Source organism: Ovis aries, chromosome 26, assembly GCF_016772045.2.
Source record: "Ovis aries strain OAR_USU_Benz2616 breed Rambouillet chromosome 26, ARS-UI_Ramb_v3.0, whole genome shotgun sequence".
Taxonomy (NCBI): domain Eukaryota; kingdom Metazoa; phylum Chordata; class Mammalia; order Artiodactyla; family Bovidae; genus Ovis; species Ovis aries.
In genome coordinates this window covers 43,911,721-44,055,899 of record NC_056079.1, presented here as the reverse complement: position 1 = coordinate 44,055,899, position 144,179 = coordinate 43,911,721, and the positions used below count along the sequence as shown (strand labels likewise).

The window sequence follows — 144,179 nt, the reverse complement described above, 5'->3', positions numbered from 1 at the left end:
ATGGATAGGGAGGCCTGGCATGCTGTGATTCATGGGGTCACAAAGAGTCGGACACGACTGAGTGACTGAACTGAACTGAACTGAACTTGGCATAGTCTAAGAATCTAAGTCAAAGCAGAATCCCACTTTGTCCCAACCTCCCACCTTTTCCTAGTAGACGCATTCACCTCCTGTAACATCTTGCTCTTAATTCCTCACCCACCTTCAAATCCAAGGGCTCTCAGTAGAGTGAGGACATTCAATTTCAGCCATGCATCGCTGACAGATGGACACTAGTCTAAACATTAACTTTTGTTCTCTTTTGCACAGCTCTTTTTTTTTTAATGTGACACTCATAAAACATCTAATTTTTATGAGAAACAATGTTTACTCCAAAATGACAGGGTATCCTTAAATGGGCTCAAATTATACCAGTCTTGTGGACATTTTGATTTTTAAATTACATGATATAATAGAATATAATGTATAGACATTCCCTTTTTTTGTTGTTTAATAGACTCCTATTATGAGTCCATGATAATATCCAATGTTAAAATGCTACTTACTGGAAATGGCAGATAATCACAAGGAAAGTAGTGAGTGTTGGCAAAAGTTCTGAATATGAAATAATATTCTTTGCTATTTATAAAGCACCTTTTCCATAAAAATTCAAATTGCTTTAATTCAATTTGTACCAACACAATCATTAATGCATAGTAACGTAATGTATGTATTCATACACCAATTAACACCAATACAAAACTATTACATAGTTTAACATATATATATATATATATATATATATATAGAATGTGTTAGAATTAAACTAAAGAAAGGAGACCACGTCAGTGTCCTAAAAGGGTGAACAGGATCCATGCTATTAGAACTCAGGTATTTAAACTGACCTTCATTCTTTTCTAGGTTGAAGGGGCCTCATTTCATCCAGTGACAGTTAAACTTTAACTCTATTATAGCATCTAAAGATGGCATGTTCATCCAACAGTGTTATTCTTTTATGTCACGCATAATTATAGCAAAACACAATCCTGCTTTCCAGTGTAATTTTTCCTAGAGCTTTCAGACTAGACAGACAATAAAACACTGTTATAAAAATACCATGGGTTGCTTTTTTCAGAAAACAAATGTGATGAAACAAGGAGTGGTAGCCTCTTTTGATGGTAAAAATAGGTGAGTGGAGTTTGCTATTTCAGAGGAAGCCATATGGAACCCTTCTCATGATGTGGAATCCCAGCAAGGCTGAAAATGGAAGGATATTTGGAGGCTTTCATTCTACTACGTTGGGACCTATTTAGTACAAATGTTGTTAGTGGGGTGCTGGGACATGTTTGACAACAGGCTCTTGGAGGAAAGGAGTTGTAGCATTTCTCAGCTTCTTTGTTGCAGATGTCTGATTTCCTGCTGCCCAGAAGAAATCACAGCACAAGAAATTGAAGAGAGACAGCAATGCAGCGTGAACCAATGACTGTATGCCTGAGACCCAGACAGCATTGCTAAGCAGCGTATTCCAACATAAGCAAAGCGGAAGTTGCGTCTGACTCTGCAGCTCCATGAACTGCTTCCCACCAGGCTCCTCTGTCTATGGAAGTCTCCAGGCAATAATACTAGAGTGGGTTGGCATTTCCTTCTCTGGGGGATCTTCCCGACCCAGGGATTGAAGCTGGGTCTCCTGCATTGCAGGCAATTGTTTACCATCTGAGCCACTAGGAAAACCTATACTCCTATATAAAATAAAAATTAGAAAAAAATAAGATCTACCACTTTAGGAAGCTGAAGTGAGCTGTAAGCCTCTGAAGTTCTAGGTCTGACTCTCAAGATGATTCAAAAAGTCCTTCTCATCTAAACCTCAGTTCAGTTTAGTCGCTCAGTCATGTCCAGAGGCTTCCATGTCCACAGCCAACTCCTGGAGCTTGCTCAAACTCATGTCCATTGTGTCGGTGACACTATCCAACCATCTCATCCTCTGTCATCCCCTTCTCCTCCTACCTTCAATCTTTCCCAGCATCAGGGTCTTTTCTCATGAGTCAGCTCTCCGCATCAGGTGGCCAAAGTATTGGAGTTTCAGCTTCAGCATCAGTCCTTCCAATGAATATTCAGGACTGATTTCCTTTACAATGGACTGGTTGGATCTCCTTGCAGTCCAAGGGACACTCAAGAGTCTTCTCTAACACCACAGTTCAAAGCCATCAATTCTTCAGCGCTCAGCTTTCTTAATAGTCCAATTCTCGCATCCATATATGAGTACTGGAAAAACCATAGCCTTGACTAGATGGACCTTTGTTGGCAAAGCAGTCTCTGCTTTTTAACATGCTCTCTAGGTTGGTCATAGCTTTTCTTCCAAGGAGAAAGCATCTTTTCATTCCATGCTGCAGTCACCATCTATAGTGATTTTGGAGTCCCCAGAAATAAAGTCTCTCACTGTTTCCATCGAATCCTCCTAGGTCACTGGAAAAATTACCTACCATCTCCAGATTTTACTTTACTGTAAAGAAAAAACACCAAATATATAAGAAGTTCAAAGTATGACTGTATAAATACAAAAAAATATATGATGTTAGCCACACAGTTTGTAAAAAGCTGTGAATATGTTATTCTTTCTCCCCCTTAAACTAATAGTTGTCTGTCACCACTTGCTGTGTTCCTGCCGCGTTTCTTTTACCATTTGTGGTGGCCTTCAGAATGCACCCCATAGGCTGTCAACTGCAAGGATGGTCGTTAACTAGCAAGAGCGCCCTGGAACCATTCCACTTGTGCAGAGGACACACCTCCCAGGAAGGCGCCCAGCCAATGGCAGGATGGCAGGGATGCTAAGACATGCCCATTCCTGCAGACTTCCCAGTGGCGTTGCTCAACCTTTCTTAGATGGCTTGGCAGTCTGGAGCACTTGCGCGCCATGCTTGTCTCCTCTCTTCTGCATTCCAATTCAGACCTGCATTGAGGCCTCCTGACTCTCCTTTTCCCATTTTCTCTCTCAGGTATTTCCCCTAACAAAATCTCTGTATGCTTACCTGAGTGTTGATCAATCAGTCATGTTTGACTTTGCAACCCCATGGATTGTAGCCCGTCAGGCTCCTCTGTCCATGGAATTCTGCAAGCATGGACACTGAAGTGGGTAGCCAGTCCCTTCTCCAGGGGATCTTCTTGACTGAAGGATTGAACCTGGATCTCCTGCAGGGGTATACATGCTTAATCCCATCTTACCGTCTTGCTCTTTGTGGGACCTGAACTAACATCTCATTCAAGGAGGATGTTGTGGAGCAGAAATGACTGCTCATCCATATCGCTTGGTACAGTGGAGTCTTTCTGCAGTTGCCATGGGACCCTTCTCAGGATTACCTGCAACTGCCTGACCAAGCCGCCCAGCTCCTATGCCATCCTGGAAGAAGGCTGAGCATGGAGGACCCGGATTGGCTCCCAGACACGGTTCTCAACCATGAGCGAGGAGAAACGGTGGGGAAATGTTCTTTTCTTGTGCCTGCATGAGACCCTGTATTATGAGTTCACGTAGAAGATTCCCAGTTTCTCCGTGGAGCGGGCTGTCAGTCTACCGGTCCTGTCTTCACTCTCACATGACGGCTTCCTGGGATCATCTCCTAAATAGACTCCTTGTACCCAAATCTGTGTTTATGAGTCTGCCTTTGGGGAGACTCACAAGAAGGGACGTCATCAAAATTGAGTGAGTTCCATTTTAAATTGTCTCACTTATTCAAGAATTAGTGAATTCTAAGTCTCTTGAGGTCAGGGAAGTAAAGCCAGTGAGTGACTCTGGCCAGGTGAAGATGGATGGAGTGCAGAGCTCGGGCTCGGGGCAAGAAGGTGGTGGCTCCTTACTCCCTTCCCGTTTGCTCTGCAGAAATGTGGCTCCAGAAAGCCTGATGCTCTGATTTTTACAGAGAGGCGATGAAACCATCAAATATATGTGGGTAAAATTTTAAAACTTTTAAATAGCTTTGTTGGAGAAGGAAATGCATCTATCTGCTATACGAAGAAGTGGACCTGGAGCATGTGATTAGAGATTCAAGGCAAGGATCCTCTTGAACTTAAACATGTAGAAATGCAAAGCTAAACACCACTCCTTTGATGCTATCCACTTGCAGCAACAAGCTCTTGATCTGTTCCTGTTCTACTTTTTTAAAAACACTCTTGAGAGAATTCTTGGGCTCGTGGCCTATCAAATCCAATAAGAAAACGGGTGAGTCAACATGGCATCAAGCGCCTTGCACAGTCTGTGTTTTTGGACGCATCAACAGACAAGAAGAGTTTTGTTCATCTCTCTGAGGCATAAAGCTTCTGATGTTTTAAGAACAGAGGCAAGTTGAGGGAATACTCCTTCTTAAAGACACTGTTGCTAACTTAAAGAGAAACCCTTGAAGACTAAATACTCTTATGATGACTTGAAAGGCATCATCTTTACCTTGCTTTCAAGTGGTATTTGCTGTGTCTGTCTCCTCTCTCTGCATTTTCCCCCATGGGTCCTCTCTATTGGTACATTATGACCCTTCTATTGTTGCTTCACGTCTTTGATACTGCAAGTGGCCCTCCTCCTCTTTCCTGTACCCAGTATTCCCTATTCTTTGCTTAACTCCTGGTCATCCTTTACAAGACGCAGTTTGAATATGACAGTGAGTTTTTTCTTCCCTAAATAGCTAGGCAGAGTTAAGAGTGCTAGGTATTCAGAGACACTTCTCTAAACCTCTTTAATAATCCTCCTGTTGGGTAATTATTATTTGTCTCATTGTCTATACCTCTATACAAGAATCTGGTGAGGGGCCAGCTCGCAGATACATTTTTTTTTCCAGTGTGTAGCACAGAGCACTTGGTGACACATGGCTCGTGAAAGGTGCAGTCCCTGTCTCACCCTGCATCCCTCCGCCCGCCTGCCTCACCCATCCTCTCCTGCTCTCAAGCCAGCAGGACTTGCAATGAACAACTAAAACTAGCGTCCCAAGGCCTATTATCATACCTCAAAGATCCTGGAGTTTCTTCCTCTCTCTGTTCCTCTTCATGCCCTGAATGGGAGCTCAGGGAGGAGGAAGACGGGAAAGCAAAGAGGACACAGCAGGGTCACGAAGGCAAACCTGGCAATTCTAAGGGTTTTACTCACATAACTGGAGGACGAGGCCTTGTACCTCATTTCAGCCTCACAAAAGCTCTCAGAGATGAGGCGAGTAGACATCATGGTCCCAGTGTCGAGAGTGCCAATCAAAGCGGATGCTGAGAGGAGCGACTGAATGACCTTGTATGATCTAGTCACCCCCCCCCACTCTCACAGAGCCATCCACAACCCCCCCCCCAACTCTCACAGAGCCCTGCTGGTGCGTGCCTCCTATTTAAAGGCCAGGGGACCACTATTGGCTCAAGTCCCCTCTGAATGACAGCCTCCCTGTCTCCTCCAGGTTTCCTTTCCTCCTTGCTGTTGTTTCTATTAGTCTGCTTCGCTAGAAATCAAACCCAGCGACAACTCAGCCAGAACCAATGAGTAACCCACTAAGTGATGTTACAGCATCTTTTGTAAAGGAATTCGAGTCCAACTTGACATCCATCTATCAAGCCTGGTTAGCGCTAATAAAATCAGGTCTCCCACAGTCCAGCTGGATGGACTGGCTGACCCTGCAGCTCAAATGATTCGTGGTAATCTGTGGTTCCTCATGATAATTTGAAGTCCTGTGGGAGGAAAAAGCTAAATAACTCCCTTCAAGTGATGGAGCTTGTCCGAAAACAGGCCTTCTATCCCTGTCTTTCTCTGTGCTCCTCTAGGAAAGTATCTAAAGCCCATTTTGGAAGATGTTGTGTAATTGCAAAATGGCAAAGTGGATCAGATAGAGGGAAGCTAAGAAGAAACTATAGATGCCTTCAGTTCCACGTCTCCCCATGATACTGCAAATGAAAGCATCTGTCTTTGTCTAAAAGCAGAGTTTAGGGCAAGAAATACAGCATCTTCTTGCCTTGCTGGTCTGGATGAGGAAAAATAAAATTATCCATGCGTGTGTGCTAAGTCACTTCAGTCATGTCCAACTCCTTGTGACGCCCAAGGACTGTAGCCCACCAGGCTCCTCTATCCATGGGATTCTTCAAGCAAGGATATTGGAGTGGGTTGCCATGCCCTTCTCCAGGGGATCTTTCCAACCCAGGGATCGAACCCACATCTCTTATGTCTAACCTGCATTGGTAGATGGGTTCTTTACCACTAGCACCACCTGGGAAGCCCAAAGCTATCCATAGGTAAGGGTGTTTTCTTCAGAGAAGATGGAACAAACACAGTTTTTCCTATTTCTCCCACTACTGCTGCTGCTGCTGCTGCTGCTGCTAAGTCGTTTTAGTCGCGTCCGACTCTGTGCAACCCCAGAGATGGCTGCCCACCAGGCTCCCCCATCCCTGGGATTCTCCAGATAAGGACACTGGAGTGGGTTGCCATTTCCTTATCCAATGCATGAAAGTGAAAAGTGAAAGTGAAGTTGCTCAGTCGTATCTGACTCTTAGCGACCCCATGGACTGCAGCCCACCAGGCTCCTCCGTCCATGGGATTTTCCAGGCAAGAGTACTGGAGTGGGGCGCCATTGCCTTCTCCTTCTCCCACTACACATAAGCAAAATTTGGGGGCATTATATATCTGATAAACATACACAGCTCTGATAGATGGAGAGAAGAAGGTAGCCTGGCTGGAGTGTTGAGACCCAGGAAAGATTGCGTGCGTGTAAGTGCACGGCAGTGTCACACGCCACAGCTTCAGAAAGCACTCTTTTCATATCTCTGCTGTTTAGGCAAAGCTCCGTGAACCTCATTTCTCTGTGTGCTCAGTTGGTTTAAAATGAGGTGACCAATGTTAGGATATTCTGCTCCATATTTCACTCCATTTTTTTTATTTAGTTACATATGAAATGAAAATGAAACACCTGGGAATGATCCAGTACTGACTTCTCTGGGTTTTCTCGTTGTCTAATATATCCCAAACTTGGAACTGAAGAAGCTGACAATCCAGAAATGCCAATAGATAAAAATAGCCCCAACAAAAGTCAGCACTCTATTTAAAGGACCAGAAAAGGGTCAATCTGAGAAGACAGAAAACCTTAGATAATACCTCTCTACTCAGCAAAACACCACAGAGAACAGCTGTGACCTCACTCCATCCACCCAGCAAAGTGTGGGTAGCCTAGGTGTGCTCCTTTGCCAGCCTGGTTTCAGAGAGGCCAAAGAGAGCCTGGGACTGCACCCCCAGGCGATGACTTCCCATGGTGGGGTCAATGGAGACCGTGCCTTTCCACAGACGTCTGGCAGTGTTGAAGCCCGCCTCCCAATCCCAGGTCGGGGGGTGTTACAGGGGCCCTAATGCACCACTGGCCAGTGATAATCAGACCCGTCTCCATGATGTCACTTCATGGGAAATAGGCAAAAAATGGAAACAGTGGCGAATTTTATTTTCTGCGGACAGTGACTGCAGTCATGAAATTAAAAAACATTTGCTCCTTGGAAGGAAAGCTGTGATGAAACCTAGACAGCTTATTAAAAAGCAGAGACATTACTTTGACAACAAAGGTCCATCTAGTTGGACTATAAAGAAAGCTGAGAGCCAAACAATTGATGCTTTTGAACTGTGGTGTTAGAGAAGATTCTTGAGAGTCTTTTGGACTGCAAGGAGATCCACCTAGTCCATCCTAAAGGAAAAAAACCCTGAATATTCACTGGAAGTTCTGACGCTGGAGCTGAAACTCCAGCCATGTTCTCCTAGGGAAGAATAACAAGACATTTCTGCCTTTTCTGATTGGAGAGGTGTTAGTGGCGGTGTTGTGGGGAAGGACATTCACTCAGTAATGAGGAAAACCTTGACCTACTTTAGTGCCAGTGGAGGCAGAATTGAGAATCTGACCTTCAGCTTCCACCTGGCAGTGAGGGAGGGGCCCACTCTTCACCACCACCCCATCTCACACAGGTGTCAGAAGAGACAGGTTAGAGCAGAAGCTTCATATCTGAAGTACCCAGGTTTTATTAAAGTAAAACTCAAGCATGATGCTAAGAGTTCAGAATCTCAAACTGATAGGTTAAAAAAAAAAAATAGACACTAACCTCAAGATAATAGATGATCAAAGAAATTGAAGGAAATAAAAAATGGAGAGGCATACCAAATTTAGGAATTAGAAAATGACACAGTGAATTCCTACAAAGACTATAAGTTTACAACAATTCCTATCAAAATCTCAGCAACAATTTTTCACATTGATAAGCTTATTCTAGAATGCCTATGTAAAACAAAGGAACTAGAATATTTAATTTTATTTTTTTAAAAAAAGGATAAAATGGGAGGAATCTGTTTTCCTGGTTTCAATATGGCAATCAAGACTGTGGAAGCAAATGGCCAAAAAGTGGTCTTTCAGAGGCCACAAAAATAAAAGATGAACCTTGGTCTAAGTCTCATATCTTATACAAAAAAATTTACCAAAATGAATAGAGTGCACAGGGTGAAACAGAAAACTACTGGACATTAGTGGGAAAACTAAATATTCACCCGAACTTTGAGTCTTGAGTTACAGCCTTTTGTGTGTGTGTGTGTGTGTGTGTGTGTGTGTGCATGCGTGCATATGTGTGTGTCTATGTGTGTGTGTGTGCATGTGTGCGTGTGTGCATATGTGTGTGTGTGCGTGCGTGTGTGTACTCAGTTGCATCCAACTCTTTTTGATCCCATGGACTTGGTCCGGCTAGGCTCCTCTGTCCATGCAGTTCTCCAGGCAAGAACCCTGGCCTGGGACCCCGTCTTCCCGACCCAGAGACTGAACCTGTCTCTTGAGTCGCTCTTTCGTTGGCAGGTGAGTCTTTCACCACTGCTCCACCTGGGAAAACCATAGGATTTGATGCACATAGCCAAATACAGTAATTATATAAATGATAATTCAGGTAGCAAATTTATGAAACACATAATCTAGAATAATTAAGTTACACAATGTTACACAACCTTGATTTAACATTTATTTAGAGTTTGGGAATAGGTGGTTTGGGCAATTCAGAATTGTCTTTTGGATTCTCTATAACAATAGACTGAAAAAGGTAACTGAATTCATTGACTTCTGCTTCATTGACTATGATAAATCCTTTGACTGTGTGGATCACAACAAACTGTGGAAAATTATTTAAGAGATGGGAATACCAGACCACCTGACCTGCCTCCTGAGAAACCTGTATGCAGGTCAAGAAACAACAGTTAGAACCATACATGGAACATTGGACTAGTTCAAAACTGGGAAAGAAGTGTGTCAAGGCTGTATACTGTCACCCTGCTAATTTAACTTATATGCAGAGTACATCATGAGAAACGCTGGACTGGAAGAAACACAAGCTGGAATCAAGTTTTCCGGGAGAAATATCAGTAACCTCAGATATGCAGATGACACCATCCCTATGGCAGAAAGTGAAGAACTAAAGAGCCTCTTGATGAAAGCAAAAGAGAGGAGTGAAAAAGCTATCTTAAAACTCAACATTCAGAAAATTAGATCATGGCGTCCAGTCCCATCACTTCATGGCAAATAGATGAGGAAAACATGGAAACAGTGTCAGATTTTATTTCCTTGGCTCCAAAATCACTGCTGGTGGTGACCACAGCCATGAACTTAAAAGATGCTTGCTCCTTGGAAGGAAAGCTGTGAGCAAACCTAGACAACATTTTAGAAAGCAGAGACATCATTTTGGTGACAAAGTTCTGTATAGTCAAAGCTATGATTTTTCCGGTAGTCATGTATGGATGTGAGTTGGACTATAAAGAAAGCTGAGTACCCAAGAATTGATACTTTTGAACTGTGGTGTTGTAGACTCTTGAGAGTCCCTTGAACTGCAGGGAGATCAAACTGGTCAATACTAAAGGAAATCAATTCATAATATTCATTGGAAAGACTGATGCTGAAGCTGAAACTCCAATACTTTGGCCACCTGATGCGAAGAACTGACTCATCAGAAAAACCCTGGTTCTGGAAAAGATTGAAGGCAGGAGGAGAAGGTGACAGAAGAGGAGGTGGCTGGATGGCATCACCGACTAAAGGGACATAAGTTTGAGCAAGCTCTGAGAGATAATGAGGACAGGGAAGCCTGGCGTGCTGCAGTTCGTGGGGTCACAAGAATCAGGCACAATTTAGTGACTGGAGAACAACATAGCAATAGACACAGTGGTTTGGCCACCAGGGTGGTGTCTGCTCCTGTTCAGGCACGGTAACTGATGGACCGGCATTGTGTCTATTATTTTTTAAAAATGTCAGTGATCAGTAAATTAAAAGCAAGATGAAATAAATTATTTCTAAGTCTGAAGGAGGAGACTTTAATTAGAACTTGAGTGTTCATATGAATGAATTATCTTTGATGTGCCAAAATGTGTTTAATTACTGTTAGGGATATCTCGCTTCAAAAAAGAGTGAAAAATACATCACATATTTCCCTATTGCATTCTGTCCACTTTTCTCTCCATCTCCAGGGACAAATTATTTTTCTTTTAACCTTTCTTTACCTCATGTAAACTTTTAACAAGAAGACAAAGGAGTAAAGAAAAAATATTTGAAATGTTATCCTTCTCATTTTATAACTTAGGGAAGAGGCATTGGTAGAAATATAATATGAGTCACAAATATACACCAGATGTGTAATTTTATATTTTCTAGTAGATGTATTACAAAAGGAAATCTGTTACATTAATAATAAGTTTGATCTAATATATTCAAGTTATCATTTCAACATGTATTCAACATAGAAACATTAGTGAGATATTTTGCATATTTTCCCACACTATCCTCAAAATCTGGTGTATATTTACACTTACTGCCTTCAGTTCATACTGACCACATTCAAGGGCTCAGTAGCTACAGCTTAGTGGCTCTTAGATTGAACAGTGATGCTTAGAGAATTAAGAAAAAAATGTTTTCTTTACTCAAAAAAATTCATGTACTGATTACAGCCACAATATTTCCTTCATGAGCCTGCAGTCTTCATATATTTATGTCGCTAGATTAATCTATAAAGTAGGCTTTCCAGTCATGATACACAGTTGCATACACACAGTTAGCTTATTTCTCCTTCAGGTCCTTAGTTCCTTATGTGAACTTAAAATTGCCTGTAACTGTGTGGAAAATCAAGAACTAACTGTAACATTAGGCAATGGTTCTCTGGTAGTGATATAATAGACCACATTCATCAAGAGGGAAACCTATACTCGTAAGTTATTTTTTCCCTGAAAGACAAGAAAATAGGCAAGGTCTGTAACTGAAATAAGAAATCAGGAATTATCATTCTATTCTAAAACAGAAATAAGCTGTTTTAACTACTTATCAGTAAGAATTTCAGGGCAATAGAATCATGTGTTGAAAACGTGACCATTTCGTCTGCTCAAATGATAAATAGAACCAATGGCCTGTGCTCAATAGCTCTGTCCTGCCCAGCACTTTGCGACCCTGTGGACTGTAGCCCACCAGGCTCCTCTGTCCATGAGCTCTCCCAGGCAAGAACACTGGAGAGGGTTGCCATTTCCTACTCCAGGGGATCTTCCCAAGGCAGGGATCAAACCCAAGGGTCCTGCATCTCCTGCACTGGCAGGTGGGTTCTTTCCCACGGAGCCATCAATGGCCAAATAGAACACCATATTAAAGTATGAAAGTTGCTCTTTCTTTGTTTTTTTTTTTTCCTTTATTTTTATTTTTGACATTGCTTTTATTTCTATTATCTCCTAATGCATTGCAGTGATAGAGACAGAAGCAAGTACTTCCTCCTACTGCACGGCCAGTACCCTCTTCTGAGCCTCCTCACATCCTGCTTGGATGATGAAAGTTGCCCTGAGAACCCACCGCTCCTTCCGTCTGTGCCCCATACAGCTTATTGCAACACAGAAGTCAGAAGGAATAGGTATAATTTGGTAACTACTCTAGGAAAAAACACCAATGCTTTCATTTCCCTCAAGCACAAGAACATCCACCGAGCTCTGCAGGCTCTTCCCTGTGAGCTCCCAGACCTCAGGTCCTGCTGCTCTTCCTGATGCTTACCTCACCCCGAACTCCCTGGCCTCACTGATCTTTGAACAAACCTGTAAACTCCTCTCGTGGGTTCTTCACACTAGTATTCTCTTTGCCCAGAAAGGCAAGTATCACGTGGTTTGGCACCCGATTTCTTTTTCACCTACCTGAATTCTTGAGGCCTACCCTAACCGTTAAGGTTCTAATTTGCACCCAACTCTCTCCCCTCAGCTTTCTAATTCCCCTTTTCTTCTCCCTTCCTCTCTCAACACTCATTATCTCCTAATAATTACATCTTTTATAATCTTCTTATTGATCATGTCCCTTTTATTTTCTGCTATAGGACATTAGAATGTACATTCCACCAGGGTAGAGATCTTTATTTTTTCTTAGTATTGCCTCTGAGTTAACAAATGAGTTTGATGTTTATGCTTCCCAGGTGGCACTAGTGATAAAGAATCCACCCACCAATGCAGGTGGAAGTAAGAGATGTGGGTTCAATCCTGGATTGGGAAGATCCTGTGGAGGAGGGCAAGGCAACCCTCCTTTTTCTTTAAGCATCCTTGGATTTTGGTTTCTCAGCACTAACTGTATCATCAAGTCAGGGATCTTGCTAGCAGTAGGCCATGTGTATTTGAAGCCAGAGGTTTTCAGCGAGGCATGAGCTTTCAGCAGCACTGGCTAGAGAGGAAAACCGGCTTGCTGCACTATGTACCTATTTGGAGGACACTGCGTTCCTTATAATACTTTCAGCCTTTTAGAGAAATAACAGATCTGAATAAATAAACTTAAAACCAGTGTGTGAAGTCTCCCCCAGGACTTCTATTTCAAGCTCGTTGTTTTAGATTTCCCATTTTTACTTAAAATTGGAAAACTTCACATACACTACAGCTTGGCTGGGAGCATATGACTACATATACTCAACTGCCGTATTTTATATGTCAGCAACCACCCACTGCGTGTTGAATAAATAATTAGCCAGAAGAGATTAAGAGGATGAGAAGTTGCTGAAAACCTCAAGATGCTTTCAAAATTAAATATGTATAATGTTTAATTTGTTACTAAATATGTCACTTTAAAAATACTCTGGAAAGTAAACATTCTTAAATCAACTATAATACTACCCAAGAAGTTTTAATTTTCTCCACAATTAAGTCCTGCATGTAAAAACTGTATTTAGACAAAACTAATATGGTAAAAATCAATGATCTGATTAAAGTAAGTAAACATTTTCAAAATCTTACTTCTAAAATTAAAACAAAATGATCAGCGAAAAAAATAGCAGTGCTTCCTTGTTTATTTAACTTATGTGCAGAGTACATCATGAGAAATGCTGGGCTGGATGAAACACAAGCTGGAATCAAGATTGCTGGGAGAAATATCAATAACCTCAGATATGCAGATGACACCACCCTATGGCAGAAAATGAAAAAGAACTAAAGAGCTTCTTGATGAAAGTGAAAGAGGAGAGTGAAAAAGTTGGCTTAAAGCTCAACATTCAGAAAACAAAGATTATGGCATCTGGTCCCATCACTTCATGGCAAATAGACGGGAAACAGTGGAAACAATGTCAGACTTTATTTTGCTGGGCTCCAAAATCACTGCAGATGGTGACTGCAGCCATGAAATTAAAAGACACTTGCTCCTTGGAAGGAAAGTTATGACCAACCTAGACAGCATATTAAAACCAGAGGCTTTACCTTGCCAACAAAGGTCCGTCTAGTCAGGGGTATGGTTTTTCCAGCAGTCATGTATGGATGTGAGTGTTGGACTATAAGGAAAGCTGAGTGCCGAAGAATTGATGCTTTTGAACTGTGGTGTTGGAGAAGACTCTTGAGAGTCCCTTGGACTGCCAGGAGATGTCCGTCCTAAAAGAGATCAGTCCTGGGTGTTCATTGGAAGGACTGATGTTGAAGCTGATACTCCAACACTTTGGCCAGCTGATGCGAAGAGCTCACTCATTTGAAAAGACCTTGATGCTGGGAGGGATTGGGGGCAGGAGGAGAAGGGGACGACAGAGGATGAGATGGCTGGAAGGCATCACCAACTCAATGGACATGAATTTGCGTAAACTCTAGGAGTTGGTGATGGACAGGGAGGCCTGGCGTGCTGCAGTCCATGGGGTCGCAGAGTCGGACATGACTGAGTGACTGAACTGAACTGAACTGGCTTGAATATTTAGATCATTACTTTTTTCCCAGTTCACATTCTGTGTGGATTCAAAGTTGAAGTAATAGAATAATAGACAGGAACTTTGATGCTTTCTGAGTTGAGGCATTCAATATGGTCAGTCGGGTGACCAGAGTGGCTCTCAGGAAATGAAGATAAGACAGCATCAGTATTTTGCTGATCAATTTATTTGCCATCACATGACATTATCCATTCTGTGCTTCAAATTTACACATTCCAGATTAAGTAAGTCTAAGCCCGGTGCAAAGATGAGAGGCCATATCAGTGGCTTCTGTGTCCCGTCTGTGACCGGGTCGTGATCCTTGGTTCAGAGACTAGATGGTAAACATGAAGAAGTGAACCATGCAAATAGCCACCTAAATGGTATAACTAAAGAGCAGTTACTGCAAAACAGATCAACTACAGATAGGAAAAGTAGTTACTAGAGTATAAATTACTAGCAGAGATGAAGATAATCCACTTTTGTTGTGCTATCTCATCATTTATTTGCTTTTGCCTAAGTTAGTCATTGGGATTTCCCTGGTGGCACAAATAGTGAAGACTCTGCCCACAATGCAGGAGACATGAGTTCAATCCTTGGGTCAGGAAGACCCTTGGAGAAAAGAATGGCAAGCCACTCCAGTATTCTTGCCTGGAGAATCCCATGGACAGAAGCGCCTGGTGGGCTGCAGTCCACAGGATTGGATTGAGTCGGACACGACTGAGCGACTAACACTTTCACTTTCAAGTTAGTTGTTAAGTCATTGGAGCTTGTCACTGAAAGAAAATGTCATCACACAAAAAAGAAATGTTTAAACTTTCACACATTCTAGATGTCATAACAGAAGCCTACACTCAGCCATAAAACCTCCAGCCAAATTCCCTGACCATTTCCTTAAACTTTTCTGTAATTAAACCTTGTTCAATGGCAATTGAATTTTGTTTTGCTTTGTTTTCACAGAAAATTACACTAAAGAAATCCACAAACTAAAGATACCTCAATATTTTTTCTTTCTTTGTTTAATAACATCATGGGAAATTCATAATAACCAGAATCACATATATTTAACCCCAGTGTATTATTTTTCATTTTTTCTTTAAAAGAAATTGAAAAAAATCAGTTTATGTACCTGAAATTATCATTGACTTTTATCTCTAGTTTTCTATTAAAAAGGTGTTTTATAATAAATGTGATTATTGTGATGAAGTAAATCAAAGCTGTGGTTTTTCCTGTGGTCACGTGTGGATGTGAGAGCTGGACTGTGAAGAAGGCTGAGCGCAGAAGAATTGATACTTTTGAACTGTGGTGTTGGAGAAGACTCTTGAGAGTCCCTTGAACTGCAAGGAGATCCAACCAGTCCATTCTAAAGGAGATCAGCCCTGGGATTTCTTTGGAGAGAATGATGCTAAAGCTGAAACTCCAGTACTTTGGCCAGCTCATGCGAAGAGTTGACTCATTGGAAAAGACCCTGATGCTGGGAGGGATTGGAGGCAGGAGAAGAAGGGGACGACCGAGGATGAGATGGCTGGATGGCATCACTGACTCAATGGACGTGAGTCTGAGTGAACTCCGGGAGTTGGTGATGGACAGGGAGGCCTGGCGGGCTGCGATTCCTGGGGTCGCAAAGAGTCAGACACTACTGAACGACTGGACTGAACTGAACTGAAAGGAGCAGAATTTTATATTTCACAAATTTCATGGAAAGTATGATATAATATAATGCTGTCTTTCACAGAGACTTCCAAGAAGAACTTGGAGGAAGAGTTTCTAGCTTTACAACTTTAAGTGTCCTGCAATCTATTATATCTTTGTTTTAGATAAGAAACTCTAACCACAATCTAATTGCGATTAAATATTCAGTGGCTGCTTATGAATTTTATGGATTATTCAAGTTCTTTGCTTCTCCTGTCATTAATTCCAAGCTTGTTAGATCCTCTTTCTTGCAATAGTGGGGACCTAATGAAGGGCCAGAGGTCAAAGTAGCCTTGGATGCATTTTGGGATGGGAGTGAGCTACAGCTGCTAGCCAGGAGGAAATCTGAAGTGATTTGAAGGCAAGGTCAGTCATAAACGAAGGTGTTTAGCTATTTACATAAAGGAGATTAAAGGAAACCTGCCCCCAAATCATTCCAGTGACCCAATGTTTTCCTTTGCTATTGCCGTCTTGACAAACCATCACAAACACTGTGACTCAAACAAAGCAAGCTTGTTATCATATAGTTCTTTAAGTCAGAAGTCTGGTACAGGTCTTTTCGAACTAAAATCAAGATGTAAGTGATCGCAAGTGGCCTCAGCCTGCAGCTTGAAGCGGGGCTTGGGTTCCTGGGCAGAGATTGTCAGATCACAGTGGTGAGAACACTAAATACAGGCACTAGACCAGTGGTCAGTGACAAGGGCTCTGGCCCTTCATCTCTGCAGAAAAAGAATTCCCACCAAGGAGGAAAGTAGAGAAACAAGTAAGGTATATATGAGGAAGAAAAGAATTTAAAAGCATACAGTACTTGTGGACAGACACTCGGCGGCATTGGAAAGCCAAGCCCGCGTGGTGTTTTGAATCACTGTTGCGGGGCGTTCCTTCCAGGTTTCCTTCCGCCAATTACGTGGCCCGCCTGGTTCTGAGTCCAGATTCGGTTCATCTCAGCGTCCTCGTGGACGTGCGCCAGCATCTCCAGCCGAGCTGGACTCTGCCACGGAGGCCAAAGGGAAGCGGCCTGACCTACTGCCGGGTGACGCCCGCTCCCCTTGTTGACCAGCAAGGAGCCTTTTGGCACATGCGTAGTCTGAGAGGCTTCCGTAACGTCAAGAATGAGAAACGTGGTGTCTTGTCTGGCAGGCCCAACCCTCCTCGCTCCTCCTGCTTTTAAGGAATGTTTGCTATCATCCAGTATCTTCCCTGATGGGGGCAAGTCTGCCTCCTTGCCTTTGCCGGTTACTGACCACTCACTTCCCTTGGCTCTTGGCCTCCTCCCTGCATCTTCATGCAATGAAGCATCTCTTTGGTCTTCATCGTAATTTACACCTTGTTTTGACCACAACCAGGAGAGGTTCTTCACCTTTAAAAATCCAAATAATCTGGAATAATCTTTCCTTCTAAAGATATACACCGATTTTTTTTTTTTTTGCTATGTAAAATAACATATTCATGCATTTCAGGGGATTCAGTTCAGTTCAGTTCAGTCGCTCAGTTGTGTCTGACTCTTTGAGACCCCACGAATCACAGCATGCTGGGCCTCCCTGTCCACCACCAACTCCCGGAGTTCACTCAGACTCGCGCCCATCGATAGGGCACCAGTGTCTTTGGGTCCAGATGTGTAGTTGTGTCTGACTCTGAGACCCTAGGAATGGTAGCCCACCAGGCTCCTCTGTCCGTGGGATTCTCCAGGCAAGAACACTGGAGTGGCCTGCCATTTCATCCTCCAGGGGGTCTTGCCAACCCGGACTGAACCTGCATCTCCTATGTCTCCTGCATTGGCAGGTGGGTTCTTTACCACTAGCACCACCTGGGAAGAGTCTTTATTCTGCCTACCACACTCAGTGAATATCAAACTTTCATACTGCTCCTCTTGTAGGTGAAGCAGTAATTAGTGCTACCAAACACCTAAGTAACTCACGAGTAATAAAGTAGTAGGAAGGAGCAAATCTGACTCCACAATGGATGTTTCTTTTACTTAAACCTTTATATTTTGTTACTTTTACTACAAGCTAATCATTAAGGGATGCTGCCTATAGCTTAAAGTATACATGAGGGCCCATTTCCTGGGACCCTGTCTCCCTCGCTGAGCTTTAAGCTAAAGGACCTGTGTTTAGCTCACAGAAAGCATCCTGCCCTGGCCTGCCTATGAATAGCTGCAGGAGAGGAAAAATTAGCACATCCCCTCCAGAGTCTGGCTGGAACCAGGAAACCTTTGCAGCAATTTGGGAAGATGCCCTAGAGTAAGAAATAGCAACCCACTCCAGTATTCTTGCCTGGAAAATCCCATGGACAGAGGAGACTGTGGGCCACAGTCCATGTGGTCCCAAAGAATCAGACTCAATTGAGCACACATACAATACACACCCACACACACCCACACACACCCATACACCCCCCCCACACACACACACCCACACCCCCCACACACATACCCATACACACACACACACACCCCACACACACCCCACACACACACCCACACACACCCACACCCACACACACACCCCACACACACCCATACACACACACACACACACACACACACCCATACACACACACACACACACCACACACACACACACACACCACACACACACACACACACACACACACACACATCACCTTTTCTACTTTACTGTTTGTTCTGTAAAAGAAGCTGCACCCAAATGCGAGCGAAGTGTTCTTGGGGCCACTAGGTCATGAACTCCTCCGCCTGCTGGCTTTCTGAATAAAGTCACTAATCTTTGCCCTGTTGCAGTGAAAAAGGAAAAAGGAGGAAGGAGTTTGTCTTTCTTTTTCCTGAGAACAAAGAAGATAAAGAGAACAGTGAGCAGGCCCCATCACTCCTAGTTTCCACTTGAACTCTTCCTAACCTGTAGTCTATACTTGTTTGCTTTCTGTCCCCTAATTCCAATGTAGCCTGAGCTACATTCTGCACCAACTCTACGCTAACCACATCCTGTATCTGGTCTCACCTTTACAACAGATCACCCCTTGTAGTTTTCTTTCTTTTTGTATTTCAGAAAGAAGGCCACCATGCAGTAAACCGGAGACAAAGGGACCTAATAACAAGGCCACCCACTGCCGACTACGACAGCTGGGAAACCACGCCAGAGGGAGAACGTCAGACCTTCGTCACTTTGCGCCTCATCATCCGCCACCCTAAGCCCGGGAGACAAACCTCTCAGACCCCGTGCAGGGAGGGGCACAGTTCTTGAGGCTCTAGCCAGCTGCGTTTCCTCCCTGCTGACTGAGGACTTCCAAACTTTGTCTCTTATATTTTTGTTCTGCTTCAGTGGGCAGAGAAAGACAAGAGTTTGGCGATATCACCCCAACACCTTGTCTCTTGATTTATTGGCCTATTCTTCAGCTGCAGTGAGCAGTGTGAGCTCGGACGAGGTAATCATACCTCCCTGATACTGAGTGCTTGCAGTCTGCCAGACGGTATCAGGTAATTCTTACAATGGCCCATGAAGCAGGCATTATTTTTATCACCATTTTACAGGTGAGGAGAGGGAGGATAAGTCACACCCTTTGACCAAGCTCAGTAACAAAGGCCATGTCCCACACCAGGGTCTTCTGGCTCCAGAGTCCATGCCCCGATTTTGGAAATTTGCCTGTCACCACATCACACTCATGAAAGGCCTGTGTTAAGGACTGTTTTCCCTAACTGAAAGAAATCTGAAGAGGATTTTCACTATTGCAAAAAGAGGGAAGAAGCAGAAGTAGCATCTGGAGTCGGTTTTGCTGCAGCTGTTGGAGAGGCATCGCCTGCAGCCACTGCCGCAGCAGCGAGGACCACGCCGCCTCCGAGCTCCTTCCCCAAGGCTCACACTCAGTGCTCAGCGCAAAGCCGCTGTGGGCTGCACTCTGTCCATGAGCGTCTGCGCTTCATCTCTATTTGTCTCGTGCATTTGTCAGCAAGATGCATCGGAAGGCAGCGGTTTCTTCGCTTTATGCCATTTCAGCTTATGAAAAGCGTCAACTGAGAACCAGTCACCACCTGAAAGTTGAGAGTTATGCTTGCTCGGTGGGACTTTTTAGGACTTCAAGTCCAGGAGGTGGCATCCCGAGTAGCCCTGACAGAACTGCCTTGAGGAGGCTGGGGGAGGAGGCTGGTCGTATAGGAGTCTGCAACAAAGCAGGCAGATGCTCTGAACATCAAAGATTGTTACAGGTATCTTAGGTTAAGGAATTTAACTCCCGTCTATGTTTGGAAAGATGCAAGCATCTGGGCTCACTGAAATCATCCCTTCCGGATGCATCTCTGCTATCTGGGGCCAGATCCTGCTCCTTGATTACTCACATTCTTCACTCCGTGTTCACAGGGAGTGGTGCTGTGGCTGTCTCCTGTGCTATCTCGCATCCTGCCTCCAACCCACCCAGCTCTTCAGCACTCACTGCTGACCAGGAAGTGACTGACGGCTGCTGGACAGACATCACTGCTCTTCCTGGGCTCAGAAATTTACTTTTGGAAGACAGAAATCCCTGATGGCTGTGGCATCCTTTTTTACCAATATGGCAGGAAATCTTCCATTTCACAGGCTTCCCAGGTAGCTCAGATGGTAAAGAATCTGCCTGTAATGCAGGAGACACTGGTTCAATTCCTGGGTTGGGAAGTTCCCCTGGAGAAGAGATAGGCTACCCACTTCACTATTCTTGGGCTTCTCTGGTGCCTCAGAGGGTAAAGAACCTCCCTACCAGTGCAGGAGACCTGGGTTCAATCCCTGGGTTGGGAAGATCTCCTGGAGGAGGGCATGGCAGCCCACTCCAGTATTCTTGCCTGGAGAATCCCCATGGACAGAGGAGCCTGGTGGGCTGCAGACCATAGGATCACAAGGAGTTGGACATGATTAAGAGACTGAGCACAATTCCATTGCACAAAGGCTTTCTTGGAATGCTCTGCATTGAGATAGACAGGAAAACTGGTAATTTATCCTCATCAATTTACACCTTGACTCTAAGACTTTAGCTAAATGAAGGCCATGAAGGAGATGGAAGGATCAGACTAAAGCAGTGGTTCTAACACTTCAGTCTGTCAGAGCTCCTGGGAAGGGCTTGATAAAATGCAGGACAGGCTCCACTCCTAGTTTCTGATTCAGCAGGTGGGGTGGGGCCTCAGAATCTGCATTCCCCAACTTCCCAGGTAATGACAATGCTTTTGAACTCTACTTCAAGAACCACTGGCCTGGAAAATGCAAAGCATGAGTCAGCTTGAGAATCTGCTCCAGGTGTTTTTAGAAGAAAGTGAACTTGAAGAAAATCACCTTGAAAAAAAGTTACTGAGTCTTGCAGACTAGAAGGGGTTGGAGAGAGAAACAAACGAGCCAGCTCCACCCCATTAAGCAGAACAACTTGACCAGGCCCATTTGTTCAGGTAGTGACAAGGATCAGACTGAAACCCAGGTCTGGAGAGGCACCAAACACCGTCAAGAACAAACATCACTCCCTTTTAGCCTTTCCAGCCTTCGATCCTGTAAGTGGGCTCAACCACCTGCACTGTCTCTACTCTCATGCCAGTAGATAAACGGAAGGCTGGCACCCTAGGTCTGCTTGACCAATTGGTTTGAAAACATTCTGGAACACTTGAAGCATAAATAAAGAGCAAAATCTGGTTTTATTCTCATCATTTTAATGTAAGCTGTGCATAAAACACACGCTATTTGAACATCGAGACGATTTTGCTAATTTTTTTTTCCCGAAAGAAGACCATTTCTCATGTTTCCAGCTGCGGTTCCCTGGCAAGGCCTGTGCTAGCAGCGCAGCTCTGCTGGGCATCTGGCCGGCACTAATACGGCCCCGAGAGAGACAGAAGGACCTGCTCTCATCATCCTTTCAGAAAGAATTTCAGCTCTCTGGAGCTTGGCGGGGAGTCACGTCTTGGCTTCATCATTTTCGAGCACTGGCATTCCTTTTGAAAGCCTATTTATTGAGGTTTCTGAAATGCCTTCTCTGACACCAAGTACGGTCATCATCTGACCATAAGATAATCAGAAGAACCTGGAAATGTTTGGAGTGAAATAGATGGCGCGCCTTAGGACTGGGGTGGAAGGGGAGCGTGAGATGAGCCAGATGTGAGAGCGTATGCACGGCATTTCTAGATGTCAGCGGTGTTGAAATATGTAGCTGAAAGCAAATGTAGATCAGCAAAGCCTGGAATAGAAATCACACTCTATTTCCTGCATGATTCATTTAAGGAGACTATTTATTGCATACTTGGTTTCAAGATCACATGCCCATTTTCTGCTATAATTGTTCTTACATAGATATATTTTGCTGGCCCTAAAATTAGCCTGACATCTTATCCAAAGAGACGGGGGAAGAGAGTTCATCTCCTGAGTACACAATGTCAAGTTTAAAATGTGCAAGATTATTGCAGCAACGATTGATGTCTCTAACATGAGGTCACTGAGGATGCTATTTGGTCCTCAATGGTTGATCTGAGTCAGAGATTAAGTGAAACACAAATCCCCAAGCCAAAGCTTCACTGGGAAGATAAATGTGCTAAGGATGTCTTTCAACCACAAGGAGAGTTAAGCACACCATCTTTGGCTCGACCACTGGAAGTCTGACGTTTTGGTTCTCCTACTGAAATATCACTGTGAATTCTCTGAGCTTTGTATGTGGTGGTATGTGTGGGCTATACCCAGAGTTCAGCTGTATTTCTATGGCCTTGAGAAAGAATTTGAGCCAATTCATAGCTCCTTGACTTGAAGGCAAATCCACCCAGAGAGAGTAACCAGGAATTGTTCCATCAGATGCAGAAAACATCTGTGTTTTCTAGAATAGCGTTTAAAATATTGCGCATCTCCAGCATGTCTATCAGGCCCTCACTAAAGAATCAAATCACCTCTTCTCGGCAACATTCGAACGTGCTCTTCGCCGGCTTGGCTCCTTCTGCCTTGTTACCTTTGTAGCCAGGTATGTTCTCTCCTTCCGTCCTGGAACAGTTTCAGCAGCCTGCTCAGGCCATTTTCACTGGATGGCTGTCCAAACATTGTGTCCTATGTTCTGACTCTCCCCTGCTTTAAGGTAACTGCTCTCCCGGCTCATGTTTCTACAGCTTACTTTTGCAACAACAGCATATTCACCTGGCTTCTTGGTGCTCTTTAGTTTCACAAACAAGCAGTAGGAATAACAAGCATCAATTTTGCATTCCACTTGCACGCTTCTCTCTGAGGATCCGTAGCACTTTAAAACTCCATTCTGAGCTGGGAAAATCCATATGATGGGCAAAACCTAGAGATGAGAATTACCTAGGTAAAAATAAATCGAAAATGAAATTCAGTTTCATTAGGTATGGTTTCTAGAGAGAAATTCACAATGTGCTAAAGAAAATAACACTAACGCTATAGTGCTTCACTGAGGTCACAGAAATCACATTCTCTGTAAAACTGCTAAGACATCCCGAGGTTGGCAGAAAGGTATTATCATTATTATCATTATTGTTATGGATTTTTGCATTTTCCTATTTCAAACCATTTAACATAGCCTGAATAATCATTTAAGTTTCAGTGTATAAGTTAACATTTATATAGAACTTTGAAATTTCCAAACATTTTTTGGGTGTCCTGTCAAGTGTGTTCTTCAGAACAATGCAGTGACTTAGCACTGAGATGAAGACTCTGATGTCTGAGGAGGACTGTGGCCAGTAAGGGCCAGACAGCCATAAAGCCAGTGGCCTTCCCACTGCACCGCCAGGTCCATATTCTGCCTCCAGAGCATCTTATTACAAATACCTGGGGAGTTTTGAAAAAACGTACCAATGCCCAGGCCCTAACTCTGGAGCTTCCCTGGTGCTTGAGTGATAAAGAGTCTGCCTGCCAAGGCAGGAGATGCAGGAGATGTGAGAGCTTGATCCCTGGGTCAGGAAGACCCCCTGGAGAAGGAAATGGCAGCCCACTCCAAGATTCTTGCCTGGAGAATCCCATGGACAGAGACGCCTGGCAGGCTACAGTCCCATGAGGTCAGACATAGCATCTAAACACGAACAGCACAAGGCCCTAACTCAGAATTGCTAAGTGTAGGGTCTAAGCATCAGTAATTTTTAGAAATTCTTTGGGAGATTCTGAGGTACAGCCAAGGGTGGGATCCACAGAACCAATGTGAATAGATTCTCTTATCATGGCTAATACTGAAGCATAAATTATTTAATCAATTCAGCATCTTGTAACATAGGCAGGCACACTAAAAGCAAAATAGCTGGCCTGCTATTTTTCATCTCTTATTCTTTTTCATTAAGGCTTTTTTAAGATGTGTCTTTAGCAGTGAAATGTCATCCCTTTTCACCTTTTCATACTGTTCATGGGGTTCTCAAGACAAGAATACTGAAGTGGTCTGCCATTCCCTTCTCCGGGTGATGCTTCTGAACTGTGGTGGTGGAGAAGATTCTTGCGAGTCCCTGGACTGCAAGGAGATCCAACCAGTCCATCCTAAAGGAGATCAGCCCTGGGTGTTCATTGGAAAGACTGATGCTAAAACTGAAACTCCCATACTTTGGCCACCTGATTCAAAGAACCAACTCATTGGAAAATACCCTGATGCTGGGAAAGATTGAGAAGAAGGGGATGACAGAGGATGAGATGGTTGCATGGCATCAGTGACGCGATGGACATGAACTTGGGTAAACGTCTGGAGGCCTAGCGTGCTGCAGTCCATGGGGTCGAAAAGAGTCGGACATGACTGAGGGACTGAGCTGACTAACTTAGCAGTGAATATATGAAACTATGGGGATATTTAATATGATTGGCTAATTGATCCCTTGAAACAGCAGGAACAGCATACACAGCAAACAGAGAAAGTCCTAAGCAGTGGACCCTGTCGAGTACCCAGTGTCAGCAGCCCCACGCATACCACCGCTTCTTGTCATGGAACCAGTCATTGGCGAGAGGTTTTGGTATATACCCAGGAGCGACGTAAGATCACCAGTGGCAATATGGCCCCTGACCAAATCCAACCAGTTACTTTGGCTCCAAGGTCCATTACTGCTGCCGCTAAGTCACTTCAGTCGTGTCTGACTCTGTGTGACCCCATAGACGGAAGCCCACCAGGCTGCCCCGTCCCTGGGATTCTCCAGGCAAGAGTACTGGAGTGGGTGCCACCGCCTTCTTCAAGGTCCATTACTGCTGAGTTGTAAATTTCCATTCAAAGTAGTTGTGACTTGCATTTTATCATTCTTTCTAAATGAAAATGCCCCAGTGCAATGGAAAGAGCAGTTTGCAAATATCAAGTCTCTGCACTTCCTTTGCCCTCACACCTCTCACCAGAGAAAGAAACCCCAGGCTTCTTTCTCTTCTTCTCTTTCCTATGAGACTGAGTTCAGAGGCTTACCTCCTAAAAGAAAACAGAAGATGGAATGAACTGACCTGCTTAGCATGATGCTAGATTAGAAAGCAAGACTTGGGAAAAGAGGGAACTCATTAAATTCTGCAATCCCTTCCTTGACTGATGTAAATCCATACTTGGTAGGTGGAGTAAGAAACAGCTTTTCGTAAACATGACCCAGGCAGAAAGATAAAGTGTGAGGAAGGCCACTCTGGTCTCTGGTTCTAAGAAAGGAGAGACAGCAGACAAAACTGCTAACAGCAGGAAGGCCTCAGATGGTGTTCCATATCCGTGCGTTGCTAGCTTGTGATGGAGTGATGAGCACTTCAAGTACTCTGGCCCTTGTTGGGGCTTTAGAAGGAGCACTCTGTGTATCTATTAACTGCTCATTCAGCGACATCTGTTGTGTGCCTACTGTGTGCTGATGCCTGTTCTAACTGGTGGAGATAAGCAAGCAAAACAACTAAACAAGCAAGACAAACAGAAGCATCCTTCCCTGTGCTTTTTGGCCCTCTGTGTATTTTCTATGGAGAAATGTCTATGTAGATCTTCCCCTTTTTTGAATGGATAAAGGTGTGGTACGTATGTACAGAGGAATGTGACTCAGCCACAGAAAAGGATGAAACAATGCCATTTGCAGCGATGTGGATGGACCTAGAAACTCTCACAGTCAGTCAGGCGGGGAAAGACAAATATCGTATGATATCACCCATGCACGCGTGCATGTTCAGGCGCTTCAGTCATGTCTGACTCTTTGTGACCCTGTGGTCTACAGTCCTCCAGGTTCGTCTGTCCGTGAGATTCTCCAGGCAGGAGTACTGGAGTGGGTTGCTGTGCTGGGCAACCAGGGGATCTTCCTGACCCAGAGACCAAGCACACCTCTCTAGCATCTCCTGCATTTGCGGGCTGATTCTTTACCGATGAACCACCTGGAAAGCCCAATATCACTCATATATGAAATTTTTTTTAAAAAATGATATAAATGAAGTTATTTGCAAAATAGAAACAGACTCACTGATTTTAAAAACAGAGCTATAGTTACGAGAGGGGGAGGGTTAACTAGGAGCTTGCGATTAGCGCGCACACCCTACTGTTTGTGGAGCGGATGACCAGCAAGGACCGCCTGTATCGCACAGGGAGCCCTCCTCAGCGTCCTGTGATAACCTAAATGGACACAGAATCTGAAAAAGAGTTGACATGTGTGTCTGTGCACCTGAATGAAGGAGTCACTCTGCTGCACACCTGGAAGTAACACCATGTTGTAGATCAACTACACTCCAATACGATCAAAAAACAAACGCCAGGAACCCCTGTAACAGGGAGGCCTGCGGGGCTTAGGGAGGCAGGCCTACCTTGTTCATTTCCGCTCAGTCCACAGCCAGCACTGGTGACAGGAGAGAGGACCTCTGCTAGAGGGTTGACTTAGACCTGAAAGCAAGGTATCTATTGAACCATCTAGACAGAGGCAGAATTATCCAGAGTCTAAACATGAACTTGGTGTGAGGTTACCGAAGCAAAACCAATAGAAAAATGAAACTGATCCTCCTCTTCCAAGGTATTCCAGGGCATATCACATCAACTAGTTCCAAGGGGGGAGAGAAACAAAGCTACGTGTCTTAGCACATGTATTAGTAACTTTGCAGCTCTGATCTAGTAGAGAACAGGGGATAGAATGGGACGGCAGAATGCCAGGGCACAGAGAGAGCCTGAGACAGAGAGTGTGGTCCTGGACCATCCTCGACGCTGGCGCACCAAGGGGCCCCAGGGAGACGCAGCCACCAAGAAACAGATGGCTCGGGGGCGTGAAGAACTGACGTGTGCTGCTGTTTGTGCAGATACACTTCTCAAACCCTTTAAACTAAGAACTGGAACTGTGCCCTGGTTACAAAGCTCAAATTCCTACAACAGAGAGTAGTGTATGTGAGCAGTTTTGGTCATTGAAGTTAGATAATGTCATGCTTAAATGAATTTGTATAAATGTATGTATACTCTGTGTCATTGGAATAGCCATTATGGGCTGCCATAGATTTCAAAACCGCTCTCCTGATTCTGTGGAACCCACCTGTGAAATCTGGAACCAAATACTTAGGTCCTCTGCCCAAACATCAGGAACCACAGCTCACTTTCCTCCTCTGTCAGACACTCAGTCAGTGTTCAGCGTCGTCTTCTTTACTTTTTACGCACTACATGGCTGTCATATTTCTGTAGTGTCCCCAAAGGCACCATTCACAGGTCTATGATCAAGGGGTTGTATAGGGCTTCATCTAAAGATCTAAGACCTTTGGCAGGATACACATTCTTCTTAGAAGCTCCCGGGATAGCAAGAAGACGGCACGTAGAGTGGATGACCGACAAGTGATCGCCATTTGCTAGAGGGTTTTTAGACTCTCCATTGCTCCATTTTGTGTCGATTACGTATCTGCAGTGTTTGGCGTGTTTCCTAAATATAGACAGACTCCACGAGATCCTCCGTGGCATCTAAGCGTGGCTGCTTAATTGTCTGCTTGTATGTTCAGGAAAGAGCATGAAATACGAGGCAATCGGTACACTGAATGCAATTCCCTGGTAATGATGAGGAAAGTAAAGCAGTTCTCCGAGGAAAGATCAGCTTTCCCTGGGTCATTAATTGGTTAAAGACCTTAAATCAGCATAAAATGCCTTTAGCTGGTAATTAGCATGCAAATAAGCACTGGCCCACAGGCCCAGGACTTAAAAGAAATGAGGCTGGGTTTAAAAAGAATGCTGGAGGCAAGCATATCTTAATAAAAATAAATAATTTCCAAAGCACTGGTACTTTTGCTTTATGGTATTTTCTTTTTTAACCCTGTGAACCCCACCCTGAGATTTGACTATTATTAAGATTCACCACTGAGGTCACTGAAATAAATTCTTTAAGAAATAACTGTCAGAAGACAGCAGATTGCTTCTGGGGAAGACCTGTGGGTTTTCCATTAGGAAGCTTATGAAACATTTCTATCTGGTACATAAAGCTGGGTTTTATATACCACAGTAAATTTTGCAAAGGCTGGAAAGTCACTGTAGAGATTAATAGATTTGGAACCCCCCAAATCAGCTCTACATCTCAAAGCTAGCAATCACCTTTGTGTTTTTCACGATAGGCTAGGCTAAGAGACTCTGAGAAATGAATCCCAGAATTTCAGGGCCTGAGCATCAGCAGAGCTGATCTCTCACTGTGGCTCCACTTCCAAGGCAGACAAGCAGGGGCCACTCCTCACCCACAGGACCCGGCTGTGGGAGGCTCTGCCCGCTTGTAACTGCACCACCTGGAGCCTCTGCCACTGGTTCCTGAGTGCTTTGCCCTGGAAGTGAGGCTCTTATTTCTGCTTTTAGCCTCTCGGCCAGCACAGGCCCTCTGGCCCCATCTAACTGGAGAGGGGCTGAGAAATATAGCAGGGCACTCAGTGAACATTCCAGTCTGATTGTACCCAAACCTTCGTGTTCTTCTCTGCTGCAACAAATCAGGTCAAGCGCAGGGTTGCCAACATGCTATTCAGAAATAAGAATCAGAAGAAAACACGGACACTGTCTCAAGAACTAACATGCCTGTGTGGGTGGGATGTGGTGCTCTGACCACTTCGTGTGGTGTTCAAGATGGAGTCCTCTTTGGAAGATACCAAAGTGCTCCTGCTGTTATTTTCCAAATTGTTTATCTGCATTACTATTTCTCAATACTTTCTTTCTTTATCTCACCCCTAAGGGAGTTTTTTTTTTTTGACATTTAATTTTTCCAAATGGCTCCCCAATGAAATATTACTACTACAGATATACTAGGTATCTATTCATGCACCAGATGTATATCTGAGCTTTACACATAAAAATAGCTTTTTTGTTCTACAAAAACCAAGGATTTTTGTTACCTCCTTGGAAATGATATCACCTTTAGTTCAGTTCAGTTGCTCAGTTGTGTCTGACTCTTTGCGACCCCATGAATCTCAGCACACCAGGCCTCCATGTCCATCACCAACCCTCGGAGTTCGCTCAACTCATGTCCATCGAGTCAGTGATGCCATCCAACCATCTCATCCTCTGTCGTCCCCTTCTCCTCCTGCCCCCAATCCCTCCCAGGGTCAGGGTCTTTTCAGTGAGTCAACTCTTCACATGAGGTGGCCAAAGTATTGGAGTTTCAGCTTCAGCATCAATCCTTCCAGTGAACACCCAGGACTGATCTCCTTTAGGATGGACTGGTTGGATCTCCTTGCAGTCCAAGGGACTCTCAAGAGTCTTCTCCAACAGGACAGTTCAAAAGCATCAATTCTTTGTCGCTCAGCTTTCTTCACAGTCCAACTCTCACATCCATACATGACCACAGGAAAAACCCTTAACCCTTAAGAATTGTGCCTGCTTAGTTGCTAAGTAGGATCCGACTCTTTTGTGACCCCATGAACTGTAGCCCCTCAGGCTCCTCTGTCCATGGATTTCCCAGGCAAGAATACTGGAGTGGGTTTTCCTTTCCTTCTCCAGGGATCTTTCTGACCCAGGGATCGAACCCTCATCCCCTGTCTCCTGCATTGGCAGGAATGTTCGTTACCACTGGGCCACTTGGGAAGCCTACCCTTGAGAATGTGTGATCTAAATTTAGCAAAACTGTTTCAAATTGTCTCTGTAAATAAGGCACTAGAAAGGAATTCAAATTGAAGACTTTTGCAGTTTGGCAGGAAGCATTAGCAGTGTTCCTTTGGGCAGATGCTAAAGATCATAAAATACCAGGGGGTCCCGTGCACAAGCTAGAATTGGAAATTTCTCTGGATAAAGGGCAAAAGCAGCATGCACGGATCAGTTCACCTGGAAAGTTTCCTTCTGTCCCCTCCCCTTTTTCCTTTTCCTCAATATGCAAGGGAATGGGAAGAAATTGATCCAAACAGCTTAAAAGTTGTTGTAATTTGGGGTTCTATGAAAACTGGTCAGAAGTGGATATTCAAGGGTGATATTCAGTATCACCTATGATGTGTGATATCCCACGAGGAAAACAATGAACCCTAGAGCTTGCCAAGGAGGATCCAGAGCATGACAGAGTTGGAAGCTGGGATGGGGCTCTGTTCAGCTGATGGAAGTACACCAGATTTCCAATTCTGTTATCTGACACAGTCTTCCAGAATTGGCAAGAAAATTTGAGCTGTTTTGCACGAATATTACAAAGAAAAAAAAAAGAAAGCAACTCATCTTGTCAGTAATATTTTGTAAGATATACCACATCAATTTCCACAGACTTTATACTATTTTATCCGTGACCAGTATGCTGACCTTGGTACTTGCCCTGGCATCCCTCTCTCCTGCCAGTCTCCTGTCTTTTCCACGTCAGCCCACTCCTCAGAGAGGACGCCGAGGGCTTGGAGCCCGGGCTCCATGTGGTCTTAATTTCACTTCATCAGAACTGTGGAAAAGTTGGAGAAGCAACAGTCGGAGGGGCAGGAAATGGGGGCATCAGACAGGAAGCACGGCTATCTTTAAAAAACTGCACAGAATTAATAAGGCGCTAGCTTGTTTCTAAGATCTATGATCAAGTGACTGCTCCAGATACCATTTACAAAATTGATACTTTGTTGGGAGACAAACCAACTTTGTGATATAATTAAATAGAAACTAAATTGGAGAAAATACATAATCATTTTCTTATTAATATGTTAACTTTGTAAAGAGTACTTGCATTGTAGTATTGTAGAATATTGTAGGCATTGAGCAAGATAACTAAAGCAAGTTAATTAGACTTCAAGTGAATTGCCACTATGTTAATTCATATTTTAAAAGAACAGTAATTAAAATCCAACATGTTATAGCAGCATTTTATTATATCTAATACTAACATTTCCTTATAAGTGATTCTAAAACTGTAGCTTAATGGATTAGTAAAAGTGCAGTAGGGTAACTGGGCATTTATTGTTAATAGAGTCTAGATTATAAAGTGAATTTTTATTGTTTTTAAAGTCATTCACTGCACAATTTTAATAATATAATACATTCCATTGGGAGTCTGTTTGTAGCCACTTGATACTGCGAATAACTTTCTATATACATATTAAAATAAATATTGGTTTGATATCATTTCTCCAGTCTCACTTTATCTATTTAAGAAAGTATAATTATCATGGTCTTTGGGCCTGACTGCCGAGCGCAGTGGGTGGTGCGACACGTGTCGTCCTGGGGTTTTCCTCATCAAACCACCATACCCGCTTGCCTAACGGCTCCCACATTTGAACCAGGGTAAGGTCCAAGCGGTGATTCTACTTCCTTCATGAAAAAAATAATTGGAGGATGGAGACGAGTTAAATAAAGCGTGTGAAGTCAGGTCAGATTCTTCCTCCCGCAGATAAACTGCGCTCCTGATCGCTTGCCGTTTAGAGGAGAGGAGCATCACTGCCCTGTTGATGCGGGGTCCCAGCGGGGCTCCAGCGGGCGACAAGGCCAGCGTGTGCCTGCAGAAACCAGGAGAAATCCTGTCCCTGCTCTAGGGACACGTGGCTCTAATCAAGCCACCCCGAGGCGGCCGCTACCCTGCTGCGGGCCGCTGCGGAGTCCCCGAGCGCTGGTGGTCTCTCCTTTCCCCTCCGAGCTTGAGATGAGCGAGGAGACGTGGCCCCTCTGAGCCCGTCACCGCCGCCCCGAGGACTGTCTTCCGCTCCCATGCTCCCAGCGAGGAAACAAGTGCAGCTGTGACCGCAGCGCCTCACAGTTCCGCACCTTCCAGGGAATGGCTGCACCTCCCTGCTGCTTGCTGGATGCCCAGATCGGCCCTCCAGCTGCTGGAGCCCCAGTTCTCCACGCCCTCCGGGCACCGCCGTGAGTGGACACCCGCCTCGCTTGGTCAGGTTCACTCCCTGGACAGCCTGCAGCCGGCAAGGAATCAAAGGTGGAGAGGACCCGCCATCCAACCTGAAGAGGGGAAGGGACCGAGGCCCACCGCTTCCTTCCCATGCTGCCACTGAGACCGCAGGGCAGTCCCAGCCTCATTTTGTCCAGTCCTGCATTTCCCGATTTCCTTCGGCGGTGGAACCCCCAGCACGTTCTCTGGTGAATTGTCCACCCCAGGACTTGCTTCCCAAGGAAATCGCTTTCATCCACCCTGTGCTGCTTCGGGATCTCGGGTTCACTACGATCTGTGGAGATCACAGAGGCAATGACACAGCCAGGGTGCTTGTGTTTCCATTTTGAAAACACATTTGGTGAATGGCTTAAATAAATGAAAACAGCAGTTGAGTTTAGGTTAACAAAAGGGATTGAGTTTATAGGATTTAAAAGAGCACTGATCTTGAAGGGCATTAGATGAAGTGAGGGACTCTTACAGTGAAAGATAATTAGATTCAGATCTTGAATACATTAGAAATCAGAGACACACATTTAGGTGGTGGTCTCAAAAGAGAAGGAACATTTTCCTTTGCAATCCTCAGTGTTTAAAATTAGATAAAGATCCCAGAGTAAAGCATGCTTTGCCTTTAAGCTTGTCATTGGATGACTCTTTGAGAAAAGACATCGTGTTTTCTACAGGGAAAGAGGTTTGAGTAAATGAGCGAATTTCTCTTGTAGATGTTACTAGAGAGGAACATTCAAGCTCATTACCATTTATACATAATGAAGTCATTCACTGAGCCTTTTAAATGCCCCTCCACTGAATGCATCCCAGGATAACAAGCATGGAACCAGGAAGAAAGCAATTGTTTTTGGGTTGTTTGTTTGTTTTTTATATTAATGACACTTTTGGAGATATCTCATTGAAACTTTCCAAATATTTGAAAAAGGAAGATCTAATAGATTTTTATAACAGACTTTGTTGTAGAATTCAGATAGTTTCCAGACAGTTCTGCACCCATGAGCTCTCTTTGAGCCCTCCACTCTCCCCAGAGATATCTGGGGTGATATCATCTTCTGATATCAGTGCTTTTTAAACTATAGATATCAGCTCAGTTCAGTTCCGTTGCTCAGTTATGTCCGACTCTGTAACCCCATGGACAGCAGCACGCCAGGCCTCCCTGTCCATCATCAACTTCTGGAGCTTGATCAAACTCATATTCATTGAGTTGGTGATGCCATCCAACCATCTCATCCTCTGTCATCCCCTTCCCCTTCCGCCTTCAATCTTTCCGGCATCAAGGACTTTTCAAATGAATCAGTTCTCAAATCAGGTAGCCAAAGTATTGCAGTTTCAGCTTTAGCATCAGTCCTTCCAATGAATATTCAGGACTGATTTATTTTAGGATGGACTGGTTGGAACTCCTTGCTGTCCAAGGGACTCTCAAGAGTCTTCTCTAATATAGCTCAAAAGTATGAATTCTTTGGTGCTTAGCTTTCTTTATGATCCAACTCTCACAACCATACATGACTACTAGAAAAATCATAGCTTTGTCATAAAAGTTTAATATTTCTTCTGAGTATTTTTAGTCTGATTCTTAGAAAGATTGAAGGCTGGAGTAGAAGAGGATGACAGAGGATGAGATGGTTGGATGGCATCACTGACTCGATGGACACGAGTTTGAGAAAGCTCCAGGAGTTGGTGATGGACAAAGAGGCCTGTCGTGCTGCAGTCCATGGGGTCACAAAGAGTCAGACACGACTGAGTGACTGAACTGAACTGAACTGATTTTTAGTTTGAGATTCAGAATGTTTCTGTGTTTAAACTTTTCTTCACCATATCTTTCTGGTGTCCTTAAATCACAGCATTTCCTTCCTGCCAAATAGCATTTATTGAGATTTAGAAATTGGAGATTAGCTAAAAAGTTGTAGGTAAATTAGAAGTCTCTTTAATAAACAGCATTAAGAAGAGTTACTGTCCTTTCTGTTCATGGAGGAGAAGTCTGCCACCAGGATGCAAACTCATTTGATTATTCACTTATTTTACTCCAACAACAGTGTTAATTATGACTTCAAACCTCAAATGGCTGGTGAGCTTTGAAATAAAGGGTACCTGGCTACAGAACCTAGTCTCCCTCCCCTCTATTTTCCTTTTTTCCTGCTTGCTTCTTTGTATGTTTTTTATCAACACTGATAGATATTCCTAACACAAAATGCAAAACTGGGTGCCCTCATTTATTCAGCAAACATTTCTGAACATCTGTTCTGTGCCCTAATATGTGTTAGAAAGGTGGGATACATTTTTAGCCAAGCAGGCTTATGCCTTCCCTAAAGGAACTTAATAGAAAGGAGAAAAAACTTTCTTCTACCTCTAGGCCTGAGCCTAAGAATTAAACTGACCTCAGACATTAACAAGAGAAAAGCATGCACATTTTATTTAATGGTTTTTACACGGACAAGAGAGTCTTAAAAAGGAAAATGAAGACCTGAAGAAGCTGTAAGGCCCCAAATCTCATACACTTTCAAAACAAAGAATGATAAATTGTGGGACTGGGATAAGACAATTTAACTTGGTCCAGGGGTAGCAAACAGTGGGCCCAGGACAAGGAAATACATGCAGGAAACTAAAGGTCATTTTAGTAGTTTTCTACATACAAAGCATTGGCTCCCATCAGGTGATAGAATGTTTTTCTCAGTCCAAAGAGGTTTCTTTTCTCACGGAACTTTTACGACTGGCTTTGAGGTAGAAAAGGGAAGCTCGGAGAGACCTTCCTGCACCTGCTGTTTCTCAAGAGCCTTCTGGTCTAAATAATCAACATGCCAAAGAAGCGTATTTGGGGTGGCCCATCCTCAACTCCTCATTCACATAAAATGATGCCTGCCTTCAGAGAGTTCATCCCAGATTAGGAGACATGCCTCAGCTGTATCAAATGCATCAGTTGCTACATGAAGATGAGCTTGAGAACATCTCAGTTACACTTTCAGGATTCAGGAAACTATCAACAAGAGAAAGAAATCCAGGCAAGGAAAGAGCTTGTTCAGGGATCTGGAGGCTTAACGGTGAGATTCTGGAGTAGCAGGGTTAGGAGGCACTGAATTGTATGCTTGCAAAGGGGAGACACAGGAAAAGAAGCAGACGTGTTAGCAAAAGTCTAGATCAGCTCACCAGTTTGCACTTCTTACTGAGACGGCTGGGATGGAAACTATGTCAGAGAGAGCAGACTGACCACCGAAGATTTGGGATCCCCTGCTGTGAGGCAGACTCACTGCTAAAAAGTGGCTTCCCTGCCAGCTACATTGTATAGTCTCTGTGAATCTAGACGGTGCTTGCTGCTGTTGTTTAGTCATTCAGTCGTGTCCAGTTCTTTGTGACCCCGTGGACTTTGCAGCCTGCCAGGCTCCTCTGCCAAGGGACTCTCCAGGCAAGAACACTGGAGTGGGCTGCCATTTCCTTCCTCAGGGCATCTTCCTGGCCCAGGGATCAAACCTTTGCCTTCTGCATCGGCAGGCAGATATTTTACCACTGAGCCACCAGGGAGGCCCACGTAGTGACTAGTGTTTACTAAGTGTGTCTCTCTCAGGTGGAGGGAAGATAAAATAAGGATTAGTTTTCTCCATTGCCTCTCATCTCTTGGTTGAATAATGATATGCAGGGCACCCTTGGAAGCTCCATGAAGAAGAAGGAACGGTCACCAGCAAACTAGGTTTTGAATGACTAGATGAATCTCAGCCCTGCTCTCTAATCAAGAACACCCATGCTGGACAGATCCATGAGTGAAAAGTCAGTGTTTACTCTAACATGCAATGGACATCGTCAGTTTTGTCACTGCAGCTTGTTTTACCCTAATTAATGTAAAAATCCATTAGAGGATTTTTTTTTCATATAGGTATGATATGATCAGTGCATATTTTTGAAAAGAGAAGATGCATTGTGTGGGCACAAAGGTCACGTGCTGGGAAATTGCAATAAGCTACTGGAAGGTGCGAGTTGTATCAGAACTGTCATCGATAAAGAAGATGACAGGTTTGGGCAACATTTGGATGAACCATCCTATAAGAATTGCTCCTAGCTTTAGTAAATGATGTCTAGTTGTTCCCAAGTTTAAAATACGAGTGGAAAGTTGTTAAAAACATAATCCAAAAATATCCCATTAACAATGAAATTTGTGGCACAGTAAACATGCATATTAGATTTGAAGAACCCAAATATGAGGACTGGAGGCAACTGTAAATATCACCTAACAATTCAAATACTGCAGCATTTGAAATGAAGGATTCTATTTTTAATGGGAAATCTGTATCTAATCATAAAAAGGAATACTTTTGGTTAGCTCTCCTTCATAGAAAGTGGCTCTTTCTCCACATGGATGTTAGCCAACTCATAAAGATAAGACTGCTATGATATGTTTCAAGGAGGAGAGCTCAGAGACTTGCAAACCACACAAGGTGTAGCTTGAAGGGAGGTGTTCCCTCTGCCCGGGCACAGGACGCCAGGTCATGAACCTTACAGAGGGAACATTACGGACTCGAGTCTGGAAGGAGAGGAGATGGCAAGGCAACAAGAGACATTGTTGGACGAATGATGGTGGTGATTGAGGCTATGAGTAAAGAAGGGATTGGCTCTTGCAATGCAAATAAATCAGAAGCCCGTTTGAAGCAAGGGAACAGTGTGCCTCTTGGAATCTGTTGAGTTCTTGCCTTTTCGATTTCCATATAATCTAATGCTCTCTTCAGGAAGTATCTTCCTATCCTAAGATACAAAAAAATATGTATATGTTAACTGCTAAAATATGAAAAGAGGCTTATACTCACACCTAGCTGCCTTGAACTGGTTTTGAATTAAAACAATAAAAAAGACATCAATCATATTTCTCAATCAGTATTTAGCATATCATTATCAACCTTGGCAGGGATAAATGACACATTTTTAGGTGATGCTAATGAAGACACTTTCAGATTGACAAAACTAGAAGTTTCTATTTGTAAAATAATCCCTGAATGAGACACTGGATCTCTGAGGGGGAGGTTTGCATCACTAAACTAGTGTTTTGCTCCTTTAAAGGATTCATACAAAAATTGATTAACCTATTTTTTCAAACCACACTTTAATATAATAATGTCTTTTTTTTAAAATGTCATGATGGTTATTCGTTGTTTGTTTTTACCTTTTGGGTGAAGGGGAATTTTTGTCCTTTGTTATTCCACTGTTGGCATTGAAGCCAGTGATAGAAAATATAGTGTAGCATTCAGAGAATTGTTTCAGAATTTGAGTTTTCAAATTCCTTTATATAATTGCATTAATATTTTTACTTATTCTAAAAATAATTCTTGTTTTTCTTATTATAAATTTATTATGTGTTCCATCTAGAAAATTTAAATATGAGAAAAGTATCAAACATTAAAATATTTTAAAATTTAATTGTCTTCTTTTTTGTTCTTTTTCTACTGCTCCGCACAGCTAAGTTTGTGCTTTTCCCTGTGATGCTCTATTATGTGGCGCCATGTCAAAAGGATTCTGTGACAGCAAAATGTTAGTGGCTATGTGATGATCCATCCCATCGATGCATCGTATGCTTTTCAATGATTCCTTTTTCTGAACATGTAAAATGTCCTCAAAATTGTGCTATTACAAAACACACACACACACACACACACACACACACAGAAGAGGAAAGACTTCACTTGAATAATCCTTCTCATAAGATATATCTATTATTTCTAAGTGACCTATGCTTCCCAGGTTGCTCAGCTGTAAGACTCTGCATGCCAATGCAGGAGACACAGCCTCGATCTCTGGGTTGGGAAGAAACCCTGCAGAAGGAAATAGCGACCCGCTCCAGTGCTCTTGCCCGGGAAATCCCATAGGTAGAGGAGCCTGGCAGGCTACAGTCCGTGGTATGGCGAAGAATTGGACAAGACTGAGAGACTAAACAGCAACAGACAGATAGATAAATAGGTCTGTGTGTGTGTTATCTTCTTACCAAAGACTCCTGGAAGTGAAATTTCTGCACCAGTGTGCACAGACCCTTTGGAAGGCTCCAGATACGCGCACCTAGACTGGCTCCAGGTTCCCTGCAGCACTTCACGCTCCGTCAGTGACCATTGTTATCTTGGCTACGCCAGCTTTCCTGTTGCTGCCCTGAGTCAAGTTGAGAGGCAAAAAAATGGGGTCTTATTATATGCATCATATTATTTTCCCTTCTCTGTCTACAAAGGGGAATGACTTTTTGCTCATTTGTTAATTTGGATTTAAATTCTTCCTTTCATGGATTGCCTTTCTAAACCTTTGCATAGCATTGTTCTTAAGATACTGATTTAAAGTAATATGTTTTTAGAAAGAAATATTCTAACACCTTTTCTTGTTAATCTTCATGACTTTTGTCTATATAACTTTTAATTATTCTGTCAGTTCAGTTCAGTTCAGTCACTCAGTCATGTCGACTCTTTGCGACCCCATGAATCGCAGCACACCAGGCCTTCCTGTCCATCACCAACTCCCGGAGTTCACTCAGACTCATATCCATCGAGTCAGTGATGCCATCCAGCCATCTCATCCTCGGTCATCCCCTTCTTCTCCTGCCCCAACTTCCTCCCAGCATCAGAGTCTTTTCCAATGAGTTAACTCTTCGCATGAGGTGGCCAAACTACTGGAGTTTCAGCTTTAGCATCATTCCTTCCAAAGAACACCCAGGACTGATCTCCTTCAGAATGGACTGGCTGGATCTCCTTGCGGTCCAAGGGACTCTCAAAAGTCTTCTCCAAAACCACAGTTCAAAAGCATCAATTCTTTGGCGCTCAGCCTTCTTCACAGTCCAACACTCACATCCATACACGACCACAGGAAAAACCATAGCCTTGACTAGACGGATCTTAGTCGGCAAAGTAATGTCTCTGCTTTTGAATATGCTATCTAGCTTGCTCATAACTTTTCTTCCAAGGAGTAAGCGTCCTTTAATTTCATGGCTTCAGTCACCATCTGCAGTGATTTTGGAGCCCCCCCCCAAAATAAAGTCTGACCCTGTTTCCACTGTTTCCCCATCTATTTCCCATGAAGTGATGGGACCAGATGCCATGGTCTTCATTTTCTGAATGTTGAGCTTTAAGCCAATTTTTTCACTCTCCTCTTTCAGTTTCATCAAGAGGCTTTTTAGTTCCTCTTCACTTTCTGCCATAAGGGTGGTGTCATCTGCATATCTGAGGTTATTGATATTTCTCCCGGCAATCTTGATTCCAGCTTGTGTTTCTTCCAGTCCAGTGTTTCTCATGATGTACTGTGCATAGAAGTTAAATAAGCAGAGTGTAGACATATATAAATTCTTGAACTTAAAAGCTTGCTTCCAATTCTTGAACCTATACTTTGCTAAAAATTTTTTAGCTATGATGTAATCATTTAAAAGCTTACCTCCAATTATTCTGGATTTTAGAAATTACTTTTCATAATTAATTCTGTAATTTCTGAATTTATTTTGATGTATTTTAGTTGATCAACATTTAAGTTGTGTTCTACTTTCAAAAGTTGGTGAGGGAAAGTTTATAAAATAATTTTTAGTCTATAAACTGATTATATATGATTTAATAAATTAAATAAACACTTTTTGTTTTACTGCTTTCTCAATGAGACACTGACAGTCTTAAGCATTAGACCATATTTTCTTTATTGAAATACGATTGATTTAATATTTTATTAGTTTCAGGAATACAACATAGTGGTTCAATGCTACGTTTTTTCCAGTAGTCACGTACAGATATGAGTTAGATCATAAAGAAGCCTGAGTGCTGAAGAATTGATGCTTTCAAATCGTGCTGCTGGAGAAGACTCTTGAGAGGCCCTTGGGCTGCAAGGAGGTCCAACCAGTCCATCCTAAAGGAGATCAACCCTGAATATTCACTGGAAGGACTGATGCTGAAGTTGAAGCTCCAACACTTTGGCCACCTGATACAAAGAGCAAACTCACTGGAAAATACGCTGATGCTGAGTAAGATTGAAGGCAAAGGATAAATGGACATCAGAAGATGAGATGGTTGGATGGCATCACCAACTCAATGGACATGAATGTGAGCAAACTCCAGGAGACTGTAAAGGAGAGGGGAGCCTGGTGTGCTACAGTTCATGGGGTCACAAAGAATCAGACGTGACTTAGTGACTGAGCAACAGCAACACTCCATTTAAAGTTATTATAAAATTGCTATTGTTTGTTCACTCAGCCATGAAGTTATAAAACACTGGCTGTGTTCTATTGCCTGTAAAGCATTGCCTGTATTCTCCATGCTGTACTATTGTCCATGTAGCTTATTTATTTCACAGGTCTTCCTTGTTTGCTCAGAGGGTAAAGTGTCTGCCTGCAATCCAGGAGACCTGGGCTTGATTCCTGGGTTGGGAAGATCCCCTGAAGGAGGAAATGGCAACCCACTCCAATATTCTTGCCTAGGAAACCCCATGGACAGAGGAGCCTGGTGGCTACAATCCATGGGATCACAAAAGAGTCAGACACAGCTTAGCAACTAACCAGCAGTGTGTATTTCTTAGTCCCATGCCAGCCTCTTACCCTCCCTGCTTTCTTCTCCCCACTGACAACCACAAGTTTCTTCTCAGTATCTGTGAGCTTATATCTGTTTTGCCATGTATATTTGCTTCTATTTTTTATGTTCCACAAATAAGTGATAACGCGGAGTATTTATCTTTCTCTATCTGACTTATTTCGCTAAGCATAACAACCACCCTGAATGCACCAATCTCATCTGACCTGGCAAGCTAAGCAGAGTTGGGCCTGCTTAGGTCTTGGATGGGGGACCCGCTTTGATAATGTAGATGTTAAAACCTACATACATAAGTATGTAAATATAACTACACAGATACACAAACATCTATCTACTGGTCAAAATTTATAGGAAAAGGAATATTCCAGCCTTTATTGGAATATCTCTATCCCTTCACTGTGTTGATGTTCACCTAGCATATATAACTTAATATCTTACATATCACACAGTCTCTGAGCCAGTTCAGAACTACTTGTGTTAGTTCACAGATCTGTATATTTCGTGTTATACCAATAAATCACTCATTGAATTGCTGGACTTTTATAATAGATGTATTAATATTTTATATATATCTGATCATGAACGTGTCTTATTTCCCTTTTTCAAAACAGTTTTCCAAAAGTTTCTGAATAGCTTAAAATTATTTTGTCCAATTTCAAATAGATTTCCATTGATATTTTTTATGAGGTTTCAATCAACATACGATGTATTTTTAAACATAAATAATGCCTTTTCAAAACTCAATCTTTCCATCCAGGAAAACCTTTGTTTATTAATTTAAATTTGCATAGTCCTTAGAAAGTGTTATAGCTTTGCCATTTCTCATGAGAATTGATTATTTATGCACTTTACCTATTCCTATTGTTTTATTAAAGAAAACTTCACTATATTATACATTCAAACTAGCCTTATAAATATTTAGGAACTCTCTTGCTTTTTTGTTTAGTTGCTTTGTTGAATCTTGTCATTAAATTATTGTGATTAATCTATTACAGTGACTCCTCTAGATACTTTTCAAAAAATGAATATAACGACATCAATCCTATTGTTTCATTCTTTCCAATAGGTTTCAGTTAGTCAATTCAGTCGCTCAGCTGTGTCCATCTCTGCAACCCATGGACTGCAACATGCCAGGCTTCCCTGTCCATCACCAATTCCTGAGGTTTACTCAAGCTCATGTCCATCGAGTCAGTGACGCCGTCCAACCGTCTCATCCTCTGTTGTCCTCTTCTCCTCCCACCTTCAATCTTTCCCAGCATCAGGATCTTTTAACCAGTGAGTCAGTTCTTTGCATCAAGTGGCCAAAGTATTGGAGTTTCAGCTTCAACATCAGTCCTTCCAATGAATATTCAGAAGTGATTTCCTTTAGGATGCACTGGTTTATTTCTTGTTATACATTCTTTTTCTTTTCTCTTCCTTTTGCCTTTGACTAGAACCTCCAGAAAATTGTTTAACAGTAATGGCAGCTATTGTCACACATTTTGTTATTTAGAAATTAGATGGTGTACCACTACAGCTGCATGTTTCCAAGTATTATCCTTTGAATGTTAGCTCTCCAGATGCACTGGGAGAAAAGAATTTCTTTCTTTTCCCTTTAAGTCTGTAAAGCTTCTTGTAAAAATGTTTAAGAAATTGTTTTAAGAAAACAACCCAGCACTGGAGTTGAGGAGCGTGCACACACGCTCAGGGCAGCTTGAAGAAGTCCAGCAGGAAAGACTGTCCTCTCCACTGGCAGCAGCAAGCTGCCCTCTCGTGTGCAGCCGCTGAGAAGCCACCACAACTTCAAACTCACGCTCCTCCAAAGACCTTTTGTTGAGACCATCTCTTTCCAACTTCCTCCTTTCCTCTGTAGAAGAACAACTGTTATCACTTGTTCCCATAATTTGCCTATGGTTCACCATGCTTGCTTGTCCCCAGTGAAATTCCTCTGCTATTCCCAAACTCATGTATCTTCTTAAATAAAACTGTTCTTTGCTCTGTTTAAACCTGGCTTTATCATTAAAGACTTATAGTGCATTTTTGCAGCTAAATATCTGAGAAATCCTGCAATTAAAAAAGTTTTTATTTTGTTTTGCTCCATTTTCAAACAGATTAGAGAATTTTTCATGGCATTTTAGTGAAAAACCATTAGAACTGATGTTTCATTGAACAGAATCAGTCATTGAAACTCGGGTGGGAGAAATGCTCTGCCCTGGGTGCAAGCTGTAAGGGATGCCCAGTAGTGGGTTGTGGGATCATAAGGTAGCTTGGCTTTTAATTTTTTTAAGTTGTCCATAGTGGCTATAAAAGAAAGAGTGAGAAAGAGAAGGTGAGGGAGGGAGGAAGGGAGGAAAGAAGAAAGAAACTTGAGGAAACAGCCAAGCGCATTCCTCTGGGCCCTTAATGCTTTTATGTGCATCCTTATAAGAGCGAGGCGGAGAGAGAAACAGGAAGGAAAGCGGAAGTGACCGCAAAGGCCGAAACGGAAGTGATGCAGCCAGGAGGCAATGAATGCCTGCGGCTGGAGGCCCGGCGGGGCAAGGACTGGACTGCCTCTTAGAGCTTTCGGAGGGAGCTTGGCCCTGCCAACACCGTGATTCTGGCGTCCAGAACCGTGAAAGCAAAGATTTCTGTTGTCGGAAGCCAACCAATTTGCTGTCGTTGGTTACAGGAGCCAGAGAAAACTAACTTAAGCACCGCGGTCAGATTCCCAGGTAAGCGGCTCTGAAAGGCCTACTTTTCATTTAAATAAATACACCCACATTTGTTCCAGGTCTGGAGTACCAGATCTTTTTCTTATACTCATGGGTTTTTTTTTCGCTTAGCAATTCTCTTGTATATATTGCTGGTAGCACACAAATGAACTTTACTGGATTTTACTTTTGCACTGATTGTCTTACATGTATTGATTTTCCTTTAGTCATCAGCCTATAGGGCCCTTTGAACAGAGCACACTTTGATAAAAGTGTTAAGATAAACTTGCGTAAACTAGTATATTCTTTGGCATCAGAGCAACTACTGAGTAAATAAGTGGTCTGGCTTGCTGAATTGGACACACTTCTAATTCAAACTGCAAATTGACTGCAAATATTTAACAACTAATATTTACAAAAAGAACACACATTATATACAAATATTATACATTAGAGTAAATGCTGATCTTGAAACGTTTATAACTATGAGAGAGAAAAACTCTTTTATCAGCCAAGTTATAAATCATTTCTGCATGAAGTTGTCAAAATCACCTGCAAATATCATTTTTGAGTCTAGTACTTTCTTTGCAAGCTAAATACAAAAAAAAAAAAAAAAAAGCCATCAGTGATAACTTGGCTTTGGGTATACCTAGATGTGTGACATCTATTTTTGCTGTAGTCCAGATGTTGCCACCTGTTTCCTATATCTTAAGAGATCTAACTGTTTAAGAATTAATGGTCACTAAATACAAGAGGCATTTCCCAGAAAAGAAGATTGTTTCTGGGCCTTAGATTGAGCCATATTAGTAGGAAAAAGACCAAGGGCAGGGGTGGGATGGGAGTGGAGAGTTAATCAACTCAAAAGAACAATGCCCTCAAAAATAAACTGAAATGATTAGGACAGACAGAGTAATGTCTGATAGATATTTTGGTGACCTAGTGAGTCCAGGACAGGCTGAATGGGTAGAAAACCAAGGTTCTCAGAAGATAATGCTCGTACACTTCTTTCCTTGAAAGCTAGATAGCAAGTGTCTGTGCCACTAGATCAAACTGACTCCATACCTGCTCGTCCGACTTGCTGCTCGACCAGCTGCGAGTGTGTGTCCTTGTCCTAAAGCTGAGGCTCCTGTGTTGCCTGTGCCGGTGTGAAATAAAAGAATATATATCCTTTTTCTTTCTCTTTATTATATATGCATATCTCTGTGTGTGGTGTGTAAAATCTGACCCCAGTTCCTGGAACAAAGCTCCTAGAGCTGAGGAACTCCCTCAGTGTTAAGAGCACAGGGAGCGTTGTTTGTTCTAATATTTGGTCTTTGGCCCTGATTTCTGACAGAGCATCTACACCCCTTGAAATCAGTCCCCTGGGTGCTAGGAGTGCCTGTGGCTCTAATAAGGTGGCACTAGTTGGGCTCCAGGATGGGATCTGGTCACTAGAGAGGCCAAGCCGTGATGAGAAGCTTTGATTTTCAGCCCTAGGCCCCATTCCCCAGAGAGAAGACAGGGCCTGGAAATTGACTTCATGGTCAGTCATGCCTCCATAAAAGTCCCTGAAGTATACAATTTCTGGATTAGTGTGCAGACCTAGTGTCAGAAGTATTGTGAGTGTGTGTGTAGAGGAAGAACCAGAGCGAGTGTGCGCTTCCCTGCAGCCTGTCGAGCAGCAGATGTGTCTCTGTGCGCATGATAGAGTACATTTATGCACGTTTGCATTTGTAGCTTCTGTAAATAAACATCAGTCTATATCAAGGATGCCAAGAATTTATTGACACATTAGTAATGGAAAGTGTTAATTTTTTTGAAAGTTATATATCAGTTTATGGATTAAAAGTTCTCATACACCATTATTGTGTTCTTTCCAACAAACCAGGAAAACAAATTTATTCCCGAGTTGTTCCATATCTCAACTGTGATCACTTCTTCTAACGTCATGAAACTAGTAAATGCCAGTGTCATGGCTCAGAGCCAGGGAGACCCAGGGCTCTTATTAATCCTCATGCTTTGCTCAGGAAGAAACTCCAGGAACATGAAGGACAGGGAGACAAGAATCCTTCAGGAGTTTTCCAGTGCGTGGGAGATAGCAGCATTGGGGCAAAACTTCTTGGAGTTTCCACATTCTTGAAACCCATCTGGTATTTCCAGCTGGTTCCTGAAAGGTGCACGAACACTACACAAGGGATATCCTGTGAAGAGGAAAGCACACGGCTGAAAGAGCCACCGAAAGCCCCAGGAGTTCCAGAGGCCTACCCAGATCAGCACTCTTTCTGTCCTCACCCCAAATGCCACACTCTCAGAGATAGGAAACCTCTACTGTTTATCCATCATATCATTTCACTGTTCCCCTCATACCCAACTGAAGCCAAATTGGACCTCTAGACCCTGAGACTGAATTAATTCCTGGGACAGAATTTTGATAAAGAAGAAAAGTTTTATTATTTTGCCAGGCAAAGGGGGACACAGAGGGCTAGTGCCCTCCAAACTTTATGTCGCACCCTGGAGAGGGCGGTGGGATGCCTTACAGTGTTCAGGGAGCAGGGTGTGATCAGCTCGTGGACATTCTCCTGATGATTCGGTGGTGAGGTAAGTAGGACTTAGAATCATCAACCTCCTGGTTCTAAGGAGTCTGGGGTCTACATGCTTGTGGGCAGCAAACAGTTCACTTCTCCCACTTGGTGGGGGTTTTGATATCTTCACTACGCCTCAAAGATACTGTGTGTGTATCCCTTGAGTGGAAGCCAGGGCCCTGCCCCAGGCCTATGCTGCTGTTCCTTGATTACCGCTCCTTGTCTCCACATCCCCTCCCGTCCTGACTACCAGCTGTTTGAACTTGCTTAGAACTCAGGTGTCCCTTGTGGCTCAGCTGGTATCCACCTGAAATGCGGGAGACCTGGGTTCAGTCTCTGGGTTGGGAAGATCCCCTGGAGAAGGGAAAGCCTCCCCACTCCAGTGTTCTTGCCTGGAGAGCTGGACATGACGGAGTGACTCTCACTTTCACTTAATCATTCATAGAACACTTTTGTTTACATTATCACATTATACTTTCTATATAATGCTTTTAATCGGGTGTTAATTCTATCTCCATTTTAAATCTTAGGTTCAGTTCAGTCACTCAGTCATGTCCGACTCTTTGCAACCCCATGAATCGCAGTACTCCAGGCCTCCCTGTCCATCACCAACTCCCGGAGTTCACTCAAACTCACGTCCATCGAGTCAGTGATGCCATCCAGCCATCTCATCCTCTGTCTTCCCCTTCTCCTCCTGCCCCCAACCCCTCCCAGCATCAGAGTCTTTTCCAATGAGTCAACTCTTCCCATGAGGTGGCCAAAGTACTGGAGTTTCAGCTTTAGCATCATTCCTTCCAAAGAACACATAGGACTGATCTTCAGAATGGACTGGTTGGATCTCCTTGCAGTCCAAGGGACTCTCAAGAGTCTTCTCCAACACCACAGTTCAAAAGCATCAATTCTACAGCGCTCAGCTTTCGTCACAGTCCAACTCTCACATCCAAACATGACCACTAGAAAAATCATAGCCTTGACTAGATGGACCTTTGTTGGCAAAGTAATGTGTCTGCTTTTCAATATGCTATCTAGGTTGTTCATAACTTTTCTTCCAAGTAGTAAGCGTCCTTTAATTTCACGGCTGCAGTCACCATCTGTAGTGATTTTGGAGCCCAAAAAGTAAAGTCTGCCACTGTTTCCACTGTTTCCCCATCTATTTCCCATGAAGTGATGGGACCAGATGCCATGATCTTCGTTTTGTTAATGTTGAACTTTAAGCCAACTTTTTCACTCTCCACTTTCACTTTCATCAAGAGGCTTTTTAGTTCCTCTTCACTTTCTGCCATAAAAGTGGTGTCATCTGCATATCCTAGGTTAGCAACAGTACATTATTCAGAATTGTATTTACAGTATAGTATATGCAGTTCTAAAATATAGGTCCTTTGGCTATCTTTTTCTTTCTGACCCAAGAAGATTCTATATTTAACTTATATACAAATTTTCCTTACTGAATGGAGGAGAAATAAGAGGCAAAATGTATAATGAATAGGGAAGGTAGACAAATACACCTTCTTTAGTGAATAATGTTCGACCTGAGCTTTCTGTAAAATCCATTCCCATTTTGCACAGTATCTACTCTCTGGATCTGAAAATCAGCTCTGAAATACCTGACTTAAAAAAATAACAGTGAGCTAGCAATGTATTGGAAAATAAGCAGTGTCATTCTGCAGACTGAGAGGGAAAGAGACTGCCAAAGACCCTGAGGCTTGGACCACAGACTCGTCCCTTTTTATCCATGGTTTCACTTTCTATGGTTTCTATTACCTGAGTTCATCCAAGGTCCAGAAATACTAAATGGAAAGTTCCAGAAATAATACATTTTAAACTGCATGCTGTTATGATTAGTGTGATGAAACCTCCTGCCATTCTGCTCTGTCTCACCTGAGTTCTCCAACCATTGATGTCATCCACTCCTGACATCCAGCCATCAACTTTGTCACGGTTCAGTCATCCAGGATCACCCAAAGCAAGTGAACCCCCTTCTGACAAATCATCAGAAGGTCAGTAATAGCCTAATATAGTGATCAAAATGCCTCCATCATTCATTTCACTCCATCTCTCCAAGTCAGCACATCAGCATCAGAAGAAGGTGGGGAAAACAGCACAATAGGATATTTTGATAAAAAGAGACCACATTCACATAGCCTTTATTACAGCGTGTGTTCTGTTTCATTCTTACCTCTTGTTGTTAATCTCTGACTGTGCCTGATTATAAATTAAGCTGTCTCGTAGGTGTATTTATAGGAAAAAACCCAGTAGGGAGCCATTTGCCCCATTTTCTTTCATCACTACCTTGCTGAATCACTGACTCCAGTTGTTCAATATCTTAAAACAAAAATATAACTTAATTTTTGAGTACTTAATATTAAAAAGACACATGCTGACTATATATTCATTTCCTCAAAAAATAACAAATGCATAGCTATAACATGTCAGTCAATAAATCTGTTGTTTAGGAGGCTGAGGTAAAAGAAATGTTAATGTTATTTGCTTTCAGGGAGCTTACATACTACCAATGTATATACCAAATATATGTATGCTACCATGCGTATACCAAATATATGCCTGAAAACATGCATATATTTGTAATATAGAATGGAGTTACAATAACTGAGTTATGGGAGAATATCTTTGGTAGCAACCAAGTGAGAAATAATTATCTCCAACTGTAATTGTTGAAGGAGACTTCACATAACAATCAAATTGATCTTAAATTTTAACTTGAAGCTTGTCGGATAAAGAAAGAGGGTGTGGAATCAGGCATTTCAGGCAGGTGGGTAAAAACAGATATGTGGGGAAAATGGTGTGATTGAGAATGGAGCATTCAATGAGCTGTGAATTTCCTAATATTGGCTGAGTTGAGCCAGAGGCAGAGTTCCCCAAAGAGAAAAACGACTAGCCAACAAAACAAAGTCGAGTTTATTGCTTACCTCAGGAACAGGTATTCTTCCCCAGTAGTAGTGATGGACAGAGTGAAGAGCAAATTTGGGTTATTTATTGAGAGTTTAAAATCAAGTTTAAGGTCTTTAAATATGAGAGTTGTAATGACGTATATTTTTGGATTTGTACACAGCATCAAGGCAAGTATTTTGAAGCAAGAGTTTAAGAAAGTCTTAGAGTACACACTATCATTTGATCCTTTCACCTGCAGAGCTGATGGATCTTTCGGGAACTGCCTGTAATGAAATACAGTTATCTGCAACTTCTAAAGTCATGTTAATATAGGCAGTAAGCTGTGTGGGTATGGATGGTTCTGATTCTTGGTTAGGATGAAATAGTCAATAAAAGTAAATTTCATCAGATGTTAAAGGGTCTTAGATGTAATTCAGATACCTCATATGTTCTCTCTTTGTCCTTCTTAAATTAATGATGCTCTGTAATTCTTGCTGTTGCTCAGCTACTCAGGATATTAAAATTATGAGTGTGCAAAGTCTTGAATTACTCAACTAGACATGTCCCACACTTTATACCACATATGAAAAATGGACTAAGTATGCCATTATTTCAGGTCTGGACGATGCCTAGTCTTTCTTCCTGAAAATCTCCTTGTTGCTTGAGCATGATTATTATCTGAAGATCATGACTCTTAGTCCCTTTTCCTCTTCTGTGGGCCTTGACATACAAACAGACTTCCCGGTTCTGAGGGACTTTGTTTAATGATATTAGCAAATGAGTACTAGCACATAAGATAATTTATCATCAATGCTTTCCAAAGAAGGAGTCATCAAAGGGAAGAAAATTGAACTATAAACTTATACATGTTCATCTCCAAGAGCAAGGTAAACTTTTGACATCCAAAAACCATCCAAAGCCACCCGGAACGTGTTTTCTTTACTCCTTAGAGATCACAGCTTAACAATCAATCTACTGCTGGCAAGACTGAATGCTTCTGGTGAAACTGTTTACCTCAGATTTGGGTTTGAACCCATGCAGCAGGACATGAACCCAGCCAAAACCCAGTTTGGAACTTGAACCCAAGAGGCTAGGACTAGAAACCAGCCAAAGCCATGCTTGGGACTTGAATGCATGGTCTTTTAATTAGAATCACTCACCCAGTGTCTGGACTTACTGAGGCTCAGGAGAACAATGGAGAAATAACTGCAGAAAGAATGAAGGAATGGATCCAAAGCAAAAATAACACCCAGTTGTGGATGTGACTGGTGATGGAAGTAAAATTTGATGCTATAAAGAACAATATTGCATAGGAACCTGGAATGTCAGGTCCACGAATCAAGGTAAATTGGAAGTGGTCAAACAGAAGATGGCAAGAGTGAACATCCACATTTGAGGAACCAGGGAACTAAAATGGACTAGAATGAGTGAATTTAATTCAGATGATCATTATATCTACTACTGTGGGCAAGAATCCCTTAGAAGAAATGAAGTAGCCATCATAGTCAACAAAAGAGTCCGAAATGCAGTACTTGGATGCAGTCTCTAAAACGAAAGAAAAATGTCTGTTCATTTCCAAGGCAAACCATTCAATATCATGGTAATCCAAGTCTATGCCCTGACCAGTAATGCTGAAAAAGCTGAAGTTGAACAGTTCTATGAAGTCCTACAAGACCTTCTAGAACTAACACCTGCCTAAGTTGCCCTTTTCATTGCAGGGGACTGGGATGTAAAAGTAGGAGGTCAAGAGATACCTGGAGTAACAGGCAAGTTTGGCCTTGGAGTACAAAATGAAGCAGCGCAAAGGCTAGAGTTTTACCAAGAGAACACACTGGTCATAGCAAACACCCTCTTCCAACAACAGGAAAGAAGACTTTGTACATGGACATCACCAGATGGTCAGTACCAAAATCAGATTGATTATATTCTTTGCACCCAAAGATGGAGAAGCTCTATACAGCCAGCAAAAAAAAGACCAGGAGATGACTGTGGCTCAGATCATGAACACCTAATTGCAAAATTCAAATTGAAATTGAAGAAAGTAGGGAAAACCACTAGACCATTTAGGTATGACCTAAATCAAGTCCCTAACGTTTATACAGTGGAAGTGAGAAATAGATTTAAGGGACTAGATCTGATAGACAAAATGCCTGATGAACTATGGATGGAGGTTCGTGACACTGTACAGGAGACAGGGATCAAGACCATCCAAAAGAAAAAGAAATGCAAAAAGCAAAATGGCTGTCTGAGGAGGCCTTACAAATAGTTGTGGAAAGAAGAGAGGTGAAAAGCAAAGGAGAAAAGGAAAGGTACACCCATTTGGAGGCAGAGTTCCAAAGAATAGCAAGGAGAGATAAGAAAGCCTTCCTCAGCGATCAGTGCAAAGAAATAGAGGAAAACAACAGAATGTTAAAGCCTAGAGATCTCTTCAAGAAAATTAGAGATACCAAGGGAATGTTTCATGCAAAGATGGGCTCGATTAAGGACAGAAATGGTATGGACCTAAGAGAGGCAGAAGATATTAAGAGGAGGTGACAAGAATACACAGAAGAACTGTACAAAAAAGATCTTCATGACCCAGATAATCACAATGGTGTGACCACTCACCTAGAGCCAGACATCCTGGAATGTGAAGTCATGTGGGCCTTAGGAACCATCACTACAAACAAAGCTAGTGGACGTGATGGAATTCTAGCTGAGCTATTTCAGATCCTAAAAGGTGATGCTGTGAAAGTGCTACACTCAGTATGCCAGCAAACTTGGAAAATTCAGCAGTGGTCACAGGACTAGAAAAAGTCAGTTTTCATTCCAGTCCGAAAGAAAGTCAATACTAAGGAATGTTCAAAGTACTACACAATTGCACTCATCTCACACACTAGCAAAGTAGTTCTCAAAATTCTCCAAGCAAGGTTACAACAGTACGTGAACCCTGAACTTCCAGATATTCAAGCTGGGTTTAGAAAAGGCAGAGGAACCAGAGATCAGATTGCCAACATCCACTTGATCATCAAAAACTCGAGAGTTCCAGAAAAACATCGACTGTGCTTTATTGACTATATCAACGCCTTTGACTGTGTGGATCACAACAAACTGGAAAATACTTCTAGAGATGGGAATACCAGACCACCTGACCTGTCTCCTGAAAAATCTGTATGCAGGTTAAGAAGCAACACTTAGAACTGGACATGGGGAAACAGACTGCTTCCAATTCAGGAAAGGAGTACGTCAAGGCTGTATATTTTCACCCTGCTTATTTAATTTACATGCAGAGTACATCATGTGAAATACTGGGCTGGATGAAGCACAAGCTGGAATCAAGATTACCAGGAGAAATATCAATAACCTGAGATATGCAAATGATACCACCATATGGCAGAAAGCAATGATGAACTAAAGAGCCTCTTGATGAAAGTGAAAGAGGAGAGTGAAAATGCTGGCTGAAAGCTCAACAGTCAGAAAACTAAGATCATGGCATCCGGTCCCAACACTTCATGGCAAATAGGTGGGGAAACAATGGAAACAGTGAGAGACTTTATTTTTTGGGGCTCCAAAATCACTGCAGATGGTGACTGCAGCCATGAAATTGAGACACTTGCTCCTTGGAAGAAAAGCTATGACCAACCTAGACAGCATATTAAAAAGCAGAGACATCACATTGGTGACAAAGGTCCATATAGTCAAAACTATGGTTTTTCCAGTAGTCATGTATGGATGTGAGAATTGGCCTATAAAAAAGCTGAGCACTGAAGAACTGATGCTTTTGAACTGTGGGGTTGGAGAAGACTCTTGAGAGTCCCTTGGACTGAAAGGAGATCCAACCAGTCCATCCTAAAGGAGATCAGTCCTGAATATTCATTTGAAGGACTGATGCTGAAGCTGAAACTCCAATACTTTGTCCAGCTGATGCGAAGAACTGACTCATTTGAAAAGACCCTGATGCGGGGAAAGATTGAAGGCAAGAGGAAAAGGGAACGACAAGGGATGAGATGGTTGGATGGATCACCAACTGGATGGACGTGAGTTTGAATAAGCCCCAGGAGTTGCTGATGGACAGAGAAGCCTGGTGTGCTGCCACCCTTGGGGTCTCAAAGAGTTGGACACTACTGATCAACTGAATTGACTGACTGAGGTTCATGTTTTTTTGTGTCTCATTGCAGAAAGAATTCACTGAGAGACTAAGTGGTTGGCAAGAAGTAGATTTTATTCAGCGAGAAACACTCCGCAGAGTGTGGGCCATCACCAAGGGTGAGTGTGGCCTGGAAATATAATGTGGTTATCTTCTATGGGCTGAGTAATTCCCCTGGCTAATGAGTAGGAGGATTATTCCAGCAATTTTGGGACGGGGCAGAGATTTCCAGGTGTTGGGCTACCTCCCACTTTTTGGCCTTTCGCAGCTTGGGGACTGTCGTGGCACCTCTGGTTGTGTCATTTAGCTTGTCGATGTGCTGGTGTATTACAGGGAGCTTGTACTGAGGATCAAGGTCTAGTCAAGTTGACTTCTCTGCCATCTTGGACTCATTCGATTCTAATCAGTTGTGTTGTGCCTTCAGGCTCTGTCTTTCTTTCAAAGTTGTGCCCCGCCCCCTTCCCTCCTGTTTCACTGGTACCAAGCATAGTTATGTAAAAATAACCTACACAGTTTCTCTGGAATAGCACTGTGTCTTGTCTTATAACCCCTGCCATTTTCTATTTCCCTTGGAACAGATTTGAATTGTTGGTTGAAGCAGTGCCTCCTGAATTGCAGTTCTTAAGATCCCTGATAAACTCTTCTTATTTGTAGCTTTCTGCATTTCTTGGTAGACACATCCATCTTCACCACTAGCTTGGACAGCAATGTAAAATAGTTGCTGCTTATCCTTGAGGCTTAAGTATTTTCTATGCAAAACGAACAATGTAATATCAATATCACAAAGTTTTGGTGATTAAATATACAGTATTTTACATGGCAATTTTTGGATGAGAAATAGATAAATTTTATATCATCATTACAGTGAAATTTTATATTCTGATACAGTGCTTTAAAACTCACAAGCTCATCTCTGGATTCAGTTTTCAGGCAAGTCACATTTTCTTTATCGTTTCTCAATCTGATGCATCTGCCTGCATAAATCATATATAAAGTTGATAAAAGCAAAGAGCACAGCCTTAGGAAAATCCAACAGGTCGGCAGCTATTTATAATTTGACAATTTATGAGAAAAAAATCTCCATTACATAAATAATTCCCTCGCATTTCTTTTGCTTATACACCATTATTTCTACAAGTTTGTCACAAAGAAAATGCGGATTGATTTGTCTTCTTGGGGGGCGGGCACAATGGGTAAATGTGAGCGTAATAATTTGCCTCAGTCTTTTTTGCTGAGAAGGTGATACTAGTCTTTTATTTTATAAAGATATACCTGAATTCAGCCAAAGGCTAATAATCCACAGGGAGATAGAAAACTCTAGGAGTAATTTAGCCTTGAGCTGTTTCTGTGTTTGCCAGTGATCAATTGGCTGGTTCCACTGGAGTCACTGTCTTTGAATGGAAATATGAACTGTCTTTGGATGTTATTCAGGCCTTTATCCTCTCTCATCAGCATAAGAGAAAGAGCAGTTGAATGGCTCCAGGGCATGCTTTCCAGCTGTGTACAGACAGAGTCCTCCAGGTACTGAGGGTCAAGAAACCCGTGTTCTAATCACAGTCCCCACTAGACATTCTTGTGCCAGTCACTGACAGAATATTCTGAAACTCATTTGCAAGTTAAGGAGCCTATGTCTATTATAAGGGGCTTCCCTGGTGGCTCAGAGGTTAAAGCATCTGCCTGCAATGCGGGAGACCTGGGTTCGATCCCTGGGTCCGGAAGATTCCCTGGAGAAGGAAATGGCAACCCACTCCAGTATTCTTGCCTGGAGAATGGGGCCTGGTGGGCTACAGTCCATGGGTCGCAAAGAGTCGGACACAGCTGAGTGACTTTTGGTGCTGGTGGTGGTGTCTATTATAAAATCATGTATAAATGATTCTAAAATCATTATAACTTGCAAATAATAAAATCAAAATCATTTCTAAAATAAGGTGATGAGCTATGTGCTTGAATGTGTTTTATCAACATGGCTAACATTATAGGAGTTTTTGCTGAAAAAAAATGGCAACCCACTCCAGTACTCCCGCCTGGAAAATCCCATGGACGGAGGAGCCTGGTAGGCTGCAGTCCATGGGGTTGCTAAGAGTCGGGCACGACTGAGCGACTTCACTTTCACTTTTCACTTTCATGCATTGGAGAAGGAAATGGCAACCCACTCCAGTGTTCTTGCCTGGAGAATCCCAGGGACAGAGGAGCCTAGTGGGCTGCCATCTATGGGGTCGCACAGAGTCAGACACGACTGAAGCGACTTAGCAGCAGCAGCTGAAAAAAAGAACGAGTCAAACACCAAAAAACTAAAGCTAATCCCAAAAACCAGACATCTCAAGTTAAAGATCTTAATATTTTCTATGTATGGGAAAATGCAAGAGTCTGAGACATTGAAATGATTCCTTTGATAAGCATCTTAATTATCTAGAACCAGTATCCTATTTTTCTCCATCCTGAATCCCCCTCAGGGCACAGTGTCAGGGGCAGGTGGCAGTTACAGTGGCTCATGTCTTGATGGCAGGCAACATTTTTATTTGCTAAAATGGCAGGCAAAGTTTGTTTTTTTTTTGGTCCACATCAGAATACCTTTCCTGTGTGGTTTCAGAATCGAGTTGGCCAAGAAAGCAACTCATTTAAGATTGGAAGGTAGAAATGAAGATAGGCCATTACTCTCTGAAGGAACTTGGCAATCAGATCCTGGGACCACAGACCAGAAGTGTCCCATGAACAACAGTTGTCTTTCTTCTCCTCACAATCTGAGTAAGTCTTGTCACCGTAATTGCTGGTCCTGTCAGCCAGCACTGACCCATTGCCCACCAGGCACAAGCCCAGAGAGACCCCAGCGTCCTCAGAAGAGGCAGTTACCACAGTCCTCCAACTACTTCTTCCTTCACGGCCCAGTGGGATGTCCAGATACTTTCCTTCTTGAATTTTCCTGCAAACTCTGACTTGTCCATGTGTTCCAGCATTTCAGACTGAAATCAAGCAAGACATTGTGGGGCTCCTAGATATGGAATTCACTCTCTGTCCTACATTTCTTGTTTCTGAGGAAACAGGCTGCAGCCTTCATGACCTTCCCTGAGTTACAAAGGGCAAGTTCGAACCGTTGCTGATCAAGGAAGGAAGACGGTGCAAAGACAAAGGAAGAGCATCCAAAAAACAATAGTGCAGCCTTGAGGCAGGCTCCCCGTTCTCCCTAAGGGATGCAGACGGCAAGACCTCCGGGCTGTATTGTTGTTGTTATTCAACTGCTAAGACCTGTACAATATTTTGTGACCCCATGAACTGCAGAACTCCAGGTTTCTCTGTCCTCTTGTATCTCCCAGAGTCTGTTCAAATTCATGTCAGTTGAGTTGCTGATGCCACCTGACCATCTCATCCTCTGTCACCATTTCTCCTCCTGCCCTTCAATCTTCCCCAGCATCAAGGTCTTTTCCAGTGAGTTGGCTCTTCACATCAGGCGACCAAAGTATTGGAGCTTCAACTTTAGCATCAGTCCTTTCAATGAAGGCAGGGTTGGATTCCTTTAGGATTGACTGGCTTGACAACCTTGCAGTCCATGGGACTCTCAACATATTTTCCAGCACCACAGTACATCAGCATCAATTCTTCACCACTCAGCTTTCTTTATGGTCCAAATCTCTGGTCTGTACACTACTGCTGGAAAAATCCCAGCTTTGACTATATGGGCCTTTTTCAGCAGAATGATGTTTCTGCTTTTTAATATACTATCTAGGCTTGGCATAACCTTCCTTCCAAGGAGCAAGCATTTTTTTTTATTTATTGTGCAGGCACTGTCCACACTGATTTTGGACCCCAACAAAATAAAATCTGTCCTTGCTTCCAATTTTTTCCCTTCTATTTGCCATGAAGTGATGGGACCCAATGCCATGATCTTAGATTTTTGAATGTTGAGTTTCAAACTAGCTTTTTCACGCTCCTCTTTCACTCTCATTAAGAAGCTCTTTAGTTCCTCTTTGCCTTCTGTATTAGGGGGTAGGATCTGCATATGTAAGGTTGTTGAAATTTCTCCTGACAATCTTGATTTCAGCTTGTGATTCACCCATTCCTGCATTTCAAATGATCTACTCTGTATATAAGTTAAATAAGCAGGGGAACAATATGCAGCCTTGTCATATGCCTTTCCCAATTTTGAACCAGTCAATTCTCTGGTTCTGTTTCTTCCTGACCTGCACGCAGGTTTCTCAGGAGGCAGGTAAGGTGGTCTGATACTCATCACTTTAAGAATTTTCCACAGTTTGTTGTGATCTACACAGTCAAAGGCTTTACCATAGTCTATGAAACAGAAACAGATTTTTTTGGAACTTCCTTGCTTTGTCCATGATCCAAAGAACGTTGGCAATTTGATCTCTGTTTCCTTTGCCTCTTTGAAACCTAGCTTGTACATCTGGGAGTTGTTAGTTCAAGTACTGAAGCTAACTTGAAGGATGTTGAGCATTACCTTGCTAGCATAAGAAATGAGCACAATTGTACTTTAGTTTGAACAATCTTTGGCATTGATTTTCTTTGAGATAGGAATGAAAACTGACCTTTTCCAGTCCTGTGGCCATTGCTGAGTTTTCCAAATTTGCTGGTATATTGAGTGTAGCACTTTCACAGCATCATCTTTTATGATTTGAAATAGCTCAGCTGGAATACCATCACATCCACTAGCTTTATTTGTAGTAATACTTCCTAATGCCCACTTGATTTCACATTCCAGGATTTCTGGCTCTAGGTGTGTGACCACACCGTTAAAAAGTTTTTGTATAGTTCTTCTGTATGTACTTGCCACCTCTTCTTAATTTCTCCTGCCTCTGTTAGATCCTTACCATTTCTGTCCTTTATCCTGCCTATTCTTGCATGAAATGTTCCCTTCATGTCTCCAGTTCTCTTGAAGATACCTCTTGTCTTTCCCATTCTATCCTTTTCCTCTACCTCCTTGCATTGTTCATTTTAAAAAGGCCTCCTTGCTTCTCCTTGCTATTCTCTGGAGCCCTGCATTCATTGGGGTATATTTTTCTATTTCTCCCTTGACTTGCATGTATATTCTCTCCTTGGCTATTTGTAAAACCTCCTGAGACAACCATTTGCTTTATTGAATTTCTTTCTCTTTGAGATGGTTTTGGTCACTGATTCCCGTACAATGTTACAAACAGGGGTCCGTAGTTCTTCAGGCACTCTATCTATCCGGTCTAATCCCTTGAATCTATTTGTCAGCTCCACTGTATAATCATAAGGGATTTGATTTAGGTCATACCTGAATGACCTAGTGGTTTTCCCTACTTTCTTCAATTTAAGGCTGAATTCTGCAATAAGGAGCTCATGATCTGAGCCACAGTCAGCTCCAGGTCTTGTTTCTGCTGACTGGATGGAACAGACAGATTGCGATCATTCTGCCATTTGTGAGGCCCCACCCAAGTACTGCAGTTAGGACTCTTGCTAACTGTGAAGGCGGGTCCGTCTCTTATACAGGCAGGTCCGTCTCTTATAAAGGCTGGTCCGTTTCTTATCTCGTTCACAGTAGTAGATACAATGGCTATCTGAATTAAATTCACCTATTCCGATCCATTTTAGTTCACTGATTTCTAAGATGCTGACGTTCAGTCTTGCCATCTCCTGCTTGATCATGTGCATGTTACCTTGATTCGTGGACCTAACATTCAAGGTTCCTATGAAGTAATGTTCTTTACAGAATTGGACTTAATTTCGCCACCAGACATATCCACAACTGAGCATCATTTCTGCTTTGGCCCAGACACTTCATTCTTTCTGGAGCTATCTGTTATTCGCACCATGCTCTAACCAACTGAGCTAACCTGCCAGCTGGCTTACTGGAGCTATTTGCAGCTGCCTTCTGCTCTTCCCCAGTAGCATATTGGGCCTTCTGACCTGGGAGGCTCTTCTTCCAGTACCATATCTTTCTGTCTTTCTATACTGTTCATGGGATTCTCGAGGTAAGAATATTGGAGTGGTTTGCCATTTCCTCCTTCAGTGGACCATGTTTCGTCAGAACTGTCCACTATGACCTGCCCATTTTGCGTGGCCCTGCACAGAATGGCTCATAACTTCATTGAGTTATGCAGTTCCTTTCATCAAGGCAAGGCTGTGATCCATGGAGGGGATCTTAACAGACATCAAACCCACAACAAATGGGGGGGGGCGGTTAGTACTTGAGGAACCATTCCTCATCCCAGAGTTTAAGTCATGGTTTGATGACCTCAAGAATCAGAGGAGCTCCCCAGGATCATATGAGGCCAGATTACAGCACACACCCTGATCCTTAGCAGGAAGCCTGCTCTTGCACATTGCTATAAAACGCCTCACCAAATCCTCCCAAGCTGGGACACCCAGTGTCTGAGGGCATGAACTGCTGTGTCCCTCTTTGCCTTGAAAAGCAATAAAGCTGTTCTTTGCTACTCCACCCGAAACTCTGTCTGAGATTCAGTTTGGCACTGGTGCACAAAGGTCACATCCTTGGCATTAAGACTGAAATGTTCACTCTTTTCTGAATTTCCACTTCCTCCTTGTAGACCTTCCTTTCTTCATCCGCTCCCGTATTTGTGTAAGATCTGATTCCTGTTATGTGTACCATGTTCCCATAGTACTTATAAGTGGCTCCATTCTTCTGACAGAAACTGGGTGGTATAGACCGAACTTCATAAAATCCCTTTTAATTAAGACATGAAATGGTTCTATAATTTCTTTCATAGATTCAACCATTAACCTAAGAGTGATGATTAAAGTTTTCATTTAACCCTCTCAACAAGTCTATGAAGTAGGTATTATTAATAGGCTCACTTTGCAGATGAAAGAACACATTTTAAGAATATTATCTAACTCAATTCACACAGCTTGTTGTGATCATAATTCAAATCTCATGTATCTCACTGCAGAATGTGAGTCCTCAGGGTGCACAGACATCTACGGACCCACAGTTGTGAATCAGATGATCTGTGAACACTTGGAAAGTGTATTTGCATCAAACAGCTTTCTAGGTAAAAACAGGCTGTTTTCAAAATGTTTATAAAGAATCCTGTAACCACAAGCATTAAAGTTAATGCTTGAAAATCTACTGGCCATGTGTAACTGTTTAAATCTAAATTAAGTTTAAATTAAAGATTTAAAATTCAGTTTCTTAATTGCACTGATCGCATTTCAGGTAATCAGTAAACACATGTGGCTACCATATTGGACAGTACAGATAAAACTTCCTGTGATGATGAAAATATTTTCCACTAGACAGTGCTACTTCAGAGGATAGTCAACATTTTAAAGAATTGCAAAAGGAGAATTACTCTCTACATATTAAGGGAGCCAACCTTTTTTTTTTTTCCACCATTCCCCTACTCTCCCTCAACTATCCCCAGAACACAAAACCTCCATTCAAGTAAAGCATTAAATTTAGAACATTAAATTCACCGAACAGCTTAGGAGAAGCGCCATATTTTCCTTTATAAAGGTCAGTGGCTTTTGTACAGCATGATTGCATACAGAGTTGAAAAACAGATCCAATTCACCTACAGAGCCACATAAATATTTTAGGATGGTGTTTTATAAACTGTAAACTTTATTATAGGCTCTGGTTGCAGAGCAGGTGAAGTCTATATATCATCAAGCCCCACCACTCACGTCACTGCTTTAGTAGCCTGCCTCTGCACTCGCGTCGTATACTACCCCAGCAGACTGGATTAACAGCTCTCTTGGGCTCTCCTACCTTCCAGGAGAAATACTGATTGAACCAGAAGCAAATTCCTCCTCCTTTGACTTATGTGCATAAGAGAAAAACCTAGGATTTACCAACAGCACAATAGACTACAAACAGAAAACCAATTGCCCTCTTCTGGGAAAGCGCTAAAGAGTCTATCATCCTTTCAGGCCAGGTAGGTTTTGAATGGCGAACATAGACCTTTACAGCTGCAGCACACTTCTCTGCATTTTAAGGAGAAACACAATAGCATCCCCAATTAGGAACTAATTAGAAAAATAAATAGTGGATCTAGAGTTTGGCAGCTATCCCTCATAACCTGAAAGTGGGCAAGACACTTCAGAGTCTCCTTTGTAAAGAACGGCTGGTGTGGTACCAACATCAGTTCTGACAAAAGGGAAAGTATAGTCAATTGCCTTCTTAGGAGCTGACTCCCTCAAAAAACAATGTAAGTGTAATTTGGGGGTCTGATGTTTTCTAGTAAGCTATTTTTTACAACCAGGGTCTAAAAGTACTTGGATGCTTGTGAAATTTATGAAAAGTTTTATATTTTAAACTTTAATTAAAATATAAACTTATTGTATATATTTTTAGGAGTACCTTTCTCTTTAGAAATATCTTACCAGTTATAAAGATACACTTTCTTTGCAGAACTGATTTGCAGTTGAAAGATGGTGGTGGTGATTTAGTCGCTAAATCACATCCGACTCCTTGCAACCCCATGGACTGTAGCCCACCAGGCTCCTCTGTCCATGGGATTTTCCAGGCAAGAATACTGGAATGGGTTGCCATTTCCTTCTCCAGGGGAGCTCCTGACCCAGGGGTTGAATTTGAGCAATCTGCATGGGCAGGAGGATTCTTTACCCCTGAGCCACCTGGGAATTCCAGTTGAGGGATGCTTTCAAAGAATTAGATTTTCTCTGTTCAAGTTAAGTGTTTCTCAAGTTGTGTTGGGAGGATCCTTTAGGACATACATTTAAAGATTCTTAAGAATTTCTGTCTTTAAAAAGGTTTCTTCTGTACTTAGGTCTGAGAAAATTTGCTTAGCTGGGAATTCATTAAGATGTGTTCTGATATAAAGTCTATTTTCTGAAAGAAAATTAATTTAACCTTTATTTTATATTAGAGTCTAGTTGATTTACAATGTCGTGTTAGTTTCCCGTGTACAGCAGAGTGATTGCTATATCTATATATTTATCTATATACACACACATTCTTTTTTCCGATTCTTTTCCCATATAAGTTATTGCAAGATTTTGAATAGTTCCCTGTGCTGTACAGTAGGTCCTTGTTGGTTATCTATTTTATATATAGTAATGTGGAGAAAGGGATGTCAGAGGATACGATAGTTAGAGAGCATCACTGACTCAGTGGACATGAATCTGAGCAAACTCTGGGAGACAGTGGAGGACAGTGGAGCCTGGTGTGCTGCAGTCCATGAGATCGCAAAGAGCTAGACACTACTTAGTAACTGAACAACGGCAACAACAACAGCTGTGCACATGTCAGTCCCAAACTCCTAATTTATCTGCCCCCGATCTCATTTGGAGTGACCTGGAATGTACTATTTGTTGGCCTCAATAACTCTACACTGCAAATTAGGACAGTAAAACCTTTGTCACTAGTCAAAGGATGTATAAAGTCTTACGGAATCATGGCATAAGGCAAGTCAGGACTCAGCCTATAGCGAGGAGGGAATGAGCTGCTTCCTGGAAGCAGTCAAGCACTGTGCCCGCGACAGCAGACCTTCGGATAAACGGTGGCTCCCCGTTGACCCTCCCCCTTTGGCAGCCTGTAATTCACCTGGCACATCTCCAGGGTGGTTCCCTCTCCCAGTCCACAGAAGTGAGGGCCTTCTGTCAAGCCACTTGCCTGTGTTTACATCTACATGTTAAGGGCTAGATATAGTTCGATCTTAATATAAGGGTTCAAGACTTCATTCTTGCCTCACAGATTATTTGGAAGAGCAGTGTGCTGTTCAATCCCTGGTCAAGGAACTAAGATCTCACGTGCAATGCAGCCAAATGAATAAATAAATAATATAGTCCAAGCTTTTTTCTGTATCATTTCCTTTCTGTTTAAGAATTCCCTTTCGTTATTCATTAGGGGTGAGATTGCTAACAATGTGTCTTCTTAGTTTTACATTATCTGAGGATATCCTTATTTTCCTTCATTCCTGAGATATATTTTCACCAAATGCAGAACTCACAGGTGACGGTGCTTTTCTTTCAGTACTTTAGAAATATGTTAGCCTACTTCTTTGCGGCCTCCATGGCTTCAGATAAGAATTGATATTCCTCTACAAGTGACGGGTTGTTATTTTTCTCTAGCTGCTTTCAAAACTTTTATTATAAATTTTAATAACCTTAATTACAGTGCAAGTTGGCTTGTATTTCTTTGGATTATCATGTTTGAGGTTCACTCATTTTCCTAAATCTGTCAGTTTACATACCTTATGCCAAATTTAGACTTACTGCCATTATTTCTTGGGAAACACTATGATACACCCTCTCTCCTTCTGAGATATCCAAACATGAGAAAAATGAATGCTTTTGTTGCTTCAAGATCCTCGAGGTCCTACTCATTTATATTTCCAGTTGCTCTGTTGTTCAGATTGGATAAATTCTATCACCTGTCCTCAAGTTCACTGATTCTATCTTCTATCACCTTTATCTAACATATTTTTATTATGGTTATTGATTACCTATGTCAGTCCTATAATTTCTATTTGGTTCTTTTTTTATAACTTCTATTTATTTTATGAGATTTTTTCTGTTTTTCATTCATTTTGAAAGAATCAGTAATTTATTGTTGAAGCAATTTATAATGTCCTTAAAATCCTTGTCAGATAATTCTAACCCTGGTGTGCTTAGGCACTTAGTCGCTCAGTTGGGTCAGACTCTGTGACTCCATGGACTATAGCCCGCCAGCCTCTTTTCTCCATGGGATTTCCCAGACAAGAACCCTGGAGTGGGTTGCCATTTCCTTCTCCAACTCTAACCCAAATTCACATTAATGTTAGCATCTGTTGATTGCATTTTTCTTGTTCATATAGTGATTTTCCTGGTTCTGGATATGTGAGTTTTGAATGTATCCTGGTCATTTTTGGATATTGCATCACGAGACTTCGGCACCTATTTAGTCTTCTTTTTTAGTAGGTGGCCATCTTACTGATGTGTAGTGCAGGTGCCAGAGGAATGAGAATGTCTATCTCTCTACTGGGTCCCGCCAGCATCACTCCAGCAAAAGTGGAGCAGTTGCTCTCACAGTCTCTCTGAAGAATGGTGGTGTGCGACTTCACCTCTCTGATCAGCCCCCGGACAGCTTCCTAGTGAAAGCAGGGCACCTCAGATTACCTCACTCTGCCTCACTGATGCCTTATTGATGTTGGATAGTGTTATGTCTCAACTCCCCATCCGGCCCCAGAGACACCAGAAGAAGGGAGCAGAAGGGCTGGCTAGGCCTTGTTAATACTGCTTCCTTAAGAATCCTTGCTCCTGAGTGAGTGTGGGGATTCAGCCACCCACTGGACCTTGCTGACACAGCATGCATGCTAACTCACTTCAGTGGTGTCTGACTCTGTGCAGCCTTATGGACTATAACCCTATGCAATCCCATGGCAGGTCCATGGGATTCTCCTCTGTCCATGGGATTCTCCAGGTGAGAACACTGGGTTGCCGTGCCCTGCTCCGGAGGGTCTCCCCAACCCAGGGATAGAAATGCTGTCTCTTATGTCTCCTGCATTGGAAGCCAGGTTCTCTACCATTAGCACCGCCTGGGAAGCAGAGATGGTGGAGTGAGGACTAGTCCTGAATTTCCTCACCATGTTTTGGTGCCAGATGGGAATGGATGCTGGTGACTGGTGAAACCTGCTGGTGACTAGCCCTGCCTTATCCCACCTGGTTAGGTCTGCTGACTCAGGGTGAAGGCTCAGTCAGCTATGTGACTCTACTGATACTGTCCTGATGCGAGAACCAGAACACAGCCTTTTTCAGCCAGACAGGAAGTGAAAGGTCTGAGCATTGTCAGCGGTGCCCGGGTGGGGAACCAGTCAGCACCTCCTGGTTCTGTCCGACAGGAACTGGATGTCTCTACCCCCCAGTCCTGCAGGGTGGGCAGGGGGGAACCAGAGCCTGCCACCGGCTTCCACACTTCCATGCAGAGGTTGGGGAGTGAAAGCCAAATCTCAGCTGGGTCTGCTGAGACTTCAGGGGCCATAGTGGTGGTGAGTTTTTTTCAATTCATATTTTGGATAGAGTAGGGTGAGACATTGGTTTTAAAAATAAAGAACAGACTTTCCATGGAGATTTTTTCATCTGTACCACTTTTGAGATAAAGGCTTCTGCAGAACGTTGCTCAAAATGTTTGTGAGGAAGGGAAACCTCAGACCTCAACATCATGTTGGTCTTCAGGTCCCACCACCCCTAGTCCATCTACTGACTTCTTTCCAACTTTCAGAGTCTTCTTAGGCTTGCTTGCTGAATTATGCCCCCTAATTTTAGATATAAGAAGGATGACCTTAGAAAAATAAGGCTAGTCCATTTTAACAGGACTTTAGAGCAGGCAATGTCTGTTTGTTCCTCTTATTATTTTTATTTACTTGGTTGTACCACGCAGCTTGTGGGATCTTAATTCCTCTGCTAGAGATGGTACTCATATTCTTTTGCAAAGTTGGTCAGCTTTCATACAAAGTAACCTCAGTTCAGTTCAGTTCAGTCGCTCAGTCATGTCCGACTCTATGTGACCCCATGAATTGCAGCACGCCAGGCCTCCCTGTCCATCACCAACTCCCGGAGTTCACTCAGATTCACATCCATCCAGTCCGTGATGCCATCCAGCCATCTCATCCTCTGCCATCCCCTTCTTCTCCTGCCCCCAATCCCTCCCAGCATCAGAGTCTTTTCCAATGAGTTAACTCTTCGCATGAGGTGGCCAAAGTACTGGAGTTTCAGCTACAGCATCATTCCTTCCAAAAGAAATCCCAGGGCTGATCTCCTTCAGAATGGACTGGTTGGATCTCCTTGCAGTCCAACGGACTCTCAAGAGTCTTCTCCAACACCACAGTTCAAAAGAATCAATTCTTCAGTGCTCAGCCTTCTTCACAGTCCAACTCTCACATCCATACATGACCACAGGAAAAACCATAGCCTTGACTGGACGGACCTTAGTCGGCAAAGTAATGTCTCTGCTTTTCCTTATGCTATCTAGGTTGGTCATAACTTTTCTTCCAAGGACTAAGCCTCTTTTAATTTCATGGCTGCAATCACCATCTGCAGTGATTTTGGAGCCCAAACAAATAAAGTCTGACACTGTTTCCACTGTTTCCCCATCTATTTCCCACGAAGTGATGGGACCAGATGCCATGATCTTCATTTTCTGAATGTTGAGCTTTAAGCCAACTTTTTTGCCCTCCTCTTTTTCATCAAGAGGCTTTTTAGTTCCTCTTCACTTTCTGCCATAAGAGTGGTGTCATCTGCATATCTGAGGTTATTGATATTTCTCCCAGCAATCTTGATTTCCAGCTTGTGCTTCTTCCATCCCAGCGTTTCTCATGATGTATTCTGCATAGAAGTTAAATAAGCAGGGTGACAATATACAGCCTTGACGCACTCCTTTTCCTATTTGGAACCAGTCTGTTTCTCCATGTCCAGTTCTAAATGTTGCTTCCTGACCTGCATATAGGTTTCTCAAGAGGCAGGTCAGGTGGTCTGTATTCCCATCTCTTTCAGAATTTTCCGCATTTTATTGTGATCCACACAGTCAAGGGCTTTGGCATAGTCAATAAAGCAGAAATAGATATTTTTCTGGAACTCTCTTGCTTTTTCCATGATCCAGCGGATGTTGGCAATTTGATCTCTGGTTCCTCTGTCTTTCCTAAAACCAGCTTGAACATTAAGAATTTCACGGTTCACGTATTGCTGAAGCCTGGCTTGGAGAATTTTGAGCATTACTTTACAAGTGTGTGAGATGAGTGCAATTGTGCAGTAATTTGAGCATTCTTTGGCATTGCCTTTCTTTGGGATTGGAATGAAAACGGACCTTTTCCAGTCCTGTGGCCACTGCTGAGTTTTCCAAATTTGCTGGCATATTGAGTGCAGCACTTTCACAGCATCATGTTTCAGGATTTGAAATAGCTCAACTGGGATTCCATCACCTCCACTAACTTTGTTTGTAGTGTGCTTTCTAAGGCCCACTTGACTTCACATTCCAGGATCTGGCTCTAGGTGAGTGATCACACCATCGTGATTATCTTGTTCATGAAAATCTTTTTTGTACAGTTCTTCTGTGTATTCTTGCCACCTCTTCTTGATATCTTCTGCTTCTGTTAGAACCTAGAGTAGCTCAAAGTAACCTAGTGTAGCTGAAAGATTGCACCAATGTGCCAAGTCTCAAGAAGGGTAACCAGCAGAAATTGATACTTCTTCCAATATCTTCATTAGAGGGAGTTCTCTATTTAGCTGCCCAGTTCCCCAAATTTCCATCCTTTTCAAGCGGAGCTCTCCTTTATCTAGCTAGGTGCTTTGACATCAGGACAGAACCAGGAGAGCTTGATCCATAGTGTGGCGACTGTGGGGCACTCACAGTGGACGGCTGTAGGGGTCAAGAGGTGGCTCGCGCTTCATTTGTCACGCGTGTCTGCTTTCATTTTCAGAAGCTCTCCCGCTTTCCTTCTGGCGTTTCTTGTGAGAGCGGAGTCGGCGAGCTCCCTTAGTGAGCATTAAAAGGCTGTGCAGGCGCACTCGAGCAGGGAGACACGCAGCAAAAGGCAGGCAATGACAAGAAGAGGTAGACCTGCCAGGGGAGGAGAGTCCAGGTTGTGAGCGAGGAGCCCCTGCCTGTGACACTCGGGCGTCTGTCTAGCAGCGGAAGGAAGCTATTCTTTGTTTCTCCGTCTTTTCCCAGATGCTGTAAAAACAAACAAAATGATATGGTGGTTGTCTTTTCTTTCTAAAGAGGGATTTCTTCTCTGACTGTGAGAGACTGTGTTTACAAAACTCAAGAAAGAACAAGAAGGATTTCCCTGGTAGTCCAGTGGCCAAGACTCCACACTGCCAATGCAGGAGGCGCAGCTTGGGTCCTTGGTCAGGGAACTGGATCCCACGTGTGTGCATGCAAAGTCACTTCACTCTTTGTGAAGCTATGGACTCTTCCAGGCTTCTGTCCATGGGATTCTGCAGGCGAGAATACTAGAATGGGTTGCCATACCCTCCTCCAGGGGATCTTGCCAACTCAGAGGTCAAACCTGTGTCCCCTGCATTGGCAGGTGCGTTCTTTACCACTGTGCCCCAACATTCTGGGGAAGCCCTAACGCGCTGCTACTAAGACTCGCCACAGCCAAATAAATAAATAAGCAAATAATGAACCGAGAGAGAGGGAAAGAAGAAGATATCCATCCCAGGATAAACTGGAGCTCCTAAGCTCTCTTCCTGCCTCTTTCCACTTCAGGGGCCCCACTTACTCATCTAAGGTCGGATGATTTTTACCATCCACTTATGTCCCTTAAAGCGTTAAAACCAAATGCATAAGCCTCTAGACTCCAACCAGAAAACCAGTGAGCTGTCTGGAGTTAAAGAAGTGGTCCTTTAATGAGGGCATTTCTTGTTGAGGTAGGTGAGAGAAGTGAAAGAGGAGTTATTTGAGTGTGTGGGGGATTTTCCCATGGCCTCTTAAGTCCTCACATGTTAGCATGATATCCACTCCACTGGTGCATCATTCGAATTTTTTTCCTAAAAAAGAGTTGAGAGACTCTTAAGCTCTAGTTGCATAAACCCTGGAGAGAGTGTCCTCTTCGGTGATCTGTATACATGATAAATTCCAGGCATTTATCCAGTATTTAAAGACGTGCCCAAATAAGTTCGATCTTTTTGTTCAAATTGATATCCTATACTGGCTTAGTTTATAAAAATATGATATAGTACATGTGATCATGCAGCTTATCATCAGGACTCTGAATCCTACCTACCTTGCAAGGCTCAGACCTGGATATATGCCTTCTTGACATTCTCCCTGGCCACTTCAACCTTCAGGTACCTGACAAGTACCTCATTCCCTACAAGTCTCTCATCTATGCATGCTTTGGCACATAGTATATACTTTCCCAGGCTTCCCAGGTGGCAGTACTGGTAAAGAACTCACCAGCCAATACAGGCAATTAAGACACTCAGATTCGATCCCTGGGTCAGGAAGATTTCCTGGATGAGGGCATGGCAACCCACTCCAACATTCTTGCCTGGAGAATCCTGTGGACAGAGGAGCCTGATAGGCTATAGTCCATGGGGCTGCAAGGAGTTGCACATAACTGAAGAGACTTAGCATGCAAGCATATGCTTTCTCAAATTTTAGTTTTTAAGAATGTACTATCAGTTCAGTCGCTCAGTCGTGTCTGACTCTTTGTGACCCCATGAATCACAGCACGCCAGGCCTTCCTGTCCATCACCATCTCCCGGAGTTCACTCAGACTCACATCCATCGAGTCCATGATGCCATCCAGCCATCTCATCCTGGGTCGTCCCCTTCTCCTCCTGCCCCCAATTCCTCCCAGCATCAGAGTCTTTTCCAATGAGTCAACCCTTCGCATGAGGTGGCCAAAGTACTGGGGTTTCAGCTTCAGCATCATTCCTTCCAAAGAAATCCCAGGACTGATCTCCTTCATACTGGGCTGGTTGGATCTCCTTGCAGTCCAAAGGACTCTCAAGAGTGTTCTCCAACACCACAGTTCAAAAACATCAATTCTTCGGCCCTCAGCCTTCTTTACAGTCCAACTCTCACATCCATACATGACCACAGGAAAAACCATAGCCTTGACTAGACGGACCTTAGTCAGCAAAGTAATGTCTCTGCTTTTGAATATACTATCTAGGTCGGTCATAACTTTTCTTCCAAGGAATAAGCATCTTTTAATTTCATGGCTGCAGTCACCATCTGCAGTGATTTTGGAGCCCCAGAAAATAAAGTCTGACACTGTTTCCACTGTTTCCCCATCTATTTCCCATGAAGTGATGGGACTGGATGCCATGATCTTCATTTTCTGAATGTTGAACTTTAAGCCAACTTTTTCGCTCTCCTCTTTCACTTTCATCAAGAGACTTTTTAGCTCCTCTTCATTCTCTGCCATAAGGGCGGTGTCATCTGCATATCTGAGGTTATTGATATTTCTCCTTGCAATCTTGATTTCCAGCTTGTGCTTCTTCCAGCCCAGTGTTTCTCATAATGTACTCTGCATATAAGTTAAATAAGCAGGGTGACAATATACAGCCTTGACACACTCGTTTTCCTATTTGGAACCAGTCTATTGTTCCATGTCCAGTTCTAACTGTTGCTTCCTGACCTGCATACAGATTTCTCAAGAGGCAGGTCAAGTGGTCTGGTATTCCCATCTCTTTCAGAGTTTTCCACAGTTTATTGTGATCCACACAGTCAAAGGCTTTGGCATAGTCAATGAAGCAGAAATAGATGTTTTTCTGGAACTCTCTTGCTTTTTCCATGATCCAGCAGATGTTGGCAATTTGATCTCTGGTTCCTCTGCCTTTTCTAGAACCAGCTTGAACATCAGGAAGTTCACAGTTCACGTATTGCTGAAGCCTGGCTTGGAGAATTTTGAGCATTACTTTACTAGCGTGTGAGATGAGTGCAATTGTGCGATGAGTGCAAATGTATTATATGCCTCATCTAAGGTTTGTGCCCCTGGAAAACAGAAGATACACCTTATATGAACTTTGTTCTGACCATGTATTTATTGATGCGCTGGTCCAGTATGTCTCTGCTTGGACTGATTACATTCAATCCAACTTTACAAAGGTATGGTATGCATCCAGTTAAAGAATGGAACTTCAGAGATGGACAAAAGAATATTCCTGCCCTGATAAATATAACTTACTAGTCCAGAAAGAAACAAGAGCTATATTTCCAGCAACCAAAATCACTACCAACAAAGCACACTTGATTGTGAGGCCACTGGGCTCAGAGACTGTGCTTACCCATGTTTGTGACTTCAGTGTTGGGTACCAGACATACACCTCCAGTGGCCTGAATGACGTTTCTAAGGAAATGGTCATCTCCTGCTTACCAGAGTCCACAGAGAACAGCTGGTCTCCTTCACAGGAACCCTGCTCCTCCTGTTGGCAAATAAATCTTAGAAGCCACTTTTGCTCTCACATTATCAGACAGACACCTTGATATTAGGCCTGAAACCTGTGCCCACATCTCACCATCTCTCTTGCCACAGTGGGAGACAGCAACTGTCTCTCTGTAACACTTGCAACGACTTCTGGGCTATTTCCTGCTTCCACAGTCACTCCATTTTTGTTCTGTTTTGTTTCACACAAAGCTTATTTCTAACCTCAGGGGTTTTGACTTTGCTATTTTCCTTGCCTGGATTTCTCTTCTTGAATAAGAATTTTGTCTTTTTTTGTTTGTTTGTTCCAAACCACTAAATCCCTAACATATAGATTTGCTGGTGCAAAACAAAAAAATCAATATTTATTAAAGGAGTGGGCAGATTTTGGCGGTTGTTGTGAACCATATACAGACATGAATGGATGACTCAAGCCCCTGATGTTTGTCTAGCTGAAAGCTGACATACTCTCTGACCTCACAAAGATTATGGCTTTAATACATGTGATTATATGAGCTATCTGTATAAAGAAATGAGTAATCCAGCATTAGATGGGTGATTGAAATAATACGTCCTCGGTAAGCTCTGGAAACCAATGGCAGGAAACAAGGATAGTTAAGCAATGGTTTTCTTCTTCAATACTGCTTTTATATGGATAGAAGCTTACTCTTAGCCAGATGGGATTTCCTTTAGCCCTTTAGGGCTGGAAAAATTCCCAAGTGAGCAACTATCAATTTCATGATTTATCTTTACTGACTAAACCCATCAGTAATTTTCTGGAACTTGTATCAGGTTGAAAAGAGGACTGGATGTACTCCTCTGACTGCATATCTCATTCTCATTTAAGCCTTTCCTGGATCCAAGACTTTTATTTTCATCTGAAAATTGGGGATATAGTAGTAACTACTGAAGGAGTGGTTGTGTGGGTTTAAAGAAGTAATGTACACAAATGAATTAAGACCTGGTCTGATATATACTAAGTCCTCACTTTAGCTGTGGAATGCTTTATGAATATAAAAGGAGAAGGAATCAAGTCCTTGAAAATCCAACGTCTTTTCGTTGGCATAGAGTGTAGATGACTCTGTTACGAAGTTTTTACCATTTTAATCAGGCATATACAAAGTACTTGAAAATTTTTGTGAAACACTATGTTCAGGGTCAGGAAAAAATCAGAAATTTTTTTATTGAAAAAATAATTCACATATTTAAATTGTCCAGATTGTAGCTAACTTTGGGAAGGGTATCTGAACATTTCTTGGAGTAACTGAAGTAAGAACTTTTTGTGCAAAAAGACATAATTCAAAACCTAAAATTCATTCTAGCTAAGTTTAAATTTTATTTATAATCCACTTTAAAGAGTAAATTCAAGGCACATGCTGGGGTGTCTCCATCAAACATTAGGAAAAGGATTTTTGTGTCTGGTTTTGATCCTGACTGCGCCATGTCGTTCAGTTTTCCAGGCCCATGATAAGCACCAGCAACCAGTAACCAGGCTCATGATAAGCACCCAATAAATATTGTTTGAATAAATGTGTTCAGGAAAGATCTATGTCAGCTCCATGTTCCCTCAGAGACATGTGTGGACAGTGGGCAAGACCTTAGTCCCCTGTGATGAAGACCATGGTGCCTTCCCTGATCACATCGGTGGTCTTCTTCACCTTCTTTCTGAAGCCCCGGCTTCCAAACAACCTGCCCGTTTCCAAGAGCTGGACCTCAGGCTGCTCAGCTTGAAGCTGCTGTTTTCAAGCCTCCATCGCAGGCTTCTCACCGAAGAAAGACGCGTTTCATCTGCTCCCTGAGCCCATGGCGACGTCCTCCCCGCGCTCTCTCTGAGGCGGCTCTGCCTTCCGTCCGCCGCGGCCGCCGCCAGCCACACACAGAGCTCAGCTGCCACGAGAGCGGCTGCGAGAGCAGCTGGCGCGGGTCCGAGCGCCCCGCAGTGACCCCGGGCCCGGGGCAGGACCTCTGCCGGCCGCGCGGCGCTCCAGCGCCTCGACCTGAGCCGACAGCGCCATTAGCAGGAAGCGCGCCACACTGTCCAGCGGAAGTGACGTTTCCACTTCTTCCTCTTGACTTCCTGGAATTCCGTAGACGACCTCCGACTCAGTTCTCGAAGTATGTTTTGAGGGGGGGCCTCTTCAGTTCAGTTCAGTTCAGTTCAGTCACTCAGTCGTGTCCGACTCTTCACGACTCCATGAATCGCAGCACGCCAGGCCTCCCTGTCCATCACCAGCACCCGGAGTTCACTCAGACTCACGTCCATCGAGTCTGTGATGCCATCCAGCCATCTCATCCTCGGTCGTCCTCTTCTCCTCCTGCCCCCAATTCCTCCCAGCATCAGGGTCTTCTGCAATGAGTCAGCTCTTTGCATGAGGTGGCCAAAGTACTGGAGTTTCAGCTTTAGCATCATTCCTTCCAAAGAAATCCCAGGACTGATCTCCTTTAGGGTGGACTGGTTGGATCCCCTTGCAGTCCAAGGGACTCTCAAAGAGTCTTCTCCGACACCACAGTTCAAAAGCATCAATTCTTCGGCGCTCAGCCTTCTTCACAGTCCAACTCTCACATCCATACATGACCACAGGAAAAACCATAGCCTTGACTAGATGGACCTTAGTCAGCAAAGTAATGTCTCTGCTTTTGAATATGCTATCTAGGTTGGTCATAACTTTTCTTCCAAGGAGTAAGCGTCTTTTAATTTCATGGCTGCAGTCACCATCTGCAGTGATTTTGGAGCCCTCCACCCCAAAAAAGTCTGACACTCTTTCCACTGTTTCCCCATCTATTTCCCGTGAAGTGATGGGACCAGATGCCATGATCTTCGTTTTCTGAATGTTGAGCTTTAAGCCAACTTTTTCACTCTCTTCTTTCACTTTCATCAAGAGGCTTTTTTTAGTTCCTCTTCACTTTCTGCCATAAGGGTGGTGTCATCTGCATATCTGAGGTTATTGATATTTCTCCCGGCAATCTTGATTCCAGCTTGTGCTTCTTCCAGTCCAGCGTTTCTCATGATGTACTCTGCATAGAAGTTAAATAAGCAGGGTGACAATAGACAGCCTTGACGCACTCCTTTTCCTATTTGGCCTCTTAAAGCCAGCAATAAAAACTGACTGCCTGACCAGGAACCTTAGGCAGAAGGATTAACAGCTTCTCCTTTGGTTTCTGCTCAACGTAATGTAAAACTGGGACTTGTCAGAAGAGCGAAAGCAGACATGCTTTTGACTCTGAAACAGGTCTCACACTCCAAATGCATGTACCAACATTCAAACTGGGGATTGATAGCAGTCTACCATTGGGTTGGCAAAAACCAACCAATTTTCTTGAAGAGATCTCTAGGCTTTAACATTCTATTGTTTTCCTCTATTTCTTTGCACTGATCACTGAGGAAGGCTTTCTTATCTCTCCTTGCTATTCTTTGGAACTCTGCCTTCTAATGGGTGTTTGTTTGGGTTTTTCTATAAGATGGCATGGAAAAGTCCAAACGAAATTTTTGACCAGCCCAGTACTCTGCCAGAGCTTTCATTAAACATTTATGGGGAAATGAATCTAAATGTCTGTGTTTGCCTCTTCTTGCTTGTTTGGGTTACCGAGTGACACTTTTAGCCACTAAACTGTGATAAGGGTGATAAGATATCTGGTGGAACTTTCCTACCTGGGTCTAGGGCTCTGGAAGTCTGTAGTCTCCACATAGTGTGTGTTAAGTGAGGAGACACATTCCTGAGTGGAAGGTGAACAGCAGGGGTGCAGTCTCCTTGTGTAAACACCTCCTGGTGTGGGTGAACCAGTCCCTGCTCTGTTTCCAGTGCTCTCTGCAAGTTACCACATCTGAGCTCAAGCACAGTCTCACAAGATCTCTCCCCGTTTCTGTCTCTCTCTCTTTTTTCCCCCCTACCAGCTCCTCCCTCTGGCCTCAGGCCTAGAGCCTGCTTTGGTGTCTCCTGCATCAACACAGATAACTGCATGCATGCCATTCAGTTGTGTCTGACTCTTTGTGACCCTAAGGACGGTAGCCTGCCAGGCTGCTCTGTCCATGGGATTCTCCAGACAAGAACACTGGAGTGGGTTGCCATGCCCTCCTCCAAGGGATCTTCCAAGCCCAGGGACTGAACTGGAAGCTCTTGCATCTCTTGCATTGGCAGGCAGGTTCTCTACCTTTAGCACCACCTGGTAAGCCCAATACAGATATCTTTCTCTTATTAAACCTTGACTCCCAACCTTAAGAAACACAACCAGTACATTCAGCACTGCTAAAACCATGCCCTTGAAGTGCATTCAAGTTCGTTATGTCATCTTTTCTGTGGCTTTTTTGGTTCCTGGCCCCTCTGTCTGCTCTGCCCCAAGCTCTGAGAAACAGTTCCCAATAGTCTGCATGGCTTAGGACACAGTGTGTGTGCTCAGTTGCCTCCAACTTTTTGCAGCCCCATGGATTAGAGCTGCCAGCTTCCTCTGCCCATGGGATTTCCCGGGCAAAAATACTGGAGTGGGGTGCCACTGGACGGGGGTGCCATTTCCTACTCCAAGGCTTCTTCCCGGCCCAAGGGTGGAACTCCTCTGGGCTCTCCTGCACTGGCAGGCAGATGCTTTACCTCTAGCACAATTTGGGAAGCCTCTGGACCCAGTATCAAAAAGAGTAAAGCTGGGAATTCGGTTCCATTGCTAAGAACCCAGGTTCCTGGCATGAGTGGCCCCAGAAGTGATGATAATAGTTCTGAGTAATCCTAAAGTAATTGAATTTTCCTGACTTCAGGGAAGGAGGAAGATTTTGTTTCCTTTGTTTGGCCAATGTGAGTCATATACACAAAACCAAGCTCTTTAAACAAAGGGAATGCGGTCAAAGAAAGCCCCCGGCATTTCATCCTGTGTCTTGGCCTCTGCTTGGTTCAGGAGGGAGTGTCAATGAGGACAGGCTGCTGTCTCCTTGGGGCTCGGTGGAACCCCACATTAGAGCAGAGAAACACCTCTCCTCCCAGCTCTGTGACAGGTTCCCATCGTGGAAAAGGTAGAATTTCATGTTAGAGTTGGTTTGTGTTTTTTTGTTTTGTTTTGTTTTGTTTGTGGGGTTCTGGTCACTGAGTCCATCTGGTTGGAATAAAATCAGAGAAACAGAGAAAGAATGAGAAAAGAAGTGTGTGTGTGTGTGTGTTGTTTGTTTTATTTCCTTTCAGTCAAGTGAAGAATTTTTAGCCCATTTGATTCCCGTGGTTTCTAAACTGTCTTGAATGAAAACCAACCTTCCAGCTAAGTCTTATGGGTGCAATATCGATCAAATAAAAGAGGTTGTGAAAGAGTTGGTTGGAGGCTGAGTGAAAGGAAGATGACGCATTTCCCACAGATTCCTTCTCCAGAGGATAGGGGGTGTGAGAGCCGGAGCAGCAGCAGGGCGGGGCGGTAGGAGGACTTGGCGCCTGCGGGGTGTGGACTTCACAGCCGCCCACCAGCATGCCAGGGTGTGCGCGTAGAGGGTTTCTGATCAGGTCATTGCAAAACCCCGCAAAACTTGTCTCAGAGAAAGAAATAGAAGTATCTACTTCGCAAAGGCTTGTTGTCAGCATGCTGTTTTTATTTTTACTTTTTAATGTCTTTCTCTTTCCCATTCTCGTTCTTTTTCTTCCTTCTTTCTTTCCTTCCTTTCTTTGTCTTCCTTCCTTCTTTTCAGTAGAGATGTCTCCTAAAGTTTTATTCCTGATCCGACGAAAGCATCTTCTGCATCACGACAGGACACAAAACAATAGCTGAAGAAAGAGCGGATGAAACCTACTAGCACATTGCCTTGAAGGAAGTCACACTCCCCTGCCGCCCGTTGCTTCCATACTCAGGCCTGCAAATCCTGACGCATTTATTCCAGGCTGAGCCTTCTGAGAGGGGCATGTTAGTGGACAGGAGAAACCACGGGGCCAGATCTCGGAAGTTTTCTGTGGTGCTGCTAATGAAGAAAGGCCAAACGCAAGCTCCAAATCTTCATGCAAAATAGATCCGTCAGCTATTTTCCTTGGACAGATAAGAAGTCTAATTTGTCTTTCTATCGAAGCAAATGGTGATCTGTGGTTCTGAATACATTTGACTTTTAGCAACTGGTAAGCTTTATACTCATATACTCAGAAAATTTAATAATTTGGTTGAGAGATAATGTTTAAGAAAAATCATCATTGCTGCAAAGAAATGGTTTGGTTGTTTAAATGGAAATACATAGATTCTCTGTTTGGAAAATATAGGGTTTAGAATGGAAAACTGATTCTGGTTCTACTTGTTTCTGCTGTCATTCTCTCTTTGCTGAATTTGGTCTCTATTGTAAATGGCTGACTTTGGGAAATTTACATGAGTCTTGATGTCTCACTGTCCTTATTTGTCAAAGGAGCTGATAATGTACCTGGTTGTTAAAGGTATTAAGTGAGGCAGATGTGTGGTAAGCTCTTGTTGCACCAGCCTGGTGATTTACGGGTTTAAATAAATCCAGAAAATATTACCTTTCCATATGACAGACACTATTCCGCATGCCTCATAGAGATCAGCTCATGTGATCATTCTGACAGCCCTGTGTATGTTTGGTCCAGTCACTCAGTTGTGTCCAGCTCTCTGCAACCCCATGGACTGCAGCACACCAGGCCTCCCTGTCCGTCACCAACTCCCGGTGTCCACCCAAACTCATATCCATCGAGTCGGTAATGCCATCCCACCATCTCATCCTCTGTTGTCCCCTTCTCCTCCTGCCTTCAATCTTTCCCAGCATCAGGGTCTTTTCCAATGAGTCAGTTCTTTGCATCAGGTGGCCAAAGTACTGGAGTTTCAGCTTCAGCACTAGTCCTTCCAATGAATATTCAGGACTGATCTCCTTTAGGATGGACTGGTTGGATCTCCTTGCAGTCCAGGGACTCTCAAGTGTCTTTTCCAACACCACAGTTCAAAAGTATCATCTATTTTTCAGGTGAAGAAAAAGAGACAAACACAGAGGCCAGGTCAACTGCATAAGCTCACTCACTTAGCAAATGTCAGTGCCAGGGTTCACACCTAGGTAGACTGATCCCATGTGCACTGAAGGCATCCTGTCTCTTGGTCAGGAAGCGCTCTGCTACTTTACTTGTCTCTTCTCTTGCCCTCATTTTTTTTTTTTTTTTAATTTACATTACTACTAGCCTGAGCTTTCTTAAAAGTAACATAACCTCACTGGTCATATGTTTTAAATCCTTCAGACACTCTCCATTGCTTGAATATAGTTGACAAGATTCCTCACTATTTCTCCCATGTCTAACTATCCTCTCCCATTTGCCAAAGCTCTGGCCTTGTATTTTATAATCCTGTGCAAACATAGGCCTCGATGCTTTCCCCAACATTCAGCATGAAATGTATTTGTACAACATCTATACTCTGTCTGGAATATGCTTCACCTGCCCTGCTTCTCATCTTACCACTGAAATTTGATTTAGTATTCAAAACTTAGGTCAATTTTTGCCTTTTTCAGGAAACTTTGTCTTCTCAAAATATTAATTATCACATTCCTTGTACTCTTTGTGGCAGATTGCATTTTCCAAAGATGACTGTAACAGTATCCAACACCATATGTAGTTTTATGTTCGGACATTGGCGTTGGTAGTCCCCCACAAGGGGCAGGATCTAATTCTCCGTGTCCTTGAACCTGGACAGGCCCCGTGACAGCTCTGACCACTAGCCCCAGACAGAAGTGATGCATAATTCCTATGGACACAACCCTAAGTGGCCTGGAAATTCAACTTCCTCCCTCTTCTTCTGGCAGGATCAAACCCCCAGGCAAACTCCAGGCTATGCTAATGGACAGAAGTATAGCCAAGAGGGGCACTAGGTGCCAGGTATTGAGTGAAAACTCCAGGCACTGCTTTGACATATAGCCTCGTTGAGTCATCAGACAACTCCAACTGCACCCATTATCTGACTGTAATCAAATTTTAGACTCCAAGCAAGAACTACCCACTGAGCCCAGTCAATCCACAAACTATTTAAAGCCACTCAGTTTTGAGGTGGTCTGTTATGTTGCAATAAGAAACTGAATACAGTTTATCTGATTTCAAAGGCTCTCTATTTTTGCATGCTAAGCTCCATTCACTGCATTTATCTCTTTCTATGATTGTATCCTTTGCTAGACTATGAGCATCTTGAAGTCTGGGGTCCTGTTTTATAGGTGTTTGCTTGAATTATAGACTTTCAATAGGTATTTGTTGAATTTAAGTCCATGTACAGTGTGAATTTGTTTGTTTATATTTATCAAATTGGGTGAGAAGAAAAAAAGAAAACTTTATCAAAAGATTTAAGCTGCCCCATAGGCCATCGTGTTTTGAGTGTCCTGTTCCCTCCAGCCACTCCTCTAACCATACCAAAGGGAATGAGACGATGGGAAGACAGGATCTGACTTACATATCAAGACAGATTCAAAGCAGGGCGAATTCTTCAGGGAGCAAAGATTGCTGTCAGTGCTGAAAAAGATACGGAAAGCCACACTTGAGTCTGCTGTTATCAGTCGCCTCCAGGGAGGGGATGGAAATCAGGTGCAGGAGGGACACAGGAAGGAGCAGCAGGCTTGCCTTGTCCTGGGTCTACTTCCTTCATATTTCAGTTAGTGTGTGTGTGTGTGTGTGTGTGTGTGTGTGTGTGAAGCATATTTTACTAATATAGTTACATAAAGATTTAAAAATAAAGAAAGCCTGGAGATAAGAATAATCAAGGAGCGACCGCCCACCCCGTGTTAATACAGGCGTTGGACCTGATGATGAGTCTCAGTTACACATTTGGGCTTCAGTGTCGAGTGGGTCTGAATTGGAACCCTAACTCCCCCTGGGAGGACTTGGGCCAGGCCCTTCTCCCCAAGCTTCACTTTACTCATCTAAACAACAGGCAAAGAAGAAACTCCTAAACGGATACATAATCAAGAGGCAGTGCCTGCACAGGACTTAGCACAGCACCTGGTATGTACTGAGTGTTGTCATTGGCATGAAGCAAGTATCTACTGGGTACATACCGAAGAGTAGATGGGGCTGTGAGTTGGCTTCCCTGCCCCGGCTGGGCAGAGGACAGGACCCAGGGCCTGCAGAACTCAGTGTCTGGGGACTGAAATTGGCAAGAGTGTGCACCGAACATGCCAGTTATGTGAGGTCACCAGTTCTGCTCTGCAAATGGATGCCGAAACTTGGCCTGCACGCACCAGTGCCGAATTAAATCTTAGAGACAGATTTTTGGGTGGAGTAGAAAAAAATGGCTTAATTGTTTTGCCAGACAAAGGGGGACACAGTGGGCTAATGCCCCTCAGAACAATGTGTCCCAACCAGGAAGGAATTGGTGAAGCGTTTTATGGTGCAGTGCAGAAGATCCAGGTTCAGGCCCCGTGTTGGGAAGATCCCCTGGAGAATGGCATGACTACTTGTTCCAGTATTCTTGCCCAGAGAATCCCATGGACAGAGGAGCTTGGTGGGCTGCAGTCCATGGGGTCACAAAGAGTCAGACACAACTTAGGGACTAGCACTTTTTATAGCAGTGGCTCAACAGCAGGGCTGCTGATAAGGATCAGGGTGAGTGCAGGGCCTGCCCTCCTTTAACCTGGCCTGAGATGGTCTCCTGATGAGCTGATATGGTTTCTTTAAGCTGCCTCAGGTGGTCTCTTGATGGTCTTCTCTGGTTATCCAGCTGTGATCTCCTCTGGAATGAAGAATGCTGGCATCTTCCATTGTTGTGGGTTTCAGTTCTGCAGAAGAACTCGAGGATATTGGTGTGTACATCCCGTAGGTAGAACAAGGAGCTGCCCCAAGGTTGCACTAGTGTTCCTTGTCTGCTTCTCTCTCGTCTCTGCACCCCTCCCTGCCCTGATCAACAATCTTGTGTGAAGGTTTCTGTCCCTAGGACGCCCCCAGGATTCTGCTCAGCTTCCAGATGGGAGAAAGTCACAGGCTGTGCTCTCTGTTTAAGCACCATGCAAGCTGGGCTGTTCCATGGGCTACGCGGCTTCCCGAGTTAAGGGTCACTGCCTGGGCAGCCTGGAGGCTGTAGTCAGCAACAAGTGGGTTACAAATTAGTTTCCCACCCAGGTGCAGAAGAAGAAGGGCTCCAAAACCAGAAATGCTCTTTGTGATTTTGACTCAAGTCCACCTATGACCCCATTCCCTGGCTGGAGAAGGCCACTGGCTCTGCTCGGATGTGACCAGCTCTGCCTGCCCACCTCTTGGGTCTAGGGTTGCTGGGTTGTGCCGCTTCCAAGTGTTCTTGCCAGCACTTCCTGCCTGATGGGGTTGGGGGCCAGGCTTCACAGCAACAGGGCTGCAACTCGGGTTCCCGCCTGGGAGAACTGGGAAGGCCCACTTTGGGGAGTTCCTCAATCTTCCTGAGTAAAATTTCCTGTCTGGAGGTACTGGGGGCCACACTCCATAGCAGGCAGGGTTGGGACTCAGACCCTCTGCCTGAAGTATGCAAAGACCAGGCTCCAGGCTGGACAAAATCCCCTATCTGGTGACCTGACTTAGGAAGCCCTGTCTCCCACTGGACTCCCTCGTTGGACTGGGCCATTGAGTTGGTTCTACAGATGAGCAGAGCTGCAGGTCGGGACTCCTACCTGAGCTCTGGAAGAAGGAATCCTGTCTGCCAAGGGCAGTGTTGGAAGTCCTCCTCTCTTCTCTGTCAGTTTCCTAGGGATTTAGCACCGCTGCTCTCCTGATATCCCTGTGAAAACTAACCAGGGTAGGAGTTCCCACAAACCAGCCCTCAGTGCTGGGGAACTGGGTGGTAACCAGCCCTCAGTGCTGGGGAACTGGGCGCTAACGAGCCCTCAGTGCTGGGGACTGGGTGCTAACCAGCCCTCAGTGCTGGGAAACTGGGTGGTAACCAGCCCTCAGTGCTGGGGGACTGGGTGGTAACCAGCCCACAGTGTGGGGGGTACTGGGTGCTAACCAGCCCTCAGTGCTAGGGGACTGGGTGCTAACGAGCCCTCAGTGCTGGGGGACTGGGTGGTAACCAGCCCTCAGTGCTGGGGGACTGGGTGGTAACCAGCCCACAGTGTGGGGGGTACTGGATGTCACCCTGGGTTCTGCTTTCCCACTGGAGGTGAAACTGTGATTCAAACTGGGACTTGAACCCAAGGGCTGGGACTCAAATTCAGCCAAAACTCAGACTGGGACTTGAACCCATGGTCCTTTAACTGAGATTCCACCTAATCTTGGGACATAATGACACTGAGATTCTTGATGTTTCATTGCAGAAAGAATCCAGTGAGAGACAAAGTGATAGGTGAGACATGGATTTGCTTAGAGAGCAGCACACTCCACAGAATGCGGGCCTTCTTAGAGGGCTGGAATAGCCCCAGGGTATGCCTTGTCTGTTTTTCTAGGGTAGGTGATTTCACAGGCTAAGGATTGGGGAAAATATTCCAGCTATTTTGGGGAGGGGGTGAGGATTTCCAGGAATTGGGTCAACACCCACCTTTGACCTTCAAGGCTGACCTCGGGACTGTCATGGAGGTGCCACGGGGCTCGCTGCTGTGCTGAACCCGGCAAACTCTGAGACTCGGGGTCTATTGGATGTCAGCTGTCTGCCATCTTGGATCTCTTTGGTTCTAATCAGTTTATGTCATGTCCTCAGGCGATGTTATTCTTTTAAAGGTTCCCTGCCCACTTCCCTTCTGCTTCAGAGGAACTGGAGGCTCTGGGAACCCTCCAAGCATGATGCTGGGGCAGCCTGGGGGAGAGGCAGCCAGTTGGCACTAGCCATTTCTCTTACTGTCTCATGGCCTGTCTTGGCTGTGTGGTGTAGGGGGTGGTGCAGCCTCACTCCCTCCTCTGATCCAGAGTATCATCTTATCCATGAACTGTTGTGAGCTGTTGTTCTTGTAAAAGGGATGCTGATAATGAAACCTCAGTTGCCACGTGGATGACATCACTCTCTGCCTTTAATACTTGCTGAACAGTGCCCCAGGTTAATCCAGTTCTGTTCCCACTGGTCCCTGATGAAGAGCCAGCGCTGTGCTCCAACGTTCACCCACCAATTTCTATCACTTCTGCCTGTCCCTTACATTCCTTAGGAGCAGGTCTCTAGATAACTTTGACTCTGACCAATCCCTCCCCAGGTGTGATTGCCCTGGGAAGATCGGTCTCCCTGCGACTGGCCCAAACGCTGACCCAGCCTTCACATCTTGGCTTGTGATGTGATTTGAACCAGCACACCTGACGCCTCTCTTCAGAAGTTCTCAGCTTGCCTGTGGTTTGTACTCAGTTTGGTGATCATCTCCTCACTGTATCCTATCTTTTCTCCTTTAACTCCTCAGGTATTCTAGGGTTCACAGCCTGCAGTGATTGATGGTAAACCTACTAGTTTTCACTGAATAATATAGAATTTTGTATACAGAGAGAGTACAGGCTTGTTAATTAATTTGTGTGTAAATCTTGGCTTTCCAACTGCCAGGTTGCTATTTGCATCGTTTGCTACTTTTAAAAAACATTGCACCAAGAGTTGTGCTAAATGCATAAAAGGTATTCAACTTGCTTGGACTGCTTAAAACAAAACAATGGCTGTATCTGTTATGTTTCCAGACAAAGCCTAGTGTATCAGATTATTTGAGGACAAATGTGGAGTTGAGGATACATGCAAGTTGTTGGGGAAAGAAATTCACAAACAAAGTATACTTATAGACAGCCAATCTGCTCTTTCCTTTACTGTTTTCAGAATGGATAGGTAACATGCATTCATAAAATCAGTGTCCCAGATTTAGGGATTTTAGTGGTTCCCCTGCTTAAAGTTGTATTCAAAGAACTCTAAATACAAACAAGCCCAACTCTCTGCCAATGAGATGCCCACGTGTGGTTCACTTATTGTTTGAGATGTTGAGTCATATGTGTTTGGCACAAGATGGAATTTCATATGTCAAAGCATATGCCTGCCACTGAAGCCAAATGCAGATAACATATGCTTGGAAATGAAATATTTGTGAGTCTTTTTGCTTATCAAAAATTAATGAACACAACTGTGTGCTTGTACTATTTTGGGGCTATAAACAGATGAGTAGGGTTAATTGTAGAAACCGTTTCTGCAAAGCAGTCAAGTGTAGCTGTTTTAAGCTGTGATGCTTTCTGTCTACACTCCACTCTGAAGCACACCCACTCACCCCTGTGACACTATCACACACGGCAACACATATTTACTGGGGGTGGGGGTGAGTGCTGGAAGCCCTATTAATAGATCCTTTAGCTCTGAATTTCTTTTTTCCACAGTACAGGAGGTTAATCATTTTAAGTTCACTTCTGGAAATAACTCATATTTCTGCCAAATAAAGCCTGTGTGTAAATTTGAAACAGAAGCCATGAAAAATGCACTCTATGTATATTTAGGCAAAGTTTCCATTTTTATAAAGTACCTTCACTCGCATAGCCTTGTATAGCTTTAGAGCACTCAGGTGGCAGGTATTTTCATCTTTATTTTATGGGTGAAGAAATTGATGTTCCACTGGGTAATGTCACTTTAGTAGCTGGTTTTGATGGAGCCAGGCCTTGAACCCCTTATCTGCTACCTCCACCTCCAGGGCAGTTTCTGCTGTGTGCAGCTGTTCAGCCTCCTTTGAGAGTGATGGTATGTTAGAAACTGATATGAAGATTAGACATTTGGCTGTGGGGGAGAGCTGAGATGGTTGCATCAGACTTGATGGCAATTAGACTAGCCAGTTGTGGATTCAGGAGAATGCCTGCTGTCAGGAGAGTTGGCTACCCCATCAGAACATTCAGTGCTGTCTCTGGTCCTGGGCAAACCAGCAATATAAGCAAACACCTTCTAAAAGGGAATAATGTTTCCTTTCTGAAACCTAAGTGCTCAGTTTAAGTGCACAGCACTCTTCACATCTGATATGCAGTGTGGCTTCTCCCTGAACTTCCATATTAGTCATTATTCAAATCCTGGCAACTCTGTTTCCATAATGTTCTGTATACCCCACGCTCTATCCCACCTACAGAGCCCTAATTCAGACACCCATCCCCCTTTCCCAGGAATCCTGGTGAAGTCCTCCGATTGATTGTGGTTTCCTCCTCTTCCTTCTCAATTCTGCCTTGAACACAGCCTACAAATCCCATTTGTTCACAAGAGTCTTCTGAGCATAGAGTATCATATACTATTTAAATATGAGCACAGGAATAATCATCATTTTTCTGACTTACCTCTGTGTCTTTTGATGCAAGATTGCATCATGTACAAATTACATTTTTTTGGTCCTAACTCTTTAAGCCAGGTGCCATGTAAGCTGCCATACAGAAAGAGGGCTTATGATGCTATTGGCTGTTTCAACATTAGTCTAACAGAGCACTGTCTAAGCCGCATGGGCAATTTTAAATGTTCTGATAACTACCTTCAGCAAAATTTAAAAGAAATAGATTAAATTAATTTTAACAGTACTTTAATTGACCCTATTATATTTCTATGTCAACATATAATCCATAGAAAAATAGTAATGAGATATTTCCTTTGTTATTACTAAACATCTAAAATCCAGTGTTTCTTTTTTTTCACGCTTACAACACGTATCAACTTAGACTACAGTTCAAGTGACCAGTAGCCACACACAACTATAGCCATCGCGTCTGATAACTCAAGGCGAGGACTCTGTTCTACCTGCTTTCTCTTAGCTGTTTCTTGGCCAGATTTACAGGAAATAGCTATCCTTGTTTTCGGGAATGAGTCATCATTGTCGCCACCTGCAACAGCAGTCTCACCCCTTCAGAAGTAGCTCTCAGTCAGCTAAGGTCCGACCAGAAACACAAGCACCATGCTAAGCGTTTCAAACGGACGGATCTCAGTACAAGCTAATCATCGAAAAAGTGGAAGATTAACATAGCCTCAAATCTGCTTGAAGTATTACTTTTAAAAGGGGGACTAGAACGGCACTAAGGTAAAGTTAGGAAATTATTCAAGAGACAGGTGATGGAGAGGCTGTGGGTGTCAGAAGAGGTAAGGGAGCAAGAACAGGAGGCGCGTTAGCATAGGACACAACTCCAGAAACTTCACCCATCCCGAGAGGAGCGTGATAAGCAGGAAGTAGTTCAGGGAAGCTGACTCCGGCAGCTGTGAACGCTGCTGCGGGTGGACTCACTGTCTGGGAGGGACTTCCCTGCTGGCCCAGCGGTGAAGACTGTGCTTCCACTGCAGGGGCTGAGAGATCGATCCTTGGCGGGGGAACTAAGATGCCTGCTGCTGCTGCTAAGTCACTTCAGTCGTGTCCGACTCTGTACAATCCCATAGACGGCAGCCTACCAGGCTCCCCCGTCCCTGGGATTCTTCAGGCAAGGACACTGGAGTGGGTTGCCATTTCCTTCTCCAATGCAAGAAAGTGAAAAGTGAAAGTGAAGTCGCTCAGTCGAGTCCGACTCTTCGCGACCCCATGAACTGCAGCCCACCAGGCTCCCTCGTCCATGGGATTTTCAAAGCAAGAGTACTGGAGTGGGGCGCCATTGCCTTCTCTGCCTGGAGCAGTCAAAAAAAAAAAAAAAAAAAGCCACTGCCTGGGAATCTTCGGTATTGGGAGAGCCCCCACGCCTCTCAGACAGGAGTGTTGCTACTGGTGGAGACAGGAGGAGAGACGGAAGAACAATAGCTTCTCCCTTCTCACACCTTCCAGTTTCCAGCGAGCCTCCCTCCTTGCTCAAATCAAGGTGGAAGCCAGTTTGGGGAGGTAGCTTCGCATGCTCCCCTTCCCTGCCGCGCACAGCTGAGCACAGCACAGGAAAGAGCTGAGTGCAAACAGGTGAAGGGCAAGCTGAACCTTCCCGCGACATTCGATGCAGAAACGCTCTCTCCATCTTTGACCACTCATGCTCTATCTCCTTACTAGGCTATTCTTCCTCTTAAATGTTACTAAGCACTAATATTACTCAAAGCCCTTGCTCAGTCCCTTCCCCCTTCAAGGTCCATGATCATTCTTGCAGATGATTTCATACTCTCCCTGGATCTCCCTGTCATCAATTATTATTTTTATAACAATGATTCTCAAATATCACTTTCTCTGTCTTCCCTAAACTTTAGAACCAAACCAAACAAACTGCCCAGTGGAGAACCTTAGGTGGATATATCGCACACACATGAAATTCAGAATTCTGCACACAGCAGCCATCCTACTCCCCCCCGCCCATAACTCTCTTCATCCCCGACTCTTATTCCATCTTGACCAATGAGTGGCACCATAATCCAGCAAGAAACTCACCAGAGCTCCCTTTTATCCCAGAATTCAGGCAGCAAGTCATGTCCACTCTGCATACTAAGAAACTCAAAACTGCCTCTTTCCGGAAACTGCAGATGTTTTCCTGCTGCAAGTTTTCATCATCTCATGTTTGGGTTCTTGCCGCAGGCTCTGAGCTTGTCTCCTCATTGGGTTCATTATCTTTTCTGTGCTGCAGTTGGAGTAATCACCTTAACAGGCAAATCCAATCACATCATTTTTCTTCCTACAGCCCCTGCTGGACCCTGGATGATTTTCTCTGCTTACATTTACAGGCCTATTTCTTAACATTCCCTTCCCCTTTTGGAGGTCATCATTTCTATAAAACTAAATTAATTCCACTTCCTGTTTCCTCTTTGTTCTTGACCTTGGTTCTTGCTGTTTGTTTTGAGGGGCACAATCCTTGTTTGCTTCACTGCTCACTCTGCTCTTTACCTGAATATTCCTACTCATACTACGGATCTCAGAAATGCTCCTTCATCCAAGACAACGTCCTTGACTTCTGGTACCCATACATTTCAATCTATCATCAGTAAGAGAAGGTTTCTCTAGCTTAATGCTCCCATCATCCCACTGGAAAATGTGAGCTCTTGTCAATTTTCTTCCTCAACACAGTATTTGGCACATAATAGGTGTTCAATAAGTGTTTTTGAATAAATAAATGGATAAATGATTGAATGGAGATGAGGCTGGATGACACATGGGTGACTTCTGTAACATCCTTTAATGTTTTTGTTCCTTTCACTCCGACACATTGCTTCAACACGGATTGCTTAGTATATTTTAGTCCACCCTATATTCTTGGATAAAACACAGGGATTGTATAAAAAAAAAAAAAAGTATGTTCAATTCATGTTATTTTCAGCATTCCTCTTATGAGTAATCACGTAGAGAATATAAAAGGCCAATAGGGGATTCATAACTTTCTGCATAATTGGGTCTCCCGATGTGGGGTTCGTGGCTTCATTAATATTGCAGATGATTAAAAGGAGATTTCATTCAGTTTTGCAGTTCTCTTAGCACACGGAACCTGGCAGCCCACCTCTGTCGGTGAATAAAATAGGAAGTTAATGCATAATGAATGAAAAATGCATGTTCTAAGAAATAAGACTCAGTGTAAATTTCATTCAGTAATCATGTTTTAAAGGAAAGAGGATCAATTTCAACCTGATAAAGCAGGTCATTGGGTTTGGAAGTTACTGCAATTGCTCCCTGAAAGTGCAAGAGCTCTAGGTTTATGCAATTGCCCTGAAAAACCAACAACTCTTAGCAAATGTTGATGAATTCATCAAATTCTTGCTTTTCACAGCTTGAGTGCTTAAACCAAGCAATTAAATCAACCAGGAAAATATAATCTCTGTAAAAGTTCTCTTTCTAATATCTTTTTCTATTTTTTCCAACTTGATGTAAAAAGTTAAGACACAGACATTTCTTAAGATGCCTTTCTTCCTATGAAAGCATAAATGTGAAATTCAGAAGGGACCTTGAAAATTCTCTGGTTCAATCTACCCTCCAACATCATGGCTTTACATTATGGATAAGTAAATTGGTGCCCAGAAAAGCCAGTACCTTTCCCAGAGCAACAACAGTCCTTGTGACTTCACAGGGACTCCCACTTCCGTTTCCATGAATAAAATAAGAGCAACAACTGCCCTACACTGATAACTTACTCTGTATTTGGAAGTCACTGAGCATGCTAGCATTTGGGTATCCTTTCAACAATTATTCAAACAAAGACAGAATTTAACCTACATTTCGGCCAAGATGTCTTGGCATACAGCAGGCAGATGATAAGCATTGCACTCAGCTGTTAGATTGAAGTGAAAAGGGTAAACTAAAAACAGGGTGAAAAACAAACCGCTAGGGTCACTTTGACACCTTCTCCTTAGAACCCCGAGTTACAGTGACACGTTTCAAGACAGTTCTATTCAGCCTTTTCACTGAGCGTCTGCTGGGGGCGGGGATGGGGGAACAGAGTTCATGGGAACCTTGAGATCAGGCACTTGCTTTGGAAGAAGATTTGAAACAATGTGAAAAAGGTAACATAGGATAGTAAATCTGCTGATGGGTGTAAATGTAAGACAATGTCTGACAAAGCGGTCATGTGCACCAGCTATTTTTATTTCTGTCCGATTTTTCTGTAAGGATTAGCATGTGGTAGGGCTTCCCAGGCAGCACTAGTGGCAAAGAACCCAGCTGACAATGCAGGAGGTGTGAGAGACGGAGGTCCAGTCCCTGGGTTGGGAAGATCCCTTGGAGAAGGAAATAGCAATCCCCTTCGGTGTTCTTGCCTGGGAAATCCCATGGACAGAGGAGCCCGGCAGGCTACAATCCATGGGGCTGCATTACTGAGCAAGTAACCCTAACTAACACTAATAGTTAAAAGGATGTGTGTTGTTCACTTGATAGAGATTTTATCTTCTAGGAAAAACAGGCCAGTAGGTAACATTTGGCCATGTAGATTGAATAATTACACACACTTTTATTTGTTCACACAAGACTTCTCAGGGAATTTCTGAGTGTTCAAAATAAACAAATTTCCCCTCATCAATATAAAACAAAGTAAATAGCTTGGCTTAGCATCACAACGAATGCAAACCACACAGGCCTGAAACTGGAAACTTTGCTCATGCATGATTGCCTCCTCGGGCCCGTGGAATCTCAGAGAAACATTTGCTAACACAGATTCAAAAGCAGAGGTGTGGAGAACAGAAGATGATCCTCTGCCCTGCTCCCTGAATGACCCTCACCCATGGGTTTGTAATGATTTTGACTGACTATGAGGTTTAGAAATGACAATGGTCAGTTTGATGCTACCCAATTCAAGAAATCTGATTCTGTTCCTTATTATCTATGATAATACTGAAGACAGGAATCCTGCCCTCAAATAGCTTCTTAACTTCCTTGATAATTTACAATGCATTTAAAATAGTTGTAAAACAACAGGGAATAGTGTTAAGTGGTGAAGACAGAAAGTACAAAAAGACAAGAGGTGAAAAAAATAATAAAGAAAGGGCCAGAGTCATTAGAATGGCTATTTTAAAACAGAATAGAGGGCCTTCCCTGGTGGTCCAGTGGCTAAGATTCCGTGCTTACAGTGCAGGGGCACAGGCTTAAATTTTGGTTGGGGAACTAAGATCCCACATGCCCTGCGGCACAGTCAAAAACAAATCTTAAATAGTTTGAAACAAAAAGAATAAGGCTGGGATTTTGAAGGGTCAATGAACTTTGAATAAGTAGAGAGAGAACCAGTGAGGAAAGAGAGTTTTGCTAAATAAATGTGCCTACCAGGTTAAAGAAGGGGTTTCCCTGGTAGCTCAGCTAGAGATCCCGGATTGGTTTCTGGGTCAGGAAGATCCCCTGGAGAAGGGATAGGCTGCCCACTGCAGTATTCTTGGGCATCCATGGTGGCTCAGACTGTAAAGAATCTGCCTACAATGTGGGAGATTTGGGTTCAGTCCCTGGGTTGGGAAGATCCCCCATATGAGGGCATGGCAACCCACTCCAATACTGTTGCCTGGAGACTCCCATGGACGGAGGAGCCTGGTGGGCTGCTGTCCATGAAGTTGCGTAGAGTCAGACACGACTGAGTGACTGAGGCCAGCACAGCACACAGGTTAAGAAGAGTGCTCTGCAGAGAATGTTCCTTTGTTAGTAAGTTGTGGAAACAGAGTTGGGTAGTTTGTGTGAGCCTGACCTCAGGGAGGCAAAAATAAGTTCTTAAGTAGCTGAGTGCTTGAAAACTATTATTTTGGAAAGAGCAAGTCTAGAATTTCTTTGAAATTGTTTTTAGGCTACTAAACATATTTTTCTCCTGGGTTCTCTCAGTACCTTCTTGAGGTTGAAATGTGTGGAAAGTTCTCCAAAGTTATGCTGAAAAATCAACCCAATTCTGATCTTTTTGGACTTATTCTGCTGTCCTTTCTTGACCTTTTTCAACACCTATTTTTATTGTGGGGGTGGTTTCTTCTCAGGAAGGCTGTAGCCCATGGAGATTAAATTTGGCTCAATCCTGCCCCTTTACTGAAAATTCACTGTTTCTGTTCCAAGCCCAATTCTTGAGGCTACCTCAAGCATAAGCAGGATGAGAAGTCACACTTGAATTAGAGCCAGATGAAAATATCCAGAATAACCAGTTACTCTGTTATTGAAGCATCGTTTCCAGAGGACTTGGTCTGGATGCAAACATGTTCCTTCATTCAGGAGACATTTCTCGAACGCTTCTCTGAGCCTTGCACTATGCCAGAAGGGCTAAGTCACCCACCCACTGGCAACTAACAATACCGAACACCTAGCTTTTATCCCTGACCACATCCCTCATAGTGGTGCACAGTTGAGCATCAGGTTCAGAGAATAGGACTTGAGGTCTGTAGGTGAGATTTACAAGTGGTTGATCAAGGTCTCCTGCCAAGACATAATTAGCCAATTAGAGGAGAGGTGGATACACCCTTACAACACGGAATCCTGGGTATATAGGGCAGTAGAGAAGGGACACACAAGGAAAGTTATTCCTCGTTGCATGTTTGACCTCACGCTGAGACTCCATTCTGCACCACAAGGGGAGGGTATATTCTTTCTTACATCTGGTTAGGTCCAGCTGCAGAGACTGCACACACACATCCATCCTGAACATCCCAGAGGACGGTCTCTGCCAGTAGAACCTGTAAATGCTACATTTTTAGTGATTGAAAGGTCCTAAAGCTACATGCAGCTGGCAGGATGTTGGGAGTTTCCGTGCACAGTCAGGACAGCCCACCCTCACTTGGGAGGACAGAATCATGCAAAGGGGAGGATCTTGCAAAAAGGAAAGGAAAAATTTCCCTTCCTTCTGGATTTTCATTGCCAAAAAAGGGGAATATCAACATCATCTCAGATGGCTGACAAAGGGTGAAATGTCCCAGGCAGGGAGATGTACAGCTCAAGGAGAATTAATTTTGTAGTTTGCTGCCAATCTTTTCCTTGCTCAGAGGTCCCCCACAGAAATGCTTCAGTCTTAGTCACATACTGGATGAATGAAGTGAGCAAATAGCCTGCTGGGGGGAGCCGGGATTGTGGTCATCTGCTTTGGAAGGTAGTCAAGGACTAATTAGGCACGGGTCTCTCCCTGTCCAGTCTGACAATCCAGGAGGTTGCTGGCAGCAGGAGGAGACAGCAGAGGCCCTTGGGTAGCGGTTTTCAAGGCCGTGAGCCCCAGGTTAGGCATCTGGTATTATTTGTCCGATCGATTGCTCCTTGTCGCTCCTACATCAGTGCTGCTAAAATCTGGCTGATGATCAGAGTCACAGGGGGAACATTTTTCTTAAACTGTGTGTGTTGTCAACCTCCACTGTAGAGTCTGTGAATAAGAATTTCTCATACTGGTTATCAATAGCCTATAGTTTCAGAAACATTGCCCAAGTATTTCTAATGATCATTCAAGTTTCGCCTCCACAATCTAAGATGGGATGATAGGACTTTAACTAGAGAGGTTGCCCATTCAAGGGCAAAGCCATGGGAAAGGAAATGTTTTTCTGTTGCTGCACGCATACCAGAGGATGCTGGATTTAATGGGAAAGTTAGTCTTCCATTACTTTCTTCAGAGTGCCAGTAATCCAGCCACACATCACCACTGGTGGTTGCCTTGGTTACAACAAATACTTCTGCGAAATCACTAGATGTAGATGGATGGTCTTCCGTTTGCCAGCAAACTGTACCACAGCTTGGCAGAGCTCCATCCTAGACCACAGTTATAGGGAACATCTTCCACCAGAAACACTGCAATTGGCAGGCTGGTGTATATACAGATGGAAACGTCAGTTGGTTAATATTTAACACATTTTTTTGCGGTTTCATTAAGACATAATTACCAAACATTATCATATAGCCTAAGGTATACCACTTAAAGGTTTGATTTACTTATACTGTAAAATGATGACCACAGTAGCTGGGCTTCCCTGGCGGCTCAGATGGTAAAGAACCTGCCTGCAGTGCAGGAAACCCGGGTTCAGTCTCTGGGTCGAAAGATGCCCTGGAGCAGGGCATGCATGGCAACCCACTCTGGTATTCTCGCCTGGAGAATCCCATGGACAGGGGAGCCGGGTGGGCTACCGTCAAAGGAGTCACAAAGAGTCAGGCACATTGAGTGACTAACACTTTCACTTTTATCATCTCATATAGACAAAATATTAAGCTTTTTCTTATATATCATACAGCACTGTTAACTATACTCAGTGTTGTACATTATATCCCTAGTACTTATTTATCTCATAACTGAAAGTCTGTACCTTTTAAATAATTGTCTTCAAATTCGTCTTCTCCCAAACCTTGCCTGCAATCTGATCTCTTTTTCTATTAATGTGAAAGGGAGTTTTTGTTTGCTTCTGGTTTAGAATTCACATACAGGTGAATAATGATACTAAATTTTTACCTATCAATAATTATTTTCACATAAATAGATAAAATTTTCTAATCAAAAGGCACAGGTGGCTGAAGGGATAAAAACGTAACAATCAATGATATGCTGCTACCAGAGACTCACTTTGGTTTTAAAAGCACACATCGAGGGATGGAATGGAAAAGGGTATTTCTTACTTTCTTAGACTTTTGGCAATTTAATTACGATGTGTCTCAGTGCAGGCTTATTGTGGTTCAATCTATGTGCTGTCTTCTGAGCTGCATGGGCTGAATGTCTACGTCTTTCCCAGGTTTGGAAGTTTTCAGCCATCCTTACTTTCAATATGCTGTCTTTCTCTCCCTTTGGAACTCCCAGAAGGCAGGTATTTCTTCTCACGGAGTCCTGCAAGCTTTCCTCACTTAGCCTTTGCTCTTCTGACCTCGTAATTCCCACTGTCCTGTCGCCCACGTCCCCCGTTTCTTCGTCACAGTGAAGTGTGCTTTGAAAATTTCTGTTGAATTCTTCAATTCAGTTACTGTGCTTTTCAACTCTAGAATTTCTCTTTGGGTCATTTTAATGGTTTTCCTTTCTTTCTTGAACTTCTCATTTCTTGTCCATGCATTATATTCCCAACGTCATCTAGCGGCCCGCATCTGTATTCTTGCAGTTTTCTGAACTTCCTTAAGATTATTCTGAAGTCTTTGCCTGACAGTGCATAGATTTTTTTTCCTTTAGAGTCAGTCATTGGCCCTTTGCTAGCTTTCTTCAGTGGCGTCACAGTGATCTGACTGTTGTGGCCCTGACTCCTTGTGTTGGTTGCTAAAGTTCAGTTCAGTCTGGCTTTCCGGGCAAGCGGGGGCTCCCATTCCGGTCTCTTTGGGGTGAGGCAACTGTCTGACCTGAGGCCTGGGATGGCCAATGTGTGCTGGCTGAGGCAGCCGACCAGGACTGCTGGCTTGGCTCCCTGGACGAGTGACGCTGTAGGATGGGCCCCCTTCCTGGTCAGTGTTCCGTGTGGCTGGGGCTGTGTACTCTACTGGGGAGTAGACTGGGCCATGAATTAGTTTCCCTGCCTTGGCGGGGTGGAAGAATGGGATCGGGGGCCTATATGGCTTGCGTTTGAGCTGCTGAGTCAGGCAAGAGTGTGCACTGAACTCCCTGGTCAGGCAAAGTCGCTGGTTCTGCTCTGCAAGCTGGGAAGCAGTGGGCGGAGCTCTCCTCCCAAGTGTCACTTTAAGCAGGGTGGTAGACGGGCTCATCCCTTCTCGCAGGTGACACATATCCTGGTCGAGCAGGCTGAAGGCTGCAATCAGCAATGAGCAGAGAACAGCTTAGGGTCCCTGGGGGTGTGTGCAGCAGTGGAAGCAGCTATAAGCCAGTAAAAGTCTCAGGTGTTGTCGTAACTCAGGCTGACTCGGGCCCCATGTTCGGCCAATCAGGACCGCTGGCTTCGCTTTTCCGACCACCAGCTCTGCCTGCATGCCTCTTTGCTTTAGTGTTGCTGTTAAACATAGCTTTCAGTGTATTGTTTTTTGTTCATTTGTTTTTCCCATCCTTTCTGGTCAGATGAAGCTTGGAGACACTTTGCAATGGTTTGAGCTGTCTTAGTTCCCTTGCCTTGGCTGGATGGGGAAGGGACACACCAGGTTTCTGCCAATTTCTCCCAAACAAGTGTCTGGCTGGAGGAGTTGCAGATACCATCAGTCTGAGCTATAAATCAACACCCTTTCTGGGACATAGCAAGGAAACCCTTTATACCCAGTCCTGGATCTACTCTGGAGGTGACAAGCTCTACCCGGCCACCTCTCAGCTTGAATATTGCTGGTTATACAGCTTCCAGAAACTCTTACCAGTCCTTTGGGTCCCATGGGATCCCCACAGTCAGAATGCAGAACGTTTCAGCTCATGTGCCTGGGAAGGATAGGGAAAGGCCGATTGTCCTCAAGCAGACTTTCTCTTTGGAAGAGGCTGGGAGCTACCTTAAGCCTTGGCTATGGACTATTCCTCCTGAGTGTAGTGGGGGGACCACCCACGCCTGGCAGGGCCTTTGCGTTCTGGGTGCTCAGCTTCACCTGCCAGCGTCTCAGCTTGAATGTGGCTGGACTACAGAGCTTGCTGGTGCCCTGGCCGGCGGCTTTGGCCATGTGGTGGGTAGATCTCTCTCCACAGCAGGTGGGGCTATGGCGTGGGCAAGCCAGGCTCTCGGGCCAGCAGAACTATTTGAGGACCACCGCCAGGCAGCTCTGCGCCTCCGTGGGTTCCGTGGGCAGGATGTGCCACCCACGTGGTTGTCTGGATGGCAACGTCGCTGGTGGCCGCTGTACCTGAACACTGCAGGGACGAGTCCAGCTGGCCGGATCTCTGCGCTGCTTGGTATCTGACACACGGCCCTTCCGCCGTGCGCACCACGGCGGGATTCCGGTAGCTGAGCCCACGATCGCCCTGCCATTACACTGAGCAAGACCAGGGCAGGCCTTGCCCGAAGTGACTCAGGATCCTGGGGCGCCTGCGGTCTCCCCGGGGCTGCGTTTTCCCGCTGGAGAAGTGAGGGCCTCACGGGGGAGTCTCCGGGAGGAGGAGCATCCCGGGGCCCACAGTATTGTCAGGCGCCCTCGCTTCCCTCCCTCTGAAGGCGGTGGGCACGTGTCCGTGGGGCAGGGGTGGCCTCCCGCTCTGCTTTGTGTCCCGGCATCTCTTGGGGGCTCAGGGTGGCTGTGAGACCTTCTTGCGAAGGGGGGAGATCGCCGGCAACCTGTGGGGCTGTCCTGGGGCCGTCATCTCCCTGAGAACATTTATGTCTGTCCTTTGGGTAAAGCAGATTATCATCCATGATGTCCACAGGCTTCATCCAAACAGGCCTCACGAGCAAACCCTGAGGGTCCCCCAAAGAAAGGAGTTCTTCCTCCAGACTGTAACCTAAAAATCCTGCCTGATTTTCTAGTTTTCAGACTCAAAACTACAATATTGTGTGGAAGGAAAAATAATTTCCCCTGTACCATTCCAGATTCTTGGCTAAAAGACCCCTGTAATAAAAGACAGATAAGCAAGAGAAAAACAAACAGAGGTTTAGTAACATGCATTCCTCTCTGAAAAACTCTTTAAAATGGCCCAAGGCACCACCTTAAATACTATCTTCAGCTAAAGACAAAAGTGCTGAGCAGGGGGTAGCCGGTTATGGGAGATACTCAGTAAAGCGTAGCAGATGAGGGTCTGGTTATCACGCAGACTTAACAGAGCAGCTTCTCTATTGATACAAATTCCAGGGATTTGGTCATTCTCCATTCCTGACCGACCAAATGACCATTCCTGATAGAGGGAGACACCCTTAAAAAGATAGATTTCTATTTATATATATATATATATATATATATATATAAAAATGTCTCTAACAGACGAGCAAGTTCTCAATTTTCATGGCTTTTTCTATGTTATAGTTTCTTTAAAATAACCAGCTCAAAATAAGCACTATGACCCAAAGGCATTTTCTAAGGCGGTATATTCAGCTCCTTTTCAGTTCTCACCTTTGAAACTTTCAATAAAGTGTTTCACAGTCCGGAACCAAACAGCTAGATGCTCCGTGCCTCACTGAGCCAGTCTCCCAGCCCTGAGAGCCAGCCATTCCAGTTAGGCAGTCGTGTCTCATTTCAGGAGGAGGACTTGCAGGTAAGCTTTTCAACTTAGGCCTGTCTGGTGTGAGCACTGAGGAATTTCCTAAGAGGCCTTTCCATGGAAATACAAGTCAGAGAAAGGTTAACTGTCAGGAAAGGCTATATGCCTAATCTGAGTCTTGGGAACTGCTGGTTCAGAAGATTTCCGGATGTCGGCATCAGAGCATCCTTTAACGCTTCTGATGGTGTTATCATGCACTCAGGCAAACTTTCTAAGTGGCTCACATAGCGGCGGCATGAGATTTTCTGAAAATGAGCTAACATCTCTGAAATTTATGTTGAGTCATTCTTCAATTTTCAAGGCTTCAGGGAAAAGGACAGTTTTTGTTCTTAGTGACTCCAAGTCCAAAAAGTGGGAGAAAATAGGGAGTGCTAGTTTGAAGATCCGTAGCATGGTTAAGGACACGGGAACTCAGGATCCAGGCCAGTTTACGGGCAGAGGACAAAGCTCCAGAGATGGGAACAGCACGGGAATCTAACACCGGTCAGGGAGCAAACACACTGCTTTCCTCTCTCTCTAAAATCACCCACATTTCTGCCAAACGTAATCATGGTAAGACTAACTTGTCTGCAAATTATGTCTAGTTTCAATAAACTTGACCTGGTTATTTACATAAGTGCAGCAAGAATAACTATTGACCATATGTGCTGAGTGGCTTCAGTCATGCTGTGTCTGACTTTTTGCGACCCCATGCACTGTAGCCCGCCAGCCTCCTCTGTCCATGGAATTCTCCAGGCAAGAGTAACTGGAGTGGGTTGCATTTCCTTCTCCAGGGGATCTTCCCAACCTGGGGATAGAACACGCATTGCAGGTGGGTTCTTTACCACTAGTACCATCTAGTAAGTCCATATAGAATATATCAATCATATAGACTCTTTTAAATGAGCCTTGCTGAAACTTTGAATAAGGAATCTCAGACTGAACATTTAAGTGCTAAAGGCTAGGAAGCCAAGACGAGGCAAGGCTCGCCATCTGATTTTGCCTATAATATTCAAAGATTTGGGTAAATTCCTCTCTTATTTAGTTTCACAAAACATCTCAAAATTCCTGGGCTGCCAGGAAGTGAGCTTTTTAGTCAACTGGTAAAGCTAAAATGAACCCTGTGAGCAAGCTATCAGGACGTTTTCCCAAGAGGCTTTATTGGCTCTGTACAACCTGAGTCCCTTAAAGCTGCCTGGTTTTATCTAAGTCTATCATTCTCAAATACCACATTCCAGTCAAAGCCTCGGAAATATAACCAACATTTCCAACTGTGTCCTGTTACAAGAGGGCAAATTCTTATTGGATTTATATAAATAACTTATGTAAATAGTCACTAGAAGTCTTCAAATTCTGGAGGAATCAGGCAGGAATAAAAATTAAATGTTTTATCTTAGTTCACAAAGATAAAATTTACGAGATTGCTGTAAGTTATAGCTTAAGAGAAAGTTTTCTTAAATCTGGAAAAACACAATGTTAAAGAACCAGCAATAGTTTCAATTAAAACTCATGTGCATTATAGTCACCCTTATCAGTTTATCAATCCCAAGAATTAATCCCATGAAATTAATTCTTGTTGATTTTTATCTTTTGTTGCCAATTTGATGAATCCAGTTTTTTCATAGAAGTCTTATAAATTTCTTACGCAGCTCAATTTTATGATTTAAAGATTTTCAGAAACTGTATCTAGAGTACTTGTTCGAGTCCTTTCTATGAATCTCTCTGAAGATGAAATACTTTCACAAAAGCATCTGAATTAAAAAAAAAAAAACATATCTATGACTGACAAAAATACTTAAAAATGCCCGTGGTTAAAATCTGGTTAGAGTTTATTACAGTGCAGTTGACAAAGAAATTTGCTTATGCCTATGACACACATTTCAAGATAATAAGTAGAATTATGACTGATAACTTTTTACCAGGACATATATGAATTTTATGTATTCCATCTAACAATTTTTGGAATACATAATATATACCAATAAAAATACAACTTAAAGAAGGCTTAGTATTACTTCTTCTTTGACAATGATTTCTGTATAATTTAACACAGCAAATAAGCCTAATTAGTTAATATACCTGTATTCTTTTTTAATAAGAAGAGAGAACAAATCTTTTGAGATGTTTTAGGGACCCTGTGGAAAATCCCCAAATTAATTCAATGTTAACCAGAATTCATTTAAAATTTGATTTTGCAGGTTTATCAAAAATAGCAACAGTTTTAGGCATTGACTAAAAAGGATCACACATCATTTTAAAATAATATTTAATGATAGTAAGTTTTCAAAGGGAAACACAAAAGATTAATAGTTCTGAGCAAAATTTAGCTGTTAATATTAAGACTCAGTTTTCTTGAATAGTCAAGTCTGATAAAGTGCAGGAAATTATTTTGATAAAACAGAAATATTTTGCTTTCTATACAGATTACTTCAAAGCTAAATATGAAGTTTTTATAATTCCTTTTCAAGAGTAGAGCAATAGTCCAACAAACCTCTGTTATTTCAGCAGGTATAAAAAATTAAGCCCTGGTTTTGCGTAAGTGCAGTGTTGGCCAGCGTGGTCACATGGGAGAGATTCTCTCCCTCTCTCTTTCTCCCCAGCCCCCAATACACTGACTGTCCTTTATTACCCCTTTCCCGCTCAGAAACAGCTTCTTTTACTGTAGGACAAAATTACTTCCATTTCACTTAACAAAAACACATTTCCATATCTCATAGGTTTTCCTGCTCTAAAACGTATTCTACTTTCTTTGTATTCAGAGCTGTTTCACTTATTGTTTCTAGCAGTTTGAATTATACATATTAATTAGAATTACTAACCTATAGGCAAAATAGATAAAGGGAATTAAGAGGTACAAACTTCCAGGTATAAAATAAATAATTACAGGTATGTAATGTACAGCCTTGTCTTATTCCTTTCCCAAATTTGAAGCAGTCAGTTGTTCCATGTAAGGTTCTAACTCTGCTTCTTGACCCACAGACAGGTTTCTCTGGAGGCAGGTAAAGTGGTCTGGTATTCCCATCTCTTTAAAATCAGTTTCTTGTGATCCACTCTGCAGTGACCACGGGACTGGAAAAAGTCAGTTTTCATTCCAATCCCAAAGAAGAGCAATGCGAACAAAATATTCAAACCACTGCACAATTGTGCTCATTTCTCATGCTAGTAAGGCAATACTCAAAATCCATCAAGTTGAGTTTCAGTGGCACTAGAGCAAAGAACTTTCAGATGTAAAAGCTGGATTTAGAAAAGGCAGAGGAATCAGAGGTCAAATTGTCAACATCCGCTGAATCATAGGAAAAAAACAAGAGAATTCCAGAAAAACATCTATTTCTGCTTTGTTGACTATGCTAAAGCCTTGAACTTTAATACAAAACTCACTAGTTTATGTTATACATAACAGATTCAAATTGTGTTTCTGGCCTTTTACCCTTACAGATGGCCAAAGTTTTTTCTTAATGATTGTTAAAGAGACACTAGGGTTTTCATTAGCCCAGTTCCCCAAAAGCTCTTTTGTTTTTCTCATGAAAATCGTTTCCTTGAAGTTTACATTTGAAAGAAGTGGCTCTTAGATCTCAAAGAAGATGGCATAGAAAAATCTATATAACAAAGGCACAAAAATAGTATCCAAACTTTCTCCCAGGAGTTTTCAGGGTACATTTGCAAATAATCAGATGCCTAGAATAATTGCTATTTAAGTGCTTCCTTCCCTTTCTTAAGTGTGCGATCATTCTGTCTCCAATGTCCTGAAACTTGTCGGAGCATTGAGAGGAAGAGTCCAGGGTTTGGGGTTGGCAAAAGGAGAGTCCGGCTTTACTTCTCCAGCCACATTTCTGATTTTGTAAAGATCTGTAAGGAAATATAGTTGCCTTTAATTCCTCTAGTAATTGGCTTGCAGCCTTAATGATGTCATGGGGCTGACTTGTCCATCCAACTACGTTATCTTCAGTTTGCTTCTTTATATCAGGGTGCCGGGGTCCAGCCCCGGTGGATCCAGGGAATTTGAAGGGTGGACGGCGTTGGCGTGGAAAGACTTGTTTATTTATTAATATAAGATTAGATTAAGAAACTGTAGTGTAGTAAGAAGATTAAGTGGAGGAAGAGGGCTGAATAGCTTGGTTTACACGGAAGGCCAATAAAATTCCAAACAAGGAATTTGCACCATCTACGTTGGGCCACCGGCGCCCGCTTGAATATCTAAGGGTGCCTCGCCTTAAGCTCCCTTTCGCACGGGTCTTAACAGCCCGGGCAAGTAAGTAGACCTGGCGAGCCTCCGCGCCCCAGGTGGAGATTCAGCCTGAAGTTAAAGTAAAGAGCAGAGAGAAGGAAAGGGAGAGAAGAAGAAAGAGAGAGAAAGACACGGGGGAGCCAGAGTCCCAAGAAACCAGGCCGAGAGACTAGTTCGAGAAACTGGTCCGAGAAACTGGCCCCATCCTTTATTGTTCAGAAGGCCTTTTATACTTTTGATAAAATATGGAGATCAATGGGTAACACAAAATTATGTAGCGTTCGCAACCCAGATTCTTTCCGTATATCATTTTGTATACAAAAGGTCTCAGGTGATTTACATTATCTTCTGGCCAAGAGGCTTGTTAACACTTTTTGGCTCTCTTCCTTAATGAATGTTAATTTTGTTTCCCCTGAAGTGCTTTTCTTTAATCTGCATTTCCTTAAAGCACTAAAGTTACATCTCTATAGAACAAAGGTGCAGTGGGTTATAACAAAGAAGGTACTTAACTCAAAGATCTAATGTTGCTGATACAAGGTCTACTACTTGTTTTTCTATATACCAACTATATCTACAAATAAAGGATATGAAAATTTGGCAGCAAGTATTGACTCAACAAATGAAACTTTTAATCAGTCCTATTCTAAAGATTTTGACTCCTCGGAAGCTCCTACATTCCTAGGATGTTTTAAGCTTCCTGTGTCTCCTGCGGTCAGGAGGCCTCAAACAATCACATGCGCAGCTGTATGAGTCCTGCAGGCAGGCTAGAAAGCCATCAGAGGGTTTTTTTGGATTGAAACACTCTTTCAAATGCAGAAGACTAAAGCCCTGAATTGACTTTTTCCAGAAAATGTCAGAAGAGTGGAAAAGCAGAGCACAAAAGCCGGCAGATTTTTGTTGGGGTACATGCTTAGGAATTTCCAGAGGGGCCCCTGAGGTCTGAGCATGCCTTGCGTATGTCAGCTTCCTTCCTCATGACCTTGTCACGGGCGGGATTCCTCACACTGGCTCCCGGCATCAGGGAGAAGCCTTTCAACTGAAGTGGAAATCAAAAGCTTCCTGTTCTAGAGCTTTAGGGTTTAATGATTTATGGCTTTATAGTGTCTGTGTAAAGCATTCAACAGAGGCCTTTAAATGCTCTTCTCCTTTTGACTGTGCAATTCAAACTCAGGTCAATCCAACTTTGGGGGAAAGGTCTCTACTATTTCTTCAGTCAGACCTGACCCTTGGTTCTAAGGTGACCCATTCTCTGATCATTTGCAGGACGGCCTGGAGGAAATTACAGTCATTTTTTTCCTTTGAGGGAAAATTCCAGGGTCTGTTTGGCTTGTTAGAGGGCAGTCATGGGCGGGAAGAACATTCCTTAGAAGCAAGCAGGATCTCTGTACGTGGGGTCCGTGTCAACTGTGAGTGGCCATTGATCTAGCTCCCCTCTGCGGATAGAGACCACAGTGGAGGCAAGAAACGCTTTCCGGTTTCATCCTGTTAGGAAAGTCCCTAAGGCCAGCTGCCATGCTCCTTTGAGTCTCCTTTTCTATTTAATCTTTCCATTGGTACCAATAAGGCAATTGTTCAGGATGAGTATTCTGTATTGTTTTTTAATATAGAAGTATTTTCAATTCAAAAGAGCCATCATCTGGCCATTGATGAGTAGGATCTTATATTAATTGAAGTAGTGACTCAAACCACAAAGCCTTTTTATGGCTATAACCATGGCTATAGGAGGTATCCCCAAAGATGCTGCCCACACTAGATCCAGAACGCTCACTCACGACCTTAGCCTGTAAGGGCAAAACCTTCTCTGACGGGACAGTGTGAGTGGCGTCATGGAAACAGCGCCCTCAGTTTCCCATGAAGACATGAGAAAACAGTGATTCCGGTTTCCCACCGGAACACGAGGCACCTCCCATTACGGTAACACTGATCTGAGGCACCAGGTGGGTACTTCTGGAATGGGACTTTCACAGCACTGACAAGACGAGAAAGACCGCCTATGGACCGAAACCCCTCATAACAAACTCTCCTGAGAGCTGGCATGCTGGGACAAAGAGAACACTACCTCCCAGATCCACAGCCGGCGTGGCTGACTGCCAGATGCACGCCAACAGCAGGCATCTTCTGACGGGCAGCAACCAGAAAATATCGTCAGGGTCATGAAGCCAAGCTCTCAAGACAAGAATAAGAGGAGAGGAAAATACAGCTGGCTTGTGGGTCTCATCCTTGCGATGAACAACACAAAAGCCAAGGGGAAAAAGTAAAGACCAGCTTTGGAAGGAAAAAGGATCAGTGGAAAACCAGAGCAGCGCTGCCGCTGATATTTTCTCGTTCCAACCTGCATTTGGAAAGGAAAAGGCAAGGTTCAATTCTTACCTTCCTCTCCCAACTGAGCACTGCAGCGTGAGAGCCAGGAGTACTGCCTGGTAAAAAGGTTTCCCTTTGCCAGCGCCCATGTTTCCCAGGATGCGGTCTGCAGGGAATATGTCGTCTTAGCAAGTCACGTCATGGGCCGCCAAGCTGTAGAGAAGGAATAATAATTTTCCTTCTACGGTTCTAGTTTCTATTGTTACAGAGAACCCTTGTAATAACCGGCAGATAGAGTTATAGGAGGGAAACAAGCAAAGGTTTAATAACACGTGTATATTTTTTACACATGGGAGACAGCTAGTAAACCCAGTAACTCTCCCAAATGCTCCAGGCCACCACGTTAAACACCGTCTTCAGCTAAAGAGAGGTGGTGGTGGCGGGTAGGGGAGGCCGGGTGCCGGTGTGAGAGTTCATCAGGCAAAGTGCAGTGCGTAAGGATATGGCTGCTGGGGAGGTTTAATTCCGTACCTCCTCTATTGATACGTTCCTAGAGATCTGTCATCCTTCTCTTCCTGGTTTAGAGAGGGAGATGTCCTTAAAGACGATTTCCCTTATAAGTGTTCTTGTCCCTTACAAAAGTGTCACTTCTGCCTGGTTTTCAGAGCCTTTCCTGAGCTGGCTTCTTAAAAACAACCAGCTCAAAATAATTACTGTACCAGCGAAGCATATTTTGGGTGATATTTTCTGCACCCTTTCAATATCAACTATTGCGAAAATTTCCAACCTGCCTAATGTACTGAGAATTTCAGATTTACCCACAAGAGCCAAATCCTTAAAACCCACCCCACTTTCTCTCTCTCCACATCTAGATTCTGTTTTTCTGGAGAAGTCTCATTACTTAATACAGATGGAATTTCAAATATTAAAAAAAAATAAGTCCATAGAAGCAATTTAATCATTGAAAAAGATACAGTGTAAGGAACAGGAACATAAAGGAAAAGGGGAATGACTGTTCATAAAAATGATATATAAATTTTAAACATACATAGACATACATTTGACTCCTTAAAAGTTTAAAGATGTTATGGGGAGGGAGGTGGGAGGGGGGTTCATGTTTGGGAATGCATGTAAGAATTAAAGATTTTAAAATTTAAAAAATAAAAAAAGAAAAAAAAAAAAAAGAAAATCTTTAGACTCTTAAACAGCGGAAGTTAAGAGCCTGAATAGATAAGTGTTAAAGAGTAAGTACTAATAGCGTTGTATTAAAAAATGGAAAATCTAATGATAAAGGGAACAAATCAAAACAATTTGACATTTTTATGTGTTAAAGATAAAGATAACAATGATAATATTGTTCATATTAATATGTATGTGATAAAGGAATTATGGTAGCAATTGAAAATTGGAATGGCATTTTTCTTATAGTGATATATAACTTTTTATCTTGAGCAATTTGACAATATATAGCAAGTGTTACAAAATTATTTATAACTGCTATTCCCATAGTAAACATGCTGGACTCTCTTCTAAGCAAATAATGCAAAAGTATAGAAAACTATCAATACATAAAAACTTGATTTTAGTGTAACAGTGGAAAAAAAGCTTAATTATGGGGGAATAATTAATTAACTAATTAAGTATGTTACCAACATCTATTGAGATATAATATAGAAGTTAAAATTATGAATATGAAGACACATAAGTCAAGAATATCAAATTTTTAGATTAGCAATAATAAAGCGGTAAACTTTAACACACGGCCTTATTGCCATTTATAAAAAGCATACTCTTGTGATGAAATACTAGGGAAAATGATTTTAAACCAATTACCCTTATTGGTGAGAAGACATTCAGATGAGTTTGGATATCTTTGCTTTTATCACTATGTTTAAAATTTTTTTTTAAATAATTTCATTCTTTCCGTCGACACTCTTAAACCTTTTTTAATAATCTCATTCTCTCCACCGTCACTCTTACACCTTTCAGTTTTCTCTTTTTCTTTTATTTTTTCTTGGCCGTGCAGCACGTGGAATCTTCCCAGACCAGAAATTGAAACTGTGGCCCCTGCACTGGGAGTGTGGAGTCTTAACCACTCGACACCAGGGAAGTCTTGTTTTAAATTTTCTGTACAGGGATTGCACATATGTTATTTTTCTTTTCAAAAGCATAATTCAGACATAAACATAAGCAAGTTTATTTCAACATATCTTTCTTCAACAGTTTGTTAATGTCCAGCTGTTTTAATTGAGTGCTGTATTTGTGGAAATTATATAAAAATGATTATCTTGTTTTCAATGAAAAATACTTCTATAGCTTATGTCTACTTTTTAGTACACAGGTCCATAATCAAGCTACTTAAAAAGGAATGCCAGAAAACTCAAAAATTGTAGCTATAGATAAAGTATAAATGAAAAGTTGGTAGAGTGTTTCAAACAATTAAATCATGCATTCAAAAAGTTAATGAAAAATGTATGATCAACTCTATAGATAGCAAAGGTAATTTCCTTCCTGTATACAACCTTGAATTTATTCCAATCTATTTTGGGAAAGTTTGCAATGTACGTATATACTAATCAACCTCACTTGAGGTGATGGTGTTCCCTTTGTGGGCAACATTCCTAGGCAATTAATGCAAAAGAGATAAAGTCTGGACCAAGGTCAGAATATGTGAATCTCCATAGTGCAACCAACATGTAAGCAGCTGAGGAGTTAATTATACCTGAATTGAAGAAGAAGACCAAGGTCAATCACTGTTTCAGTTATTTAACCTCAGAGAATTATCTCTCTCTCTGATAATTCTGGAAACTCATTAAAAGACCTACTGGATTAGTCTCTCCTCTAACACTTAGGCTGCAAATAATGGACTAACAGGCAGAAGCTGTGAACTGGAGACCTTCATTAAAGGCTTGTTTCTATGGTGGGAGCGAAGAGAGCTGGTTTTGAAACTGCTTGGTCTTGCTAAATACACAGAGGTAAAGTGGTTTTCCCTCTCCTAAGTTGGGAACTAGCAGATAATGTTCTGGGAAGTTTTCAATGTCTCTAACAGGAGGGGATGCTAGGATCAAAATACACCTTTGCTTCGTGAAATTGATGGGCTTACAAAGAAATGAACTCTATAGTACTTCTTATTACAGGCACTATATTACAGTAAAACAATATAATTTTATGCATATATATATATATACACACACACACATGCATGCTGAGTCATTTCAGTCCTGTCTAAGTCTTTGTGACCCCATGGACTGTAGCCCACCAGGCTCCTCTGTCCTTGGGATTCTCCAGGCAAGAATACTAGAGTGGATTGCCATGCCCTCCTCCAGGGGATCTCCCCGATTCAGGGATTGAACTCGTGTCTCTAATGTATCCTGCATTGGCAGGTGGGTTCTTTACTACTAGCACCATCTGAGAAGCCTTACAGATATACCTATTTGGTTAAATAAAGGTTCCTTAATAATCGCTATTCAAAGGATTATTCAAGGTAGTGTCAATGATCCATGAACTCTAGGATTAAACTAACTACTTTATACAGAAATAAAACTAAAGTCCACAAAACTCTTTAATTTTTCCAGACAAAATACAAAGTACCTGAATGATGTAGAACCAGAGCCAGTTCTGGATGCAGCCCTCTCAACCTCTGACCTTGCACACCGACCCTGCTCCCCACAGCCCTCTCAACCTCTGACCTTGCTCACCGACCCTGCTCCCCACAGCCCTCTCAGCCTCTGAGCTTGCACACCGACCCTGCTCCCCACAGCCCTCTCAGCATCTGAGCTTGCACACCGACCCTGCTCCCCACCCCATCTCTTGCCACATTATTAAGAAACCTCCTGGTTATAAGAGAGTGATGGATGGAATAGAAACCAAGCGCACCACCATTAGACACCTTTGCGTGCTTTTCACAATACATGGTTGCACGTGTGCTACAGAGTCTGAGTGGCTCGGACAGAGACATGTCTACCTCTGGTTCCCTTGGCAACGACCACTGGAGCAGAGTGGAACAGTGTAGACGAGGATCCTGGGCACCAGAGAGTCGTTCCTAATACAGGACTCTAATAGTGACATGCGTGCCCAGAGCTGCTGACCGCTGTCTTGCAAGACAAGAAATATGTGGCTAGGGAGGAAGTATAACAAGGAAGGCCTATGAAGTGAGAAGGGGCACTTTCCACAGGCGGCGATTATGGGGACATGAAAGGAAGACATTAGTGAGCAGCAATCAAAGCTAACGCTGCAAATTTGTGTTTAAGGGCAGTGATCGGGAAAGTAGGAAGGCACTAGATTGTGAAAATCACTTAATGCCATGGCCATGATTCACATCTGTCCACCGAATCTTACACAATGGAAACTGATCGTTCTGAAGGAGGGAAAATCAGAGAGAAAACTTAGGTTGGAAGAACAATTCTCTTGTCTTCCCGTTGACTAGCCTGATCGAGGAAAATGCTGGCTCTAACGTGGTTTGGAGTGGGTCAAACTCCCTTAGGGCCCTTGTCCTTCTCTGTCTTCCCTGAGTGTGAGAGGCTGCATGATAATTCTGACAGATGAGCTGTGATCACAAATGTCACACAGAACAGAACCCCTCCAAGGGGCAGGGAGAGGGAGACGGACGGATCAGGAGTTTGGGGTTAGCAGGTGGTTAGTAGTTTCAAACCATTACATACAGGACAAACAACCAACAAGGCCCTCCTCTACAGCACAGGGCACAGTGTCCACATTTCTGGGATAAACTTTAAAGGAAAAGAACATGCAAAAGTTAGGTATGTGTGTGTGTAACTGAGTCCCTTTGCCATATAGCAGAAATTAACACAACATTGTAAATCAACTATACTTCAGTAAAAAATAAATAAAATATTTAAAAGCTAATAGACTACCTTACCAGCTCTCTCTCCCTTTGTCTTTGTGATCCTGGAGGGCTTGTGTTGAGATGGTAGCAGCGGCAGGATAGAAATTGTTTGAATTTCTGAATCACCATTTGGAAAAATACTGCACTGAAGAGGTCACTATAACACTTTGAATGAGTGATAAAAATGCATGCAATATGTTGCGTCTCTGTAATTGAGGGGGTTATTGAAGTGAAGTGTTAGTAACTCAGTTGTGTCCAACTCTTTGTGACCCCATGGCCTGTAGACCACCAGGCTTCTGTGCACATGGGATTCTCCAGGCAAGAATACTGGAGTGGGTGACCATTCCCTTCTCCATGGAATCTTCCCATCCCAGGGATCGAACCCAGGTCTCCTGCATCGCAGGTGGATTCTTTACCAACTGAGCCACCAGGGGGGCCCAATTAACCAGTTCAGTGGTTTTCAGCTCAAGCATGCATTGACATCACCATGCTTGCTAAAACATGGCTTGCTGGCTCCCATCCCTAGCATTCTGATTCAGAGTATCTCCAGCAGAGCTGGAAACACTGCATTTCCGATTGCTCTCAAGAGCTGCTGATCCTGCGTTTGGGGGAACCCACTTTGAGAATCATCGGTCGAGATAAACTAGGAAAATCAGACATCTCCTGCAAAATGAGTCTCATTTCTGAATTAGAGTGATAGCAGTGAAAACGTTTTAAAAGGACAAGTATAAGGAAGTTAAAAAATAAAAAAAGAAAGAAATTAGATAGCTTATCCAAATTGTCTAGTGTTGGGGGTTAACTGCAGAAAACCAAAGTCTCTTGATGACAGGTATTTCGAGCCCAGGTGACATTGGATGCTATCTCTTTTTGACTTAGTGACTTCTCAGTGTTGTTTTTTTTCTTTCCAGTTTTAGAAACTCATTTTCCTGTCTCCAGTCTTCTCCTGTGACTTCAAACTCTGTAGACGCTGATATGAGATTAATTCTTGCTCTAAACTATGGTGTCAACAGCACCACTGACTTATTCTCTCCTAAAGATTTCCTTGCTGATTTTTTTTAACTTTTAAAATTTCATATTGGAGTATAGTTAAGAACATTGTGTTATTTTCAGTGTATGGAAAGTAATTCAGTTATCCATACACCTCTATCTATTCTTTTTCAAATTTCTTTCCCAATTGGGTTTTTCCATAATACTGAGCCGAGCTCCCTGTGCCCTGCAGTAGGCCCTGGGTGGTAATCCATCCTAAATACAGCAGCGCGTACATGTCTGTCCTAAACTCCCTCTCCACCCCTTCCCTCACCTTTCCCCCCCACCCAGTAACCATAAATTCATTGTCTAGATCTGAGAGTCTGTTTACCGTTTAGATTCCCCACCATATTTCTCTTTCTCTGTTTGACTTACTTCACTCAGTTTGACAATCTTGGTCCGTCCATGCGGCTGCACGTGGCATTATTTCATTCTTATTGTCAGGAAGGAACAACCAAATATATCTTGTTGGCCCTACTCTCCTAACTGGCTCTCTTACCTCTTTCACCTTTAATACCTGTACCTAGCAAGAGCAGTCACCTCCACGGAAGGTCTGAGAATCCTGGGGCTCCTACGCTTTCCACCAGAACTGGAGAGATGTCGGCTGCCAACACTTGAAGCAGGAAGAGCCAGAAGACTCTAGCTGCTGCCAAAGGGGCACCGATTTCCTCACATGTGAGTGTCCACCCCCCTGGTGTGGCTGCTCTTGACACCCGCCTTTGCACTGGCCTTCCATCACTGATTATAATCACAGCTCTCTGCTTTGCTGACCCCATGGGGCAGAGAGCTCCTGGTGGTGAACTGGGATGAGGGTAGATGGCCAAGTCAGGAGAACGCACTCAAGACGCAGTCCTAAACTAGGATGAATGCCACTGGGTGCAGCCTGGAGTGTGCTTTCCTCATTGCATCCAGGTGGGGTAGCTGAGAAACAGCACCACCTGCTTTGGAGAGTGTCTCCTGGCCCCCTCTGACCAGGACCCTGGGTAAGATGACAATGCTCCAGCCAAGATATGGGCAGGCAGAGCTGAGCATCTGCAGAGCAGGGCCACCAGCCCTGCTTGGGCAGGGTGCTTGTGGTGCAGGCCAGCTGGAGTTCAGACAACAGACGGTTTTACTAGGTTAAGAGCTGCGTCTCCTGGGTGCCTGAAATGGGAAGCTAATTCATATCTTCATCTGTTGCTAAATGCAGCCTTCAGCCTACACACACAGGGAACCTAACCCAAGCACACGGGGAGCTGCTCACCCATCCAGCAGCCCTGCTCATAGAAAGCCCATGTTCTCCTCATTTGCAGAGCACATGGGGATGTAAATCGGTGCAGCCACTGCAGAAAATGGTACAGAGATTCCTCAAAAAAATTTAAAATAGAACTGCCATGAGATCCAGCAATTCCACTTCTGGGAACATACACAAAGGAAAGGAAGATACCGACTTGAAAAGATATCTGCCACCTAGTGCCCACAGCAGCAGCATCTTTATAACTAAGACAGGGCAACCACAGACGTTTCTATTAATAGGTGAATGAATAAGGTAGCTGGGTAGACACACGCAATGGAATACTACTCCACCGTGAAATACAAGTGAGGAAGCTGCACTATTCGTGTCAACATGGATGGATCTTACTACTGGCGATCTTAAGCACAAGTGAGGAAGAGCTAAAGAGCCTCTTGATGAAAGTGCAAGAGGAGAGTGAAAAAGTTGACTTAAAGCCCAACATTCGTAAAACTAAGATCGTGACATCCAGTCCCATCACTTCATGGCAAATAGATGAGGAAACAATGGAAACAGTGACAGGCTTCATTTTCTTGGCCTCCAAAATCACAGCAGATGATGACTGCTGCCATGAAATTAAAAGACGCTTACTCCTTGGAAGAAAAGTTATGACCAACTTAGACAGCATATTAAAAAGCAGAGACATTACTTTGCCAGCAAAGGTCTGACTAGTCAAGGCTATGATTTTTTCAGTAGTCATGTATAGATGTGAGAATTGGGCTATAAAGAAAGCTGAGTGCCAAAGAATTGATGCTTTTGAACTGTGGTGTTAAAGAAGACTCTTGAGAGTCCCTGGGACGGCAAGGAGATCCAACCAGTCCATCCTAAAGGAAATCAGTCCTGAATATTCATTGGAAGGACTGATCTGAAGCTGAAACTCTAATACTTTGGCCACCTGATGCAAAGAACTAACTCAGTGGAAAAGACCCTGATGCTGGGAAAGATTGAAGGCAGGACGAGAAGGGGACAACAGAGGATGAGATGGTTGGATGGCATCATGACTCGATGGAAATGAGTTTGAGTAGGCTTTGGGAGTTGGTGATGGACAAGGAGGCCTGGCATGCTGTAGCCCGTGAGGTCACAGATTCAGAACAACTGAACTGACTGAACTAAAGATGGATCTTGAGGGCATGATGCTATGTGAAAAAAGTCAGACAGAGAAAGACAAGTACTTTATGATCTCACTTATGTGGACTCAAAAAAACAAATTTAAAGAGCACAAAGCTTAAAGAAAAAGAGGTCAGATCTACGGTGCTCAGAGATAGGAGGAAGGAGGTGGGAAGATTGGAAAAACCTGGTCAAAAGTTAGAAAGTCCTAGTTAGGAGATAAGAAGTACTAGAGATGTAACATACAATCTGGTGAGTACAGTCGGCATTGCTGTATGAGATTCTGAAAGTTACTAAAGGAGTAGAATCCAAGTGTTGTCATCACAAGGAAAATGTGCTTTCTTTTCTTCGTTGTCTCTCTATGAGATTATGGGTGTTACTGAAACCCTTTGTGATCGCCAGTTGACAGTGCATCACACTGCACCACTTAAGCTCATACTGATACATGTCAATTTATCTCTCAATTAAACTGGGGGAAGGGGAAAGAAAATACAGTGTCAATCACATCTAAAATTACCTCCATAGCAGCATCTTGATGGATGTGGGACCAATTAGCTGTTCACCTAGTCTAGCCAAGATGACACATAAAATGAGCCATCAGTACTATGACATATTTTACCTTTAAGTGGGAGGTAAAGCTCAACACCTTTCAACATTAATAAGCATTTTACAACTGTTTAGATAAAAGCCATTTATTCTACAAAATTTAAAAACTTCTACAGTATGTCAATTTTTCAACATATTTAGTGATTTTAAAGCTATTTATACCCAGCCATTGTTCTATTACTCTGCCTATATCAAATAATTGTTTTTAATATGTGATAGAAAAGACAACTCAGAGAAGGCAATAGCACCCCACTCCGGTACTTCTGTCTGGAAAATCCCATGGACGGAGGAGCCTGGCTGGCTGCAGTCCACGGCAGCGCGAAGAGCCGGGCACGACTGAGCGACTTCCCTTTCACGTTTCACTTTCATGCACTGGAGAAGGAAATGGCAGCCCACTCCAGTGTTCTTGCCTGGAGAATCCCAGGGACGGGGGAATCTGGTGGGCTTCCGTCTATGGGGTCGCACAGAGTCGGACATGACTGACGTGACTCAGCAGGAGCAGCAGAAAAGACAACTATGGCTGTGTCACTTAAAATATATTGTGCTCAATCCTCCTAAGAACACATGGAAGAAACATTAGTAGTATAATACTACAAGTGAGGAAATTGAATCTGAGAATTTTGTAGTAATTTGCATCTGTTAAAAATCACTTAGCAATTAGATGAGGGTCCTTATGAACCCAAGCCTGTTGAATTCCAAAACCCTTTTCTTTCCAGACTTTTAAAATTCATACTCTTTCAGAACTGCCTTTGGGACTTTTCCTTATTTAATTTTGCAGAAAGATGGTTGTTCCTTTTGTTGTTGTTGCTCAGTTGTTCAATTGTGTCTTACTTTTATGACCCCATGGACTGCAGCACGCCAGGCTTCCCTGACAGTCACTATCTCCCTGAGCTTGCTCAAACCCATGTCCATCGAGTCGGCGATGCCATCCAACCATCTCATTCTCTGTTGTCCCCTACTCCTCCTTCCTTCAGTCTTTCCCAGCATCAGGGTCTTTTCCAAGCAGTCAGTTATTCACATCAGGTGGCCAAAGTATTAGTGCTTCAGCTTCAGCATCAGTCCTTCCAGTGAATATTCAGGACTGATTTCCCTTAGAATTGACTGGTTTGCTCTCCTCACAGTCCAGGGGACTATCAAGAGTCTTCTCCAGCTCCACAGTTTGAAACCATCAGCTCTTTGGTGCTCAGTCTTATTTGTGGTCCAACTCTCACATCCACAGAGGACTACTGGAAAAACCATAGCTTTGACCATACAGGCCTTGGTCAACAAAGTGATATCTCTGCTTTTAATATGCTGTTTATTTTTGTCACAGCTAATCCTCAGTGAACTAAAATGAATGGGAGTGGGTGAATTTAATTCATCCATTTTATCCGCTACTACGGGCAAGAATCCCTGAGAATAAATGGAGTAATCCTCATAGTCAGTGAAAGAGTCTGAAATGCAGTTAGTATATTACTAATATGTTAAGTACTAAATGTACTTAGCAGTTAGGTACAATCTCAAAGACAGAATGATCTCAGTTCATTTCCAAGGCAAACCATTCAATATCACAGTAATTCAAGTCTGTGCCCCAACTGCTGATGCCAAAGAAGCTGAAGTTGAACAGTTCTGTGAAAATCTACAAGACCTTCTAGAACTAACACCAAAAAAAAAAAAAAAAAAAGAAAGTTCTTTTCATCATAGGGGGCTAGAATGCAAAAGTAGGAAGTAAGAGATACCTGAAGTAACAGGGAAGTTTGGCCTTGGAGTACAGAATGAAGCAGGGCAAAGGCTAACAGAATTTTGGCCAAGAAGCACTGGTCAGAGCAAACACCCTCCTCCATAACACAAGAGATGACTGTACGCATAGACATCACCAGATGGTCAATGCCAAAATCAGAGTGATTAGATTCTTTGCAGCAGAAGATGGAGAAGCTCTATACAGTCAGCAAACAAGACTGGGAGCCGACTCAGATCCTGAACTCCTTATTGCAAAACTCAGACTTAAACTGAAGAAAGTAGGGAAAACCACTGGGCCGTTCAGGTACAACCTAATTCAAATCGCTTATGGTTATATAGTGGAAGTTGCTCCTTACTTATACCATAAGATTTTCCCAAAATTATTTTCCATAAGAATAAAGCTTCTACTGTATATTTCATTTGTAGCCATAAACGTCATATCAAAACTTAATACACGTAAAAAAGGGAATGAGAGAAAAATCCCCATAAGCTTCATTTCAGTTAAACTAGGAGCATAGATGATGTGTATGAAGGTTGAAAATGACAGCTGAGAAGATCGTCAGTTATACAGGAATAGGTGAAGAGAGAAGGCCCAGCGGTGGTGAAAGGGCCAACAGCAATAGATCGTGGAAAGTATCACAATTAATATTTCATTTTGGAGAAAGATTGCTTTGAAATACACATGGTTGTTTTCCATTTGCCAAAGGGATTCAGTGAGTCCCACATAAAAGTCATAAATGCAGGAAACCACCTGCATCAGTGACGTCATCAGGATGGCTATTCTGGCGTGCTCTCTGCTGTGTCCCCACACTCAGGAAAGTCCAGCAAAAACCACTACATGGAAATCCACCTAACTTAACAGCTAGTAATTAATTGGCACAGCAGAAAGATGCCTCATGAAAATGCGGAAAAGACTAACAGAAAGTCCCCTACCTAGGAACCTTCAAGTTGCAGACTTTCAAAGCTGCTAGTGCGTGTTCTCACGTCCAGTCACACAAGCCGGTTCACGCATCTGGATCCACGGTGCCGTGCACGCACTTTCTACAAGCGGTTGTGCTTTTGTGCACTTCACAGTACCGTGCAGAGTACAGCAGTGCAGCATCTTCATTTCAGACCAAGGGTGCTCAGAAGGCGATGGTAAAGGCACCATATATTCCTGACTGCGCTAGTTGAGCGTCTGGGCTAAGTTTGTTGAGCTTATGGACAAATTGGACTTAAGAATGAACACGCTCTCAGAAGAGAACTCATTCGTATCTTGGGGACTTACTGTACCGTGTTAACATAAAGACTGTTAACCAGAAAAATACTAGAGTGGATCAAAGAAAAACTAAATACCACAGAAAAATCTATAAAGATTAGTTTGGAAAAATCCAATTAATGCAGCAATTGGTAATTTTTAAAAAAGGGTTCTGATGTAGCATCGCACAGAATTCCTCAAAAATATCTTAAAAAGTAGTAATGCCTACACAAAATGCAGAAGACCCACCCGTGCAGTGCCACCATAGGCCACTGTTTAAAGCCACTGTGCTTTTGTAGAAAGATATCTACCTCACACCATAGAAAAGTGAACAGTCTCCCTATTATATGGAAAATTCCTAAAACTTTAGAAGAAAAAATCCAATAAAGCGATGGAGAAATAAAGCTGGCTAAAGATACATTAGACATTTAGTAGAAAAGGAAAAAAAAATGCTGCTAAACATGTAAAAAGATGTTCAGTTTCCTCAAATTCATGGACAATAAGAGAAATGTAAACTATCCACATTAAATTTGGTAGACTCACCGCAACTGCCCCTTCAGTGAATCATGCCTCCAGATGGTAGGGAGGTTCCCTGCACTGGGACTTTGGCCTGAGTCCTGGGAATCACCTCTCCATTAGGACATCAGAAAATGTGACGTGTGTTTGGGATCACCTCCTGGAAGGTTCCTGCCACCCTGTAAAAATATTCAGTGTGGCTTTTTTGGAAATTATAGATGACATGGAGAGACACAATCCATTTTGCAAGGAGATCCAGCAGACCCAGTCCCAGGAAACCTCCTGCTGAATGTAGTTACAAGAGTAAGCCTAGTAAAAACCAGAGCTGCCCAGCCACCTCCCAGAGTGATGCACCATGCTGACGCATGGCTATTTCAGTTCAGTTCAGTTCAGTTCATTTCAGTCACTCAGTCATGTCCAACTCTTTGTGACCCCATGAATCACAGCACGCCAGGCCTCCCCGTCCATCACCATCTCCCGGAGTTCACTCAGACTCACGTCCATCGAGTCCATGATGCCATCCAGCCATCTCATCCTCAGTCATCCCCTTCTTCTCCTGCCCCTAATCCCTCCCAGCATCAGAGTCTTTTCCAATGAGTCAACGCTTTGCATGAGGTGGCCAAAGTACTGGAGTTTCAGCTTTAGCATCATTCCTTCCAAAGAAATCCCAGGACTGATCTTCAGAATGGACTGGTTGGATCTCCTTGCAGTCCAAGGGACCCTCAAGAGTCTTCTCAAACACCACAGTTCAAAAGCATCAATTCTTCGGGTGCTCAGCCTTCTTCACAGTCCAACTCTCACATCCATACGTGACCACTGGAAAAATCATAGCCTTGACTAGATGGACCTTAGTCAGCAAAGTAATGTCTCTGCTTTTGAATATACTATCTAGGTTGGTCATAACTTTTCTTCCAAGGAGTAAGCGTCTTTTAATTTCATGGCTGCAGTCACCATCTGTAGTGATTTTGGAGCCCCAAAAAATAAAGTCTGACACTGTTTCTACTGTTTCCCCATCTATTTCCCATGAAGTGATGGGACCAGATGCCATGATCTTTGTTTTCTGAATGTTGAGCTTTAAGCCAACTTTTTCACTCTCCTCTTTCACTTTCATCAAGAGGCTTTTTAGCTCCTCTTCACTTTCTGCCATAAGGGTGGTGTCATCTGCATATCTGAGGTTATTGATATTTCTCCTGGCAATCAGTGCTTTTTGGGGGGCAGTGAAAATCTTAGTCACTCAATTATGTCCAACTCTTTGTGACCCCATGGACTGTAGCCCACCAGGTTCCTCTGTCCATGGGATTCTCCAGGCAAAAGTACTGGAGTGGGTGGCCATTCTCCAGTGGATCTTCCCGACCCAGGGACTGAACCCAGGTCTCCTGCATTGCAGGTGGATTCTTCACCGTCTGAGCCACCAGGGAAGCTTGGGGCCGGGGGTTGTCACATAGAAATAGATCATCCACATCCTGAAATGCCATTTTCATGTACAGAATTGAGAGAAATCCAAAAGTTTCACAATGCACTTTAGTATAAGCTATGGGGAAAAGCAAACTCCCATATACTGCTGGTGGGATAGAAAATTCATGCACTCCTTTGTAGATGGCAATTTGGCAATACCTACTGACATTTCAAAAGCTTATTCTCTTCAACTGAACAATCATATTTTTAGAGAATTATTCTACAGATGTATTTACACAGGTGCAAAATTATGTATGTAATGAATGTTCACGTTGATTTATGCAGTACTTGATGTAACAGCAAAAGATAAAAATAACCCAAAGGTTTATGAATTGGAGTCTGGTTAAATACACAATGGAATTATGATCTGCAAATTAATAAAAAATCAGGAATCCTCCCCTGTATTTATATGGAAAGAACATAAAGACATCATTAAGTGATAAAAACATAGTGTAAAATGATGAAGATGGCCTGCCACATATTGTGTATAAAAAAAGAAAAAGAAACATCTATGTTTGTATGATTGAATGGGCATTTTAAAAACTCCGGAAGATAAACAAGTATATCTGTGATGTTTTGTGGCTTGGATACTTGGGATTTCAGCTGATAGACAATGGGGCATGTAAGAGACTTATCTGTATTATATTTTTATATCTGAGGGACTATATAAACATAAATATGCATTTTGTAAATTTAAAGTAGCTCTCTGAAAAAAACTTAATGTTTGCATAATATGGTGAGACGTTCTATCTAATGAAATGAAGCCCGTGGTTATTACCAATTTGATGCTGCTGTAAACAATACTGCAGTAAATATTTTTGCAGGATTATCTCTATCAGTCTTTTTTTAATCCCTCTCATCTAGGACACCTGACTTTGGTAAGAACTCTCGCCCTTTGCCAGCTTCTGCCAGCTTTTCAGGATCTCATCGCAGCACACTGTTGACGCTTACAAGAGACCCCTGCACAGAACCTGTGCAAGAAGCATGTGAGGCTGTGAGTCAGCTCGCTGAATTAATTCTCCGATTAAGGATTCTGCCTCCATATCCTAAGGAGACTGGGATATATTCACTGTGCCAATATTCACTGTGATTGCTTTACATTTGAGTACTGCTTCCTCTCCCTGGAGCCAGCGTCTCATTTTTGGCAGGCCGCCCTGCTGCTGCTGGAACTACTTTGGCTCAAACTGGGAGAGAGCCAGGAGTCCCTTTAATTAACCTGGGGCAGCCCCCAGAATAATGACCAGCGGGTGCAGAAGTATAAATGGTCTAACTCCCTTAGTACCTGATTAGGATGAATTTCAAGGCGTGATTTCCATCACTCTGCCATCCCCGGAGCTCCTCTGGACAGTGGAAGCGAAGGGCCCTCCCTGACCTTGCCTGCCATCCTTCACCTCCTGGTCACCCTTCCGACTCCTTTGTTGGTTCTCCTCTATCACACTCACTAATGAATCATTGTCACAAGGCTGCTTGTCTGAGGCTGTGCTTCGTGGGAATCCAAAGACATCATCTATTATTTCAATAGCATTCCACTGGCCCCCATTACACTGAAAACTGTGTAGCTGTGCAAACCACTGAGGCTAGGAAATAAAGGAGCAAAATTATCAAGTACAAAAAAATATATATATATATATATATATGTATATATATATATATATACATACACACACATTATATTTTTCACCGAGTTTCTGGCACACAGAACTGATCAAAGCCAAGCAGACTAGGTTGTTGAATGCACTTTGCTCTTTAAGAAAGTACCACCCCGACCTTCAGAGCCCACTGTTGTTTGACATATGAAGCAACCTGAGGACTGCTGTGGCTGCAAGAAGAAAACTCTCCCCAGTGCCCATTTCAGAGGTGGTCATGGAGTACAACGTGGAAGGAAAAAACTCCCAAGAGCAAACACCCCAAACTGTTGAAGAGAATGGTCTCCAAACAAACTAGCAACTACTAAATGTGCTGTGGACCAGGAACTCACCTGCGGGCCAGGACCAAGGATGGTCAGAGCCCTTGCCCAGAAGATATAACTGTTCTGAAGAGCAACTGCCGTTGTTCCCCATTCCACACCTCCCGCAAGGAAATGTTTTTATTACAGATGTTCTCTGCTTGCTTCATTCTCCATCGTTCTAAATTGGGCATAGTAGGGATTAAGACTGAAGCAAACGCCTTATATTCTAGCTTTTAGGGAGTGGAGCAATGAAAGGACACACTAAGAACAGAAAACACCTCACAAACCCAAAGATCTTAAACCTCAGATCAAAGGGAACAACTCAGTGGGACTCTGACTCCTTTGGGTAGGAGCTAGTGATTGCATTCCCGAAGAAGCTTGCGAAAGCTGGTTCTAGTTCTCCATCCATAGTTCTCCTTCTTCCATCCTCGCACTCTCTACCTTTAGTGACAGAGCCTCTCCCCTTAAATGGGGTGTGGGTGTAGCATGGTCTCCCACCTAAAGATATTCCCAGGCCCCTGCTCAGACAAGTCGAGCCGTGGAGGTTCTGACCAAGAGTTCAGTTCAGTTCAGCTCAGTTGCTCAGTCGTGTCCGACTCTTTGCGACCCCATGAATCGCAGCACACCAGGCCTCCCTGTCCATCACCATCTCCCGGAGTTCACCCAGACTCACGTCCATTGAGTCCGTGATGCCATCCAGTCATCTCATCCTCTGTCGTCCCCTTCTCCTCCTGCCCCCAATCCCTCCCAGCATCAGAGTCTTTTCCAGTGAGTCAACTCTTCGCATGAGGTGGCCAAAGTACTGGAGTTTCAGCTACAGCATCATTCCTTCAAAAGAAATCCCAGGGCTGATCTCCTTCAGAATGGACTGGTTGGATCTCCTTGCAGTCCAAGGGACTCTCAAGAGTCTTCTCCAACACCACAGTTCAAAAGCATCAATTCTTCGGCGCTCAGCCTTCTTCACAGCCCAACTCTCACATCCATACACGACCACAGGAAAAACCATAGCCTTGACTAGACGGACCTTAGTCGGCAAAGTAATGTCTCTGCTTTTGAATATGCTATCTAGGTTGGTCATAACTTTTCTTCCAAGAGGATATAAATAGAAATCGTGAGTTTGACTTTCAGTTGATGCCTTAAATAAAAAGGCTATGTCTTCCTTTGTCCTTTTCTCTTCTTTTTACAGCTAGAATATCCTTGTGATAGTGAGAGCTGAGGAGCATGACCATATCAGACCTGGATGACTTATGTGACAAGAGAGAGAAACGAATCTATCATTTTAAACCACTTTTATCTGGGCTCTTAATTTGGCTGCTTAGCTAGTATCCTAAGGAATAAGAATAGATTTGCATGCACTCCTGAGTTTGCATTTATACTAACACACGACTCACCTTCTTGCCTTTAACTAAGGAGATATCAGTTGCAAATAGAATTTAGTTCTCTAGGTTTCCCAGACCCAGTACTAACAGGCGTCTGCTTCCTCCCAGCTTCTTTGAACCTAGAAACATAGAAAAGGTGTGCATCAATTACTTTAGGCTACCAGGGATAGATTTCCAACTTATCATAATAAACTACTACCAAAATAAGTTTCATAATGATGAACTAATGTTCTAAGAGCTTTCTTTATATTTTCTTTTTCAATCCCAATATCTTATAAAGTATATGCTATTATTATTCCTGTTTTACAGATGAGGACACTGAAGCAGAGAGGTAAGTCACAGCTGGGATTAGAACCCAAGCAATCTATCTCTGTTTTGCAAAGGAATTCATCTGTGTGGGGGATGGTGAATTAGGGGATTGGGATGGACTTAAGCACACTACTCTGTTTAAAATGACAACCAGCAAGGCCCTAGTGCACAGCACACAGAGCGCTGCTCAATCCTCTGTGATGACCTATACGGGAGAAGAATCTGAAAGAGTGAGCACATGTGTACGCGTAACTGAATTACTCTGCTGCACACACGAAGCCAACACAACATGTTCATTGGTGAGTAAAAGGAGTGGGTATGTTTCTATTTGTGGTTGTGTTAGGGCCATTTTGCTTGGCTTCTGCTCCAAAGAGGTGATGAACAGCGTCAGAAGACCTCAACAAAAGAATAGTTTTCAGTTTCATTCTTCCATTCCTCAGAAAGTAAGTCACCCCTCTAAGATGATTTCTCTCTTAGCGTTCAGCTCTCCAGCCTCCTGGAAGGGTTGACTCTGGTTAAGTGGCATTACAGACCATTTCCAATGCAGAGGGCCAGCTTAACCTACTCAGGAGAAAGTAAAAACATGTGTTAAATTGAATCAGCCAGTGGGCCTTAAAGTGATGATCTGGTTTAGAATCAAAGAGATCTTCAGCACAGGAGACAAAGAATCATGAAAGAACTTAAGCAAAATAAATGGAATTTGCTTTAGCCTGGGAGAAGAAATATGATTATTATTCCAAGAGCTGAAAAAAATCCCAAGTAAAGTTGGGAATAAGAGTACACGTTAAAATCAAATGTCTTTCAATGCAGAAACGCACTGAAATGTCAAATGTACATTAATTATCTAGGATCCACTTTGATGAAGTCCTCTTGTTAATTCATTTGTCAGACAGCAAAAGTTAGCAGCCCCAGAAGGAAGCCATCAAATGTGCAATAGACAGGGAGATTTGGCAGGCAGGCAGGGAAAGTTTAGCCAAGCCAACGCTAAACCACTTAAGGAAATGTAAAACTTAAGAATGTCCAGAGTAAGTCCCGGAACTCAAGACCTGGCAGATTTAGGCCCCAAGGACAAAAGTATATTTTTCTCTTACATTTGCATGAATATGACTCTTTGGAAACTGACCTAATTTAAAGCAGGTTTGTATGCTTGACAGTTTTCTCTTCCTCACACAAAACATTCCATTTAGTGATAGGAAATGCTCTCTGTGGTTCTGGCTTGCAGGATGCATCACAAAGAATCCTACAAATGCTTTTTCCCTTTTCATTAAGCCCATTATTTTAGCGACGAAGACCCTTATCTAAACCAAATGCACCTCCCAACAAGGACTTACTTTCCCAAGTTGCTTGAGAACGTTGATAGAGACTTGCAAACGTCAGGGGATAAAATTTAGATGATTTGGGGTCAGGTTTGGTTACATGACACCAGACGGCTTACTTCCTCTTCCCTGGTCCTTGGAGAAACAGAGCTGCATCCAGCTATGATGCGGACCTGCAGAATGGTCACGGCGCAGCCTCCCACTTCACAGGAGACCAGGATGGCTGTGTTCTGAAGGCTCTGCTTTGACTGTTTGTAGTTCAGATAAATGACTCTTAGGAAGATGTCCTGAATACACCTCGTCCCACGTATGCCAGTTGTTTAGATTGGGACTTGAGGAGAAACTTGTTGTTTCTGCAGCTAAGTGAGCAGGCTGACCCAGAAAGTAGCATATGCTCTCTGGACTACCCAAGTAGCTCAAAAGTGAGTGAGGATGACTAACTGTAACTAGGAAATGAATGTCTGCAACTTAATAATTCAGTGTCCCAAAAAGAGGAGGACTTTAAAAAAGATCTCCTTACCTTTAAAGGGGAAATTAAGATATTGATTGTGTGTTCATCTCCACAGTGACTCTTTTTCAAAGCATTAAACCTCTTAACCCGGTCTTCCACATTTGTTTAAACTTTCTTTGGAGGGGAAGAAATAAATGAAATTCTCTATTCACAGACAACCTGGTCACCTATTTAGTTAATCCAGTGAAATCTCTAAAGAGCTACTAGAACTGACAAATGACTTAACAAGATTGCAAGATACAAGATGAACATCCAACACTCAGCTGCATTTCTATGTACTAGCAACAAGCAAGGAGTAACTGAAATTATAAAAACACTGTCATTTTTGGTCATTATTTCTTTTTTTTGTTTTATCTCCATTTTTTCCAAATGATCCTTTTTTCCTGCCATACACTTCATTCTGTTTCTACTCAGTAGCCTTCAATAGGAAGTATCTCAAACTTTAATGAACTTTTTAAAACAAATATTCTGGAAAGTCCTTAGACCAGTGCTGTCCAGTACAGTGTTCTGAGGTGAGGAGACACTGCTTCTGGGCTGCCCAGGACAGTGACCGCTAGTCACATGTTGCTGTTAAATGAGCACTTGGTTGACTCTTGTGAGTGAGAACCTAAATTTATATTTGAATTAAATTTGAATTAACTTAAATTTAAATAACCACATGTAGCTAATGAGTGGCTACAATCTTGGACACTGTAGCATTCAGTTCAGTTCAGTTCAGTTGCTTGGTCATGTCTGACTCTGCAACCGTAGGAATCACAGCACACCAGGCCTCCATGTCCATCACCAACTCCCGGAGTTTATTCAAACTCATGTCCATCGAGTCGGTAATACCATCTAGCCATCTCATCCTCTGTCGTCCCCTTCTCCTCCTGCCCCCAATCCCTCCCAGCATCAGAGTCTTTTCCAATGAGTCAGCTCTTCACATGAAGTGGCCAAAGTACTGGAGTTTCAGCTTTAGCATCATTCCTTCCAAAGAAATCCCAGGGCTGATCTCCTTTAGAATGGACTGGTTGGATCTCCTTGCAGTCCAAGGGACTCTCAAAAGTCTTCTCCAATACCACAGTTCAAAAGCATCAGTTCTTTGGCACTCAGTTTTCTTCACAGTCCAATTCTCACATCCATACATGACTACTGGAAAAACCATAGCCTTGACTAAATGGACATTTGTTGGCAAAGTAATGTCTCTGCTTTTGAATATGCTACCTAGATTGGTCATAATTTTCCTTCCAAGGAGTAAGCGTCTTTAAATTTCATGGCTGCAGTCACCATCTGCAGTGATTCTGAAGCCCAAAAAAATAAAGTCTAACACTGTTTCCCCATCTATTTCTCATGAAGTGATGGGACCAGATGCCATGATCTTTGTTTTCTGAATGTTGAGTTTTAAGCCAACTTTTTCACTCTCCTCTTTCACTTTCATCAAGAGGCATTTTAGTTGCTCTTCACTTTCTGCCATAAGGCTGGTGTCATCAGCATATCTGAGGCTATTGATATTTCTCCCAGCAATCTTGATTCCAGCTTGTGCTTCTTCCAGCCCAGCATTTCTCATGATGTACTCTGCATAGAAGTTAAATAAGCAGGGTGACAATATATAGCCTTGACGTACTCTTTTTCCTATTTGGAACCAGTCTGTTGTTCAATGTCCAGTTCTAACTGTTGCTTCCTGACCTGCATATAGGTTTCTCAAGAGGCAGGTTAGGTGATCTGATATTCCCATCTCTCTCAGAATTTTCCACAGTTTATTGTGATCCATACAGTCAAAGGCTTTGGCATAGTCAATAAAGCAGAAATAGATGTTTTTCTGGAACTCTTGCTTTTTCCATGATCCAGTGGATGTTGGTAATTTGATCTCTACATCATAGCCTGGAAGACCAGAAAACTTACCAGCAGAAATTAAGCAAGTGTGACTGATTATTGATTTCATATGTCAATTGAAAGAAGCTGTCCGAAGTGTTGAAACTGATATTTCAACTGGAGGGGTATTCAAATGAGAAGGGTTCATGGAGCTTAAAAGTATAATTTTTTGATCTAGCCCAATCAGGGTGTTTGGCAGAAAGTATCTGTATTGATCAAAGAGGGGGAATTTCTGTGAAAGCTGTAGGGAATGCTACAGAATGAAAGGAAAGGCTAAGTAACCAGACGGGGGACAGCATCCAGCGACGGTCCAGAGAAATGAGCAGGAGGAGGAAATGGACAGTCTCTCCTAGAATGTCCCACTGGGAGGGGAATCCTCCAACCATATTCCTTCCTGGAGTTTCTTCCTCAAACTCAAACTCCAGGTGCTGGTGATCAGATTGGGCTGGTTTGAATCCTATAGTGTTCTTTTTTCAGGGAAAGTCAGGTACCTAGAATGAGAGTTGAATCGTTAACTGTCCTGAAAGAAAAATCCAGAAAAAAGCGGGTGCAAGTCCTTCGTTGCTCAGTCCTGTCCGACTCTTTGTGACCCTGTGGACTGCAGCCCGCCAGGCTCCTCTGTCCATGGGTTCTCCAGGCAGGAATACTGGGATGCGTTACCATGCCCTTCTTAAGGGAAACTTCCAAGTCCAGGGATCGAACCCAGACCTTATGCATTGCAAGCGGATTCTTCACCAGCTGAGCCACCAGGGAAGCCCCCCAAAAAGGAAAGGGCAATCAATAATAGACGTCAATTTTCATGAACTGGCAAGTGTAATATTTAATACATGCCACGTCCCATGGTTTCAGATTTGCCCCACGACAGAGGCTTCTCCATTCTCTCGTCCTTCATACTTAGTATGTGTGCGTGCCCAGGCATGTCTGAGTCTTTGTGACCCCATGGACTGTAGACTGCCAGGCTCCTCAGTCCATAAGATTTTCCAGGCAAGAATACTGGAGTGGATTGCCACTTCCTCTTCCATCTTTTTAGTATATTTTAATTCCAAATGTCAAAAAATATATATTGAGCATTTATCATGTTAGGTCATTTGATATACACAATTTAAGTCCTACAAAAAAGTTTGATGGAGGTATTAAATTTTTCCATTTTTCACAAGAAATTTTGCTCTCAACATTTTAAGTAACATGTGTAATTTTAGAAAGAAAGAAACATCTGGTTGATGCTTGAAGTTATTGCATCAGTTCAGTTCAGTCGCTCAGTCGTGTCCGACTCTGCGACCCCATGAACCGCAGCACGCCAGGCCTCCCTGTCCATCACCAACTCCTGAAGTTCATTCAGACTCATGTCCATCGAGTCAGTGATGCCATCCAGCCATCTCATCCTCTGTTGTCCCCTTCTCCTCCTGCCCCCAATCCCTCCCAGCATCATAGTCTTTTCCAATGAGTCAGCTCTTCGCATGAGGTGGCCAAAGTACTGGAGTTTCAGCTTTAGCATCATGCCTTCCAATGAACACCCAGGGCTGATCTCCTTCAGAATGGACTGGTTGGCTCTCCTTGCAGTCCAAGGGACTCTCAAGAGTCTTCTCCAACACCACAGTTCAAACGCATCAATTCTTCGGTGCTCAGCCTTCTTCCCAGTCCAACTCTCACATCCATACATGACCACAGGAAAAACCATAGCCTTGACTAGACGGACCTTACTCGACAAAGTAATGCATACAGGGCCTTTTTTTTTTTTTTCTTGGTAAAAGGCAGCACCAAATAATTAAATATTGTTAGGCATGGATGAGATGGTCATCTTCTTTATTTTACAAATGAAGACCCTAACAGTCTAAAACTGCGTTTTCCAGTGGCTGTGAGCCACATGTGGCTAGGAACACTTGCGATGGAGTTGGTCTGTATGGAAATGTACTGGAAATATAAAATACTCTATCTTGCAGATTTACAATGAAAAAAATGTAAAACATCTCAATAATCTTGAAACTGACTTTATGTTTAAATGATAATATCTTATATATGTGGTTAATTAAAACAGGTTTGAAGGTAGCTTCGCATGCTTGTGTGCATGCTGAGGCACTTCAGTCGTGTCTGACTCTTCGTGACCCTGTAGGCTGCAGTCCGCCAGGCTTCTCTGTCCATGGGGTTCTCCAGGCAAGAATACTGCAGCTGGTTGCCATGTCCTCCTCCAGGAGATCTTCCCAACCCAGGTGTTGAACTCAGGGTTGTTATGTCTCCTTCACTGGCTGGTGGGTTCTTTACCACTAACACCACCTGGGAAGCCCACAACTTCACATATTTCTTTAAAAAAATTTTTAATATGGCTACTAGAATATTCAGTAATATGTATAAGGCCTGTATTTGCTGCTTGACTTTTGGTTGATTGGCCAGTACTCGTCTAGCTTAAATGGCTGGCCCAGGTGCTCACAGTCAGGCAGTGGCCAGGTTGGAGGCAAGCCTGGTTTCCTAGGATCTTCCCCCATCCTGCTGGACTGCAAGCGTGCTCCACCCGGCTTACTTACTACTTTTTTTTTTTTTTTTTTTTTTCTGTTGGCATTACAGGGAACATCTTTCTGTCACTTTTAAAAATATTGTACCTCACAATCATATAAATATTCTTAGGCCTCTATTATCATAATTAAGAAATCATAGTCCAACAAAAACACTGGACAAAAAGGTATTATGCCAAAACATTCTCTTTCCAAATCAAAGGAGACGGCATCCCTTTAAGGACGCGTGACCCTAAACTATCTATAGACTGTTTTCTTGTCTGCTTTTTAGTTTATTTTATTGAAGCATAGTTGATTTTCAGTGTTGCATTAATTTCTCCAGTACAGCAAAATTATTGTTATACATATAATACATTCTTTTTCTCATATTCCTCTCCATCGTGGTTTGTCACAGGATATTGAGTATAATTCCCTGTGCTGCACAGCAGGACCTTGTTTATCCATCGGACATATAATAATTTGCATCTGCTAAACCCAGACTCCTGATCCATCCCTCCCACGTGCTCTCCCCGTCGGCAACCACCAGTCTCTTTGCTAGTGTAGCTTGTTGTAAATATCATCCCTGAGAACATGAGATGTTGCCCCTTTCTGCTCCCTGCCTTGGAGATAGCAGGAGTGTAGCTATATTATATCTGCTGCTGCTAAGTCGCTTCAATCGTGTCCGACTCTGTGTGACCCCTTAGATGACAGGCCACCAGGCTCCACCATCCCTGGGATTCTCCAGGCAAGAACACTGGAGTGGGTTTCCATTTCCTTCTCCAAAGCATGAAAATGAAAAGTGAAAGTGAGGTCACTCAGTCGTGTCCGACTCTTCACGACCCGATGGACTATAGCCTACCAGGTTTTTCCATCCATGGGATTTTCCAGGCAAGAGTGCTGGAGCGGGATGCCATTGCCTTCTCCATATTATATCTACTGATACTAATTTAAAAATCAACCTACTTGCTTTACCCCCTCTCTTCCTCTGCATTACTGTTTGAGAATCTGCAGAAGTAATTGCCTTTTCCTTCAAGAGGCCGGGGATGGAGTCCTACTTTGCCCGTGATGGGACTTCTTGGTGACCTCTTGTCATCTAAGAGCTGGGTGTCCTGCTTTTTGTAGAAGAAAGAGCAACAGCATGAGGTGACTAGGGACCAGATCGTTTGCTGGCATCACCAACTCAATGGACGTGAGTTTGAGTAAGCTCTGGGAGATGGTGAAGGACAGGGAGGCCTGGTGGGCTGTAGTCCATGGGGTCGCAGAGTCAGAAACGACTGAGCGACTGAGTGACTGAACAACAGTGACTCTTCCAGCCTGGAATCAGGGATTCTCCACGCAGAGTGATGACAAAACAGTCAGCTGAGATGCCAGCGTTTAAATTCATTAACTAGAGATTGGTGAGAGGTGAGAGCCTTTCCGACATTTTACGTGCCACTCCTCAACCCAGTTCTGCTTTCATAGGACTGAGGGAACTAACCTACACATTTGTCATTACTTAGAGAGGAATTTGAAGTTTATTTATATATTAAAACTTGAGAACACCATGAACAGTATGAAAAGGAAAAATGATAGGATACCAAAAGAGGACCTCCCCAGGTCAGTAGGTGCCCAATATGCTACTGGAGATCAGTGGAGAAATAACTCCAGAAAGAATGAAGGGATGGAGCCAAAGCAAAAACAATACTGAGCTGTGGATGTGACTGGTGAAAGAAGCAAGATCGGATGCTGTAAAGAGCAATATTGCATAGGAACCTGGAATGTCAGGTCCATGAATCAAGGCAAATTGGAAGTGGTCAAACAAGAGATGGCAAGGGTGAAGGTCGACATTCTGGGAATCAGTGAACTAAAATGGGCTGGAATGGGTGAATTTAACTCAGATGACCATTACATCTACTACTGCAGGCAGGAATTCCCTCAGAAGAAATGGAGTAGCCATCATAGTCAACAAAAGTGTCCGAAATGCAGTACTTGGATGCAGTCTCAAAAACGACAGAATGATCTCTGTTCGTTTCCAAGGCAAACCATTCAATATCACAGTAATACAAGTCTATGCCCCAACCAGTAACACTGAAGAAGCTGAAGTTGAACGGTTCTATGAAGACCTACAAGACCTTTTAGAACTAACACCCAAAAATATGTCCTTTTCATTACAGGGGACTGGAATGCAAAAGTAGGAAATTAAGAAGCACCTGGAGTAACAGGCAAATTTGGCCTTGGGTACAGAATGAAGCAGGGTGAAAACTAACAAGAGTTTTGCCAAGAGAACGCACTGGTCATAGTAAACTCCCCCTTCCAACAACACAAGAGAAGACTCTACACATGGACATCACCAGATGGTCAGCACCGAAATTAGATTGATTACATTCTTTGCAGCCAAAGATGGAGAAGCTCTATACAATCAGCAAAAACAAGACCAGGAGCTGACTGTGGCTCAGATCATGAACTTCTTATTACCAAATTCAGACTCAAATTGAAGAAAGTAGGGAAAACCGCTAGACCGTTCAGGTATGGCCTAAATCAAATCCCTTATGATTATACAGTGGAAGTGAGAAATAGATTTAAGGGCCTAGATCTGATAGATAGAGTGCCTGATGAACTATGGAATGAGGTTCATGACATTGTACAGGAGACAGGGATCAAGACCATCCCCATGGAAAAGAAATGCAAAAAAGCAAAATGGCTGTCTGGGGAGGCCTTACAAATAGCTGTGAAAAGAAGAGAAGTGAAAAGCCAAGGAGAAAAGGAAAGATATAAGCATCTGAATGCAGAGTTCCAAAGAATAGCAAGAAGAGATAAGAAAACCTTCCTCAGCGATCAATGCAAAGAAATAGAGGAAAACAACAGAATGGGAAAGACTAGAGATCTCTTCAAGAAAATTAGAGACACCATGGAACATTTCATGCAAAGATGGGCTCAGTAAAGGACAGAAATGGTCTGGACCTAACAGAAGCAGAAGATATTAAGAAGAGGTGGCAAGAATACATGGAAGAGCTGTACAAAAAAGATCTTCAGGACCAAGATAATCATGATGATGTGATCACTAATCTAGAGCCAGACATCTTGGAATGTGAAGTCAAGTGGGCCCTAGAAAGCGTCACTACGAACAAAGCTAGTGGAGGTGATGGAATTCCAGTTGAGCTGCTTCAAATCCTGAAAGATGATGCTGTGAAAGTGCTGCACTGAATATGCCAGCAAATTTGGAAAACTCAGCAGTGGCCACAGGACTGGAAAAGGTCAGTTTTCATTCAAATTCCTAAGAAAGGCAATGCCAAAGAGTGCTCAAACTACCGCACAATTGCACTCATCTCACAGGCTAGTAAAGTAATGCTCAAAATTTTCCAAGCCAGGCTTCAGCAATACGTGAACCGTGAACTCCCTGATGTTCAAGCTGGTTTTAGAAAAGGCAGAGGAACCAGAGATCAAATTGCCAACATCTGCTGGATCATGGAAAAAGCAAGAGAGTTCCAGATAAACATCTATTTCTGCTTTGTTGACTATGCCAAAGCCTTTGACTGTGTGGATCACAATAAACTGTGGAAAATTCTGAGAGAGATGGGAATACCAGACCGCCTAACCTGCCCCTTGAGAAATCTGTATGCAGGTCAGGAAGCAACAGTTAGAACTGGACATTGAACAACAGACTGGTTCCAAATAGGAAAAGGAGTATGTCAAGGCTGTATATTGTCACCCTGCTTATTTAACTTCTATGCAGAGTACATCATGAGAAATGCTGGACTGGAAGAAACACAAGCTGGAATCAAGATTGCTGGGAGAAATATCAATAACCTCAGATATGCAGATGAAACCACCCTTATGGCAGAGAATGAAGAGGAACTAAAATGCCTCTTGATGAAACTGAAAGAGGAGAGTGAAAAAGTTGGCTTAAAAGCTCAACATTCAGAAAATGAAGATCATGGCATCCAGTCCCATCACTTCATGGGAAATAGATGGGGAAACAGTGGAAACAGTGTCAGACTTTATTTTTGGGGGCTCCAAAATCACTGCAGATGGTGAGTGCAGCCATGAAATTAAAGGACACTTACTCCTTGGAAGAAAAGTTATGACCAACCTAGATAGCATATCCAAAAGCAGAGACATTATTTTGCCGACTAAAGTCCGTCTAGTCATGGCTATGGTTTTTCCTGTGGTCATGTATGGATGTGAGAGTTGGGCTGTGAAGAAGGCTGAGTGCCGAAGAATTGATGCTTTTGAACTGTGGTGTTGGAGAAGACTCTTGAGAGTCCCTTGGACTGCAAGGAGATCCAACCAGTCCATTCTAAAGGAGATCAACCCTGGGATTTCTTTGGAAGGAATGATGCTGAAGCTGAAGCTCCAGTACTTTGGCCACCTCCTGTGAAGAGTTGACTCATTGGAAAAGACTCTGATGCTGGGAGGGATTGGGGGCAGGAGGAGAAGGGGACGACTGAGGATGAGATGGCTGGATGGCATCACGGACTCGATGGACGTAGTCTGAGTCATCTCCGGGAGTTGGTGATGGACAGGGAGGCCTGGCATGCTGCGATTCATGGGGTCTCAGAGAGTCGGACATGACTGAGCGACTGAACTGAACTGAACTGAACTATCTCACAGATAATTTTTAAAATGTGCTATATACCTTTGGGTAAATATTTAACGGTATATACTTCTATTCTCAAGAATACATGAAAGCCTTCTGCGACTGTTGCTGCAGAAGATAAAATCTCTGGCCAGGAATGTCCAGTCCCTCTGTGAGAATCATCGTGGGGAGTCTCCAGGCAGAAGACAGATCTGTGTGAAGGGCGTTCATCCATAGTGTCAGCTTCCACCTGAACGCCCTCAGCCAGGTCCTGTCCATATTTAGATGCTCGTTTTGTGAATTTTTTGTTATTCTCTTGGTCACACCACATGTCGTGACAGATCTTAGTTATCCCCCTGGGGATCAATCCTGCACCCCTGAAGTGGAAGTGCAGAGTCTTAATCACTGGATTGCCAAGGCAGTCCCTCTGAGGTTATTTTTAATCTCTTTTTTTTTTAGCTATAAACATACTGAACCTCAGAGAAGCAAAGTATATTTCAAGGTTGTGAGACTACTTAACCCTAGAAAATTTAGCCCTTGTTATCTGGCTGAAAGTTTTATCTAGTTTCTTTCTACTACTCAGAAAATGTTTCTTCAACTCCAGGTGTATATATATATATATATCAGTCGTGTCCAACTCTTTGCAATCCTGTGGACTGTAGCCCGCCAGGCTCCTCTGTCCATGGGATTCTCCAGGCAAGAATACTGGAGTGGGTTGCCATTTCCTTCTCCAGGGGATCTTCCCAAACCAGGGATTGAACCCGGGTCTCCTGCGTTGCAGGCCGACGCTTTATCCTCTGAGCCACCAGGGAAGCCCGTATTATATATACAGCACATCAATGCATTTAATAGACGCCTCCAGTAAATTCAATTTGTTGTTATCCTCACTCTTTAATCCTGAATAACTATGAAGAAAATAATATAATTATGCTGCCTCCTTGCTAAGAACAGCTTCCTTGTTCTGTAGCCATTATTTTTAACATTGATGGAAGTGGAAGGAAAAATGAGAGAGAGCGCGGCCCTTAATATGTTTATCCCATTTGGCTGTCACTTCCTCGGAAAAGAAACCTGTGCTTATAAAATACTATGATTATAAAGAAATGTCTCACAGTTACCCTTGACTGGTTGAAAAGTCCTCTTGCTGAGTCAGGCTGAGTCTTCGGCTCACAGAAAGTCAGCAGGAAGTGAGGAGAAGCTTGGGGACCATACACAGTGCAATCGCCCACTCCCTTTACAGGAGGAAGAGTGACCTCAGGGTTAAGCTTGCCTTGGGCTATGTTGAGACTTTTGATTGGGAGATGCGAAAGCTAAGTGACCTCACAGGAGACAACACTCAAACAAATAAATGCTCAATAGCAAGTGTGATGCTTCTTTCAGCAATGTAGTAGCAAAAAATATTTTAACATGGCCATCAAAACTGATATTGACAATCGAAGACCCTAGAGCACACTGATCAATGGGGCTGGTGCTTTGAATGAAAGAGTGTTTACTCCCAACTAAAGCAGGTTTTCGGAGAAGGCAATGTCACCCCACTCCAGTACTCTTGCCTGGAAAATCCCATGGATGGAGGAGCCTGGTAGGCTGCAGTCCATGGGGCCACTAGAAGTCGGACAGGACTGAGTGACTTCACTTCCACTTTTCACTGTCATGCATTGGAGAAGGAAACGGCAACCTACTCCAGTGTTCTTGCCTGGAGAATCCCAGGGATGGGGGAGCCTGGTGGGCTGCCGTCTATGGGGTCGCACAGAGTCGGACATGACTGAAGTGACTTAGCAGCACCAGCCGCAGCAGGAGAGTAGGATCTACTGAATAAGTAGAAGTATCGCTTTATTACTATATTTGAAAATATGTGGTCATTGCTCCTCTTGTTCTTGGCTCTGTTTGGATTTGATACTACAGATCTTTTTCAGGCTAAGTTTCACAGGTTATTTTTATCATTTAAAATATGAAAATTTACATTTAAAAAACTAAGTAATTTCAAAGCATATAAGTTGGTATTTCTTAATTTGCTTTCTTTAAGCCGTCAGTGCAGAAAGTCCTCTGTGTTACACCAGTCAGGGGCATCATCTGGTGGAAGCTGATAATAAGGAATAAAAAATTAGAAAGAGCTTCACAGTTTGCCTAAGACATCCACTATAGAGATGTGCTGAGAATATCAGTTGGTCGTAGAGTCTCCACCTCTGACGTGGAACTCTAGGCTGGAGGAGAGCAAGAGCAAGAGAGAGAGTGAGTGAAAAGGGAACTGAGCTGAACTCTATAAACAGTGAGAAACATGTGCCTCCCTCCCAGACACAGCCCTCCCTGCGTCCTTGTCTCCTAGAGTGTGTGTCCAGCGGAGGCAACGCCTGTCACGTGGCATTTATCCACATGGGGCGTCCAGTTGCCCCTACCAGCAGTGTGGGCCATTGAGTGAGGAATTGAAAATGTTCCTGACAGAAAGCTCAGGGTAGAGTTCTATGGAGATCCATCCTTCTCTGGCAAGGGGTGGCTGAAGGAGAGGCAAGAGAATTTCAATGAATAATTTACGTTAATTCCCTAGCAGGACTCATTTGGCACCATCACTCTAAGTCAGGGAGGGGATATCAGCGTTCATTGCTGAGATCGCATCTTCGCTGCGGTTCCATTAATTAACTTTCATTTTTTTCAATGACGATATTTTAGAACCTCTTTGCAGAGAGCAGCCTCTGCAACCAAGTGAGACATTTTCTAAAAGAAGATGTGGTCTTTCTGTGCTGCCCCTCCAAGAGCCCTATCGGTGAAATAGACCCGGTCAAAACGCTTTTTTTTTTTTTTAATGTGGACCATTTTTAAAGTCTTTACTGGATTTGTTAAAATACTGCTTCGGTTTTATGCTTTGCTTGTTTGTTTCTTCCTCTCAAGGCGTGTAGGATCTTAGTTCCCCAGCCAGGATCAAACCTGCACCCCATGCGTTGGAAAGCAAAGTCCCCAGCAGTGCACCACCAGGGAAGACCTCCCAATGTTTTTCTCATAGGTTTATTTCTGTATTTAGTCTTTGGCCGTGCACACAGCCTCTCTCTGGGTGCGGGGTCTGGTCTGCTCTCAAGCTGTGGTGCTCAGCCTTCTCACTGCCGTGCCCTCGGTGCAGAGCGTAGGCTCTAGAGGGCTGGCTCCTTACTTACAGCCCGCGGGCTTAGTTGCCCTGTGTCAGGCGGGGTCTTTGTGGACCTGCGATCAGGCCCATGTCCCCTGCGTTAGCAGGCTGATTCCTAACCACTGGACTACCAGGGAAGCCCCACAATTCTTGATACATTATTTTCCTTCTTCTTTGTGTCCCTGACATCTACTAGCAACTGGATCACACAGCTTTTGGGTTTGGGACTTAATGGAGTCATCTCCAGCCACAAAGTGACACCGTTTGCTGTTCACGGGTATTCGTAAAAATCCTTGTTCAAATCTTGCCCTTGTATCTTAAGAAGACAGTCTTTCCACTTCATGTGATAAGAAGGGAAATCCACATGGAAGCATTGGTGCTCAACTTAATGGGTGCATGTCAGGCCCTCCCCTTGCCCGCCCTTGTTCCAGATCTGACCTCATGCAGCTTAGGGAGAATTTTATTTCCTTTTTCTCTTTTAAATTTAGGTATAGTTGATTTATATCGTGTTAGTTTCAGGTGTATAGCAAAGTGATTTTTTTACACATAAACGTGCATATTCTTTCTCATATTCTGTTCTGTTGTAATTTATTATAAGATATTAAGCATGGTTCCCTATGCTATGCAGAAAGGCCTTGTTTTTCTCTGTTTTATACACAATAGTGTGTGTCTGCTAATCCCAAACTGCACATTTGTCTCTCCTTCTCCGTTTCCCCTTCGGTGCCCATAAGCTCGTTTCCACATCTGTGCGTCTGTTTCTGTAAATCAGTCCATTTGTACTTTTCTCCTTCTTCTGTACTTCTTGAAGGGATGCAACTGAACAGTTTAACTGAAGCCAAGACAGAATGGAGGAAGGGCTTGGAGCAGCCTAGGGAATTTCCAGAGAAGAGCTGTCCTCCGAAAATCTAATAGTCTATTAGCCCTTGCGCACATCCACAGACACCCTCAGGATCTGAAGAGTCGTAGGTAAAAGAGGAATCAGAGGCAGCAGGGAGGTTTATTAGTATGTTTGTACCATCTGGACCTATTGTAAATTTTTAAAATAGTGGGCTTCCCAGATGGCACTACTGGTAAAGAAACCTCCTACCAATGCAGGTAGACTTGGGTTAGATCCCTGGGTTGGGAAGATCCTCTGGAGAAGGACATGGTAACCCACTCCAGTATTCTTGCCATGGAGAGAAGAGCTTGGAGACTATACTCCATGGGGTTGCAAAGAGTTGGACATGACTGAACTGACTTAGCATCATCTGACCTATCGTAAATGTTTAAATATGAAAATATTTGCAATAGGTTAAGAAAAAATCGGAGAAGGCAATGGCACCCCACTCCAGTACTCTTGCCTGGAAAATCCCATGGCAGGGGGTTGGGGGTTGGGGAGCAGCCTCGTAGGCTGCAGTCCATGGGCTCTCGGGGAGTTGGACGTGCCTGGGTGACTTCACTTTCACTTTTCACTTTTCACTTTATGCATTGGAGAAGGAAATGGCAACCCACTCCAGTGTTTTTTTTTTTGCCTGGAGAATGCCAGGGATGGAGGAGCCTGGAAGGCTGCCATCTATGGGGTCTCGGGGAGTTGGACACGACTGAAGTGACAGCAGCAGCAGCAAGAAAAAAATCCGATCGAGAGCATCATCACGGGAATTCCCTGCAGTCCAGTGGTTAAGACTTCGCTGTCCCAAGTTGCATTGGTTTTTGTCATACAAAGCGAATCAGTCTGATAGATATGTATACCCCTCCCTCGAGAGTCTCCCTCCCCCTCCATCCCACCCCTCTAGGTCACAGAGCCCCAGACTGGGCTCCCTGGTTAGACAGCAGCTGCCCATTGTGCTGTGCCATGCTCAGTTGCTCAGGCTCAGACTCTGCGACTCCATGGACTGTAGCCTGCCGGGCTCCTCTGTCCATGGACTTCTCCAGGCCAGAATACTGGAGTGTGTAGCCTTTCCCTTCTCCAGGGGATCTTCCCAACCCAGGGATTAAACCCAGGTCTCCTACATTGCAGGCAAATTTTTTTGACCGTCTGAGTCACCAGGGAAGCCCAAATATACTGGTGTGGGTAGCCTAACCCTTCTCCAGGGGATCTTCCTGACCCAGGAATCAAACCAGGGGCACCTGCATTACAGGCGGATTCTTTACCGTCTGAGCTACCAGAGAAGCCTGCTATCTATCTTTTTTAAAAAATTTATTTATTTATTTTAATTTTTATTTTTACTTTATTTTGCTTTACAATACTGTATTGGTTTTATACACGGCAGTACGTACATGGCAATGCTGCTCACCCTCTACCCTGTGTCCACAAGTTCCAGTGTGCCATGAAGTTGCTTCCATTCATTCATGGAAGTTCCTTCCATGAAGTAACTGCCTTCCAATTAAAAATTTTAAAAAATGTGCTAAAAAGATTCTAAAAAATGATTTCACCTTCCAGAGCAGGAGGTATGAGTTCAATCCCTGGCTTCGGAGCTAAGATCTCACGTGCCTCTCAGCCGAAACACCAGAACGTAAAGCAGAAGCAATATTGTAACAAATTCAGTAGAGACTTTAAAATAAATGGTCCACATTAAAAAACCTTTATTAAAAATTAATGTTATCCCGATTCAGATTTCACACACCTTCTCCTCTCAGGAACACCTCTTCCAGACTCTATCAAAGCTGTTGCTGCATTGCTGTTCATTCATTGAGCTATGACTAAACATGGGCTGTAGCCCACCAGGCTCCCCTGTCCATGGGGTCTCCAGGCAAGAAGACTGCAGTGGGTGGCCATTTCCTTCTCCAGGGGATCTTCCCAACCCAGGGATCTAACGCACATCTCTTGTGTCTCCTGCTTGACAGGCAGATTCTTTACAACTGAGCCACCTTGTAAAGGACAAGGTGGGATCTTTATAGGCAGGGACAACTTCATTTTCTTCTGAGCAGACGGACATGCAGGTACTTTATTCAATATTGGTACACTGGATACACTGCCCTTGAAAGAAATTTGCAAAGCGTTTCATCTTTGTGAGAACCATATAGGCTGAAATCAACAAGCCCACCATCATGTGTCCCTGAAGCCTCTTGAGCAATTTACACCTTAATTCTTAATGCTACTCGATTGTTAGCTCCAATATTTTTGAGATCACGCCATAGTTGCACGTGAATAAGTCTCCTAGTTTCCTTGTTCATGACCTTAAAGATAGATAATCCAAAGTCCAGTGAACCTCAGCCCCAACCTTCAGACATGCAGATAGATTTCAGAAATGTCAAGCTGCAGTTTCAACCCTTCATATCTCTTCACCAAAATGAAGCTCCTCTCCCATCCTGCTGATCTGATTGAATTTTAGGAACATCCACCCTGGATACCTTAAGTTCTCTACATTCCTGCCAGGCTCTTGAACAGCAGGGAAGGGCAAAGAGCATTTCAGTGGTTTAGGAAGATTCAGAGACTACAAATTTAGTTCTTAAGGTGTGCTCAATAAGCCTGTGATGATCTATGCTGCTGGCGTCCTCCTGAATGTATCATTGTGTCTGGTCGGGACCTGGGTGAACTCTAAGTGATTCAGCTCTCTCTGTTTTCCAGGAATAATGTATGGAGTCATCCATTTTGAGATTCAGAGGGAGATTGCTGTCTTTGCACAAACGAGCAGTCTCCAGGAGTGCCATCAAGGCAGAGGATGATGTTTATCAATCCATCTCGGAAGAAGAGAGCTTGTGTTTTTGGTGTCAGAGAAAGCCCTAGTTTCACTTAATCATGGAAGGAAAATCTGCTCACAAACCTGTCCTCAGGACAAGTTCACGGCTTTGGAAAGTCTAAACATACCTAAACTAGGGGACGGGGTGGGGTGTGAGTAAATCAGGAGCTTGGGATGAACACACACACACTGCTATGTATAAAACAGATAAGCAACAAGGACCTACTGTATGGCACAGGGGCTCTACTCAATATTCTGTAGTAACTTATATGGAAAAAGAATCTGAAAAAGGTTGAATGCATATACATGTATAACTGACTGACTTTGCTATACACCTGAAACTCAACATTTAACAACATTGTAAACCAACTACACTCCATCAAAGTTAAAAAACAGAAAACAAACATACCAGCTTGATGGGTCCTATGGCTTCAACGGCAGTGGCAGTGATGGGGAGGAGACGTGTGGAGAGGAACCGAGAATAAATTTTTAAAAGACAGTACTTTTTATACACTGGGCTCCAGAATTCACATGTGGAGAAAGAGCTTTCCCATTTAGGATGAGTGACTTTATCTCTAGGTTTGTCTTTCATCCTCAGACCCAACACAGGGTAGTCCCAGAGAAGCAGAGCTGTTGTTCTCTCTCTGATGCAGGGAGCTTAGAAGAGTCGAACTGCCGGCGGCCTTCCATTCCTGCAGATATCCCCAAATATCTGCAGACCCTAGAGGCAATGCTGCCTCTCCTCCTTTCCTCTGATTCCAGATCCCTGCAGCCGGTAAAAATACAAAGGGCACTCAGGGGGAGAAGCGGAGCAACACTGATAGCACCCAAATTCACAGTGCACCTGCTGCAGGCTGCGTGTTGGACAGTCGGTCATGTCCTGCTACCTTTGCACGCTTTTCTGCTGATCTTTACACTTGGAAGTTCATTTGCTGTGTTTTTTCTTTGTGACTTGTCCTTCATACGTTATTCATACATGTAATTACTGAATATGCAATCTTCTTTTATTGTTATTTCTCTTCTACCCTGCTGCTGCTGCTGCTGCTGCTAAGTCGCTTCAGTCGTGCCCGACTCTGTGCGACCCCATAGACGGCAGCCCACCAGGCTCCCCCGTTCCTGGGATTCTCCAGGCAAGAACACTGGAGTGGGTTGCCGTTTCCTTCTCCAATGCATGACAGTGAAAAGTGGAAGTGAAGTCGCTCAGTCCTGTCCGACTTCTAGTGGCCCCATGGACTGCAGCCCCCCAGGCTCCTCCGTCCATGGGATTTTCCAGGCAAGAGTACTGGAGTGGGGTGCCATTGCCTTCTCTTCTCCTACCCTAAAACCCCCCAAAAGCTTTCCACAGTGAGTTTCATTTACCTGACCTTGACTCCACAGTCAGACTTTTTGAAACGGTGATGGCAGGGCATCTGATGCTCACTCATTGTCTCCCAATCTTCACTTTCATCTTGCTCAGTATCCAGAAATCTGAATTCTTTCTTAGCCACACTATCCAAACCACTCTTACCAAAGTAATTGCTGCCCTCCTAGCTTCTCAGCCCTCAGACACGCATGGAAGGATGGGGTATGGTTTTGATGTCCACACGTTTGGAAATGTTTCTGCTCCTTTCTGAATCCATGACAACACTTGTATCTGTTTTTCCTTTGAAATTTTCCTTCAAACTTTGTATGTTGTGTTCTCAGCTGATTTCTCTTTCTTATCCAGTCTTCTCTTTACGTTACAGTTTTCTCCTATCTTTACACTCTGAGGAACCCTGTGCATGCTATTAGCCCCTCTCTTGAGATCCAGACAAACACACTTACCTCACCCGAGGCATCTGCAAAATTCAACTTTCCAAGTTCTCCATAAGCTCATCACAGCTCACGCATTTCCTTTCACAGTTAAAGGTGAAGCTGTTTGGCCAGTTGTCTCAGATAAAAGTAATTCACAGCCACGTAAACACTTCTCTTTATTAATCTGTACATCAGCGTCTCATGGAGCTTCAGTGTTGGTAGCATCCATGAGCTCCGCTGCCCAGTGCTTCAGCAACTCTTGCCTGGATCTGGATTGTTTAGAGTTTCCTAACTTACTTCAGAATAAAGTAACTTTATTATGCTTCCAGAGGCGTGGCTACCATATTGTAATTCATACAAAAAAAAAAAAGTTACCCCTTAGAAAAACTATTTACATGACAGACACCATAGATTCTTACATTTTATTATGGTGGATTTCCATCAGATGATAGAGTACTCTGTTGTAACAAAATCAATATACTTGATAACGTTCCCAGTGTATAGAAGAAAAATGATTTAAGAAAGGCACTCTCATACCTCTTGCACACGGGCGCCACGTGAGAAAGCTGACACCGGATAAAGTTAACTTTTTAGAACGTAGAGTTGCAGCGTTTCTCCGGCCAAGTCTTCAGTTCTTGACACTTGTCGGATACACTCTAAACTCCTCAGCAAGCAGTACGAAGCTCTGGACACTCAGTCCCAAGTTTACCCAAGTATATCTTTCGTACCCACCCTGTACTTCAGAGCCACTGTGAGGGTCTGGGGTCACAGCTCATCTGTTTTGTCTGCTTGGACTCTCTCCAACTCCTCCCACCTTACTTCCTACCTGCTTATCAAAATGTAAGTCAAAATTTATCTTCCTGATAAGATACTCTCAGGTACTACTTATTAATTCCTTCACCTATACATTTATATTTAACATTATAGACTGTAAAATTGTCTGGAATTTAATTTAATTTAATTTAACTGTGTTGTAGGTTGGACTTAGCGCATAGAGAGAATCATAAAAAATTGCCATCAAAAGATGGTCAACTATCAGCAATTCCCTATGGCCCAAACTACTGTTTCTCCATGTGTGGGGCTGCCTTTTCTGTATTATTTATTTATCTGTTAAATCAGCGATTTACTTTTGCATGGATTTTATATCTAAATGGTCGTAAAGGAGAAAACATGTGAACATGAAAAAGAACACAAGAAGAGCATGTGGCGAAAACTGTATGTTGTCCCACGAAGCCCCAAATATTGATTTCTTGACCTTCTACGGAAAAGCTTGCGTATTCTTGCGTTGAACTATTACTTACTTGCAGTAGAACTCTGTGACACCAACATATAGCACAGCGCCTGGAGCTCTATATACTCAGTAAGTGCTTTTCAAACTGAACTAAACAGTGAATTTCCTAAGAAAAATCAGGATGAAATGGTCATAATTTCTTTTTGTTTTCTCAAGGAAGCCAGTTTTACAAACTAGGACACAAAATTTTTGCTGTCTTGAGCACACTTTGCAGCTCACCCAAACCCAGCAACCTATGACCAAGAACACTGTAGTCAAATGACCCAAAGCAAGCGTCTTCCTACGCTGCCAGCAGCAAGGCCAGCAGGTCAGCGTTACCTGTCAGTAATCCAAATGAGAGGAACTTGGGGTGGCGGTGGGGAAGGCTCTGTGTGACTCAGGGCTGCTATTAACTTTAAAATGTGTTGACGTTGGAAGTCTTTATATATATATCCCTTCCTGAAGCACATCATTGCAAAGTACTTAAGGACTTGGTCCAACAGCCCAAGTTCTTCATCGCCAGTCACATTCCCACTGAAAAAATGATCTAGCGAAGACTGCTCCTAAATCAAACAACGTGAGGATGTACTTGGCAGCCCCAGCGCAGGGAAGAGAAATTTGCTTAAAGCCTTTCACTCTATTCTATACACTCACTTTGCTTCTTTTTTCTTGCTTTTTATTTTTATGTTTGCTGCACCCTGACAGCTTAGAGAAAAGAGATTTTTTCAGAATCTTTTTGAAAGTGGGGTGTTCTGAAATAATTGGGTGAGTTAGATCCAATCCCTTCACAGTTAATCTCAAAAGACACTGTTGTTGGTATTTTCACCACGGCATTTAAGAAGTGCTTTGCAAATGTAGAATTATCGAAACACTCATTTCCTGTTTTAGGTCTGGGCTATATCACAGCTGTGCTCAATTAAGGCTTTTTGAAAAGCAGCAGACAGGAAGGAAAACAGTGCCTTTTCTCTCTTCTTTGTAATTCTTTGAAATAAATAAATAAACCCAATGCTTTCCATTGGAACCCCCTCCCATGCTTTTAGAATTATAGACGTATTAAAGCATTGTTTCTAAGCAACGGGAAAAAAAAATCGCACGTTTCTAACAACACAATGTAGGGGAGCCCTTTGTGTCCAACTATATCTGAGACTTGCTAGTTTTTGATTGAACTTCACATCTGCCAGACTAAGTCATTGAAAACTCACCATGAAAAACTTTTTCCTGTGCAAAGACCGCAGGGTTTCAGAAACGAGGTATCTGTGATATTAATAGATTCTGCCTCAAGAAAGTAAAAAGTATGAGAAATTCAAGGAGAAGCTATATCTTTCAGTCCAGGTTTAGTTTATCCAAAATACTTGCCTGTCTAGCTCTCTTAGCTGTTGTTTGGCCCCTATTCTCCCTACCAGCCCCACCCCACACTGGTGCACAACCATCAGAGAAATCTTCCTACAACTTCAATGGATCAATGTCATTGCCCCCACGTGAGCAGGGGCTCCCCAGTGACTAAGAGCACTGACTATGAATTTTGGATGGGCATCAAAATCTCCTGCAGAGCTTTCAAAGTGTCTGTACTCCCCTCTCAACTTCAAAAGTGTCTGGATCTTTGGATCGGGGTTGGAGACAGGGGCATCTGCATGCCTAAGTAGGATCCAGGGGACTCTGCTGCACAAAGCCCAGGCAGACCATCTCTAGACCATGGAACAAGAGCCAGACTTTGGGATGACCTACAAGCCCATTCCTCTTGGGCCCATGACCTGTCAGGCCCAAGGAGCATATTTTAGGGCTGATCTTCATAGACTTCTCAGTGGAATTTGAAAGCGCTGATGCTTCCTTATGACTCAGGATATGCGTTTCCTTGTACATTGCTGCGTGCTCAGTTGCTCAATTGTGTCCAGCTCTCTGAGATCCCACTGACTGTAGCCTACCGAGCTCCTATGTCTATGGAATCGTCCAGGCAAGAATATTGGAGTGGGTAGCCATGCCCACCTCCAAGGGATCTTCCCAACCCAGGGGCTGAACCCACATCTTCTGCATCACCCGCATTAGTAGGCAGGATTTTTACCACTGCTCACCTGCAGTCTTGCCCTCTATCACCTTCTTCTCCTTAAGTCTCTTCTGCATATCTTCCCTTTCTCCCAGCCTCTGAAATACCGGTGATATCGGGTCCTCTCTGAGGATGCTCTGCTGGGTTGTACATGCTTTTCTTGGTCATGTATCCACGCTGCTGTGGCTCCAGTGACCTCGGTGATTAAGGCCGTGGACCCCAGGACTAGGTTTTCAGGATTCAATTCTGGATCTGTCCCTCTCCTTGTCTTTGTTCCCTCATCTATAAAATGAGAATAACAGTAGTATCTACATCAAAGCGTTATTTTGAAGATTTAAGGAATTAATATGAATGAAGTATATTTCAAGTAATTGAGTAATCATCAGTCCTTAAAGCATAGAAAGTCCTGAATAAGCTTTCATTGTCCTCACCATTATTGTCTTTCCATTGGTGACTCACTGCTTTAGTCAGTTCAGTTAAGTTCAGTTCAGTTACTCAGTCGTGTCCGACTCTGCAACCCCTTGGACTGCAGTACGCCAGGCCTCCCTGTCCATCACCAACTCCTGAAGTTTACTCAAACTCATGTCCATGGAGTCGGTGACGCCATCCAACCATCTCATCATCTGTCGTCCCCTTCTCCTCCCATCTTCAATCTTTCCCAGCATCATGGTCTTTTCAAATGAGGACCACTGAGGACTACTTTAGTCCCTCAGTTCAAATCTCTCCCCTGAACCCTGAAACTACCACATCCAACATCCTTGACATTTCCACTCAGAGGCCAAAGCAACTCCAAAGAGAAGTTGCCTCTAACACAGATCCTTCTTATTTCTCATTCCCAGTTTGCTCCTTTTTCTGGGAGGCACAGCTTTCCCAACTGCCACCAAACTGTGTATGTAAGATGG

At 43.3% G+C, this 144,179-nt stretch overlaps 1 long non-coding RNA gene across 1 annotated transcript; it reads left to right on the top strand.

Annotated features, from left to right (window-relative positions):
• The first annotated feature begins 42,963 nt into the window (after nucleotides 1-42,963).
• Nucleotides 42,964-138,597, top strand: LOC105605292 (uncharacterized). Its single transcript, XR_003587113.3, has 8 exons — nucleotides 42,964-43,187; nucleotides 45,034-45,743; nucleotides 52,774-52,861; nucleotides 76,203-76,620; nucleotides 105,315-109,832; nucleotides 117,932-120,725; nucleotides 135,343-135,500; nucleotides 138,082-138,597. It is a non-coding gene; the product is annotated as an uncharacterized LOC105605292 (long non-coding RNA).
• Nucleotides 138,598-144,179: the final 5,582 nt, after the last annotated feature.